Source organism: Meles meles, chromosome 5 (genome assembly GCF_922984935.1).
Source record: "Meles meles chromosome 5, mMelMel3.1 paternal haplotype, whole genome shotgun sequence".
NCBI lineage: Eukaryota > Metazoa > Chordata > Mammalia > Carnivora > Mustelidae > Meles > Meles meles.
Window position 1 is genome coordinate 24,619,651 of NC_060070.1, and position 129,291 is coordinate 24,748,941.

General features: G+C 39.5%; 1 protein-coding gene and 2 pseudogenes across 1 annotated transcript; 2 read left to right on the plus strand and 1 right to left on the minus strand.

Annotated features, from left to right (window-relative positions):
• The first annotated feature begins 21,952 nt into the window (after positions 1 to 21,952).
• LOC123942066 lies at positions 21,953 to 22,490 on the plus strand (annotated as a pseudogene).
• Positions 22,491 to 40,684: 18,194 nt separating this feature from the next.
• On the minus strand, positions 40,685 to 40,801 carry LOC123942805 (annotated as a pseudogene).
• A 6,491-nt stretch (positions 40,802 to 47,292) lies between these two features.
• SEC63 (SEC63 homolog, protein translocation regulator) lies at positions 47,293 to 120,032 on the plus strand. The gene is made up of 21 exons (XM_046005500.1): positions 47,293 to 47,542; positions 64,757 to 64,856; positions 69,104 to 69,218; positions 70,523 to 70,635; positions 78,176 to 78,237; positions 79,029 to 79,087; positions 80,464 to 80,514; positions 81,721 to 81,829; positions 83,867 to 83,961; positions 84,063 to 84,195; positions 85,704 to 85,796; positions 87,212 to 87,366; positions 89,160 to 89,307; positions 91,868 to 91,950; positions 94,733 to 94,792; positions 94,997 to 95,167; positions 99,246 to 99,404; positions 103,508 to 103,609; positions 107,612 to 107,710; positions 117,763 to 117,867; positions 118,948 to 120,032. Exons 1-21 carry the CDS (start codon positions 47,419 to 47,421, stop codon positions 119,089 to 119,091), a joined length of 2,280 nt encoding a protein of 759 aa, XP_045861456.1. The 5' UTR covers positions 47,293 to 47,418; the 3' UTR covers positions 119,092 to 120,032.
• The last annotated feature ends 9,259 nt before the right edge of the window (positions 120,033 to 129,291 follow it).

Sequence of the window (129,291 nt, forward strand, 5' to 3'; positions counted from 1 at the left end):
TAGTGTGGGTCAGGATTCCTCAGTGGGTAGGAAGAGGGTGGGGAGAGAAGAGGGAGACTAGGTTGGTCCTGCCCTCTCTGCCTAAGGAATTAGATGAATTATTTAATGAATTATAAACAGGGCCCCCTGCCTTGGATCTACTTCTACCCCGAGCCCAATAATTGTTGACCATGTTTTGTCCCCTCCAAGGGAAAGCCAGAGCCTCAATTGCCCATGGGGTGATTTGAGACTGTTGTGAGTGTGTCAGCACAGCTGACATCCAAGCTGGACTTCTTGGGAAACCTGAGGTCATTCTCTGGACAGCCGTGAATCCAATAGTGAAGTACCCTATTCCCCTGCTTCCTTCATTTTTCTGGCAGAAATAGGGGCTATACTAGAATGCTAAATTCCAAAGAATGTTAAATTGTTAGAACCCAGGGGGCCTTCATCATCCTTTATTCCAGGCTTCCTTATTTTTCAGATGTAGAAATTACAACTAGTCAAAGTGGTTTACGCAAGTAGATGGAACCATAGTGGCAAAGCCAGGGTGGGGACCCATGTCCCCTGACTCCCAGACTATAGCCAGGGCTACACCGTGCCATGTGTCCACATTTCCTTTTCCATCACTCTGTTCCCATACCTCCTTTTACTGCCTCTCAATCAATTCCTTCTCTCTTGACTGACACATCTGTTTTTCTTCCTCTTAAAATTTCAAAAGCAAAAACTACCAGTGTCAGAATGGAAAAAAAAAAAAATGAGCAAAACTGGTTTCTTGGACATTCTCCTAACACCTTTGATTTGTCCATTGTTTGCTAATAAATATTTCTGAGTGCTTAAGCATTCATTTCATTGAATTTGCTGTGAACTCTTGAGTGTTTATTAAGTCTATTTCTAATAGAAAGAGCATACTCTTTCTTTCTTTCTTCCCTTCTTCCTTCCTTCCTTCCTTCCTTCACACTCGTTTTTTTTTTTTTTTTTTAAATAACTGAAGGAGGCAATGTCACAATGCCCACAGAAGAGAGCTACCAGTATTAACAGAACAGAATAAGCCTGCGTGGCTTATTCCTCTTGTTTTATATTTTAATTAATTTTGTTTGTAATGTCACCGGGGCTTGGGCTAGACAGAAGGAGGCAAACACTCCTCTGCATCCCACAGGGCTGGGGCTGGACGGGGCGGACCATCGCTCTTTTTTTTTTTTTTTAATTTAATTTTATTTTTTTATTTTATTTTTTTTTTCTCTTAAAGATTTTATTTATTTATTTGACAGAGAGAGAGATACAAGTAGGCAGAGAGGAGGAAGCAGGCTCCCTGCGGAGCAGAGAGCCCGACGCGGGGCTCGATCCCAGGACCCTGAGATCACGACCTGAGCCGAAGGCAGCGGCTTAATCCACTGAGCCACCCAGGCGCGCCCCCCTTTTTTTTTTTTTTAAAGATTTTGTTTATTTATTTGACAGAGCGAGATCACAAGTAGGCAGAGAGGCAGGCGGGGGAGGGGGGGAAGCAGACTCCCTACTGAGCAGAGAGCCCAAGTGGGGCTCAATCCCAGGACCCTGAGATCATGACCTGAGCAGAAGGCAGAGGCTTAACGCACTGAGCCACCCAGGTGCCCCCTTCACACTCGTTTTGATTACAAGTTGCAGAAACCAACTCAAACTAGCTTACACATAAGAGATTTATTGGATTTCATAGCTGGAAAGTCCAGGAAGTGATGTTACTTCCGGTTTGACTGGACTCAGGAACTCAACTGGTTGCCCTATGCACCCTTTGTCTACTTATTTATGTTGCCTTCATTCTTTCCCACTGCAGACAGGTGCTCTCCATGCAGTTAAAAACAAACAAACAAACAAAAAAACCTTATTGGCAGTCCTCATTCACATATTTCCAAGAAGTAACACTCCTTCTCCTCCAGCTCCAAATTGAAAAGTCTCAGAAAATGGCTCAAACTGGCCCACACTGGGCACACGTTGCCCATCCCTGGGACCAAATCGCTGTACCTAAGAGAATGAAGTACTATCGTTGGACCTAAGGGTCTATGCTTGGTGGCCCCGACCGCTAATGCACACACTTACATCTTTGCTCATCTGTTCCAAAGGCAGAGTTCCACAACTTGGGAGCCTTGCCAAAATCCTATGGAATGGCAGAGGAACAAGTATCTACAAAGACAACATTGAAAAACAATTATCTGGAACGACGGGTTGGTAGATTCCGACTCTAAACCCCTTCCCACTGTGTCCCCTGAAAGCAATCTACTTCCGAGTTCTTTGGAGTAGATCTCTACCTGCCACGTGCTTCCCATTCCCGCTGTATACCTCACTTGTCATTAGCGCTGCAGTATCTGCTCACTGGTTGTCAACTCCCTTCTCTGTCTTTCCTGACCACTTAACACATTACCAGGTTAAGACTCTTGTGCTGCAATTCTGATCTTATTTGCACATTACTCAGAAGTCTTCTTGACGGGGAATCTCAGTCAAGATCTACTGATTGCTCAGGTTTGGACGTTGTGATCTGAGTAGAGCTTGAGGTGGGGCAAAATAAGAGACAGTACAGCTTTCTGGTTTCTTTTTGATTTCATACTACCTGGAGTTAGTGTCAGGTCCCAAAGGTTAAGGGCTTTGTTCCACAAAACTGCCCCCAATCTCTCAGTTCAGATGCCAATCACAAGTCTGGTGTTGTTCCCTGTACTTCAGACTGACTGACTATATAACCGGGGTTTTCCCAACCTTCTTTTCGGGTTTGATAATTTGCTACAACGACTGCACTCAGGGAAACACATATTTATCAGTTTATTATGTAATTAAGAATATAATATAGAATACAGATGAACAGTCAGATAAAGAGATACATGAGAGAGGTCCAGGGTCTTAAGTGCAGCCTGTGTGGTTGGGATACATCACCCTCCCCACATGTTGGTGTGTTTACCAACCCAGAAACTCCCTGAATCCCTTGTACTTTGGAGATTTTTATGAAGGCTTCATCACGCAGGTATGAGCAATTAACTCAATCTCTTGCCCCTTTCCAAAACTTCCCAGAGAAGAGGGGGTGGGATTGAAAATTCCAAGCTTGTAATTATGGTTTGATATTTCTGGTGACCGGCTCCCATCTGAAGCTATTCAGGAGACCACCAAGAGTTGCTTCATTAGAACAAAAGACACACCCCAGAAATTCCAAGCAATTTTGTGTCTGAACTACAGTCAAAGACCAAACATTAGAACAAAAGATGTTCCTAGTGCTCTTACTACTTAGGAAATTAGAAGAGTTCTAGGAGCTCTGTGCCAGGCACTAGGAAGCAGAGACCAATATATATAGTTACTATTATTATTTCACAAAGTCCTTTATCTTTCCCCTTTCTCACCATCCTGCTGCTTGGAATACAGCTGTAATGGCTAAAGCTCCATCTTGAAAGAAAGGACAAGGGCTGTGCAGAGCAGAGCAATAACCCTGAGTCCTTGACGCCATGGGACCCCTACCACCTCAGGACTACCCACTCAGATTTTATGTGAAGGAAGAATAAGCTTTCATCTTGCTTAGACTACTATTATTCTGAGTTTGGGGTCATTCACAGTTAAACCAACACCAACTGATTCAGTATATTTCAAGTGAACAGATGAAAAGAGGAATATTCTGTTTTGCGCTAAGGGGTAAGATAATGCATTATATTGCTCGTCCAGGATGGGGTGAGTATGTGGTAGCCTGGTGTGAAAAAGAGTGAAAAACTAGGTATATGTTTTGGGGGACTTGGTAGGAGCAATGTTACTTCCTAAAAGTAACCAAGGGCAAGGCTTTGAACTCCTTTCTTTCTCTGCTATTGGTCCTTAATCTACAGGTACAAATCCCTTGAGCATCCAACGTCCGAACTGGCAAGATAATAATAATGTTCTATATTGTGTTTGGTTCTTTATCTCATAAATAAGAAAAGCCAAACAATTAATAGAGAGATAAAGACGCATTCTCAGATAGTTTGAAAATGGAAATATACTTAATAAAGATAAAAAGGAGAGCTCCAACTTATTGACAGTCTTTGATGTTTTAAGCACTGTGCTAAGTATTTTACAAATATTATGTCAATCTAACAACAATCTGACAGTGTTAACCACTGTTTTATCTCCACTTTTTTGATAAGAAAACTGACATTTAGGAAGGGGAAGCATTTATAGAATCACACAATAAGAACGGATCCGCCTGACTTCGGAACCCATACTCCTAAGCAATACTCTGAAGCTGTGAAGAAAATATGTTTTATTAACTCAAGATCTCTTTTAACAGCTTCATTGTGCAAATGAGTTCCAGTTGGTCTATCAGTCAGGTTCCCCACAGGAAACAGAATTCACCCCCAGATAGTTCGAGGAAGAGACTGGAACAAACAGGCTACCGTGAGAGATGCAGCCAGGGTTGAGGAAATGAATAAGGGATTTTGAGTCTGACACTCGAAGGAAGCCATTATTTCCCCCAGGGCGGAAGGGGTAAGGGGAGGAAAATGGTATTGGAGCCTGGTGAGAGCTAGAGCCTGAGAGATGGGCCACCCGAGGGGAGACATAGGTGTGGAACTTCATGGCTGCCAACAGAGACACGGCTCCTAAGCAGGGAGGGCAGACAATAAGGCCTGATCACTCTCTCCTCCCACCCTCTCATCTGAGGGGATCCATCTCCTTGGGCATGGAACAGGGCAGGGAAGGATAGAGAATGAGGTGGACTGGCTCCTCATGCCCAGGGGGAGCCTTCCAATGAATCTCGAAGGCAAGCAGAGGAATGATAACCAGCACATCCCATCTCTGAGCTACAACACCTCTGTAATCCAGCCATCATTCAGACTTTGATTAAAAATGGCCTCTTTGGGCAATTCTAGGTACAAGTCCCACAGGATCAAGGGCAGCTCTCAGAGCTCAGTACCCCTCACTCACTTATGCTGCTTTGCAAGGATAGCCCTGCAGAAGGCAATCGGCTGGACACTGTGGGCAAGTTCATCTCGCAGGCCCAGTGTCTTCTCTTCCTCAGTGTGGCCTCTCCCACCAGCCTTTAGCACACTCTCAGCCTTCACTGCTGAATTCCTTCACGCAAGAGGGAGGAGAAGCTCCTGTCAGAGTGTAGAAGTAGACGACGGTCAATAAGAAGCTGTTTCAAGGATTAACATCTATTTCTTATTTGGGCCTAGTGTGGTCATTTATTTTTTGAAAAATCCATGAATATTTTATCAATAGGAACCAAAAGTTTGTTTCAAACTGTGGTAGTGGACACTTCTTCTTCTTCTTCCTCTTCTTTTTAAAGATTAGTTATTTATTTATTTGAGAGTGAGTGAGTGAGTGAGTGCTTGCTGTGGGGGTGGGGACAGGGGCAGAGGGAGAAGGAGAGAGATTTCAACGGACTCATTGTGAAGCTTAGAGCCAGATGCAGGGCTCAATCTCATGACCCTAAGATCAGGGCCTGAGCTGAAACCAAGAGCTGGACACCTAACCCACTGTGCTACCCAGGAACCCCAGTAGATAAACACTTCTTAGAAGACACATGACAAGGCCCGTTCCACTCTTAGTTGTGTTTATCTCATATTATTCACAAATTTTCTATTAAAAGGAAGCAAGAGAGGTGAGAAAACATTTGGCAGGAAATGAAGAATAAATACATTGGTAATCTACTGTCTTTTGACTGTGTAAGAAGGAAAAATTCTACAATTTTTAGTTTTCTTTCAGAGCATATTTTCTAGTCATTGGCTATGAAAAAAATTGGTATTGCAAAGAGAAGGAAAAGGTAAATTCTGATCATAAAAGCCTCCAGGAAGCACAAATGATTGATTCAGTGACACTGCCCACCTGGGGTACAATCTAGTTTTCATGAGAAAATGTCTGGAAAAAAGTCAGCTGCTTGCACTTTCCGGTCAAGGCTTTTATAAGCACTTATTACCACCTTTGGGGCCACTAGGACATAAAATCAAATCATCAGGCAAATTATAAAATGGTACTCATAGGGATTATGAAGATAATGAGTAATTCTACTTTCAGATGTCTGATGAAACCACATTATAACTCAGTTTGTTGTGGTTGTCTTATTTTTTTTTTTAAAGATTTATTTATTTATTTATTTATTTGACAGGTAGAGATCACAAGTAAGCAGAGAGGCAGTCAGAGAGAGAGGAAGGGAAGCAGGTTCCCTGCTGAGCAGAGAGCCCAATGCTGGGCTGGATCCCAGGACCCTGGGATCATGACCTGAGCCGAAGGCAGAGGCTTTAACCCACAGAGCCACCCAGGCGCCCCAAGTGGTTGTCTTATTTTAAAAGCATTTTTTAAAGTTACATTTTTGTAGATTGTGTTTCTTACTTTGTGTTCTTTCCCAAAACAGTTTTGTCACATTTTTCTGTTTATGATGGTCCCTGAAGGGCTAGTTTATTCATAAAAAAAGGAGTAATACCAATTCTGGCTGTAATAGGCAGAACACCAAAACTTAGGAGGAAAACTCTTTCTTTCTTACTGAAAAATATGTATTTCAGGTCTTTAAGCTTTCATTTGGGCTTTTGCCACGCTGCACAAAAAGTAAATGAAGATCTCCGAAGAGAAAAGTGTTGACATTGATGGGGAATTTCTTCTAGCAGAAGAGTGTTTAACGGGAAGGTGGGATTACTCACTAAGTCAGTATTTTCCAAAAGCACCCTGCAGAATTCTAATCTCAAGAGAGTACTTTTAAGATTAGTCTCTCTTTTGGAGACTTCTAATGTACATTAACACATTAAAGGCTCTGAGAATTGCAACAAGAAAGATGTCTGCTTAACATTTGTTTTACTCACCCCTTTTTCCCCTTCCACAAAACCTTATTAGTCCCCATGTAAGTTTTTGTTTTTTTTTTTTTTTAAGATTTTATTTATTTATTTTGACAGAGAGAGATCACAAGTAGACAGAGAGGCAGGCAGAGAGAGAGAGAGAGGGAAGCAGGCTCGCTGCTGAGCAGAGAGCCCGATGCGGGACTCGATCCCAGGACCCTGAGATCATGACCTGAGCCGAAGGCAGTGGCTTAACCCACTGAGCCACCCAGGCGCCCCCCATGTAAGTTTTTAAGAAAAATTTAAAATGGTACTTTGGGGAATGTGGTCTTGAGCTAACGTGTCTCTAACTACAGTATAATTCCCTGTAAAGATTTTTGTTATCAAATCATTTTGAAATTTTTAAGCCAGCCCAGGCTTAAGCTCATCCCAGGAAGAGTCTGGTTTCAAGAAAATTTCTTTGGGGACCAAGGCTAATCTTTAAGCTGGGGGACCTGCCCATATATCACATGACCGGCCAGCACCAACAAGAAGGACATCTGGGACCCCTGCTTTGTTCTTTGCCCTGTTCACAACCTGAGTTTCTGAGAAATTCCTGATCTCCCTGGCTTGAACTTTCCTTTTATCTCTTGTTTTTGGCCTCATAAAAATCCATCCGGGGAAAACCAAAACAAAGTACATTCGATACTCCTCTGATGTTGGCTTCCTTCCCTCTGCTTTGATTCACATTTACTCCTTAAATTCTATCTCCTTCCAGCACTTCAGAAATAATCCAACCAGATCCAGTTTATCCTAAGGTCCTGGTGCTGGATTTTGTCCACGCATTTATTCACTGAAGAGATATTTCTGGTTCCATAAGAGAGACAGGCAATGCGCCAGGAAGTGGGGCTCCAGCAGTGACCCAGAGGGATATGGGCCTGACCTCACAGACTTTCTGATCTAATGACGATGTCAGTGAGGTGGTCTAGTGCCCAGACCAGAAACTAGGCAGGTCCCAGGTGAGAAAACCAGGAATTACTAACTTAAAGATAATGGAGACTCGACTTTAACTGAAAATAGGCAATTGCAATTTTTTAAGATGTAAAATTGTATAACCTTTTTAATAGGTTGGTTATTGTTCCTTTGGCTGGTTTAATTTTATATGAAAAGCAAAATTCACTATAAGAGCATGATGATTTCCCTCTGGATTAACTGATCTTGTAGATAATATAACCATAACCAAGTTTGCTTGGTAGCTGCATATTCTAACTTCTGTAAAAGAAGTGGAGACCAATAAAAGCTTCTTCAGAGCTGGTGGTATAACTCAAAACATTCTTTTTTTAAAAGTTTTGAGTCATTTTATTTGTTTGTTTGTTTAAGTAATCTCTGTGCCCAACCCGGGGCTCAAACTCACAGCCCCAAGGTCAAGAGTCGCATGGTCTGCCAACCGAGACAGCCAGGAGCCCCACTCAAAATTTTTAAATGCTAAGGGGACGAACCATGAAAGACTGTGGACTCTGAGAAATCAACTGAGGGTTTTGGAGGGGAGGGGAGTGAGGGGTTGGGAGGGCCTGGTGGTGGGGACTGAGGAGGGCACGTATTGCATGGAGCACTGGGTGTGGTGCATAAACAATGAATCTTGGAACACTGAAAAAATTAAATTAAATTTAAAAAATGCTAAGTGAATGGGGGTATTCATATATGCAGAAAAAAATTATGAAGAACTTTTTTATCCCCACATTCTTTTGAACTGAAGATGGTGATTTTTTTTGTAAGATGCTCCTCAGGATGGGTTTGGAACCACTGGACTTGGATAACTGGAGGAGAGCAAGGTTCTGAGACTCAGATAAGAAAACTTTGGCTTCAGACACAGTACGTCTCTTTCTCTTCCTTGTTCTCCTTTGTGAATATGAAATTCTACCAATCCCTGCTTCTCTTTCTTCTCCCTGGTTTTGAGATGAATTAAGCTCCTTTTCCAGCTCCTTATCCAGAGCGGCTTTTTGGAAGTTTGAGCTGTTTCCTGCCTCAAGGTGGATGGGTTCAGAGGTGAGGCGGCCCTTTGGGAAGGGAGTGGTGGTCGCTTTCTCATCAGCCATTGTGGGTGACACAGACTTATGGATCAAGATGTACTCAGGAGTAACTCAGGGGAAATTCTCTACCAAATCTCATGTTCCTGGCACCAGAACCAAAAGAAAAATATTTTTAAGAAACCTTTCTCCTGGATCTTGTGCTCATCTCCAAAAATGTGGTTATTATGTCCCAACTAGCCTTATCCATAGGCAGAGTAGGTAATTCTTCATTAAAAAATGACAACCCATACCTAAGTCATGGGGATGTAATTACAGCATGATGATTATAGTTAATAATATGGCATTGTATGTTTGGAAGGTACTAAGAGTAGATCTTCAAAGTTGTCATTGCAAGAAAAATAATTTTTTAACTATTTGTGGGGACAGATGTTAGCTAGATTTATCGTGGTAAGTTTCACAATAATACAAATATTGAATCATTATGTTGTATACCTGAAAAACGAAAATGTTATGTATGTGGCAGTTATATTTCAATTAAAAACAAATACACAACAACAACAAATCCTGTCATGTGAGGGGAAAAGCTACCTTCACATCTGGGCGGACCTTGGGCTAATTATGCTAATGATCATTCCTGTTCGTCCAGCTCCTGCCTTTCTCCAATGTACTGTAGCACCTATTTGCATTTATACCAGCAGATGCGTTAGAGAAAAGAGAAAGAGCCCAGAAAATTAATTCAGCCTTGCTGATGTTTAACGAGGAGCGGGATGACTACAGGACATGTCCAGATTCTTGTTTTTTGAACCTTAGTTTTTCCTAGTCTGTCTCTTCTTGCTTTCCTCATCTTTGAAATATTTCCTTCATCTTTTCTCAGAAACATTTGCTTGCTTTCTAAAATTACAGACTCATAGAGCTAGAAGGTCAGGAGACTCCCCAGTATCTGGTTGAATAACCCCTGGAGGGAAAACGGAGACTCAGAGAGTTGAAACGGTTTGCCCACAGCAGTTGGAAAGCAGGTCTTTGTCCCATGGCCCTAAATTCGTCCTCCTGTGTAAGGCTGCCTTGCCTCTCTCAGAGAATAACAAGGAGAAAGAAGGCTTCAGTGCTTGCAGAGGAAAAAAAAAGTCTCTTTTATTTGGAAAAAACCAATAACAATATCACATATGCATTTGTGCTTTCAAAAATATTAATTTTCTGAGTTAAAGAGCTACACTCATGTAAAAGAATAAAAGAGAAATCCCAATTAAACTAGAAAATAAAAATACTTCAGATATAAATTTATCATTAGATTTCTGACTTGTTTCTCCAGTTAACTCATTAGCTGCCCCATATTTCTTAAGGACAAGGCTCTAATAATGTCCTCCTAATCACACTCTATTGAGCAGTGGGTACCCTCTGCCCTGGATGAATTAATTCAAGAGGCTTAGAACTCTCTTTCATGTCGTACTTGTTTCTTTACTTTCTTTTCACGGATTTGGCTTACTCTTTTTTCCTTCTACATTCTCAGGTGTTTGAAAGGTGCCCACTCCAGTGTCTCTTTGTTTAGGTATGCTATAAAAATTAAAGTTGACACAAAAATGAAAGATCGAATAGATTATACTCAATAGAAATATTCCTAGGAAGGGTTGCTTCCAATTCTGTCTTTAAGTATAAGTTGAGAACGTAGGACCTATGGCTCAAAGCGGTTGACAGAGACTGGCTGAAGAGTCATTGCTGTCAGTATAATGGGGTTTGTAGAGACCCATGGCACCTTCTTAGTACCCTGCAGAAGAGCCGGCATGTATACAAATGGAAAGTATCACCCAAACATTCTACGAGAGAATCCTGAGAACCACGTGGTCAACCTAAGCCCCTCCTGCATGGCCCCCATGACTTGACCTCATCTGCTTCTCCTAGGCTCCTGGCGGACCACTGTCCTCTCATTCACCATGTTCCGGCCCAGCTGTTTTTCCATTCTACTCCTTGTATTCCACCTGCTCTTCTCTGCTTGGAGGCCCTGGTGCTGCCCTCCCCTGTGCCCTTGACCTGGGATGCTCTCCTTCTCAGGACTGGGTCCTTATCCCTAGAGGAAGCCTTTCTGAAGCACTTAACCTGCAGGAGGCACAGCCTCTATCCAGTCCATTTCCAGCCCATTGTCCTATGGGCTCTTGTAATTGATTTTACAATTACCTCTTGAAATTGATTTTGTGATCTGAAATTATTGACTTAAGTTTTAACTGTTTTTTGTCTGTGCCATTCCCCTCTCCCAAGAAGGTAAGCTCCATAAGAATCTGCTTGTCTCATTCACCCTGCGTGCCCCCAGCATCTCGGAGAGCACCTGGCATGTTATAGACACTTGAGTATTTGTTGAATATCTGAATTAATGAATCCAACAAGCTGGAGGACTGTGGATTATTGTTCAGATAACAATGGGCTGTGTAATTACAATGTCAGCCAGACTCAGAATTGCCTGCCAGCATCGAAACCTCCAAGGACATCCATGTGGGAAGTAAGACACGTAGACTCCTCAGCCTAAGCCTGCTTCTAACTGGAACTTTGTCTAAACCTGGGCTGTACCCTGATGGCTCTTTGTACTGTTTCCTCAAACAGAAGAAGCCCAAGCTGTATCGGGAGGTGTGATGCACCTATTCATGATAGGTTCTGAGGACACAGAGATGAGGCAGGCTCCATCCCTTTCCCAAAAGATCTTTTAGTCTAACAGGGGGAAGACATGAGGGGCTTTGTTGTTTGTAAATGGCCTAGACCACGGGAGTTTCATTAGCACATGAAGCAGTCTTAGCAGTGCTGTACTGTGATATAAGATGTTGACAAGTTTCCTGACTCCTTCACCTTTTCAAGCCTAGGACACTTTAGATTCCGCTAATGTGTCCAGTGTTTCAAAACCAATTATGATTTTTTTTTTAAAACCTACCTATTACTGAGCTCCTAATTTATGCTATTGCTTGCCCTGGGCATTTTTTTTTTTACACTTTTTCTCCCAAGGTAGTTCCAATGTTGTTATACTCATTTTTACCTATGATGACACTGAAACTCAGGAAAATTCAGTATCTTGTTCAAGGTCACACAACTAGCGAGCAAAAGCCGTGAATCACATCCAGGTGTTTCTAATGCCACAGCCCATGTTCCCTATGCTATGCTAGAGGCTCTTGTTTCAAATATTGCAGGATGCAGTTCCTCCACTTTTCATCGACCCTGGATCTCTTCCCAATTTCCCTTCTCCACTCATGTCAAAGAACATCTTAATACTTACAAGGTCACAATCTCATAGACCCAGTCCGGCTTTTTACAAAAAGGGTGCAGTCCAGTGATGCATTGTACTGATAGAACCATTAGAGAAGGTTGTAGGAGGTTTTTTTTTTTAATTTTTAAAATTTATTTATTAGACAGAGAGAGAGATCGCAAGTAGGCAGAGAGAGAGAGAAGCAGGCTCCCCACTGAGCAGAGAGCCTGATACGGGGCTCCATCCCAGGACCCTGAGATCATGACCTGAGCCAAAGGCAGAGGCTTAACCCACTGAGCCACCCAGGTGCCCCGAAGGCTGTAGGAGTTCTAAGGCTACTTAGAAGACATGGGGTAAAAATGACACTAAATAATCCATTGGAGATGGGACTGACACAGACCCATAATGGGCTCAGCTTCTGCTTCCCCTTTTGTAACCACAGAGCCTTTCAGGGTGACATCATTTATCCCCTACGTCTATCCAGATTCTTCTCATCTCTTGCCTTAGCATAGGTATTTTTGGTCCTTGACAGTTACCCAGAAAGTATTCACTGATGAAAAGTAGCTGTATCTTCCAAGGGGAGTGACTTTCCCCAATGAATGGGCAAGTACTGAGTGCTTGTGTCCCGGTGAAGCCAAACTCTTCTCCACTTCAGGGATGCGATTCCACTCCTTCCAGCCCCCGTGGATATGATTTTCATAATTTACTTGAAAAAATTGTGATTTTACTCCTGCTCCTTAAGTCTTATATTATGATTTGCATGTCGCATCCCCCAGCGAGTTTCCCCTTTGTAAACTCTGAGCTGTTCGGACAGGTGCAGGGAGGTTGGAGTTGGTGGGAATGAAGACAGTCACTCCCTCTCCCCTCCCCACGCCAGTACCATCGGGCCACGGGCAGGGCACTGCTGAGAGCATATAAGCACAGGGAGGGAGAACTTGTAAGAGTAATGACTATTCTGCTGAGGAAATAAAACTGAATTTCCTTGGGCTCCTGGGTTAAGGAGCCTTGGGTGGCTCAGTGGGTTAAGCCTCTACATTCAGCTCAGGTCATGATCTCAGGGTCCTGGGATGGAGCCCCACATCGGGCTCTCTGCTCAGGGGGGAGCCTGCTTCCTCCTCTCTGTCTGCCTGCCTCTCTGCCTACTTGTGATCTCTGTCTGTCAAATAAATAAATAAAATCTTTTAAAAAATTGAATTTCCTTAAAACCCCTTTGGAGCAAATACTAAATTGTCTTTCAGCCTCTTGAGTCCAAACTAGTTTTGTAGGTATGTGTGACGACAGACTTCAAAACAAGGGCTTTTAGAGGAAATAGGTCTCTAACAAGCTGCTCTCTGCTCTAAACATGCTTCTAAAGAGGCATATGCCAATAGTAGAAGGGGGTAGTGGTGGGGATGAGGAACCGGGAAACAGTGGAAGAGAAAATGAGAGGAGATGAAGAGGGAGGAGAGGAGAGAGGGAGAGTCAGAAACAAAGGACACATTGGGGTTTAAGAGTTCGGCTTCCTTCTCTCTTTTGTTAGCACAAATAACGGTGACCCATGGCTTTCAAATTCACTTAAGCTCTTCTTGGGAGCTGGTGGTGGCCCGAGGCACAGGCTGACTCTCAGAGGAGAGCCTGGCAGGGATGGAGGCAGAAGTCAGACAGAGAGGTTCTAACACGTGAGCTGGTGGGTGATGTCAGCAAGAGCTGATCTGTCATATTAGGAAGAAAACCAATGAGAACCTTGTTTCAGAGCAGCGAGGGCGCGGCCAGCTCCCTGCTAGGTGCTTAGAAACAGATTGACTGGCATAATGGAGTGGTTTTGTAATCTGTCATAATACCATAAGCCACAGACCCACAGACTTTGACCCCTCACAGGTATAATAAGCTCCTTTATTCAGCCACACATGTTCTTCCTATGGGGAGGGAGGAAGGGGGCCCTTCTTCTAATTACATATCCACAGCAGATGTTTTGCTAGAGAACAAAGCATTGTATTCATTAGCAACAATCTCATAACCAGGTTCTTTTTACTGGGCCATCAACTAATTGACAGTTAAGAATCTGTATTAATAACATGCTGCAGCCAGGCATGGCTTAAGCTGACAGTTTTATTAAAAATATAGGCAAGGTGTACAAGCCGCCGTGACCATCCGTCCTCGCGGAGGAATCCCGCTTACAGAGGGTCTTAACGTGCCCGTGAAACCATGTCACCCGGGCCGAAAATTGTTCTCCTCAGGTCCAAGCCTCAGAGTCAGCAGGGTTCCTCGCTTGGGTGATTTTTTTGTTGTTCTTCCCTTTGCGACACTTCTGAACAGGGAAGTGACTTCGTCTATGTTTTCTTAAAATCTTGTTGGTATGGTTCACTTGTTCTGGACCAAGGTACCTGGGTGGTGAATTATTCTGAGTCTTCCTTCCTTCTTTTCTGTGTCCTCTTGTCGAAAATGTTACTTTGGGTATAAAAAGAACTATTTCTCAAGTCATTAGCAATCCATCCAAAGTTATGTGGTGGTGGAAACGGAGAAATCCCACACTCACCCTATCACTGCCTTTTTCCAGTCTTTGCCTTTGAGCCTTCACCCATTTTCCACGACCCAGTTTAAACACTCCCTCCTCCGTGACATCTCCAATATCCTTCACTGATGGAAACCAAACATTTTCCTCCTCTGCGTTCCCAGCACGTGCACCCAACTTGTCTCGTGCCCTTGACTCACTGATCATCACCCCCTTGGCACACAGTCTGGCCCGTGTATGACCTCATCCTTATCCTCCCTCCTTTGATCCCTTGCTTAAAGCAAATACTTACTATTTGCTGGGTCTGACTGAGTTTATTCTTTACTGCTTGCTCTCATCTCAGTCTGTCAGTCTGTAAACGCTCTTTTGATCTCTGTTTTTGTTTTGTTTTTTAAAGATTTTATTTTTTTCTTTATTTGACAGAGGGAGATCACAAGTGGGCAGAGAAGCAGGCAGAGAGAGAGAGAGGAGGAAGCAGGCTCCCCGCTGAGCAGAGAGCCTGATGCGGGGGCTCGATCCCAGGACCCTGGGATCATGACCTGAGCTGAAAGCAGAGGCTTTAACCCACTGAGCCACCCAGGCGCCCCTGATCTCTGTTGTTTTTATAACCGCCTCTAGAATCTAGTCCTTTTCTGTGGCAAGACTCACATACCTCTTCTTATCTCCCTGTTTCGGTCTTAGCCTCCTTGAGATGGAGCCTTTTTTTTTTTTTTTTTTAAGATTTTATTTATTTATTTGACAGAGAGAGAAAGATCACAAGTAAGCAGAAAGAGAGGGGGAAGCAGGCTCCCCGTCGAGCAGAGAGCCCGATGCGGGGCTCAATCCCAGGACTCTGAGATCATGACCTGAGCTGAAGGTAGAGTCTTAATTAACCCACTGAGCCATCCAGGTGCCCCGAGATGGAGCTTTCTAAGACATGCATACCATCACTCCTCTGCTCTCAGTCCTTCCACTGGTCTTCCTTTGGTCATTCATCCCCCCCAGACACTTACAGAGCGTACACCATGTGCCATGCACTGCGCTGGGACCTGGGAGTTCAGCAGTGAACAAATCCTCCGAAATCCTGCACTTGGGAAGCTCACACTCCGGTGGGAAGAATCACAATACCGAACAAGAATACCGAATGTCAGATGGTGACAAGTGCTACAGGAGAATAAGAGAGAGGGACAGACAGGAATGAGAGATGGGAAGGCGCTATTCTGGGTCAGTCAGGAAAGGCTTCTGCATGAAGGTGACTCGGAGAGGGGGCCTGGCGAAGGGAGGGAGCAAGCCAAGTGGGAACCGCAGGGGAGAGCTCTCCAGGCCTAGGGAACACAGGGAAGGAGGTCATCTGGTGGGAAGGGGCACGCCAGTGTGGTTGAACAGAATGAGGTTCAAGTAGGATGATGGGTAGATAATGTTGGACCTTGGGGGCATTTTGGGGACTTTGGGTTTTACTCTGAGAAGGAGAGCTTTGAAGGATTTTCAGCAGAGGGCTTTGATTTAACTTCAGTGTTTTGTTTTGTTTTTGTTTTTGTTTTTAAGATTTTATTTATTTGAGAGAGAGATCACCAAAGAGAGAGCATGAGCAGGGGGGAGGGGCAGAAGCAGACTCCCCGTGGAGGAGGGAGTCGGATTTGGGGCTCGATCCCAGGACCCTGAGAGATCATGACCTGAGCAGAAGCTAGACGCTTAACCAACTGAGCTGCCCACGCACCCCCTGATTTAACTTCAGTTTGTACAAGCTCCCCCGGGCTGCTCTGTTGTGTGGAGTACTGGGGAGCGCTGGGTACAGACAGAGGTAGGGACACCTGGTCAGAGGCTTATGCCACCATCCGACTGAGAGATGGCGGCTACTTGGACCAAGATGGATCCTGCAGGTGGTGGGAAGGGGCTGCACTGGATGTTTCTGAAGGTAGAGCCAAAAGGAGGATTTGCTGGTGGTATGCATGGAAGGAGAGAGAGAGAGGGACAGGGGGAGAGGAATCGAAGGGGACTACAAGTTTTAAAATGTTACTATTTATTTTGAGTTACTGGAAGCATGGCTTAGGGTGAGGACAATGGGTTTTCCACTCTAGGTCTCTTTGGCCCATCTCTACGTGGTGTCCCCTGCCTCCCTCTTTCTGTTTTTCTATTCTCACATGCTTTCAGATGCCTGGGTCTTTTTTCATGCTAATCCCTCCTCCTGGGCAGCTAAAGTGTGGACATCTGTCCACCAGGCAAACTCCTACTCCTTCTTTAAGACCTCTAAAATGACGCATCTCCTGTGAGGTCTGCTTGCACACATGCACTCGCACGCACACACTCACATAAGCCTGAGCAGGTGCATCCACGCCCAGGTGTCTTTCCCATGGCTCCTTATTATTACTTCTGTGGCACTTGGCTTGCTTATTCAGATTTCCTGCATCTGGTGCCTCCTGGAGAAAGCATGCTCCCAGAGTGGGGGACCCTACCATGTTTATCCCTCCAACCTACTGCATGCAGTAAGTGAAAAGACTAATTTCCCATTACTTTTCATATATCTTTTTTAAAAAAGATTTTATTTATTTCTTTGACAGACAGAGATCACAAGTAGGCAGAGAGGCAGGCAGAGAGAGAGGGGGAAGCAGGCTCCCTGCGGAGCAGAGAGCCCCATGCGGGACTTGATCGCAGGACCTGCGATCATGACCTGAGCCGAAGGCAGAGGCTTAACCCACTGAGCCACCCAGGCGCCCCGGATATTCTTTTTTTTTTTTAAGATATTTATTTATTTGTGAGAAAGCGAGAATGTGAGAGAGAGAGAGAGAGAGAGCATGGGGGGGGGGGTTGAGGGGAGTGGCACAGAGAGAGAGAGAGGGAGAAGCAGACTCCCTGCAAGGCAGGGAACCTGACATAGGACTCGATTCCAGAATTCTGGAATCATGACATGAGCAGATGCTTAATGGACTGAGCCACCCAGGTGTCCCAGAATTGGATATTCTTTTTTTTTTTTTTTTAAGATTTTACTTATTTATTTGACAGAGAGAGACACAGGGAGAGAGAGAACACAAACGGGGGGAGTGGGAGAAGGAGAAGCAGGCTTCCCGCTGAACAGGGAGCCCAAGGTGGGGCTCGATCCCAAGACCCTGGGATCATGACCTGAGCCAAAGGCAGACAGACGCCTAATGACTGAGCCACACAGGCGCCCCGGATATTCTTAAATAGTACAGCAAACACATGCACTTACAAGCTGGAAAAGAGAGATTCTAAAATGCCAATTTTAGTGTATCTGTGCCCCTAGGTAACACCTAGAGAGGTAATTATACCCAGTAAGTTCTGCCTCTCACTCCCTACGGCGCATTCCCATGATTGGCTTCCAGAAGAACATGTTTAAGGGCAAAAGAAAAATGAAAGTCATAAAAACCTCTGGGATCATTAATTATGGAAACCCATGCTGACTGGTTAATAATCATAATAGTTAATTGGAAAATTTTGTTTCCACTCACTTTGTAACTCAAAATCTTTTTTTCTTTTCCTACTTACTTCCTGACGGTCCTAAACTGTTTCCAAAATGGTATTGGTTAGCTGAAAGGAAGGGAGACCAAGGGCAGGGATGTATATTTGCTTGTATGGATTATATGTATAATCCATATACATATGTGTTTATGTGTATATATATGTGGTGTCCATCTGTGTTTATAGATTCACTCGGATCTGTGTTTATAGATTCACTCGGATGTTTTTTATTGTGCAATTTGCTTTTTAAAAATAATTTTTTGAGGTATACTTCACACACAATAAAACACACCCATTTAAGGGTGCAATTCAATGGTTTGGACAAATGTTTTCTCCTATATAAACACCACAATCAAGACAGAGAGCACTTCTGCCATTCCCCCCAATTTTTTCATCCCAGCGGCAATTTGACACAAAAAGTAAAAGGCTCTAAAATGTCCATTTTTAAAGGATTTCATTTTCCTTAAACCCCAATTCTTGCCTCTGTGAGCAAATTGAGGTAAATTTAGAAAAACCTCACCTAGTGGTTTCTTTCCAATAGGCGCTGGACTACACTTATCCAATTCATGGTTTTTTGCTATTGGCGTCAGGAGAATAGGGCTTTTAGTCACTGATGTCAGCCTGGCCTTCTGCCATCATCTTGAGAAATGGCCCAACCATGGTTCCAGCCTGACTTCTTCCCACTTCTGGACCCTCAGCCATGGTCTGACAGGATGCAGGGCTGCCTTTTTTTTTTTTTTTTTTAAATTTTTTTTTTTTAAAGATTTTATTTATTCATTTGACAGACAAAGATCACAAGTAGGCAGAGAGACAGGCAGAGAGACAGGCAGAGAGAGAGGAGGAGGAAGCAGGCTCCCTGACAAGCAGAGAGCCCGATGCGGGGCTCGATCCCAGGACCCTGAGATCATGACCTGAGCTGAAGGCAGAGGCTTTAACCCACTGAGCCACCCAGGTGCCCCGCAGGGCTGCCTTTTAAATGCACCATATTTAACACAAAACAGAATACAAACTCTATGCATTTGTTTATATGAATTCCCGGTCTGTAAAGCCCTTTCCAGGGACCAGCGTGAGCCCTGCCTCTCTGAGAAGACTTTCCCAACCCACCGACGCTTTTCAAGATCCTCTTCCATCCAGAGCGTCCATACTATGTGCTGTTCAGTACCCATGGTTACCGTCATCCGTTTAGTGCTTTGAGGGTGTCTATCTCCTCCATACCTGGGCTGTGGACTCCTCAAGGGCAGGAACTTTCTTCTCAATAGCAGTGTCCAATGCCCAGTGAATGATCAGTGAATGACTGAGCTCGTGAGACTTTCTTTGGCAGAATACATTACATGCGAACAGGTCTCAGAACACTTCTTGACTCACAGCAGGTAACCGGAGTTTTATCCCATGTCCAACCTAGCCAACAACCTCAAAGGGACACCATGGGAGCACTGGTTCCTGCACTTGGATGTAGAAGCCATTCTGCCTAAAGGAAACCTGATGTGTAACCATCCAAACTTACAGAGTATATCAAGCATGCATTTTTTTGGAGAGTAGGAAAAGTGTTGCAGGAAGGAGAGGGAAGGGAAAATATCCATGATTACTTTTCTTACAAATATTGTTTCACTGTATGGGAAGCAGTCATCACCGGGTTCCTTGAGTGCTTGATTCCTTTGGTCTCCTGGGGGACTTCCCTTCATCATGCATCCTCATTCTCTCCAATTCCTTCAAACTTCTCCCTCATGCCTGGAACAATTCCAGTTTTCTTTAATTAAAAAGAATAAAGAAAAACTATGTTTATTTCTCTGAGATTCGCCATCTTCCACAGCTGTGACTATACCTCCTTCCTTCCATTCTTACCCAGTTTTCAGAGTCACCTACCTTCATTGTCTTCACTTTCTCTGTCTTTTCACTCCTAAGCTTGCTCTAGCCTGACATCATCTACTGCCATTTCTCTTGCAAAATCTGCTGAATTCGTAACTGCCAGGACAAAAGATTAATTTTCAGTACTATCTTTGTTTCATTCACAGGGCTGATCATTCTTTTTCTCTTTCTTTCAAATTTTCTTCCAATTCTCCCCAAGTTTTTCAGTCTCTTTCCTGTGGGCCTCTTTGTTTTTATCTTATCTTCCAAAATATTGCCATTACTCACAATTCCCCCCCCTGGCCTGTTTATCTTTTCCTTTAGACAATCTCTTTTCCCAATTGCATGTATTTCCAAGCTTGACCTGTTTCCCGTATGATGATAACAGTGGAATGTGGTTTTCCAGCCCAGCCCAGATTTCTCATCCAAGATTTAAGCATTGTCTATCAAATCTTCAAAGTCAACATGCCCCAGTTCTACTCATGCTGTTTAAACGGCACCACTCTCCCCTCAACACCCAAGTCAGAAACCTGGGTAAGTAACATCTTGACTTAGCTCTCTGCTTTCCTCCCGCCCTTCATTCATGCAGGTCCCACTCCTGGTAGAGTAAATATCTTTTCTCTCAAATTTCCCATATAATGTACATTGGAGTTGCATTTTACTTGGTAAGGACTGGGTCCCAAAGGGAATGGGCACCGTGACAATTGGGAGAGTTAAAATCAAACTGAAAGATTTTTGTTTTAGTCTATGAAGGATTAAATGCTACAGGAATGTCCCTTCTACCATAAACTACTAGAAAACCGGGATAACATATTTGAAACAACAGTGTCCAGACATTGGGCAACAGGTCATGCGAGATTGTAATCCCTGAGAAAAGGTAAAGAACCACGGGAAGACTTACCAGTACTATAGCTCATTGTCTGGAGGCAAATTCTAGGCTGTAGGGCAAGAAGAAAAAACTAAACAGAGCCTGTTGATCTTGCTGAGTTGAAAGGCAGAGATCGGAGTTTGGGGAATCTGAGGTGTAGAATACAAAAAGTCAAGGGAGGTAAACTCCAGAGAGCTACACAGGAGTTCCTTTGAGTCTTTGGCTGAGTACTGATCTGAGCATATATAAGAGAAAACTCCCCAGGGCCTGGAAATAAACCACTCTAAAAACAGTAGGATAATAAAATGCTCAAAGTTCACGCAGGGATGAGAGTAGTTTGCATTTCTGCCAGCCAGAATAGAGGCCTCATATTAGATAAAGCACTTACTCTTTTATCCGGCTTAACTTAGTTCTAGAGTAAAGGGTCCTCTACCGTGCAGTTCTTCTGGTGATGAATTCTTTCAGCTTTTCTCGGTCTAAAAGCATTTTATTTTGTTTTGTTTTCTGAAAGATATTTTTGCTGGGTATAGAATTGTGGGCTGACAGGTTTTTGCTTTTTTAAAGTGTTGTTCCTCTATTTTACTGCCAATGAAAAGTCTGTTCTCATTTTAATTGTTCCTCTCTATATATAATGTGTATTTTTTTCTTTCCTGCTTCTAAGGTATTGAAAGCAATTTGATTATGATGTGCCTTGGAGTAGTTTTTTTCATGTTTCTTGTGCTTGGGGTTTATAAATTCCTTGGACCCTAGTTCATAGTTTTCAACAAATTTTGAAAAATTTTCAGCCATTATTTCTCCAAGTGTTTTTCTGTTCCCCTTCCCTTTCTTTGGAGGCTCAAATTGTTATATGTTAATCATCATATCAATATATAATATAAATATATATATTCATATTATGTAACTATGTCTATATTATATTATATTAATATAATAACAATATATTAATATATTAATATAATATGTATACAAAGCTGCTTTGAGCTGTCCCACAGATCACTGAGGCACTGTTTAATTCTACATTTCTTTTTTCTCTGTATTTCATTTTGGATATTTTCTTCAATCGCACTAATTTGCAAAGTTGAATTTGCTATTATCTCATCCAGCATATATTTTATCTCAGACAGTATAGGTTTAATCTCTAGATATGTGTTTTAAAAAATATTTTCTGGCAGTGCACCCAGCAGTCCCAGGGATCTGTCTCTTGCTTCAACAGTATTTGGATGGAACAGATCCAGGAATGCTCCTTCCACCAGCCTCCAAACACCCTCCAAACTTTTTTCTAGTTGCAACTTTTGGAGCCATCTTTTCAGCCACCGTCTGCCTCCAGGTCCAGCCAATACCCTATTTTGAGCTTAGCTTCTTATTACAGATCAGCCATGAGCTCCCAGATTTGTCAGAATTATTCCACTGAGGTGGAGGGTGCTGTCAGCCACCATGGTCAACGTGCATGTGCAAGCCTCCTATACTTACCTCTCTCTGGGCTTCTTTTTCAAGTGTGAAGATGTGGCTCTGGGGGGCGTGGGCCCCTTCTTCTACAAGTTGGCTGAGGAGAAGTGAGAGGACGCTGAGCATCTCTTGAAGATGCAAAACGATGGTGGTGGCGGTGCCCTCTTCCAGGATGTGCAGAAGCCATCTAAAGATGAGTTGGGTAAAACCCAGGATGTCATGGAAGTTGCCCTGGTTCTGGAGAAGAACCTGACCAGGCCCTTTTAGAGCTGTATGCTCTGGGCTCTGCCCACACAGACCCCCATCTCTGACTTCTTAGAGAACCACTTCCTGGGTGAGGAGGTAAAATTCATCAAGAAGATGGACAACCACCTGTCTAACCTTTGCTGGGCTGGGTGAGCATCTCTTTGAAAGGCTCTCCCTCAAGCACAACTAAGAGCTTCTGGAGCCCAGTGGCCTTTGAGGGGCCCCTCAGGCATCTCCCTGGTGCCAGCGCTTCTGCCTGAGCCTCTCCCTGCAGCTACTAGGCATCTTTTTAACCACCCTGGAGCTCTCCCAAGCTCTCCCAAGCCATGGTCCAAATGGAAACAATAAAGCCATTTGCAGCAGCTGGTGAAAAAAAAAATCTTCCTTGTTTCTACTTAACGTTTTGAACATATGGAAAATACCATTTTAATACTGTCTGCTAATTCCAACATCTATACTAGGTCTGGATTTGCTTTAATTAGTTGATTGTTGTCTCTGCACAATGATACATACTTTCTTGCTTCTTTGTGTATGCGGTCGTGTTTGGATGGCTGACATTGTGAACTTTACCTTGCTGGGTGATGGATATTTTTAAATTTTTATAAATATTCATCAATGTTGTTCTGAAGACACTGAAACCATTTGATCCTTTTGGACCTTGCTTTTAAGAGGTTGAGGCAATACTCTTTTGAGGATTCTACAAATGCTGTGAGCAGGAGGGACAGAAGGAAAGGGAGGAAAGGAATCTCCAGTAGGTTCCATGCCTAATGCAGAGCCCTACATTGGGCTCATGATCCTGAGATGATGACCTGAGCTGAAATCAAGAGTTGGAGGCTTAACTGACTGGGCCACTCAGGCACTCTACATCCCATAAGCTCTACATCCTAAATATTTACTGTCTCATCACTACTTCCTAATCATCTCTCCCTTTAGACTACGACAAGTCTCTCCTCCTAACTACCACCGCACCCAGACCTTTTCTCCCACAACATAGTCAGAGAGATTTTTCTAAAATGAAAAACAAACCATGCCTCTCTTCTGGCCTCTCACTATCCTTAAGATAAAGCTCACAGTCCATATTGAAGAATCAAGGCCCTTCTGGGTCCGGTCCTACCCTGCTTGCTCTCTTGAATCTTTTGGGAAATCATTCTTACCTTTCCCTCCTGGTTCCACTCCTACCCTTTCATGCTGGGGCTTCCTGCCTGGAACACTTCTCCCAGTGGTTTTTCACTCAGTTAATGCCCGATTCTTCATTAAGCTCCCAGTTTAAATATCACTTCTTCAGGGAAGGCTTTCCTGACCACCTCCGTCCCTTCCCCACAACTCCAGTGCCATTCCTGCCATGCACTCTCATATTTCTTTGCTTCAGTGATCATGGGATTTATCTCACCATATTATTAACTGTCTCTCCCCACCCCAACTACTGTGCCTATTCCCCGTGGTGTCCCAGCACCTAACCCAGTGTCTGGTTCTAAAAAGAACAAATATTTATCCTGCATAACATATTGCACGTCTGCTCTTTCCATCCCATGCCCAGAGCCCTGTTCTAGGCCATGCCCCTATAACCCTGGCTTTCTGAAAAAGCCTGGGATCAGCCTCCCTGCCCGAGGGTCTCCTTCATCTAATCCACCCTGCTCACAGCAGCAAGAACCATTGTCCTCAAGCATCATTTTGATCATATCACTCCCCTCCTTAGAAGCCTACAATAGCTCCAATTGCCTCTTGAATTAAATTAAAACTCCTAATCATGGGTCTCAAGGGTCTCTACCAATTAGCTGCCTCCCTTCCCCCACACCTAGCTGCTGTCATCTATCCACAGTCCCTCCAGCATGGCTTCCCCTGTGGCCCTGGAAATCTGCGCCATGCCCACCTCCCCCCTCAGCTAGGCCCTGTGGCACTCTCTCCTCTTTTCTTAGCTGCTCTCTTTCGTTCGGCCATATCATATCCCTTCCTGCACTGAAAAAAATACGGCTCAATAATCATTTTCTTCATGGCTCTTTCCTAAATCAACCCCCAGTGGCTTTGTCCTTTCTGGCATAACCTGTTTTCAGATGTGTAAAATATTTGTGCTTAGTGGTATGTTTTCAGTGTCTCGTGCCCTATGGCTCCTGCTAACTTATTTTGGGTCATGTCTTCCCTATTAGGGTCTGGCAGCTCCAAGGACAGGGATGATGTCTTTTCATCCCTTGCAACTCCCCTGTGATCCTCAGGCGGGTTCTGTGCCTGAAGTCCTTGTTTACCTTTGCAACAGAGACAGAGGGGAGACTGGAAAGTGGGAATTCCTAAAGGAAACTGGTTTTCCTTCCGGTTTGCCCGACCAGACTGTAGTCAATCTGACAGATGCAGCACCAGGTAAGCAGCACGTCGTTTGTGCTCAACATCCTTGTTCGGGGAGGCGGGGTGGTTGGTGGATCTTAGTGTGGTGGTGAGGAACAGGGACAAAGACAAACCTGCGGGCTTTATGTATATTATTTCATGCCTGTCTCCCCATAACCTGACAAATCACAAATGACCGTTCCTGACTTACAAATACATTAGGAGTCAGAGAGGTGAGTATAATCCGCTTGGTCACTGATTCAGGTCTTCCTGATCCAAAACACCTGCATCTGGCTTCATATGAAGGAAGACATGTTTCTGGGTAGACCTTCTAGCAAGGGGCCCCAAATCTAAACCATAGTTAGAATATACACTCTGACACTGTTGTGTCCACACGACGTATATCCAACATATGCCACAAGGTTGTCTGCCTTTATGTCTGAATAAGATGCTCACCAGGGCTGTGCCACAGGACTCTGCTCACCCTGTTTACGTGTCCAGCCCTTGCGAAATAAGGTTCTTCCGTAAGTGACGGCTTTTTCAATTTTAGTCAAAGATTTCTTTAAGAATTTGATGAAAGACAGGGACTCTCTCCCCAGAAAAAATACATAAGCATGATGGCTCCCTAAGTCTTGACTTATTCAAAGATGCAAAGGCTTCAACATGGAGACTGATGGGAAAACCTGGGGACTGCAAAGAATTTAGAGAAGGGGCTTTTGGGAAAATATATTACATGACCCTTCAGGTAATAGGCACAAAACTGGTTGTGCCTATATTAATCTGTGGTCCCTACTGGTTGGTTTTAATCACACCTATATTTCCAGATCGGCTTTTGTTGTGATTGTAGACAATATTAACCTGCTATCTTAGCTTAATTGTTCGACGCTCGCACCAGTCTGCTCTCTTTTCAAGGGGGAAGCTTCTTCCCAAACAGCAAACTCATTTTCCTGGGAAACTCTTCCCTTTGTAGTTGAGGAGAAAGGAAAAAGGAAAAAACTGGAGGTTTGGGGGAGGCTGTTTGAGGCTGAAGAGTGACATCTCTTGGTGGAGAGAAGGAAGGGACTTTTAATTAGACCGATTTTCACTGGGACATGTTGGAAAATGAGTGTTCATGGCCACAGAGTGTCCATGAACCCCTTAAAGTCGTATGAGAAATTTGGGGTGTGAAATGTGTATTTTTCTGAAACAAAACAAAACAAAACAAAACAAAACAAAACAAAACAAAACAGTGTTTCAGGGCTTTCATCAGATTCTCAAAGGGTTCTTTGCTCATGAAAGTTAAAGCACACTGGGTTGGCCCTGTATTTTCTGTGTTTGAAGTCAGAAGAACACTGCGGGGTGTCCTTTAAAAAGTCAAATTCTGGGGCCCCTACTTTTCATCTTCCGAATTAGAATCTCTAGGGGGTATGGCCTGGACTCTGAATCTTTAACAACTTCTTTAGGTGATTTGGTTAAATTTCTGAATATGATAGGAGGGTTCAATGTATAACATCACCTTTTAGAATATGGCCAACAATTACCGTGTAGGGAAGTGCTTACATTTACCCAGAGGCCTGGGTTCGAATCCCATCTCGTCTACTCACTAGATGTGTTAGCTTGGCAAATGATGAATGCCTCTGAACTTTAGTCCCCCCACCTGTAAATATGAAGCTAATTTATCTGTCTTGAAATAATATTGTTTAACACATAGTAAGAGTCCAAAAAGCATTATTTCCTGCTCATAGCGTCTTCTTAAACATCGAGTATTTTCCCCAAACTCTCTAGGTCTAATGTTTCTTTTTTTACAAGCTCTGTGAGGTTTTTTTCATGGAAGTATTGTCAATAAACAAAACGAAACCGGTTAATCGTTTTCTACAATGTATAGCCGTGTATAAAGGGGTTTTGTTATGTCATCCAATATGCCTGAGCTGTAAACTATAAACTTTTCTTTGCCTTAACAGACAAATAAGCAACATTCATATTTTGCAGACTCTATGGACTCTCTCTGTGGACTCATGGTGATTTTAGAAAATGAAAAGCGTACATGTCAGAATTTACCACAAGGACAAAGTCGTCTGTGCTTGATAGTCACATTATTGAGAATGTTTGGTTTTATTGAGAATCCATTCACTAGTACATCCCCAGAAGCAAATAGCAAAAAGGAGGAAAGTAGAAATTCCTGTTGCTGTACAACCAGTCCTAAAATCCTCCATTTGGTAAGAACATTTCCCGCCCCCAGGCTATTCCACCTCCTTCCACCTCCTTCCACCACCTCCTGCCCCCCACCCCCAGGGACACTGGATTGTTTCAAGCAAATTCCTTCTGATTTTGTAGTTCTGTCCTACTACAGCTGGATGTCTTTTATCACTGGAAAATTTTTTACACAAATAGCCATTTTTACATGCCAGTGAGCGGTTTCTGCTTACGATGTAAGCAGAAAATATAAAGGAGATATAATGTCAAAATAAAAACAACAAATTCTTTGAATTCATTTTCACAAAGAGTAACCGAATTTCTCATTGGATCAACCAAAGAATCTCAGAATTTGTCCCTGGTGCGCTTTTTTTGAGGCCAGACATTTATTTCATTCACTGGTGGAAGAAGACTTGTTTGTTTGGAACGTAGGAAATCGGACTCTGTGGAGAACTTGGTATCCAAGAGGTCTGCTTACCTTAAACTTACATTTTCTCGGTCTTAAATCTATCAAGGGCTTCTTGAAGGATCCGCTTGGGTTTTGTATTCTTTTATTGCCATCTGCTGGTGGTCTTCCATATTGGAAAATAAAAATGTCCGGGAAGATTCCAACAACTCGGTTGTTGCTTGATTTTAGCAGTTCTTGCCACGTTACAGAGAACAACATTTTTAATGTCCCACGAAGACCATGATGATACCAGAGAGTCATGCCGAAGTTCCAGAAAACATGTCTCTCAGAAACATTTCGGATGTAGTTGTTTCCTGGGAAGATGCTTGCACAGCGACTAGGAATCACTCTGTAGGGCCAGTTGCTCATTCGTTTTTTTTAAAAAAAAAATACATTTTATTTTTTAGAACAGTTTTAGGTTCACGGCAAATTGAATAGAGAGTATGGAGATCTCCCATATATCCCTGGCACCCACACATGCACAGGTCCCCCTACAAACACCTGGCACCAGAATGGCCCATTTGTTAGAGTCGATGAACCTGCACTCACACCTCATTATTACCCAGAAACCATAACTTACATCAGGGTTCACTCTTTGTGTTGTCTATCCCATGATTTTTTTTTTTAATTTTTTTTTCTTTTTTTTTTACAGATAGAGAGAGAGAGAGAGAGAGAGAGAGATTACAAGTAGGCAGAGCAGCAGCCAGAGAGGGGAGGAAGCAGGCTCCCTGCCAAGCAGAGAGCCCGATACGGGGCTCGATCCCAGAGACCCTGAGATCATGACCTGAGCTGAAGGCAGAGGCTTAACCCACTGAGCCACGCAGGCGCCCCTATCCCATGATTTTTAACAAACGTTATAGTATCATACAGAATAGTTTCACCACCCTAAAAATCCTCTGTGTTCAGCCTATTCGTCCCTCCCTAACCCCTGGCAACCACGGATCTTTTTATGGTCTCCATAGTTTCGCCTTTTCTAGAATGTCATATAGTTGGACTAATATGGAACATAGCCTTTTCAGATTGACTTCCTGCAGTTAGTAATATGCATCTAAATTTCTTCCTTATCTTTTCATGGCTTGGTAGCTCATTTCCTTTCAGCATTAAATAGTATTCGATTGTCTGGGTGTAGCACAGTTTACCTGTCCACCTGCCTGAAAGACATCTTGGAGGCTTCCAAGTTTTGACACTTATGAATAAAGCTGCTTTAGGCATTCGTGTACAGATTTTTGCGTGGACATAAGTTTTCAACTTATTTAGGTAAATATCCAGGGAGTGCAATTGCTGGCTGGTATGGTAAGACATGCTCGTTTTTAAAGGACTAAGTGGGCAGAGTTGGCCATGAACCTCTATAACAAGAATGCTTTTTTAACCTTTAGTTCCTGAGCCCACGGTGGGGTTCAGGTGTTCAGGAGTCCTGCCAAACTCACACACAAGCTATTGGGTAATTAATGTGCATTTTCTCTGGAGATGCTTCGCTATTTTCATGAGATGCTCAAAGATGGTTCTGATTCAAGAAACACAGCTCCCTGAAAACTCTGAAAGGAGTATAATTGAGCTGGAATTAGAAAATAAGAAAACTAACATTACTGGAGAACTTAACATGAGCACATGTTAAGTTCTCGGTAAGTAATAAGTAAACATCTCCCACATTAAAAAAGAAAGAAAGAAAGAAAACCCCAAACAAAAAAGCCATAATGCTGAAAACAACAGCTGGATTTATTGAGAATCCAGCAAGTTAAATAGTTTATCTTTATTACTATACCTCTAAACTTATAACAACCCTATGTTTCCAAATTATTTCCATTTTATAAAAATGACCAGGGATCAGAAATACTCCATTGCTCATGTTTGTGCAGCTAAATATGAGGCTGAAACTCAAATGCAAACCAGTTTAGACTCTGTTCGCCAATAACAAAGACAATAAAACAAAACTTCTGCTTCCAGTGGCTTCCACGAGAACACAGGAGCTGCCCCCATCTGTGGTGAAGAGTAGTGACCCCCAAGGGGGGGAGGAAATATTTGAGCTAAGTTTTGAAGGACAGTAAAGACTTGGCTAAGCAGCGGAGATGGGGCAGAGATGGAATTCCGAGAAGGAAAAGCACATGATTCTGTGGCATAGAACATGAGAAAGAGGCTGATTGAAAGTTCCAGAGCTGGTGCCATGATCCTTAGGAAGAATGAATCCTTGCCAGCTCTTGAAGCAATCGGGCAAAGACTAATCATCTCTGGTAGTAAAAAGAAGAAATTCCATAAGTGGATTTAAAATAGATAAATTGGACTTCATCAGAGCTATAAGCGTTTGTACTTCCGAGGACACCCATAAAGAAATGAAAAGACAACCCAAGGAATGGGAGAAAATACTTTTAACGCTCCTATCTAATATGGGACTTTCATCAGAGTGTATAAAGAACTTTTACGTCTCAACAATAAAAAGACAAATAACTCGATTTTTGAAAAATATTTAATTTATTTATTTGACAGAGAGATAGAGGGAGCCAGAGAGTACAAGGGGTGGGGAGGGAGAGAGGAGAGGGGGGAACAGCAGAGGGTGAGGGAGAAGCAGGTTCCCCGCTGAGCAGGGAACCCTATGCAGGACTCCATCCCAGAACCCTGGGATCATGATCTGAGCTGATCATGCTTAACTAACTCAGCCACCCAGGGGCCCCATAACCTGATTCTTAGAAGGACAAAGGTTTTGGATAGATACCTCTCTAAAGAGGACCACAAATGGCCAATAAGCCTATGACGAGATGACCAACATCATCAGTCATTAGGGACATGCAAGTCAAAACTACAATTTCATAAAACTCAAGTCCACTAGAATGGCTAAAACAAAAAAGACGATAGGGGCTCCTGGGTGGCTCAGTGGGTTAAGCCCCTGCCTTCAGCTCAGGTCATGATCTCAGGGTCCTGGGATCGAGCCCCACATCCGGCTCTCTGCTCAGCGGGGAGCCTGCTTTACCCCCGACCTGCTGCTCTGTCTACATATGATCTCTCTCTCTCTCTCTGTCAAATAAATAAATAAAATCTTTAAAAAATAATAACAAATGTTGATGAGGATGTGAAGAAATTGTGACCCTCATACCAGATCACCACCGTCCAATGCTGGTGGGATTTTTTAATGGAGCAGCCACTTTGGAAAATAGTTTGGCAGTTCCTCAAAATGTTAAACATAGTTACTGATGACCTAGCAGTTCAGCAACCAGGTACATACTGAAGGAAATGGAACGCACACCTCCTCACAGACAACCTGTCCCTGAGTGCTCATAGCCATATTATTCGTAACAACCCAAATGTCCGTCAGCCAACGACTGGATAAACAAAACGTGGAATGGCCATATTCTGGAATATTATTCAGGCATAAAAAGGAATGAAGCCCTGATGCAAGCCACAATGTGGATGAACCTTGAAAACACCGTACAAGTTGATAGAAGCCAGTCATAAAAGACTGCATTAGGCAATTGTGTTTATTTGAAGTATCCAGGGTAGGCAAATTCACAGAGACAGAAAGGAGGTTATAGTGGTTGGCACAGGCTGGGGGGAAATGGGGGGGTATAAGTGGCTGTTCTTGGATACAGGATTTCTTTTTGGGGTGATGGCGAGTTCCGAAATTAGATAGTGATGATGGTTGCACAGCTCCGTGATTATGTGAAAACTCCGAAATTGTATACTTTAGTAGGATGAATTTTATGGTATGAGAATTATATTTCAAGAAAGCTGCTGCTCCAAAAAGGGGTGCATGGGGGGTGGGGGGTGGGAATCATATTCGTGAAGCAGAGTTGTCCTATCCGTGAAACTGTATCAGAAAGGGCAAAGTGAGGGTGGCCTTAGGGAATGACAACAATAACAATATAACCCCTCACTTCATTCACTTAACAAGTAGTTGTTGAGGACCTATTGTGGTCTAGATGCTGGGGATACAGAGAAACAGATAAAATCTCTGTCTTCGTGGAGCTTCTATTCTAATGGGGAGATAGGCAGTAAGCAAATAAGTCAATGTGATCTCAGATAGTGCTAAGTGTTACTCAGGAAAAGAAAGAGGGGCGGAGCTAGAAAGGGATGAGAGAGGAAGATGCTATTGTAGATGAGAGAGCTGGGAAGGTCTTTAGAGTGACACATGCACAGATCTGAATGATGTGAATTTTGTCAGTATTTCTCCTATGCAGCACTGAGCTTAGATGTGCATGTTATTTGACCCTTAACAACCTATAGGGTAGGGGTACCTGGTGGCTCAGTTGGTTGGGCGGCTGCTTTTAGCTCAGGTCATGATCCCAGGGTCTTGGGATCGAGTCCCGCATCAGGCCCCTTGCTCAGCAGAGAGCCTGCTGCTCCCTCTGCCTGCTCTGCCTGCCATTCCCCCTGCTTGTGCTCTCTCTCTCTTTGATAAATAAATAAATAAACAAAATCTTTTAAAGAAAGCTCTATAGGTTAGATACTACTGTATTCCCATTTTACTGATGAGAAGATTGAAGGTAGAAGCAAGCTGGAGCTGGTGGTCATACCCAGGTTTGTCCTTTTATAAGCACTTTATAACTCTTCAAAGCTCTTTCATGCAAATGGAATAATGTATGCAGAAGTGCTTTGTGGATGATAAAGCACTATGCAAATGAAAGTAATTATAACTATTTTAATGTAATCTGGTTTGACCTCCATGGCATCCCTGGGAGGGAGATAAGGTGTGTAATGTTAGATCATTCTTAGACAAAAACAAACACACACAGCTGTGAAGTGCAAAGTAAAGTGACTTGCCCAAGGTCATCAAGTTAGTTAATGGTATAGTCAGAACTAGCACCTGTTTTTAAAGTTTTGTATTTTTGTTTATGGGGTAATAAATTCCCTGTATTTTTCTTGCCAAGCCTATTTATAAAACTAGACTAATTATTAGAGTGAAAAACGGTTTAGCAGTCCTAAGTAAGTCTTCAGATGATCCTTTCTTCTGTATCTTTGATTCCACTCACGCTACAGGGTCCTTCTTTCTCCCTATCTTTTTCCATTTCCTAACTTTTCCAGACACTGACACCCTCACATACAGACTCCAGGAATTAGAAAGAAGCCATCACATGCCTGTTAATTACCACAGGGAAGAGGCACTTTCTGTCTCAACTGAATGAGACCAAGTCATGAGCTCTCAAGATAGAGAATCAGAGTGCACTTAATAAGAGAAATGTGGATTTCTTAAGGTGACTACATGGGATTTGAAAATTACTCTTCAAAGTGATCATATGTGCTTGATTTTAGATGCTCTAGGCCAGAGGGAATTGACAACATCCTTGACTGTTAGGTCTGTTGAGAACAGATAGTAGCATTTATTCTTTGCTTCATCCAAGGGACCAGAGAAGGGCCCTTCCCCTGGCTATTCAGGACAAAAACCAGAGGCTTTGAGACTGTAGGATTTTAGAAACCCTGCCCCGGAGATTTTTCTGTGAATGGTGCCTTGAAGCTAAGTGTCTGGTTGGGGCCTGACGATACTCACCTTGACCAACTTCCTCCCCATCTCCCATCCTCTGTAACGTTTGGTTCTGGAACTCTTTTCTGAATCTTTGGATAAATTATTGCTTAAACCTTCTGTAGGGATCGAAGATAAGGCTGTATCAAAACTGAGGACTCAGACCCCTTCCGTGTGGGCCTAGGAACATCATGGCTGACCAGGAGGGGCCCCGCCCCAGAGGAGGGCAACAGGAGTCATTTCTATTATCTTCCACTTGGAAAAGCAGCTAGGCGCATCCTATGAGGGAAAAAAAATAGAAGGGCTGAGAGCATGTTATATGAACATGGCAAAGTCATCTATCTTTAGAAAGAAAGAAAAAATGCAACCATCGCTTCTCCCTTGAGATTGCACACACCTCCCTCCTGTGCCCCTTCTTCCAGCTCTCATTCCTGTCCCTTCTCTTCCTGACAGAATATTCCAGCTGTGGAGCACCTACATCCATCCCTGTCTCTCCTTTCCCTTCTAATTCCTACACCCTGGCTTCCCCCACCCCAACTATTCCATGAAATTTCTCTTCCTAAAGGCATCCAGCAGGGGCAGCCATCTTGCAGTACCTACTAAATCAATATTTCCCAGAATGCATTTCCACAGACCCTTGTTATGCCCCCCTCCTTTTTAAGGGGGGAAATGGCCAAATACTTTGGGAAACCTCACATCTTATCCTTCATCTTAGAGATTTACATTCCAGTTAACATATCAAGAGTTTGAGAGTGTGCTTCAATCCCCTCTCTTCTCTTTGTTCTCTCTTCCTGCCTGATTCCAGTTCAGCACAGCTTCGTCTGATACCTGCAGGTGAGGAGTGGGTCACCGCAGCTACAGCACGGGATGTATGACTGGTAATAAGGCAGTCCTACAGCTATTCATTTATTGGAGATGGAACTTTCCATCTGAAGCACTGCGGCTGCCCTCATCCTAGTTTTGGAACCCAAATCTGAGTCATTGACAACCTGAACAAATGAAACTGAGATGAATTTTTTTCTTCCTTTTGCCCTTTCTAAAAATCCTCTGTACCCCCGACATTATATTAATGATATAGTCTTAGAATTTGACTATGAAGTCCAGATTCCTTATTCTGATCTTCCAGACCCTTTACCAACTGGCTCCACCAGTATCTTCTTAATCCCATAGCCAGGTGACTTTGCCGGAACAGATCGAAGATTCAGATGCCCTAGGAGAGTGGAGCCTGATGAACTTCTTTACTTTATAACTATTTGCATTTACATGCATCAGAACTGAGGAGATCTAGATAAAACACTCGAACCCTGTCCACAACTGGGGTGAAGACATGTATAGACAAGTCTGATTGGCAGGGGGTCCCAGGTGGAAGCTGAGAGAGCACATTGGTAAGTAAGGGAAATCTTGGTGCCAGGAGTGGGGTAGGGAGCAGAAGCACAGAAGAACATCTCTGTCCTGGATTCTGACTGCCTGGATTCCAAACTCACCTCCACTGCTTCCTACCTTTGTGTCCCTGGGCACATTTCTTTATCTCTCTAAGCCTCCTGTTCCTTGTGTTGAAAATGGGTGCCGTTCTAGTACCTACTTTACAGACTTGTTTGGGAATGAAATGAACTAATGTATGTAAAGTATTCAACCACTATCCCTGTTATCATCAATAAGGCTTTATCATCAAGGAGTTTATAAGAGCAGTTCTGGAGAGAGTGGAGATTGACCTTGGAACTGCACTTTGTTTGTGTGCTCAAGGGAGAAAATGTCTTTGTCTATGAACTGAAGGTTCTGTGATTCCTTGGCACTCAAGAATCCTTTCTGTGGACTTCTCCATTGGGTCTTCTTTTCCCCACTCCCAACTTCAAAGAATACTCTACTGCCATCACCAAGCAACATAGTGATACTGGACATATTCTTTTTGCAAGGGCAATGACATGGACTTCAACAGCAGATGCAAAGGCTCTAGCATTTAAACAGTGGCAACAATGATGGTGAAGGCTGGGCAATGGCCTCTCTGGATTCCACTGTAGTCTGAGCCTGTAGGGTTGTAACCTACTTGGCCATGGCAGAGAGCAATTTGCAAGTTCAATATGGGCACATGAGAGAGCTCCCTTGGTCATTTGTGCAACTTCTGTATGAGGCTGGATTTCCCACAGCCTGCCAAGCAGGGATGGAGACCCATCAAAACTAGGTGAATGAACCTAAATCTGGGGAAGCTCTAGACCCTTAGGCTACATTTATACACTAGTAGCAATCATTTATTGAGGGCCTACTGTTGCCAGGCCCTTTCATTTGCCAAGCATACATGAAAAAGTTATTCCCATTTTACAGATGAAGTTAAGCCATTTGCCCAAGATCACATGGGTAGAAAGTAGTAGAGCCGGGTTTTGAACTGTAAGCTAATTTGGGAGCCCAAACTCTTCCCTTCTATGCTAGTCTGCTTTTCTCTATCTACACTTACAGTATTGCACACACACTCTCTGTCTCAAATCTATCTCGTTAGTTTGGTTTACTGTTCTTCCTACTTTTGTTTCCTAAAGTACTGCTTTTTTGAGGTTCAGTAGGCATATAGTGCCTTGCCTACATGGGAGTCATAGTCACCAGTCCCTTCTCTTCTAGTCATCACTATATACTTCTGCAGCTTTTATCTACTGACAGTAGATTTGGGGGGAAATCTACAGCTTTGCTACTCAAAGTGTAGTTCATGGTCCAGCCACATAAGCATGGCCGGAATTTGTTAGAAATGAGGAATCACAGGGGTGCCTGGGTGGCTTAGTCAGTTAAGTGTCTACTTTGGCTCAGGTCATGATTTCAGGGTCTTGGGATCGAGCCCCATTGTGTTCCCTGCTCAATGGGAAGTCTATTTCTTCTTCTCCCTCTACTCTTTCCCCGACTTATTCTCTCTCTTTTTCTCTCTCAAATAAATAACATTTTTTAAAAATTAAAAAAAATAAATGAAGAATCATAGATCCCACCCCAAACTTACTGAATGAGAACCATCATTTTAATAAAGTCCCCAGGGGATTCATATGCACACCAGATTTTGAGAAGCACTGGTCTACAGCTTTGAGCAGAATCCCTGAAGCCACCTAGCTTTGGGGGTAGTTCCTGATTCAGTACAGAGCTTTCTAAAGCAGATCAAGAACCCTCAAAATCATTTGATGGGGTATCACGTACTCTAACACTTAAGCAGGCTGTAGGTTTTCATGGTGATTGAAGGCAATTCCCATGGTAAAAGATTGTGAAAGATGCTTCAACATGAAGAGGAGCTTACCTTTTTAAAGGACAGTAGTCATTCTAAAATATGGCTGCCAACTGGAATCAGAATGGGAGGTGGGGAGAGCAATTCTGATGTAACTGGTATAGAGAATGGCCTGGGCATTGGAAATTTCTTAAGTTCCCCAAGTGGTTCCTAGATGCAGCAAAGTTTGAGACCACTGACCTACTGTGAATACCTTCTTCCAGTTAACATAATTCTAAGGTCTATGTTATATTCAAAGGTAACACAGGGTTTCCCATACTTGATTTTAAGACTCACCTGGAGAAATTGCTGAAATATAATAATCAGGCCTGATTCCCACCTCACTGAGTCAGAATCACCAGGGGCCTGAGAGCTGTAGTTTTAACCAGCCCTTAGGTGCTGTTCTCCCCTTCACAGAGGAGATTTGGAGGATACAGTTTCCAAAGACCAGTGGATTAGAAGCTCTAAAACCTGTAGCAGTTCTCTGCTTTTATCGTTTTCTTGTTTCTGGAAGAGCACCTGATCTTCGCCCATCAGGAGAAACTTGGGTTTAAAAGTGTAGAAAAATGGTCTTGGCATCATTCTACAGCTGTCTAAAGGGAAATGTTTTCTTATAAAATGCTCAGGCTGACTGTAGTCTAGAGCTTAGCACAGCTCTTGGCACAGGGTCTCAAATATTTGTTAAATAAATTTATGAGTGGTAAAATAACTCTAGAAAGGAATACCAGAGTAGCCAGGAGAAGGAACCAACAAGCAGACTTAACTCCCTGACTTTTGAGTCGGGAAGTTTACTTCCGTAAACTTGACATATGACAAATAGATAAATTAGGAAGTGGTTATTCACTGCACAAAAGGGTGATTTGATTTACAGATGATTCATTAGAGCAGTGTGGTTCCCAGACTAAGCAGAATCAGCATGACCTGGGAACGCACGAGAAATGCAAATTTTCAGGCCACACTGTGCAGCCTGAATCAGAGACTCTGAGTGATAGGGCCTAGCAATCCGTGTTTTTAACAAGCCTCCCAGGGGATTCTCTTGCAACTAAAGTTTAAGAACTACACCAGAGTTCTTCATAGGACACATTTCCCACCACAACGAGACAAAGGATGTCCAAGGACACACTTGCTGTCAAAGGGGACTTTAGCGGTATTCTGGGATCAAGTATCCCTACACATCTTCAGGAAGCTTCTACACCGTAGTTGAGAATATCTTTAAGAAAGCACTTTATAAACAAATTATGCATAATTTGCTTACATTTATGCATAATTTGCTTATATTTAATCTGAATAGTTTTATAGGATAAGACAGAAAAATATCACAGCTCTACTGCTCAGGATGAGCTCTTTTTTGACCTTTTTTCTGGTAATACGCTGAGCAGTAATGTAAAATATATTTCTTGCTATGAATAATGGTCAAAAGCAGTTTGAAAAGCACAGCTGTATATGGTGCAAGGTTTGGCAGTTCTCATGCGTGTGAATGGAGAGTGTCATGTAAAATAAGTAGGCAGAAGGGCTCATTATAAGGATCAAATCAGTAATCCCTGCTAAGAAAGAACATTCCTCATGTTCTAAAAAGGCTTTTTATTTCTGTAGTCCTGCCTCCGATTTCAAGCAGCAAGCTGCCTTCCCAGGTTGGTCAATTGTTTTTCCCCTAGTGTCTGGGTGTTGGTGAGAGGAGATGTAGGCATTGACAGATGATTAAGACACGTGTGCTAGGCTACTCGTTTGTGCGCACTACTGAAACTAACAACTGTTAAAAGCAATTCATTTAGCATTTACCTGATGTGGAAATGAATGAAGGTCATCCAACTGAGAACAAACGGAGGCTGTTTATTCAGAGTTTGCCATAGCAAGGGACTCTGCCACCATCACTTGGGTTTGGCAGAGACTTAAAGCCAGGGAACTGGGGGAGCTTTATAGTGCAGAGAAGGGAAGCCTTCGTGTATGCTCTGATTAGAGGTTGTGAGTTTGGAGGAGCTGGAGACAGGCCAACTCAGAGCGGGTCATCCTGTGTGATTGGCTTAGGCACCATATTTGGCTGGTTGATCCTGATTCGAAAATGGGGGCAAAAAAACCTGGGAAGCTGGCAGTTTTTGCCCTACTCCTGATGTTCTGGGCTGATTGCTGAAGAGACTGTGTTTTGATTTCCTGAACTGGTTGCTGTAAAGTTTATGTGTTAGAGTTCTGTTGTCACAGAGGTCTCCTTACCTATCAAAACAAGGCAAAGCTTAACCTGTAGGGCAAGTTTATTCATTGATTCAACACTTAGGTCTCTTGCCAACTTGTCCAGTGAATCGGAAGTGAAAATGAGGGTTGAATCTAGGCAGCCTATAAGTCCAAGTTTCCCTCCCTTTATCTGAGTAGTTAGTAGTTGCCAGGGATGACTCAGGGAAATGTGCTTTCAGTGGACTGAAAACGCCAACTGATGTGGAAATATCTTGATTCATGGTCATTCAGCTCAAGGGTGGCTACTCTGAGTCTGTGCTCATCTGAGTGAGCCATGAGAGCTGCGGACCCCAGAGTGACCATAACCATTCAACCCCTCCGTAACCCAGCAACAGAGCAGGCTCCCAATCCAGCTGCTTGCCCTGGTCTTAGGCTTCCAGGCAAAGGTTGCCAACCTTAGCAACCCAGGCAAGTCGAACTTCCAGTATCTTCTTATTTCAATTAAGGATCTCAGCCAGATGCCAACTGAAGCCCAGGAAGTAATGGCTAGAGGATCTCACCATTTAACTGCCCACTTTCTGCAGCCCTTCCAAAGGCTGAGAATCTCCCATCTCATGAGGTAGAACCTCCATCTCACCATAGAAGATACTCACTTTCTCATCTCGCCAAATGCTCACTTTCCCAGTCTCCCCGGCAACTGCAGCACTGGCTGTGACCCAGACCCACCCAGACCCACCCATTATGCACAACTGTGAGGCTTAAGCCTCCACTCTATACAAATGCAAAAATCCCACAACACACTCCTTCCTATTTCTGCTGTTGCACAGTGTGAACCAGATAAAGTGGGGAGAAACAGGAAAGGACAAAAAGGGAAAAAAGAGTCAGTGAAGCTTGCTTTATTTATTTTAAAAAATATTTTATTTATTCATTTGTCAGAGAGAGTATAAGGAGGGGCAGCAGCAGAGGGAGAGGGAGAAACAGGCCCCCACAGCTGAGCAAGGAGCCTGATGTGGGGCTCCATCCCAGGACTCTGGGATCATGACCTGAGTTGAAGGCAGACACTTAACCCACTGAGCCACACAAACATCCCAGTGAAGCTTATTTAATTATTATTACTTTTATTACATTATTACTTTTTAGATTTTATTTATTTTTTTGGCAGAGAGAGAGAGAGAGAGAGATCACAAGCAGGGCAAGTGGCAGAGGAAGAGGGAGAAGCAGGTTCCCAGCTGAGTAGCGAAGCCCTGTGTGGGGCTCAATCCCAGATCTCAGGATCTGAGCCAAAGGCAGACTTTTTTTTTTTAAGATTTTATTTATTTATTTGACAGAGAGAGAGATCATAAGCAGGCAGAGAGACAGGCAGAGAGAGCGGGGGAAGCAGGCTCCCCACCAGGCAGAGAGCCTGATGCGGGGCTCGATCCCAGGACCCGAGATCGTGACCTGAGCCAAAGGCAGAGGCTTAACCCCCTGAGCCACCCAGGCACCCCCAAAGGCAGACATTTAACCGACTAAGCCACCACGCATCCCTGAAGCTTGTTTTAAATGGAAGATTTTGATCAGCTTTTGCTCAAGTTTAAGCAGAAAAGTTTCTGAGATTGTAACAATTAACATGAATTTACATAACAGGTAAGAGATAGAACATATAGAATATAACAAAAACAATTTTAGGGGCACCTGACTGGCTCAGGTGCCTCAGACCAAGAAGCAAGTGACTCTTGGTCTCCAGGTTATGGGTTTGCACTCCACTGTGGGTGTAGAGATTACTTAAAAATAAAATCTAAACTAAAACTAAAACTAAAAATAATTTTGTCAAATAGCCGGGGAAGAAATTCAATAAACAAACAAATCAATATAGATATATTACTTGGTGAGAAATGCCCTAAAGAAAAATAAAGCAAATAAAGAGATAGAAAATGAGGGAGAATGTTCCTTTATTTTTTTTATTAAGTAGGCTCTACATGGTACCAATGTCAATTTTCTGATTCTGATACTGTATTTTAGTTACATAAGATGTTGCCATTGGAGGAAGCTGAGTGAAAGGTACATGGACTGCTCTCTACTATTTCTGCAACTTCTTGTGAATCTATAATTATTTCAAAATCGAAAGTTGAAAGGAGGGAAAAAAAGGATCCCTGACTGCTATGTAGAGAACAGATGTGAGGCCTAAGAGAGATGGGCAGCAAGACTGGAAGGAGAGGGGGAACAGGATGTGAAACAGAAGAGCCAGCCAAGCGAGGTAAGGTATGTCAAAGAAGTCTTTTTGGGGACACAACTTTTGTATTCGATCTTAAGAAGATTTGATTGATATCAAAGAGTGCAAACTATATTCCGGGTAGAGAAGAAAGAACAAAATAATAGAAATGGCGACCTAGTTCACCCTCTCGTTTCCTGTAGGACTGTCCTTAAACCATGCTAGTTCAAACCATTCCTTTTTTTCTCTTTCTTTAAGGTAGCCCAAGGGGACCGCAATGTCTCCCACTCATTCACTCCTTTAACAAAGTTCATTTTAAAAGCAAAATTGCTAATATGTAGCTTGGACTTGGACCTGGAATGGACTTAAAAGCATTTTTTTTTTTAACTCTGTTAGTCCATTCACAGACAGACTGGACTTTATGCTATTCTCCAAATGTTCTTTGAGCTGACTCCCATCTGGATTTTTTCAATTAGCAATAATCGCGCCTCGGATAAACCTCATTGGCTACGATACTGCCACTGCGCAAAGCTCCATCTGGATTTTTTAAATTCAATTTCTTTTTAAGTTTTGAGGCCTAGCTCAATGTCATCTCTTCCTTGAAGCCCTCTGATGTTTTCTGACAAGAGAAATGCCTCTTTCCTATGAACTTGGCAGATATTTTTATTAGTATACTTCTTGCAGCATTTGTCAGTTCCTTCCTTGGGTTTTTGCTACTTATTGAGATAGTATGTCCTCTTTATTAAATTGTAGGTGAATTTCCGGAGGTCATAGACAGTCTTATACTCCCAACACTTATATTCCCTGCACTGACTGGCTAACAGTCCAGCTCTCTGGGTGTTAAACGTTGAATGACTGAATTTCTTTTTTTTTATGTTAATTAATTGCATTTATTATTATACAATGTATATTAGATAAGTAAAAATAAAATAAATGATTATTTTTTTTGGTTAGTCCAGTGAATGAAATTGGTTTTATTTTTTCGTATCTTCTTTCAATCTTATCTTTCATCACAGTTAGTTTTTAGATTGTTGAGTTTCTTCTTCTTTTTTAAAGGTTTTGTTTATTTATTTATTTATTTATTTGAGTGAGAGAGAGAAAGAGAGAGAGAGGAAAGTGAGCATGAGCAGGGGGAGGGGGCAGAAGTAGACTCCTCACTGATCCCAGGACCCTGAGATCATGACCTGAGCAGAAGGCTTAACCAACTGAGCCACCTAGGCGCCTCCCTGAATTTCTTCTTTATAAGAATCTGCATATTTGGAGGTTAGAGGGTACATTCATTTTGGATTTAGAGAGAGATTTTTACGTACTGTATAGTTACTTCTGTGTATAATTGTTACCACCTTCAGGAATATCCCTTCTGGGGCGCCTGGGTGGCTCAGTGGGTTAAAGCCTCTGCCTTCGGCTCAGGTCATGATTCCCAGGGTCCTGAGATCGAGCCCCGCATCGGGCTCTCTGCTCAGCATGGAGCCTGCTTCCCCCTCTCTCTCTGCCTGCCTCTCTGCCTACTTGTGGTTTTTCTGTCAAATAAATAAATTAAAAAAAAAAAAAAGGAATATCCCTTCTACCTCACCCTCTGGACAAAGTCATGCCCTACTGTAACATGAAAGAGTGATACATCTTGATTAGAGATATTAGTATATTCCAGGAGGCCTGGCACCTGAAGTACATAGGTAATAGTGGGGAAACATAGTTTGAAATATACAGAGCCAGAAACTACCCTATGGAAAATTCTTCCACTCAGTAGGTGTTAAAATTGTAGGCAGAGGATTTGGTTCTCATTAAGCCTTATCAAAAAGGAAAATCTCCCTTTGTAGGAATATATTCAATATTCAATATATATATAATTATAAATGTACCATATAGTTTTAGAAAATCCTGATGGAAATCATGCAAATAGAATTTATCAGAATTCTTCCATTTGTAGTATACAAACCTATAGCAATTATAATTATTATAAATATTAACTATTTTTAGTAGACTTTGTTATTTTCTTTTAGATCAGATTTAGGTTCACAACATAATGGAATGGAAGATACAGAGATTTCTCATATAATTTCTGCCCCCACTCATGCATTGCCTCTCCCATATCAGTGTCCCCCATAGAGTGGTACCTTTGTCACAACAGATGACCCTACATTGACACATCATTATCGCCCAAAGTCCATAGCAAATATTAACTTTTGTACCTAATTTTATAGTCATAATTTTATATTCTTTTTCCTAATTAGGGTGTCCCCATTTTATATGCTTTAGGACCCACAATATTTGCTTTTCAACAAGATGATTTAAGTTTTTCCTGAAGTTCTAATCTCTACTGAAAATTTTTTTCCTTCTTAATCAAATACATACATTTGAAATTTGCCCAGAGTGAGCTCTTCTGTTTATCTATGGCCATTCCTCCAAGTGCTGTTTCCATCTTGGTGGGAAATCTCATCAAGAACTGTTTTACGCCTTACTGGGCAATGTCAATCATTATTATTTTTTTAAATCAAGCAAATTTGGGTAAGTTGGTAATTAATTCAAGAAAGAATGACCTGAGTTTCTTGAGGCATCATTGACAACTGGTTTTAGTAAAATAAATTCTCAGTTTTGTAATCACAAAAGTAGGGATGGAATAAGGACAATGTTGACAAGTCCAACATACTCATGAAAAAAGAACTGAAATACAGACCTACTCCCAATACTTATGAAAGGCCACTGCCCTCAATTCCTCTTTTAAAACTGTTTTCATGGGGCACCTGGGTGGCTCAGTGGGTTAAGCATCTGCCTTCGGCTCAGGTCATGGCCCTGGGGTCCTGGGATCAAGCCCCAGGTCTGGCTTCATGCTCAGTGGGGAGTCTGCTTCTCCCTCTGCCCCTCTCCATTGCTCATGCTCTCTCTCACTCATGCTTTCTCTCCCTCGAATAAATAAATAAAATCTTTTTCAAAAATTGTTTTCATGGTTCTGGAGTTGAGCATAATCAAGTCCTAACATCTTTCCAACCCATACCTCCCTTCATATTCTCTCTAAGTGTAAGACTGTGGTTTCATTGCATCCTGAGGTCCTTACAGGGGTATGGAATGAAAGAATTAAAATGGTTTGATGCCTTTTATCTAGTCAAAGTACTAAAATGTAGGTCATGATCTGAAATTTTAACTGTAATAATGTTATGGAAGCTTTTTGTAAATCATAAGTCTTGTAAGTCATGTAAGTTGTACAGATTTTACTTTGTTGATTACGAAGTTTAATGTAATGTTTAATGATTTGTCATTACTATGGGGGGAACTCTTCATCTGTTAAGGACAAATAAAAAAGAATTTGTTAATTTGTCTTAGAAGAGATTTAGCTCTTTTAAAAATTTTTATTTGGGGTGCCTGGGTGGCTCAGTGGGTTAAGCCTCTGCCTTTAGCTCAGGTCATGATCTCAGGGTCCTGGGATCGAGTCCCGCATCGGGCGGGCTCTCTGCTGAGCAGGGAGCCTGCTTCCTCCTCTCTCTCTCTCTCTCTCTCACTCTCTGCCTGCCTCTCTGCCTACTTGTGATCTCTTTCTGTCAAATAAATAAATAAAATCTTTTTAAAAATTTTTATTTGTTTTAGAGAGAGCATGTGTGCAGGGGGAGGGGCAGAGGGAGAGAATCTCAAGTAGACTCTCCACTGAGCATCGAGCCCCATTTGGGCTAAAATCATGAGCTGAAATCAAGAGTCTGACACTTAACAGACTGAGCCACTTAGGCACCTGAGATTTAGCTCTTAATGAAGGAAAATCCCAAGTCTGAAATGAAGTAATAAGGGGTTAACATTAAGGATGATTTGCGAGGCTTTGGCAGTGAAGGTTATTTTAGGGTGGAGGGAGGGAGAAAAAACTAGAAATAATTGCATGTCCCTGCCTAATTAATTTGGGTCTTTCCAGTCTCTTTGAGGCTAATTCCATTAACCGGAAAATTAAATAATATTAATTATGGCAACACAAATATATTTTGCTACGTATAAATGTAAGTCAACACTGGCAGTATGGGGATGATTTGGAATGAAGGACAGATTTGCTCTAAGGAAAAAGCAAATTTTTTTTTTAAAGATTTTATTTATTTGACAGAGAGAAATCACAACTAGGCAGAGAGGCAGGCAGAGAGAGAGGAGGAAGCAGGCTCCCTGCAGAGCAGAGAGCCTGGTGCGGGGCTGGATCCCAGGACCCTGAGATCATGACCTGAGCCGAAGGCAGCGGCTTAATCCACTGAGCCACCCAGGCGCCCTGGAAAAAGCAAATTATTAAGAAGAACCTAAAAACAGTCAGGCTTTCTATACTTGAGAGGAATGATCGACCTAACAACTGTAATGAAGATGATTAAAACATTAATTTAAAGACACATAGACAATACAAAAATGCCCTTTAAGACATGCTGTTAGATTAAGAACAAAATGTGTTTGTAGATCTAGTTCTACCATATTCACTTATTATTACTAAATATTTCATTAAAAGGATCTCTTGAAAGAAACTATTGTGTTAATTTAAAAATATCGCTGAATCAGAAATTGTGATTGATTAAAGGTATAGTTCAGATTTGCTTTGAGAATATTTGGGTGATCCAAGTTTATTTATGTGCAGTAACATTAAGTTCTAGGATAAAATGTCTTTCTATCCTTAAAAATAGAAGATACCTATGAAAAGAGAGGTGCCAAAATACAGACCTGCTCCCAATACGGAAGGACAAACTACAGCCCTCAATCCCTCTTTAAAGTTATTTTCATGATTTCAGAGTTGAGCCTAATCAAGCCCTAATATCTTTCTAACACCTCCTTTCGCATTCTTTTTTTTTTTAAACTTTTTCCTTTCTCATTCTTTAATCTGCTTAAAAAATCATGTTTTAGATTGCTCTAGAATTTAGCAAATAAATATGATTTGTTCAAAATATTTCATGGTTCATAAGCCCCTCTTATGCATGATCCCAAAGCTGCAGTCAGGAAAAAAGTCAGAAGAATATTTATCATCAATAATTTATATTGTCACAAGGTTATAAAACTGATGTATTATCTTTGCACAAATGCTGAGTAAATGTATAATCAGGGTAATAAAAAATAACCTGTTCAGCATTGTTAAAACCTCGGACGACTTAATAACAAATTCAACATAAACAAAAGAAACTTCAGGAACCTACCCACTTCAGTTGAGCCAATTTTATGGCTAATTTGTTTCTGAAACAAGGCAAATTGTTTTCTGCATATCTGCGTTTGGGTAATCAGACTGCCATGCTGACTTCATAGTTCAAGCCTCTTCCCCTCACTTCTCTTATTTTTTCACCTCTAATACAGCTTTTGAAAACTTCACATAGAAAAAAGTAAGGAGGGAAATGCAGAGAAGACGATTTTTAAAAATTTTCTTTCAAAATGGGTTGGACACTTGAAAGGGAAGAGACAATACATGTGAAAATAATCCATTATGAAAAAAAGCTTTACCGATTATGATAAATGCTAGTTTTGAGGACACAAAATAAATGACACGTGACCAGATTTCTCTTCCAACAACGGAAGGCATATTGAAAGGAAGTTAGTAAATAGAATGTAGTCTTAAAACATGTATTTAAAAGTAGTGTAATGTGTGATATTGGCTAATTACATTTTTCTAAGCATTTTTACTATAATTCCCTTTAATCTTCACAACCACTCTGTGAGTTAGGTCGGGTGGGTCTTTCCTTTTGATCCAGAGGTGGGAGATGGAGACACGGGGATAGACGTCAGGCAGGGCTGCAGTGGACCCTGCGGGTCATTCCCAGATTAGGGCACCAGTTCTCTCCCAATTCACCTGACTCTGGCCCTTGGGACCTCAGACGCAGCCAAGTCAGAGGTTCCTGCTTCCCAAGCCATCCCTTTCTATTTTTTTTTTTTTTAATTTGATAGAGATCACAAGTAGTCAGAGAGAGGGGAGGAAGCAGGCTCCCTGCTGAGCAGAGAGCCCATTGCGGGGCTCATCCCAGGACCCTGAGACCATGACCCGAGCTGAAAGCAGAGGCTTTAACCCACTGAGCCACCCAGGTGCCCCCCAAGCCATCCCTTTCAAAGCACCGATCATACCCACACCTTGCAAGGAGAGACAGCTGCTCTGAGGGAAATGTTAAGGTCCAGGACGAGGTGCTGGCTAAGGACACTGGCTTTGTGGCGTCGGAGTGATCTGAGTTGGAATCCCCAGACCTTTCTTTACTGTGCATGACTTTAGCAACATCTGAGCCTCAATTTCCTCATCTGGAGAGAGAGAGAGCATGCTTTGATTTATTCCAAGGGGTTTACTGACGATTAAATGATAATAAAGCAATAAAGGTCTTAGCCCACCGCCTGGGTCGAAGAAAACGCTGGTGATCCGGGACGGGGTAGATCACCATCTCTTTGCGACTGGGGAATCTGCATCTGCAAAATGGGCGCAGTGTAGATCGCAGTCTTTTGGTAGCAAACACTACTTTGCAAACAAACCACAAGAACCCCCCCGTGCCGCTCAATTCTGAATGACCCTTGTTTTCAAAATGTGGGGACTGGAGGAACGGATCTGGAACCTAAAGAAATGTTATTATCAACCAGGGAATTTATAAGCGAGAGGGCGGAAAGGGTGAGGTAAGGAGAAGGGAGAGACAACGCAGCCTCAGCTCTGCTCGGAAAAGCTGCGGCTCCAGGAGCATCCAGGTGAACCACGCGCACCCACTGTTCCGCGGGTCTTTGCTGGGACCCCTTAAAATGAAGCCCCGAAACGCCTGTTGGGACTCTGGGAAAGGAGAGGGAGGAGAAGAGGCGGGGAGAACTGGTGAACGCTAGGGCGAGGGGCGGGGCTCTAGGGGGAGGATCTACAGGAGCGCAAGGGGGGAGGGGCCACAGCTTGGGGGCGGGATCAAGGGCGGGACCTCGCCGAGTTCCACGGCTGCGCGCGCCACGTCTGCCTTAGCGAGAGTGTAGGGGAGAGGCAGAGGGAGGGAAAAACCGAGCGGGGCGGGAACTGTCTCTTCTCGCGAGAGCTGGCGACGGCCGCGGCGGTGGCGGCGGCGTGTCCGTGAGAGTAGCGTGGGGGCGGGGAGGAGAGGCGGCGGCAGCGTCCGAGCTACGCCACACAGGGCCGGGGTGCTGGGTGCTGGAGCGCAGAGCGGGGTCGTGGCGGCGGTGGTGAGAGGAGAGAGGCGGAGGGGGGGGTGCCATGGCGGGACAGCAGTTCCAGTACGATGACAGCGGGAACACCTTCTTCTATTTCCTCACCTCCTTCGTGGGGCTCATCGTGATCCCGGCCACATACTACCTCTGGCCCCGAGACCAGAATGCCGGTGAGTCCTGCCGGCAGCTGCCCGCGGACCAGTGCAGGCCCCGCCAGCCCCTCTGGGCCGCGCCGCCCCCACCCAGCCCAGCCCCCCAGCGTCGGGGTGATCCAGCCAGCTCGGCCGAGCCTCGCGTCCGAGGCGTCCGCCGCTGGCGGGGCCCGAGCTCGGCGGTGTTTCCCTCGATTCCTCTCGGGGCTCCTCTCCATCCCCGTTTCATTGTCTTTTTCAGGAGTTTCGCTTCGCTCCCTCTCACCCATTGTTCTGGGCGCTCCTTGCAGCCTCCTGCCTCTTTGTCTTCCCTGCCCCTGATTTTATTGGTTATTTTTTTGTATGGAGGGAGCAGGATGGGATGGGGAGGATGGGGATTGGGAGGTGAGAGAAGAGTTGGCAAAGGAGGAAGCCGAACGTGCAGGCACAACTATGAGCTCTTTAGCCACGGTCCTCTTCCCTCACACCCCCGTTTCGCTGTTGCAGCTGTCGTTACAGATGTTTTGGGCACCGTCTGAGCCGGGTGGCATGCTTCAGACTTCCAGCTGAGCTCACCAGCCGCCCTTCCCCCGTCCGTGTCCCCTGTTGCTTTTTCATTTGTTCACGAACACTGGGGGGTTGGAAGCAATGCCGTTATTCCCCTTAGCAAAAATAGGCTGCTCTCTATTTCCTTTTCTTTGGAGTTTCCTGTTTATGGCGGAAAAAGTGCAAGTATGAAGGATTAAGTCGAGTAGGTAGTTGTGAGGTAGCTGGTCCATTCGCTTTTAGTTCTAAATCTTTTCAAATTAAGCACATGGGATTAGAGCACCAAATAATATAGATTCTATTCGAGGCATTTTATGTTGCGCTGTACTAGGATATATGACAAGTGATAATCTTAAAGCTAAGGGAACTGCCAGGCCCTAATAGCTTATTTAACAGTAACTAGGAGGTTTTGAGTGTTAACATTTAGGGAAAGCTTTCTGTTTCACAGGAGGTATGCTAACTTGATTAAACATCATCTTTGAAGTTGGGTGTGGTGGAAGTCTAGGTTGTCCAGGTTATATATTCTGTTTGGGGAGATTGTTAACAGGGAGGCATTTAATCAGCTCAGAACTTGTTATGCTTTAAGACTGGCTCAAAAATTCTGTAAAATTCTTGAGTTACATAATGGAATTAAATTGAATTTAGGATAAATAACAAAGGATTCCTTTTTTTTTTTTTTTAGTACATTCGATTGTAAGTTTAAATATCCATTAGATGCAGAAATCTGCCCAAAGTTGCCAGTTTCCTTATTCAGTGGATAGTTTATGAAAATAGGATTTTGGACTCTTGTGCCTTCTTTTCCTAAGTGTATTTAAATTGTCTGGCTTCTTTGGACAGTGGTTGTAAATAGATGATTAAGTCTTAATATTGTAATGGTTTCCCTTATCTGCAAAACCTAGGCCATTCTAATAATTTTATTTTGAGTTAAAAATGCACTTTTCAGTATAGTAGTTTATTTGCACTTAACCCTTTGTGTGTGCATCTGGTTGTGTGGAAGACAAAAAGGGTATTATTGGGAGAGCAGGTAGGTTTTGTTAGAATGTGTTTCAAGAAGCCATTTCAGAAATTAGTCATTTTAACCTACACTGGGTTTTTGAAGTTTGAAAGCTCTATTTTTATGGTGGGTTTTGTATTATAAAATTTGCCTGATAACTTATCAGCAAGTTATACTTGAGCTCCTTCAGCATATAGTCCGTCTTTGGAAAAGTTGTAGGGAATTGATAGTGACTATAAGTTATGGCCTTCAGGGGTGCCTGGGTGGCTCAGTGGGTTAAAGCCTCTGCCTTCAGCTCAGGTCATGATCCCAGGATCATGATCCCAGGGTCCTAGGATCGAGCCCCACATCTGGCTCTCTGCCCGGCAGGGAGCCTGCTTCCTCCTCTCTCTCACTCTGCCTACCTCTCTGCCTACTTGTGGTCTCTGTCTGTCAAATAAATAAATAAAATATTTAAAAAAAAAAAAAGTTAAGGCCTTCAAATATCACTTTATTTAATCCTCTTAAAACACACTGAAGTAGGTACTATTATTATCTCTATCTTTATGTGAAGAAACTCGAGTTTAAAGAGCATTCTTTTAACTTTCTCCTTCGTGGGGGAGCCTGATCTGCTTAGCTTTAAGGTCTTGTGTTGTCTCCTTATTGCTAGATAGAAAGGTGTTGATTTGCCCCTACTTGACATCTGGCTTCAGGCTTGCCTTAGTAAATGTGTTCGTGTTGATGTATTTGTTTGGTCTTGCTCACAACTGCACTGTGAAAATTAAGGTGGACACTTAAATGCTATTCTAATCATCATGAAAATTGGTGGACACCACTTGGACTATTTTTGTGTATCTACCATAAATGAGTTGTTTTATTAGGATTACAGTGCCATTAAAAGGATTTTTTTTGTCATAATGACTTCTTTCTGAAGTTCAGTTTGCAATGTCTTGAATATCAGAGAGAAATCTTAAAATTAATAGGTTCACCCAAAGCTCTGAAAAAGAAAGTTTTTTTTTCAGGTGTTTGCAGCAAAATCATATAGTGACTTGTATCAACAGGAGGCTACTTAAAATCTTGATTCTTCTCACTTAGAAAATAGTTATTAATATGGCATGTTAATTTGGAATATTAATTTGTTTGATTATTGGTGCTGTTTTAGACCCTCAGGGGCTTGTAAAGGTGGAGACACTGTAATGCCTGAAATCTTAAAAATTCTGAAATATTTCCTCAGGGGTATTGAATAAAGGATGTGGACCTATAGTAGTTTTTTTTTGTTTTTTTGTTTTTTTAAAGATTTTATTTATTTATTTGACAGAGAGAGATCACAAGTAGATAGAGAGGCAGGCAGAGAGAGAGGGAAGCAGGCCCCTGCTGAGCAGAGAGCCCGATGCGGGACTCCATCCCAGGACCCCGAGATCATGACCTGAGCTGAAGGCAGGGGCTTAACCCACTGAGCCACCCAGGCGCCCCCCTATAGTAGTTTTTGATTAACACAATGAGATATTTTTAATATTTGATTTGAAGCTTATTTTATTTCATTTTCTGGTGAAACTGTAACCAAATACAAAAATGTAGGCATAGGAGTTTGAATTTCAGAGTTATTATGGCAATCTTGACTTTTCAGAGATACTTTCTGTAGGAAAGCACGAAAAGGGTTTTTTGCCAGTAAGTGTACATTTTTAAAGTTCAGTGTAAGAAATCTTTGTTTAGTTTTTTTAAATGATGATACATGTGGGTGTTTTTTTTTCTTCTTCTTCTTTTTAGATTTTATTTATTTATTTGACAAAGACACAGCAAGAGAGGGAACACAAATAGGGGGAATGAGAGAGAGATGCAGGCTTCTCACTGAGCCAGAAGCCCAATGCGGGGCTGGATGTGGGGCTCTGTCTAGAGTTCCATGGAGTGTTCAATCCCAGGGCCCTGGAATCATGACCTGAGCCCAAGGCAGATGCTTAACGACTCAGCCACCCAGGCAGGTGCCCCTCATGTGGGTCTTTTAGTTTCAAGGTTTAGTTATTTCAGTGTTGCTCTTCTAGAATTATTGGGCTCTTGAGTCCGTTAGAAAGCATAGCACCATTTCACAGATGGTAAAATCTAGGGTTTGAGAAATAGAAGTAGCTCGGTCATTGGCATATTTGATATGTTAATTGAAGTTACTCTATTATCCAGAACACTAATGGAATCATTTTGCCTAGATTTTTGTCTAATCTACCTGGCCAAGTGCCCTTAAAATTAATACCCCTTTAGTAGTTGAGGGGCCTTATTTATCTTACTCTCCTGGTTGTTTGCAAATTAGCTGAATAAGTTGACTGAATACTTTTTCAGACCATTATGGACAAAAGCTCTGGATGAAGTAATAGCAGAGGGTTTAGATTTCTTTAAAACTGTGGTTCTCAATCCTGGCTCCACATTAAAATCACTTGGGGGGCTTTTAGAAATGCTTTTACCCACCCCAAGATATTCTGATTTATTTTCTGGAGTGGGTGCCATGTATTATTATTATTTTTTTAAAGATTATTTATTTATTTATTTGACAGAGAAATCACAAGTAGGCAGAAGTAGGCAGAGAGGCAGGCAGAAAGAGGGAGAAGCAGGCTCCCTGCTGAGCGAGAGCCTGATGTGGGGCTCTATCCCAAGACCCTGGGATCATGAGCCAAAGGCAGGGGCTTAACCCACGGAGCCACCCAGGCGCCCCCATGTATTGGTTTATTAAAAGATACCTATGTGATTGTAAATTGTAGCTAGCAAAGAGAACTCCTTTGATAGTGGTTTTTTGCTGGAGTTGTCATTTTGGGAGAGTGTGAATTTTTGTATGTGCTCTTTCCTAAAAACAAAAATCACTAATGCCTTAGCCTTTTTGTTTTATATAGTTAAGAAGCACTTATTGTAGAACAGTTCTCTAAAGTTCTTGTAGTTGAAAGCCGAACATATTTGTTAAAACCACGTTAATAATGTAAGTTTACAATGGTATTGGACAAGAGAAAACTGCTTGTAATTATTAGAATTTTAAATAATCAAGAACATGCTTTTATTTGTTCCATAGGTAAAGGTCTATTGATCCTTTGACTTGGATAAATTATATCATTACTTTTTCCAAGTTTTTGTTTTTTTCACTCCTTGACCTTATTTTTTAAAAACTTCTTTGACCTTACCCCTTATTTTACTTTTTCAGAACTGCCTGGTTTTGAAACCTGTTTAAATGTGCTGCTTTACTAACAGTGTGATCTTAGGCGGGTTATTTAACTTATGTGCTTTTGGTTTACTCATCTATAAAATAGAGACAATGGGTTATTTGTTTAACAGAATTAAAATGAGGATTAAACAAATAGATATACTATACTCAGGTTTTTTCCCCGTGGTTTGAAAGAATTTATGAAACTTAAAAAAAAAAGTTACATTTCTTTACTCTTTGCTTGTTCCCCTCTCAAACATTGATTTAGCTGTCCCCCTCTCAGTGATTCAGCTCCTTGACTGGGGAATGTGAGTAGGAGTCCACTTTTAGTGCTTAGTAGTGTGGTAAGAAAACTCTGAATTTGGGAGTCAGAAGTTTTGGTTTTAAGTTCCAGCCTAGTCCCTATTTTGTTATTTCTGAATTCAGTCTCATTTTTTACAAATAATAATAATGATGTGGCCTATAAGAAGTGATTATGAGAAGCAAAGCAATAAATGTTATCTAAACATGCTTGCAGGGGCGCCTGGGTGGCTCAGTGGGTTAAAGCCTCTGCCTTCAGCTCAGGTCATGATCCCAGGGTCCTGGGATTGAGCCCCACATCAGGCTCTCTGCTGGGCAGGGAGCCTACTTCCCCCTCTCTCTCTGCCTGCCTCTCTGCCTACTTGTGATCTCTGTCAAATAAATAAATAAAATCTTTAAAAAAAAATGCTTGCAAAATCAAACACACTGTAGAAATTCCTTCATTTAGTAGATGTTTATAGAGCATGAATTTTGTACTAGATGCTGCTTCTAGGTGATGGATCAGACTTTTCAGTGCATATAACATTTTTCCTAATAAGTTGTGTGTACACAGTACAGAAAAGCACACACACAAAAACAGAACAAGCATTACTTGTAATCCCATCACTCAGAGGTAATGAAACATTTTAGTGTGTGCACCTCTCTTTTTTTCGTGCTGTGGGGATGACTTTAGACATGGTCCTTCCTCTTGGTGGATAAGGCCCTATACCCCACCTCCAGCTTGAGACAGATAATTATGATTCTCCTCATCTCAGCTCTGCGCTGTCCGTTTGAATATTTGCTAGCCCCAAGGTGGGTATGCTGAAAGCACTCAATAGCACTTTGAGCTAGATCCAGGTATTACCCAATTTTATTAATGAGAAAACTTAAGTCCTAGAGAAGGTAACCAATTTACCTAAAGCCATATAGCCTTTAATTGGAAGATTGGGTGTTGAATCCAAACTTGTCTTAATGCTAGAGTTTTTCTTCTTAACTATTACTCTTAGACTGCCTCCTATAATTAATATAACATGTTATAGTAAGTATTAAAATGGTAAGTGGAAAGTGCTATGGCACAGAGGAAGGAATGAAAAATTTTGTTTGGGGATTTGGTGTTTCATGCAGGGAAGATGATTTGTGATAGGTCATAAAAGGTAAGTGGGGAAGTATATTCCTTATGTAGGAGAAAGTATATGGAAAAGCATGGAGATGTTCAATAAATGGTAAAGATTGAATATGCACTTAAAAGTAAATCGGCCATTTTAGGAAATTTATACTTTGTTTTATAAGTTATTGGGTAAACAGTGGAACGTTCTAAGTAGTTAATGACATGGTCAGCTTTGCCATTTTAGGAAGCTTATATTTTATCTTGTAAGATATTGGGTAAATAGTGGAGTTTTTAAAGTAGGGTAATGACTTGGTTAGTTTTGCTTTTGTGGAACATTGTGTGGACAGTGATTTGTGGGAGGTGGTGGTTGCTGGGTAGGGAAGAACTAGATGGAGGAGGAGGACTCCTTTTCAGGGGCTTATTAGTCTGTTGCAATGCAGGGTAATGGGCAGATTAGAAAGAACTCTAAGACAGTTTGGACTATTTATATAGAATATAAAAGTACCTTGGAGGGAATGAGAGAGTGGAGTACAGATTTAAAATTTTCACTTACTTCTGTCTTTGCTTATTTCTTTCTCTCTTAAAAGCTGTTTGGTGATTGGCGCAATAATAACCTACTTTTATCAGTTTTGGGATTGAGTGCATGGAAAAGGATGGGGATGATCATTTTTATTTAAAATAAAATGTTGGCCATATCTATTAATTTATCTAGGTTTCTAATTACAATAGAATTGATTATCTCAAGCTCTTATTGAGTGGATTTGAACAGAAAAAAACTGGCTAGTATCAGCGTTGTGTTGACAGGAGTATACCTTATGAATGTCCATATTTTATTTAGAACATACATTCTTCATAAGACTAGATCTTGGGATACTAGAGATCTGAGAAGTTTGAGTAATTTTTAAAAAATTTTTTAAGTTTTTTTTTTTTTTTAATTTGAGAGAGAGATAGCAAGAGAGAGTACGAACGGGTTTGGGGGTTGAGGGGTGGGAGAGGGAGACGTAGGGGCTCCATCCCATGACCCTGGGATCATGACTTAAGGGGAAGGCACACACTTAACCGCCTGAGCCACCCAGGTGTCCCAGTTTGAGTCATTTTAAAATAAACTCATTCTCCTCTGTGTTCTACCCTGACAGAAAGGGGTATCAGGCATGTACTATATATGTGCTTAAGTCCTACACAGTAGAGGGGACCAGCAGGCAGCTTGGCAGTATGAATTATGGTACATTTAGGCTTTGTAGATGTGGTGACAAACACTGGATTAGTAAATGCATTGTGTAAAATTGTTTTAAAGTCTTTTTTTTTTAAGATTTTATTTATTTATTGACAGAGATCACCAGTAGAGACGGGGGTGGGGAAGAAGGCTCCCTGCTGAGCAGAGAGCCTGATGAGGGGCTCGATCCCAGGACCCTGAGATCTGACCTGAGCCACGCAGGCACCCCTTAAAGGTCATTTTGCGTACTTGCTTGACTTTGGAAGAACCTGAAAAAACAAAGATAAGCTTATTTTCTTTTTCTCAGATGTTTGTTCCCTTTATTTAGACATAGAGGAGGTCACAACAAATATATCTATATTGTACTTGGACTTCCTTTTAAAGAATGTTTCCTATCATGAGATTATCGGTAAGAAATGTTGCACCATCTCACCATCACATTGTTTCTTTGAAAAGTGTTGTTGGTTATTCATTCTCTTAAAAAGGTGTTCCTTACATTTCGAGAATTGCATTTGTGTCAGTGTGGATGGAAGGGATTTTCTCATATAGATTCCAGATTTTTTTGGCTTTAGGTTTTTTGCTTTTTTAGTTAAATCTAATAGTTATTGATTGAGCCTTCACTGTTTGCCTGTACTAGGTGGGCAGAAGATAGGAATATGAATGCAGTGTAAATCTTGTTTACAAGACTTTGTTTTGATAGAGTTTGTAATCTAGGTAGGGTGGGAGGATTAGGATTAGACAAATACATGAATTTTTATATCCAGAGCATGACAAAGGAAATATAAGAAAAGTGAAAACAAGTGTTGTTCAAATTAGTTAGATAAAGTATTTGTGTCTAGTTGGGAATGATATTGGGGATCTAGAGGTATTTTGTCTAAACAGTTAAAGGATAAGAAAGATTTAATGGGCAGAATGGTGGAGATGGGTAATGTGAAGAAATCACATGAGGTGGGCACCAGGCTGGTTTAGTTGGTGGAGCTGTGACTCTTGATCTCGGGGTCATGGGTTTGAAGCCCACGTTAGGTGTAGAGATTACTTTAAAATAAAATCTTTAATTAAAAAAAGTCATATGAAGAAAATTGCAGAGACTGGAAAGCATGGAATGTATTCAAAGTACAGATCCGCTGAAGCAGAATTCATTCAGTGAGTAAGTGAGAAAAGGTTAGAAAAGTTGATTTAAGTCAGATGGTGGAGAATCTTATATGCCTAGCTGAGGAGTGTGTGATTTGGTTGACAGTATGTCATTTTTGGACGTTTCAGAACATATTTTAACAGTTGTGCTGTATACGAATTAATGTAATAGCATCTCATAGAATGAGGAAGAACAGAGGCATGATCCTGGGGTCCCAGGATCGAGTCCCTCTTTGGGCTCCCTGCTCAGCAGGGAGTCTCCTTCTCCCTCTGATCTTCCCGCTCTTGTGGTCGGTCTCTCTCTCAAGTAAATAAATAAAATCTTTAAAAAAAAAAAAAAAAGACAGGAGGTAATGAGGGTTTGAACAGTGGTGGTGGCAATAGGAAGATAAGTGGCATACTTGAGATACTACTGATGTGGAATCTTTTTTATGTTGGTAAAGTATATATAATGTAAAGTTTATAGTTTCAGCCATTTTAGATGAACAATTCAATAACAATTACATTTACAATGTTGTGCAACCATCACTGCTATTTACAATGTTTTTCATCACCCCAAACTAACTCTACCTATTGAGCAATAACTCCCCCCTTTTTTTAAAAATTAAAAAAATTTTTTTAATGATTTTGTTTATTTGACAGAGAGGATAGTGAGAGGGAGATGAGCAGGGAGCTTGACATTGGGCTCGATCCCAGGACTCTGGGATCATGACCTGAGTGGAAGGCATATGCTTAACAACTGAGCCACCCAGGCGCCCTGTAACTCCCCATTCTTTCCTTCCTCCAGCCCCTGAGAAACTCTTATTGTTTATACATTTGCCTATTCTAGATATTTTATGTAAGTGGAATCATACAATACTTGTCCTTTTGTGTCTAGCTTATTTCATTTGGCATAATGTTTTCAGGAGTCATCCATGACTTGTAGTATGTATCAGAACTTCATTTTTATGGCTGAATAATATTCCATTGTATGACTGTGCCGTATTTTATTCACCTGTTGATGAACACTTGGATTGTTTCCCCTCTTTGTCTATTGTGAATAATGCTGTAGTGAACATTGCCATAGTATCTGTTTAAGTCCTTGTTTTCAGTTCTTTTGGGTATATTCCTAGGAGCAGAATTGGCAGGTCATATGGTGCTTAGCTTTTTGAACTGTTTGCCACGGTAGCTGCAACATTTACATTTCTATCAGCAGTATACATGGGTTCCAATTTCTGCATATCCTCTTCAACACTTATTTTTCATTTCATTTATTTTTCATTTCATTTCATTTTCATTATATTTTCATTGTAATAGATGTGATGAAGTGGTATTTCACTATGGTTTTGATTTGCATTTTCCTAGAGGCTAATGATGTTGAGTAATCATTACATTTGTCTGTTGGCCATTTGTGTATGTTCTTTGGAGGTCCATTCAAATCCTTTGTCTATTTTTAAATAGAGTTGTTAATCTATTTTGTTGACTTGTAGGTGTTCTTCATATATTTTGGATATGATCCCTTATTAGATACATGGTTTGCAAGTATTTTCTTCCACTCTGTAGATTATCTTTTCACTTTCTTTTAAATTTAATTATTATTATTATTATTTTTTTATTAACATACAATGTATTATTAGCCCCAGGGGTACAGGTCTGTGAATCGCCAGGTGTACATACTTCACAGCATTCACCATAGTACATACCCTCCCCAATGTCCATAACCCCACCACCCTCTCCCGGCCCCCAGCAACCCTCAGTTTGTTTTGTGAGATGAAGAGTCTCTTATGGTTTGTCTCCCTCCAGATCCCATCTTGTTTCATTTATTCTTTTCCCACCCCCCAAACCCCGCACGTTGCATCTCCACTTCCTTATATCAGGGAGATCATATGATAGTTGTCTTTCTCCTATTGACTTACTTCTCTAAGCATAATACCCTCTAGTTCCATCCACGTCATCGCAAATGGCAAGATTTCAGTTCTCTTGATGCTGTATAGTATTCCATTGTATGTATATACCACATATTCTGTCTTTTCATTTTCTTGATTATGTCCTTTGATGCACAGAAGTTTTTAACTTTGATGAAGTCCAAGTTATTTTATCTTTTATTGCTTTTGTTTTTGTTCTCATATCTAAGAATCTATTGGTGAATCCAAGGTCATGAAAATTTATCCCTATATTTTTTTTAAGAGAATTACAGTTTAAGTGTTGAGTTATGTAAGTTCTTTATATTTTGGATAATAACCCCTTGTTGGATATATCAGTTGCAGATGTCTTCTTCCATTCAGTAGGTTGCATTTCCTTTTTGTTGGTTTTCTTTGCTGTGTAAAAGCTTTTTATTTTGGTGTAGTCCCAATAGTTTATTTTCAGTTTTGTTTTTCTTGTCCTCTATCTCTTCTTTAATGATTATTTTTTATTCCTTTGTACCCTTTGTAACTGTAGGCAAGTTACTTAACCTCTCTGAGCCTCAATTTTTTTTTAAAGTATAATACGTACATACATATCCCCAGGGCTATTGGAATGTCTAAATGAGAAAATTCATGTATTTAACAAATATTTATTAGGCACCTACTATTTGCCAGTGTTAGGTAGTGGAATATGGGGTAAACAAGTAGATGGGATCTCTATTCTCTTGAAGCTTACATCCTAGTGTGGGGGAGATGATTGACATGCTACATATAAACAATAAAATACTAGATAGTGCTATATACTGTGTAGAGAAGTAGGATTTTCAGAGAAAGTCTTCCTGAGAATGTTCCTTCAAGCCAAGTGATGGAAGGAAGCCAGTCATTCAGAGATCTGAATTGTTCTTTTGGCCTGTTACTGGCTGGATAAACAGTTGTGTGTGTACAAGAGCCTTTAAGGCAAAAACAAGTTGGGCATGTTCCATGAACAGAGAAGACCAGAGTGGCAGGAGTTTGCCAGGTCAGGAGAATAATCTGGGATAAAGTCAGAGAGGGAGCTGGGATTCAAAGCATGTCTGTAAGCCAGGGTGAGAAGCTTGGAGTTTATTTAAGTTCAATGAGGAGCTATTGAAGGTTTTTAAGCAGAGAAGTGACAAGATCTTGACTCAATATTCTCCTGTTTCTTAATGAGATGAAAATAGTTTTTTGGTCACTTTACTTATGTATCCTTTTACAGACGATGTCTTTTCTACTTAAAATGTTTACTTAAAAAATTTTATTTGCATATTTAAAAAGTCACATACTATAAAATAGCATACAGATTGTCCCAGGTTATAATGGTTCAACTTAAAATTTTTGGACTATAAAGTGTGAAATTGATACACACTCAGTGGAAACTGTGCTTCGAATTTTGAATTTGGTCTTCTTCTGGGTGGATGATATGTGGTACAGTACTCTTATGATGAGTGGCAGCAGTGAGCCAGAGCCCCCCTTGGCTCTAAGATCGTGAGGGTAAACAACCATTCCATACCATACACACATTCTTTTTTTTTTTTTTTCTACTTTCAGTACAGCATTTGATAAATTATCTAGGTTTCTTTCTCTGGTGTAGGTGGCAGATGAATCCAAGTTTCTGAAACCTTTCAATTTAGGTAACCTGTGATTGTGTGTGCTGGCAGTGGTGGTGAGTCGTGTTTAGTCAGTCCCTCTATCTGTCCCAAATCCAAATGGTTGGTTCTGATGTCTCCTTGAGAATGACACATTTTGGCTATCTGTTCAGATTCAAGTTAAGATCGTAACAGCAGCTTTAGTTTCTCTTAGTGTACTTTGAGATTAGGATGATTTAGGGAAGCTATGGTTTTGGTGGTCTAGAGCAGTGATTACCAGTTTTTCACTAAAAAATTATCATTTTCATGCCTTTCCTCTTTTGCAGCATTCTGGGAACCAAGCCACACTATTATAGTAAAATATATTTTCCCATTTTTTAAAATTAATAAAACAAAATTGTACCAATGGTACAAATCAATGGTGAGTGAGCCAGTATCATCATGGTGAGGTAATTATATTCTCAACCAACTGCAGAAAGACTTTGGGCAGCTAGAAAACTGATGTATAATGTCCTTTAGACTTTTTGGATTATTGAATATAACCTTTTGACTCTTGGTACTATTTTCTTGGACCCCTGAGGGATTTAGGAATAGTTTTAATACCACTGAATTTTGGAAAAAGAAACGTGGTACTTTTTCTTTTAAATAAATGATGTCCTCTCTATATCATTTAGCTTTATTAATTTAAGTCATCTGTATTATAAGATATGTTCTAAAATTTCTCAGTGATTTTTAAATTTTTCAAAAAATATCAATGTATTTGTATATTTATTTGAACTGAAAAAATGGAGTCATACTTTTTTTTTTTTTTTTGGACCAAGTTTGATTTGTCTAATTGATTTAACAGTGAGGGCTGCCTTGGCCAATTTAGTTATATAGGGGATATTTTCTGTAAATTGAGTGATTCAAGGTAATCTGCAGTTTCCAAGTTTTAACAAAATATACTTAAATTAGAAGATAAAGCTATTTTGTCTAATATTGGCAAAATGTACTTTTCACTTTTAAAAATAAATTTTGGTATTTATGGGATATTTATAAGCTTATAAGTTACAGCATAGCAGATATTTTACTCTAATTTTAATAATTTATCAACTTATAATATTTATGTTGTCTTGATAGCACCAAAAAAAGTAGCATCAAATTAACATCTAAAAGCTTACAGATGTCAAATCTAAGTATGATAAACTTAACTTTGTTCTTTGGCACTATGTGTTAAAGCATTTAGAGGTGAAGCATATTGATGTTTGCAGTTTACAGGAAGATAGTTCAGATAAAAAAGAGTGGGAGGAGAAAAAGGAAACTAGAGGTAAGGCCGAGAGTTGCAAAATGTTAACATTTGGTGAATTTAGGTGAAGGGTATTGTTCATTGTAATATTCTTTCAACTGTTCTGAAGGTTTGAAGATTTTCAAAATAAAAATGTTAGGAAAAAATAGTCACGGGGAAGAAAAAATTAATTTTAAGAGGTATTTGTCAGTATTATAAGAAATGACTTATCAGGATAAAAATATGCTACATTAGGATAGAATTATGTGGGGGAAGTAGAATAAAGGGCTGGTTTGTTCATGAAATTTTGTAAATGTATGATGGTGGCTATGAAATTGCTGAGGTATTTAGATTGCATTGGTGTGTTTAAAAGTTATGGAACTATTCTATTTTAAAATGTTAACTCCGTGTCAAAAATGACATCTTTTTGCAACTCTTCAGACTTCTTATAAAAAATTTGAGATGTGAAATTGGAAATCTACAAGTAGATAATATGATATTTAAAAATTCTTTTTGATAATCAGGCAAACAGGTTTGAAAACTTCAGTTCTGACTAGCATTCTTTCAGCTCTTTGGGTTCTAGGAATATGGTGCTAAGAGTTCACTGAGATATACTACACCCTGTCAGATCATTTTGGCATGGACAGATGGCTGTGACTATTTTAGCTAAGACGTTGTATATAAAGCACAACCATAATAACCTTCTCCCAAACCTGTACTGTTCGCACAGACATAAAAACTTTATGTTCGGCTGCTGAGAGCAATCATAATATTTTGTTACATTGTTTTTTAAACCACAGAATTTTTATGACTTTGTAGTTTCCCTTTTCTACAAATGTGGATGATTTCTTTAAAAACTACAAGTTAATGGTGTTTTTAATATAATTTTTACTAGCCATGACAACTAGAAGTTTGTAATTGAACTTTTTTTTTTTTTTTTTCTTACATTCTAAATGTCTTGTAAAAAACTTACTGGAAGGACTTCACTTGTGATACTTACTTTGACTTGAGGTCACTCATTAGAGATTTGGAATGTGTGCTCTGAATATTCAGTTGTGCTGGAAATCTAAATACCTGTGTGTTACTGTGTAAACCATAGCTTGTAGTACTTACTGATTGACTTCAGTGTTATCCTAAAAAATTAAGATCTTCTATGTTTTGGCCTGGAAGACCGAGGCATAGAAGGTACATGTACATATTGTGAAAAACTATGGAGCTGAAAAACCATGTGTACTTTTTTTGGGCTAGAGACATTGGGAGAATATCATCCCTTTGAATCGATCAAGCCATCTGGTTGATGGAAAATTCAGCATTGTTTTTAATAACCTTTTCAAACATTTCCTTGGTTTTATAGTTGAAATGGGAGACTGGAGGCTTAATTTAATGAAATACAGATTAAAAAGTCACTAGTGATATTTTCAAAAGTGTCCATAATTTAACCATGAAAATAAAAAAATTAACATTACCACTTCATTCTCAGACCCTATTTAAGTTTTGTCTCAGTGAAGTTCTTTATAGCAGAAGATCCAGTTCAGAATCACACGTGACATTTAATTGACATCTTTCTTTAATCTCCTTCAGTCTGGAACAGTTCTTTAGCTTTTTGACTTTGAAGATTATAGGCCAATTATTTTGTAGAATGAGCCTGAATTTGGGTTGTCTGGTGTTTTTTCATGATTAGATTGAGGTTATATATCTTAGGCAGGAATTTTACAAAACTGATTCTGTGTATCTCTTACTACATTCTATCAGATGGTACATGATTGCATTTTGTCCCAATGCTGTTGATGTTCACTGATCATCTGATTAAGATAACGTCTGCCAGGCTCTCTGTATTAGTTTCCTATTGCTGCTGTAACAAATTTCTACAACTTTCATGACTTACTGCAACACAAATTTATTCTTACAGTTCAGGAGGCTGGAAGTCCAAAATCGCTTTCACTGTGCTAGTCATGGGGTTGGTAGAACTGGTTCTTCCTGGAGGCTCTAGAGTTGAGTTTGTTTTCTTGCCTTTTCTAGCTTCTAGAGACAGCCGGTGTTACTGGCTTATGACTCTTCCCTCCATCTTCAGAGGGCATCACTCCAACATCTTCTCCCATTGTCATTTCACCTTTGTCTTTAACCCTCCTGCCTCCTCCTGATAAGGACCCCTGTGATTATATTGTGCCCATCCAGTTAATGTAGGATACATCTCCCCATGTCATCTTAATTTAGTTGGCTTTGTAAAGTCTTTTTTGCAATGTAAGAAAATGTATTCACTGGTTCAAGGTATTAGGATGTAGACGTTTTGGGTGACAGTTGTTCAGCCTACCGTATTTTCCCACTGTAAAATTATTCCTTTCCCTTTTATAATATTTTGTGGAAAGACACTTGGACCCCTTGTTCCTATTAGTGGAGAATGGTATTTAGAAACTAGATCTGGATGTTAATATGCTCACTGCTATTGAACTTATACCCACTGCTCCTAGGCTTCCTTAATAGTGTTAGGGAATACATATGTATAGAACACATCTGTATTTCTGTATTGAAAGATATTAGTTAATACTGATATCTTTAGTTCCTATTCAGTACCCCATGATTTGTTCTTATTTTCGATTTTTTTCATATGTGTAACTCCCTTCTCTGATGGTGAAAAACTTGACTCCAGTTATCTTTTATGTGTTGATTTATTTGATCAGTCCCCCTGTGTAATATCAGTCTCCTTTGCTGTTGCCACCCCTTCCCGTTTATGGATCCCGCTTCACACCTGCTTCTGATACCTCCTGCCACATACCTCTCCTATGTTGGTGCTTTCCTCAAAGCATGGTGGTAACAGGGTAGTTGGACTTCTTGCATGGTGGCTTTGGAGCATTCTGTTATAGGCAAAGTTCTTTTACTTATCATCTCATTTAAGGACTCCAGTTTTGTAGTTTCTAGTATTGTGGGAGAATTTCCATTTAGTATTAGCCATCTGGATTCAGTGTAGGTGATCTCAGTTTTGTTGCCAACAACCAAAGCATTATAGTCAGGAGCCAGTGGACCACATGTCTTCTTCTCCCATCAGGCCTGATCAGGGTGTTGACCTTGGCCCTTGACAGTGTCATGGAGGTTCTTCATAATCTGTTTGATCTGGTGCTTGTTGGCCTTGATATCCACAGTGAACACAACAGTTATTGTTGTCTTCTGTCATCTTCATGGCTGACTCATTACTCAGGGGGAACTTGATGGCATAGTGGTCAAGCTTCTTGCTCTTCCAAGGAAAATATTTGGGCTGCCTTTGGAGTGTCTTGGGCTACCAGAAGGTGGGTGACACATAGATTTCTTTCTTTTTTCTTACTTTTTTTTTGGTGACTGTGGTTGCCTTTTAGCATTGCCTTCTTGGCCTTCCAAGCCTTTATTTTGGCTTCAGCTTTGGGAGGAGGAGGGTTTTTTCCTTTGCATTTCTGTATGCCATCTTCATGAAAAGGTACATTTTTATTTTAAAACAATTTTTTTTAAACGTAATAAAGTTATTCTAGTGATGATAGTGAGTTTAGTAAAACAATACATGATATTTTGGCTTTGGTTTAATGTCTCTTTAATTGAATTGAAGATTTTTCCTGGTTACTAAAATAATGCTGTTTCTTTAACTTCTTATGGGTTTGGGTGACTTCTCTAATTTAACATAATTATTCTCATTATTGAACATACTATTTCTCTTTAGCTTCCTTAATAAGCTGCATGTTTCAACTATTTTATACTTTTTGTGCCTTCTGTAGTAAAAGGGAAAGGAAGGGAGCATTTCTCAGAAATTGCTGATTATGTGACTAAATATTTTGGGTTCGATTCAGTTTTTGCATTTTTTAATTAGAAATTATTTAAGTCGTGCATGAAAATGGTTGCCTGGTAGTTGAACATTTTCCAGATAGATCATTTGTTCTGAGTGGCAGAAAAATTAACCAATATTGTCAGTTTTTCTTAAAGATTATTTGAGTAGGTAGTATTTTATACTCCAGTAAAATTTTAGCATGGTAATAAAGGTTAGTATGATATTAACTGGTTTTGCCTTCAGTGTGACAAATGCTTTAACTTACCACCTTATTTATTTTTTTTCGACAGAGCAAATTCGATTAAAGAATATCAGAAAAGTGTATGGAAGATGTATGTGGTATCGTTTACGGTTATTAAAACCTCAGCCAAATATTATTCCTACAGTAAAGTAAGTAATTGGTTCCAATAAAAAAAGTACGTAGTGCTTATTCTTTGCTAGGTAACATATAAAATATGGGTATGATGATGAATAAAACATATGTTTAAAGAAATTGTAGCATTAGGTGGGGGTAAGATGTGAATTTGGGAGCTTTCTAAACAGAGTGATTTAGAAGTTTAAAGGAGAGAGAGTGTACTGACTTGGGAAGGAAGGGAGAAGGGGAAGTCAAACCTTGAAGGAAGACCTGTACATCTTGTCAGGATTTGGATTTTGCCTCAGAGACTATCGGGGAATCTTTAAAAGATTATCAAAAGCAGGGTGGTGACATAATCAAGTTTGCATTTTTCGTAGTGATAATTAAAGTTTATTGAGCACATACTGTGTGCTAGATGCTGTGCTAGGGCTTTTGTGTGTTATCTCATAATTTTTTATTAACTTCAGAGTAGATGTTTTTGCTGTTTTGTCAGATGAAGAAATTAAAAGGAAGATGAGGTAACTTGACCAGGGTCCTGGAGCCAGAAGTGGTACAACAGGACCTTTTATTTTGGCAGGCCAGTTTGATTAAACAGGCCATTAGCATGTTTAATTAGAGCAGGCCTGTTTGACCTTATAAGGCTAGGGTTATGCTGGTTTAGAGCCTAGGCTTTGGGTCTTCACCGTGAGTCATCAATTTTGCAGTAATAGGTGAATCTGATAGGTGAAAGAGTTGCCATTTTTGGAGGATTGTATCTTGTGAATTACTTATATCTGTCTATCCAGTAGATAGGAGGGGAAGAACTAGCAGAGGAAATTAGTAAAAGTAGAACCATTTATTTTTTAATCTGGGCTTAAATGAAGATAATTTCAATTTATCTGTGTAACTTCAGGGGGTTTAAATGGTTTTTCTTTGTAAGGTTTTACTTTGCTTAGTTTAGTTTCTCTGCAGAGGGAGGGAAATTTTAGCTTTGGTGTTAAGAGTTCTTCATTGGTGCGAAACTAAAAGGCAAAATTAGTTTTTAGAAGAGTAGTTTTATGTTCACTGTTTATTTTTTGCTTTTGCTTCTCATTTTAAATTACAGTTTCAGGAGGTAGCAAGGCAAATACTTTTGGCCTCCCAATCTCTTCCTTTTTGGGTTTTGATCAATACTTTGTGGGTATCTGAACCCCAGTTTTCAAGGAAAAAACCCAACTCTGTGAGGTTCTGTTCAGTGATTAGTAAATTGCTTCACTTAAATGGAAGCACAGATTAAGGAATGTTTGTAAGTGAAGAAGAATTAAACAGATAACTGGGTAACAATTTAGATAAGGTTGGAAGCATCAGAACCTTTGTGCTACTTAACCTTAAAGCATTGTTTCACAATTAAGCAGTCATTGTGTAACGCTCTAATTTCTGGAAGTTGACTTTTAAAGAAAAAGCGCAAGACTTCATAAAGTTGATCACTGACGCTTTATGTAGGGAAAATGCTGATCTTTTCACAGGACCTAAATATGTTTTTTAAAAATTGGGTGTAGATCATGGTGAAATCCATTCTGTTTCTGCCTTTGCTTTAGCTTTCAGGAAATTAAAGTGTGATTTTATTGGTGGTTAGTTTTCATCAGCCTGGGGGCTTCTGTTATGAGCTTCTCTAATCCTCTCTTCCTTCCTTCCTTCCTTCTCAGAGAGCCAGGTGCAACATGAAGAGCATCTCTCATGGGTTATAGTTCATCCTAGGTGTTTTGATTTCCTCTCCCTTCTACTCTTGTTTGCTTTTAAGTCTTGTTTTAGTGATTTTCAGTTTTACTTGTATCTTTGTTTTCTGAGCTTTCTTAACCTTTGGGGCACTGGCAAAACAAAATGTGGAATTATTAACTTATAGATATTCACATGTTCTGTAGCATATCGAAAGTATGGCAAACTTTGGGTTTGAGTTGAAAATTACCATGTAAATTATTTTCTTTATTCATCAATAAGTAGTCATTGTGTGCCCATTAATTATATGTCAGGTATTATACCAGGAACTGATATATTGTGATTAACAAATAGATGTGGTTCAGCAACTTAACAGTTGTGGGAGAAACTGGCAAGTAAACAAATAATGATAACAGAGTTTAGTAAGGGCTCGGGTGGGGGTGGAGGGTACCGTGACAGAGCAGAGGAAGGGCTTTCTGTCTTGGGACAGGAGGCTTCTCTGAGTGAGGTTTGGGTCAGACTGAGAACAGCTAACAGGGATCGATTGTTTACTATCTGTGAGGTACCTTCTAGGTGCTTTTCATACCTAGTCTCTTTTAATTCTTAAACCCATCCTAAAAATTAGAAACTGATGTTGTAAAGCACAAAGCAACTTCTGAAGATCTCTAAGTTAGTAAGTAGTAAAGCTGGGATTTGACCTCAGGTAGATTTGTTCCAGAGCCTATGTTCTTAATTACCTCTCCCTAGCTAGCTAGGTAAAAGCGGGAGTGTTCTAGGTAGGGATTCTTTTCCCTTTGGGGATATAGGTAGTATGGAAAGCAGTTTGCAGTATTAGGTACTTAATAAGGATTAGAATGTTATTTTGGCCAGAGGGAAAGAAATTTGATTCTGAATGCCAGCTTGTTTAAGCAGTTAGTCAAAATTTTAGTAAGTTAGTAAAAAATTCAGTAAGATCCTGTCCATGTGCTCAAGGAGCTTGCAATGAGTTGGAGGAGAAAAATCATGGTTTTTGCTTCTTTGTGAGTAACTCTGGTTTCCCCATTGATCCTTAGACAAGGGTAAGGATTGCTTTGAGGTGAGTCTTGAAGGATGAATAGTTTGGGTAAGCAGAAATGGGGAATGGGAATTATAGGTGGAAAGATTGAAGAGCAAAAGCATGTTGGTAGGAAAAGCTTAGGGAACTTTGGGCGTGGGTTTTTTGTTTTTTGTTTTTTGTTTCTTTAATTTGGGTGATAAAGGTCAGTAGGTGGATTGGAACTTGATCCTGAAGGCTCATTCCAAATAAACTTATTTAAACTAGGTTTTGACCAAATGAGCTTAAACGTTTTCTGTCTTTGAAAAAAGGTCTCTCCAGTTTTGTTTGATTAGGCTCGTAGGATTCATTTTATGTGTTTAACAATTCCTTCTTAGCATAACAAATTGTGATATAAAGAGTATTAAAAAATTACTCAATTTCATCACTGAAATATAGCCACTATTAAGATCATTTGCCTTTAATATTTTAAATAAACTTTTATTTATTAAAAATAGCATATTATACATATATCTTTGAAAGCTGTTTTTCTTGTTTTAATTTAACAAGGTAGATAATCTTCTACAGCAGATACCATTTTTATTGGCTAGGTGGTATTTCACTTTATTAATATACCATTAATTTATTTGTTTACTACTCTATTGATGAGCATCTCTGTGTGTTTTCTGTTATTATTTCTGTGTATTCAGTGTGTTATTTCTGTTCTATATCTGTAATCAGCTTTTTATACTTTATATACTTAATTCTAGTTTATTTCCTTCTAAATTTCTTGAAATAGTTAAAAGGGTTTGTATACTTCTTTAGGATTTTGATACCTTATTGCCAGATAGTCCTTCAGAGTGTAAAGGATGTGAGTGTTCCTTTTTTTTCAGCCTCTCCAACACTAATAATATCAGTCTTTTAAATATTTTTACTAAACAGAACACATTGGAGAGAAGCAGTTAGGTTTTTTTTCAAATTCTGTATTCCTTTATATCCCTTTTTATCCTATTATTTACATCTTTTTATATCAGTATTGGCTAATTATTTGGCTGTGTCTTGGTTTATTAGTCTCCTATAAATGGTTTATTTAATTAGTTCCATATAAATGGGTATTTAATTTGTTTCTTAAGTTTTACTGTTATAAATAAGGCTATTCATTCTTCATTGCACAATTGACCTATTATTTTTTGCAGTTTATCTTACTTAAAGTCTAATTATTAGTTTAAGAACAGCTCTTTTTTTTTACATAAATGGTTTACTGAATACTTAGTATATTTTGATCTAATATGAGACCAATAAGTTAATAAATTGAGTTAAGTTCTATACATAAAATTCTGCAAATAGTAGTGAAGGAATATTACATGCAATATTCTAGATGCAGACTGCTAGATTCTAGAGAATCCAGAGTAAAAAGTCAGAGGTTGTGACAGGAGTTTACAACTCAGAGATTATGGAACTGAATCAATACCATAGCGATATAAGACACTTTAGATTGTTTTACAACCTTGTTTGGTCATAATGTCTTTATAGACTCTTAAAGGAAAACCATATAGGTATATTTATTTTTACTTTACCTATCTTTTTCCTAAACAGGAAAATAGTTCTGCTGGCAGGATGGGCATTGTTCTTATTCCTTGCATACAAAGTTTCCAAAACAGACCGAGAATATCAAGAATACAATCCTTATGAAGTATTAAATTTGGATCCTGTAAGTAGTGTTTTTATACAATGCACAATAGTTTATTGACCCTGTGAAAATACTGTAAGCCCATATCCTAAAAGGAATTGGGTTATGCCTAAAGAAATCAGACTTTGGGTATGTAATCCATTGTTACTCTAATATATATGTTTTTTAAGCTACAGATATTAATTTCCATCCTAGTAAGGCTTGGTTTGAAATTGCTAAATATAAGAATATTTGAAGATGAGAAGAGAAGTTAGGATATTTTTAAAAGACTTTTATAAGATTGGTCTAATGCAAAGTTAAAACCAGGAGGTTCATTTATGTATGTTAGTTGGAGGGTAAAAATCTCATGATCCTGTGTTAGTTGACACTAAAGCAGTGTGTTAAGTCTTTATGTCTTACAAAGAACTGGTTTCATTGTTAGTGGAAATTGAGGTCAACTTGGATATGCTCCCTAGGTAATCTCTTGATTGAACTTGATTGAGATGGATCCCAATAGAAAATTAGTCTTTTATCAGTGGAAAGTTAGAACTGAAATGAATGCTGGAGACCATCTAGCCTTTTTTTACAGTGGAGAAAATGAGGCCTGGAAAATTTGTGTCTTGTCTGGAGTCAAGCTGAATCTAGTGCTCTTTCCATTTTTTTACCCAAACCACTTTCTTTACTTCTGGTATTTGCTCAGCTGATGGCTTTATCCAGGTATTCATGTAATACCAATACAAAACACGTCTTCTAGTTTTCTGTTTTTAAAAGCCGAATTTGCATCATATCATCTGATTTTTCTTTTTGTGATGATCATGGTCATCAAGAGAGATTTTTTTAAGATTAAAAGATTTGGGGGGGCAATTTAATGCCATAAAAATCAATATGAAAAATGTATTCATAGAAATTGAGTCTAATTAGGAAACAGCTAAGGTAATATTAAAATATTGGTGAACAAATGAAACCAGATATTCTTCTGATTATTTCTTAGAAAAGAAGTTAACCTTTGATTTGAGAATTTCTTGACAGACTTAATTTACTGTGATCATTTAAATGTTACTATCCTTTTATTTTAATATGGCATTGTGTGGTTTCATTCTTAAATCATTGGTGCCTAGTATACCACACAACACCTAGTAGGTGCTCAATAAAGTAAACATTGGACAAAATAAGTATATTTTTATTTAAAAAATACATGGTATGAAACTTATGGGACAGCATATAGGAAGAAAACATTTTTTTCTTTCTGAAAATGTTGAATAGTTTATGTTTAAAGTTCAAAATGGGATGAATTATGTTTTTATAGCATTGTGCTTATTTTTGCTGAAACAAAGCTTTCTTTTTAGGGGGCAACAGTAGCAGAGATTAAGAAACAGTATCGTTTGCTGTCACTTAAATATCATCCAGATAAAGGAGGTGATGAAGTTATGTTCATGAGGATAGCAAAAGCTTATGCAGCGTAAGTATCATAGGACCCATTACACATTTTTAGGAGTGGTAAAGATAGTTTTTTATTTGAATAAAATAGTTGTCATATGCTTTTATTTATTTATTTTTTTTTTAAAAGATTTTATTTATTTATTTGACAGAGAGAAATCACAAGAGAGGCAGGCAGAGAGAGAGGAAGGGAAGCAGGCTCTCTGCTGAGCAGAGAGCCCGATGTGGGACTCGATCCCAGGATCCTGAGATCATGACCTGAGCTGAAGGCAGCGGCTTAACCCACTGAGCCACCCAGGCGCCCTGTCATATGCTTTTAAATACTGACCTTATATGTTGAGTCTGTTATTTATGGAACTGCCTGACAACCCTAAACTGCTAATTTAACTAAACTTGAATTCTAAGTATCTTAGAGTAGTGCTTTTGCCTTATGAAGTTAGTTGAATTAAGTATATGCTTAGAAAATTATATATGCTTAGAAAATTAATTAACATTATTACCTAAGTATTAGGTACAATGAGAGTACCTAAGTAGTACATGATAATGTTAATTTTCTAAGCATTCTGATTAGAAGAATATTATTATAATATTATAATATTATATTTATACCTTGTTTTCATTTCTAGGCTTTTTTTTATACTAGCTCTATTTCTCTTATTTTGGAAAAGTAGCTTGTCTTATTAAGTTATCTGAAGACTAGTTTTAATTTTGGGGATATAAGATACATTATAAAATTAGAGGTAGTTATTCCTTGAGTGCTAATGTGACAAGAGATAAATGTTAGCTGGATTCTTCAAGACTCATAGGCATGTCCCCATTCAGCTCTTATGTTAAATTAAAGAGGAAAATACAGACAAGATGTTGTCTCTTTTTAGAGGACTCAGTGATGTATAATTTTGTGCTGATTTTAAAAATAAAAGTAAATAATAAGAAGGGTGCCTGAGTGGCTCAGTTGGTTAAGCATATGCCTTTGGCTCAGATCATGATCTCATGGTCCTAGAATCAAGAGGGAGCCTGCTTCATCCCCTTCCTTTGCCTGCCACTTCCCTTGCTTCTGCATGGTCTCTGTCTCTATGTCAAATAAATAAATAAAATCTTAAAAGAAAAAAAAAAAGTAAGATAGTCAGATGTGATAGCAAGTGCAAGTGGTATATGACTTATAGAAGTTTGGGAAATGCTCATTTTGTGCTTAAAGAAAGTATATTGAAGGTGTCTCCTTTCTCTCTTTTTTGTGAGTTGTTTGTTATATATATATGATTCTGTGATAAAGCAGTGTCCTGAAGCGTGTACTACATTTTGTTTTCTGCATAGCAGATGTTCTCCAGATTGCTTTCTTTCAGTTGGTGTCTCCCCCTTTTTTCATTGTGTCTTCTCCAAGCATTTACTCTCATTGCACAAGTGTTTCAGTGCTTTAGTTGCTGTCTTCAGGTAATTTGAGAAAAACTGAAGATACCTAAGATTGTTTAATTGGTAGTTTTAGTTTTAGTGCCTTTGATTTTTTTCCCCCCGTCTGAGTTTTCAGGTATTGTAATGTTCTTAAGTTCATGATTTTGTTCTCAGGTTACTGGAAATCTGACTCTTTATCTTGTATGGTCTCTATCCTAAAAAGTACAAAAGAATAATATATGGCCTTTGGTTTCAACTTAATTATATGATCAAGCTTTAGAATGTTTTTTTAAGTAGGGTTGCCTGGGTGGCTCAGTCATTAAGCATCTGCCTTCAGCTCGGGTCATGATTCCAGGGTCCTGGGATGGAGCCCCGCATCGGGCTTCTTGCTCAGCAGAAAGTCTGCTTCTCCCTCTCCCACTCCCCCTGCTTGTGTTCCCTCTCTCTCTGTGTCTCTCTTCGTCAAATAAATAAATAAAATCTTTTAAAAAAATGTTTTTTAAGTAAAATGTATTAAATAGTTGGTGGTCCATCAGACACATGAAGGAGTAAAATGATTATGGGACCCAGAACTTTGAGATCTTGTAACTTGTGTAAGTATAAATGGATTAGATAAATATAAGTTCTGGCTGATTGAAGTTCCCATTTTATGCATAGCCCTAGCAGCCTAAGTATAACTCAGGCAGCCTTTGGAATGCATTTATAGGCTTTGAACTGCAAAGTTTTTTTAGAATTTGCTTTGGCTATTCAGGATATTTTCTCTTTCCTTATTTGCCCATTATAATAACAAGCTGGGTCATTCCTATTGCTTCATACCAGTTTCTAACTTAAAGGAAAGGAGGTCTGGTTATTTTTGAAGAGTTAGACCAACTGTTGGATTTTCTGGTTCATAGTTTCTGGTTTCTTTTAGATATAGTTGGGATTTGGTATTGGGTAAAAAACCCATGTTTAAGCTACTTTATAACAAGTGGAAAATGTAGATGTTACTTTATTATTTATTTATTTATTTATTAGATGTTACTTTAAAGCTCAGTTTTTTTAAACATATGTTTTCATGTGTTCCTATGCATGAATATGTAACTTAGCTTTATGTAGTGAACTCGGGGTCATTCACCTATAATTTAATGAAAACATTCTCTAGATCAGGATGTAAAATCTGGGGCCCCTGAAACTATATACAGAATTTATGTGTATTTGTAACTATGCAATTTTCCAGGGCCAGAGGGTTAGAGATTTTTGTCAGATTTCTAATTGGATCTATGACACAACCTCCCACTTGCAAAGTTAAGGGATATAATCATGTTTGGGAAACTTTATACTCATTGAATTTTTAAAAATTTTGTTAACATCATTGGTCTTGTTTAAGCTTATTATATATGAATTATACAAAATGACATGACTTTTTAAAAAGATTTTTTATTTATTCATTTGAGGCAGAGGGAGCAAGAGAGCCAGCACAGAGAGGCAGAGGGAGAGGGAGAGGCAGACTCCCCGCTGAGCAGGGAGCTGTACAGGGGGCTTGATCCCAGGATCTAGAGATCATGACCAGAGCGAAGGCAAACGCTTAACCATCTGAGCTGCCCAGGCGCCCCTAGAATTACATGACTTCTAAGTACTTGAGGTCTTCAGTAGTAAGTACTTTAGGTCTTCAGTATAATACCATGGTATTATACTGAATGGTATTATACTGAAGCACTAATGAGTAGCCAGAAATGTTGCTTTCTTTAAAAAGTTTATGATACAGTTCCTTTAATTTGATTGAGTATGGAGCATGGTACCTGTCACACCAGTTGTACAAAGTTAGCTTAATGAGTGAATTATTGGAATGGTAATTAGCTGTGTGTGCAGTTTGAAAAAAACCAAGTGCTTTTATGATGTGAGCTATACTTTATTTTGCAAAATCTGAGGGCCTTGTATAAAGAACAGAGCAGTTTATTATGCTGCCATCATCAGAAAGGTAGAGCAGACAGATAATTGTTTTTGGGAAAAGAATCTGATTAGAAGAAAAATAATAGCAAAAGCCCTCGGTAAGTGGACAGTTGTACAGGGAAACCGAGGCAAAATTTTTTGAGAAATATCCCTCCCTTAGCAAAAAAGAACCACCATAAGCACCCCTCCTTACAAACTTGCAACCTCTCCACAGTGCTTTTGTTGGCTTCTGTATTTTTCTGTGGACTTAGGTCAGATGGTATAAGTGGTGTTAAAGTTAAAAGGGGACTGAAGATGTCAATGTACTTGTTTCCATAAATGACCAAATTGTAAGTTTAAAATATTTTCAATCCCTGATGAACATAGATGCAGAAATCCTCAACGAAATATTACCAAGTCACATTGAACAATACATGAAAAGGATCATTCACCACAATCAAGTAGGATTTATTCTGGGGATGCAAGGATGTCTCAGTATTTGCAAAATCAGTCAGGGTGATACACCATTAGTAGAAGGAGGAATAAAAATCAGACGATCATCTCAGTAGGTTCAGAAAAAGCATTTTGTAAAATTAAACATCTGTTTTATGATAAAACTCTCCCTCAACTCTTAGAGGGAACATACCTCAACATAATAAAGGCCATATATGAAAAACCCACAGCTAACATCATATTCAGTGGTGAAAAACTGAGCTAAGACAAGGATGTCCACTCTGACCACTTCTATTCAACATAGTACTGGAAGTGCTAGCCAAAGCAGTCAGACAAGAAAAAATAAGTAAGTAAAAGACATCTATGCTGGTAAGGAAAGAGTTAGACTGTGACCTTTTGCAGATGGCATGATACTATACACAGAAAACCTTAAAGACCACCAAAAAACTTCTAAAAGTAATAAATAGATTTGTAGGATACAATATTAATACCTAGAAATTGGTTGCATTTTTATGCACTAATAATGAAACAGCAGAAAGAGAATTTAAGAAAAAACAGTTTCATTTGTAATTGCATTAAAAAGAATAAAATACCTAGAAATAAACTTAAGGAGGTGAAAGACCTCTGTACTCTGTATAAAACACTTATGAAAGAAATTAGAGATGATACAAATAAATGGAAAGATATTCAATGATCATGGATTGAAGAATTAATATTCTTAAAATCTGTATTACCCAAAGCAATCTGCAAATCCCATAAAACCCCTATCAAAATACCAGTAGCATTTTTCACAGAACTAGAATAATTCTAAAATTTATATGGAACCACAAGAGACCTCAAATAGTCAAAGCAATCGTGAAGAAAAAGCTGGAAGTATAACAGTTCCAGGTTTTAAGATATAGTACAAAGTTATAGTAACTAAACTGTATAGTATTGGCACAAAAATAGAACACAGATCAGTGGAACAGAAAAGAGAGCCCAGAATTAAACCTGCATTTATATGGTCAATTAATCCATTACAAAGGAGGCAAAAATATATAATGGGGAAAGTCAGTCTCTTCAAAAATGATGCTGGGAAAACTGGACAGTCACATGCAAAAGAATGGAACTTCACCACTTTCTTACATCATACACAAAAATAAACTCAAAATAGATTATAAAGACCTACTTATGAGACCTGAAACCATAAAACACCTAGGAGAACATAGGCAGTAATTTCTTTGAGATCCACCATAGCGGCATTTTTCTAGATAAAAATCACAAGGCATGGGTGCCTGGTGGGCTCAGTAAGTCAATAGAGCATGCAGCTCTTGATCTCAGGGTTGTGTGCTAAAGCCCCACACTGGGCGTGGAGCCTACTTAAAAAGATTTTTAAAAAGATTGTAAGGCAAGGGAAACAAAAGCAAAAATGAACTATTGGGACTACACCAAAATAAAAAGCTTCTGCACAGTGGAGGAAAACAGTAAAACAAAAAGGCAACCTGCTGAATAGGAGAAGATGTTTGCAAAGATATATTCAGTAAGGGGTTAATGTACAAAATATATAAAGAACTTACATAATGCAACACCAGAAAACCAACAATACAATTAAAAAAAGGGCAGAAGACCTTAATAGACATTTTTCCAAAGAAGACATATAGATGGTCAATAAACATGAAAATATGCTTAACAACACTAATCAGGGAAAAGCAAATCAAAATCACAATGAGTTATCACCTTTCACGTGTCAAAATAGGCTATAATCAAAAAGAAAAGTAAGTGTTGGCAAGGATGTGGCAGTTTCCATGCACTGTTGGTGGGAATGTAAATTGGTATAGCCACCATGGAAAACAGTGTGGAGGTTCCTCAAAACATTAAAAATAGAAATACCATATAGCCAATAATTCCACTACTGAGTTTTTACCTAAAGAAAGCAAAGACATTGATTCAAAAAGATACATGCACCCCTATGTTTATTTCAGTATTATTTATAATAGCCAAGATATGGAAACAACCCAAGTGTCCATTGAGTGGATAAGGAAGATGTGGCACACACACACACACCCGACCACACACACACACACACACCCCCGACTATTATTCATCCATAAAAAAGGATGTGATCGTGCCATTTGTAACAACATGGATGGACCTAGAGGGTATTATGCTAAATGAAATAAGGCAGAGAAAGACATACCGTATGATTTCACTTATATGTGGAACTTAGAAAACAAAACAAATAACTGAAGAACAGAAACAGACCCATTAATACAGAGAACAAACTGAAGTTGCCAGAAGGGGCAGGGATGGGGGGATAGGCAAACTGGGTAAAGGGGAATCGGAGATACAGATTTACAGAAAAAATAAGTCATGGGAATAAAGTGTTATTTTAAAAATAAGTCATAGGGAACATAGTCAATGGTATTATATGGCATTGTGTAGCAAAAGGTGGTAGCCACACTTGTGAACATAGCATGACTCTTAAATTTGTCAATCTCTATTTTGTATGTCTGAAACTAATACAATATTGTGTGTTAACTCTACTTCAATTAAAAAAAATTGGGGGGGCATCTGGGTGGCTCAGTGGGTTAAAGCCTCTGCCTTTAGCTCAGGTCATGGTCCCAGGGTCCTGGGCTCGAGCCCCGCGTCAGGCTATCTGCTCAGCGGGGAGCCTGCCTCCCTTCCTCTCTCTCTGCCTGCCTCTCTGCCTATTTGTGATCTCTGTCTGTCAAATAAATAAATAAAATTTTTTTTAAAAAAAACTAGGGGGCACCTGGCTGGCTGAGGCGGTAGAGTGTGCAAGCCCCAGGTGCGGTATAGAGCTTACTTAAAAAAATAAAAAATAGAAATTATGGTTTAAAGAATAAAAATTGAAGTCATTGAAAATTTTTGCTATTTTTTTAAAGGTACTTCTGTATTTTCTCTCTTGTTGAAATGAAAACTACATTCTATCCTATGTGTGTATGTTCTGGAAAGGTTAAAATTTGATTTGGGTGTAAACATAATCTTTTGCAACTTGGTCTTCAAAAAATGCCTTTCTTATGATGTTACTGGTCATTTTGTGTGTGTCTGCCTTGTCTGCTTAACAACATTGTAAAGTTTTGAAGGAATTGAAATTTTCTTTTAGTGTGTTTTTAACATCTATTTTGGGACCTGGAATAAAACCACTTTCATTCTGTGCCTTGGCCATGGCCCAGATCAAGGTTATATTTCTTTTTACGTGTTCGAAAAATCACTGTCATTTTTATATTGCTGGGTTAGGAAACTCTTGCTTTAGCAGGTATTTTCCAAGTCCTTCTGGCATTTGTTTTAGGAGAAAATTGTGGCCTCAGCATAATGCAAATCACCTTTTCTATAGCAATGGAATTTTATAGGTATTCATTTTTTCCTTTGAGAGTGTGGTACCAGTTTTGGAGGGATTATTATCAATTTCTATTAAGTTTATAAATAGGTACATATTATTAAAGTATAAATAATGGTCACTGAAGACATTTTGGAAAACATATAAGGATATAAGAAAAAAAAGTCACCTATAATCCTCCCTGCCTTCTCAGAAAAATGTAATAACCTTTAAAGTTTTATCTTCCAGCTTGAACTGGCAAAACTTGAGAACCCATGGGCCAACTAGGAATTTCTGCGAAGGCTCAGTAGTTCTCATTTGCTTTAATGTAGAACTCCTTGCTTTCCTCTTTTTTTCCTGATTTCAGAGAGGCTTTTCTTGATTTTCTAAAATTAATATCTATAAGAAATGAGTTGGTTAGTTAATAGAGTTTGTATATATGAGTACTTTCCAGATATGGCTTTCTAATTTTGCAATTTTATTCTTTTAATGATAGTTTAACTGATGAAGAGTCGCGGAAAAATTGGGAAGAATTTGGAAATCCAGATGGCCCTCAAGGTGTGGTAAATAATAATTAAAAATTACTGGTGAGGGCGCCTGGGTGGCTCAGTGGTTTAAGCCGCTGCCTTCAGCTCAGGTCATGATCTCAGGGTCCTGGGATCGAGTCCCACGTCGGGCTCTCTGCGCTGAAGGGAGCCTGCTTCCCTCTCACTCTCTCTGCCTGCCTCTCTGCCTACTTGTGATCTCTCTCTGTCAAAATTAATAAATAAAATCTTTTAAAAAAAAAAAAATTACTGGTGATATGGTGTATGTGTGTGTGTGTGTGTATATAAGATGAAAATATTAATAGATTGAAAGAAATATTTTGATTTTTTAGTTTGTAAGTAGGAAAATTATAACTCAAGGAGTTAAATAGATATGTAAATGAGTTCTCTTTAGCTAATTTTTACTTTATTTTTCTTTCTAGCAACCAGTTTGAAAGATAAAACTTAGATTGGATTGATGAGACGAGTAAACACTGTAATTATTCAGAATTTCCAGCTAGCAGTTGATAAAAGTTGGATGAAAACAATGTTTTTCTTTATTGACTTTAAACATTTTCTTGTATATTCATAGTGTTTGCATACCCAGGAATTTAGATTTACTAGGAGGAATTCATGTACTTCAGTTGATTCTCTCTCCCCCTCCCCGAAAAATCCATTAACTTTTATGTAATGGGAACACACATTATATAATCTTTCTCAAAGCTTTTTTTGGGGTGGGGGGAGTTGGGAGGCAGAATTTCAGGATATAACTAAATAATAAAACTGAAAGTGGAGATTCTTCTGAAATAACTCTTTCTATTTTAGCCACAAGCTTTGGAATTGCCTTGCCAGCTTGGATTGTCGACCAGAAAAACTCAATTTTGGTGAGTGCATGTAAATAAGACACATTATAATGTGTTAGATATATCTTAGTAATATAGAGAGAGCTATAACAAAATACTGATGTGCTGTTTTTAATGTAACTGTACTGTGAAAACTTTTTACGTGATAGAAAAAAGAATTGGTTCTCATTTGGTTGCTGTTTGGGCAGTGTGTTCTAGTTTTAAAACCTTAAAGTTGTGATTTCTTTTGGAGCAGTTTCAGGTGAGGTCTTATCCTTGCTTTGGAGAACTATGGTTTTATATGGTATCCTAAGTAGTACTCAAAATTTAAATTATCCATCATTTCACATTTATCCAAGCTAAATTATAATGTTAACATATACTAAATTAATGCTGTATATATTCCATATGGTACTTAGGGAGGCAGTAGGATATCAGAGTTTCTTTTTTTTTAAAGATTTTATTTACGTGGGAGAGAGAGGAGGGGCACATGGGGAGGGAGAAAGAATCTAAAGCAGTCTCAACCAGCTGAGCCACCCAAGCACCCCAGGCTATCAGACTTTAATCAGTGATAATGCTGCAACTCTAAAACATCTTAAACTATCGTTCAAGAATAGATGTTTCCCTATTTCACATTTCTTAAAAACGATTAGGGGCTGTCTTTGAAGCAATAAAAAACAAAATTCATATAGTCTGTAATTTGTTTAGAAAAATGGCTGTTTAATGTTATTTCATGGCTGACAAACATTCATCATCTTCAGGGATGAATGGTTTCGTATATAAGAGAGTCTGTCATTCTTAGAATAACTGTGGGCATACTGGAGAAGAGAAAGATAGTTAGCTAACTGATTTGGGATCAAGTAGTAGTAGAAAAATCTAACACTAATAGATAGGAATTACTTGTCAACAAAACATTATGAAGTTGCTCCTTGATTGGGAACCAGGCTTCTATTATTTATTTCTTTTTTTTTTTTTTTTTTTTTTTTTCTATTATTTATTTCTAAGACACTAACTACTTGCTAAGATGTGCATCTGTAAGTATCTAACTGGATGGAAAATATCATTTATAAAGCTGGTGTGATGGTGTTAACTACTCAGCAGGTTAAAAGATAATTTATTATAGTGGATAAAAGCATACATTTTTAGAGTCAAAATGCCTGGATTCCGCTCTTGGCTCCACCACTTAGTGGCTATGTAACCTGTGACAAGTCATGTAACCTGTGTGTGCTGCAAGTTCTCTCTTTGCAAAAGGGAGATAATAATGGTACCTTTCTCACTGAGTTTGAAAATAAGGATTAAATGAAATAATATGTGAGGAGTGCTTTTGAGCGCCTGCCCCATGTAGGCCTAAAAAATAAGTGTTCTTAAATGTTATAATTGACGTGTGAAAACCATAATTATTTTCTTTTCAATTCTAGGTTTTACTTGTATATGGATTAGCATTCATGGTTATCCTTCCAGTTGTTGTAGTAAGTTCTAACTCTTTATTAACAGTTTTTGGAAAGGGAATTGATGGCATGCTTTAGAGTCTCCCTATAAGATTGCAATTTGTATTAGAATATAATCCATGGATCCTTGAATTTTAAGAATCTTATATTCAGCTAAACTTTAAAGGTCTTCTAAAGGTGATACCATTTGAGTATGTTAAAGTATATCTCCTCCTGATACAAAAGTTACACACAACTGAAATAATACAGGTATATTTAGAGTTTAGAATGTCTTCCTTTATCAACTCCATCAACTTCAACTTCATTTCTTTGCTAGGATAATCACCAATAAGTTTGGTATTCTCCCTTTGAGATTTAAAAAAAATTTTATTTATTTTTGATGGGGGAGGGGCAGGGGAGAGGGAGAGAAAGAATCTCAAGCAGACTCCCTGCTGAGCATGGAGCCTAGTGCAGGGCTGGTTCCCGGGACCCTTAGGTCATGACCTGAACAGAAATTAAGAGTTGGATGCTTAACCAGCTGAGGCACCCAGACACTCCTTTCAGATAGTTTTCTATAGATTGTATATACATACACACTTAAAAAAAATACGTCATCTTACTGTATGTATTGTTTTGTGACTTTTTTGCTTCCTATATTAGGGCTGTAACATACAGAGCAACCTCATTTTTAAAAACTATTTCATAATACTGAATATGGAGATAACAAAGTTTATGATTTTGTGACTGGTGGTTTTCTTTCTGGGCTTATAGTTCCTCTGAGTCCCCATAGTGAGCTTGATAGTTAACTTGTCTTGCCTTCTTCATAGGTTTGTTGTGTGAGGATCCAGCTATATGGAATCATGTGAATGAAATAGCATATCAACTATAAAATTGCTCCTGCACTATAACTTATCAAATATTTATTAAATACAAACTGTGTCAGGAACCAGCTTTTTGCTTTTATGCAGTGGGTTGTTTTGTTTCTGTTTTGTCTTCAGCTTCTAACTGAACCATAAATGTTTTAATCCTACATATGTAGTGAGGTAGGTTGATGTTTAGGTGTTGGGCAGTATAAATACTAGCTGAATAATTTGGAATATGTAACAAAGCATTTGTTCTTAAGTTCAGGTATTGTTACTTGTTTTATGAACAGTTAGAAAATTTGACCAGAAACATACTCTGCATCAAACCTAATATTTATTGTGATTTTGATGCTTTATTTATTGTTTAATTTTATTTGCATTTTAGGGCTCTTGGTGGTATCGCTCAATACGCTATAGTGGAGATCAGATCCTAATACGCACAACACAGATTTATACATATTTTGTTTATAAAACCCGAAATATGGATATGAAACGTAAGTAAATTTAAGTAGCTACGATATTATTTTCTGAATCATTTATATGATACATATTCAACTGGAGACATTTCATTTCAGTTTTATATTCTGTTCATATAACTAAAGCTGGAGGAGAATGCTAACACCCTTTGTCCACATGTACTGTATTTCTGTTATTACCACTTACTCAGCTATATATATATATTTTTTTCCCCCCCTGGAAATTTTATGGTAAAGCTTCAGGTGGTTAATTTTGTAATAATACTAGCTAATATATCTTGAGTATTTTGTTGTATACCAGGCATTGCTACGGAATATATATGTGTTAACTCATTTAATCTTTATTTTGCTCCCATAAGTAAGTTACTATTTTTAAGCACATTTTGTAGATGGGGAAACTGAGCTTAAAGATACATACAGTAAGTTGTAGAATTAGGATTGAACTCAAGCAGTCCCTAAATCAGTTCCAGGCCCTAAATCAGTGCATTATACTGTGTTAGTTTCAATAAAATAAGTAGAGGTCTCGGATATGTTGAAAGAAAATTGCCAGCGTGTTTCATTCCGAGTCTTATTTCAGAATTTCTTTATGGGAAAAAAAAAATTCCATCTAAAATACTTTCTTTGATTCCATAAAGCTAACATTATAAATTTCATCCTTGGAGCATATAGTGTTGCCTTTCAGAATCACTGCTCCGCAGAACTTATAGACATATAGACAAGCCCTCCTTCCCCTCCTTAGGGAAAAAAAAAAAGGAAGATACAAATTTAAAAAAATTTTTGTTCCAAAGCCTAAATGGAGTTTTCTGTAGTTTGGATTTGCCAGTTGTATTAATTTTTTTTGGTAGAAAAAGACTTCTCAGAAAAGAGACTTCTCAGAATCCTATGACTATGTGAACAGATCTTTTATTTTTGGAATGAGCAAATCTTTTACTTCTGCGGAATAAGTGGCTGTTACTTTCCATTCTGCATACATATATCACTTTTCCTTATGTTGAATTGAAGTATTAATATAGAAACCCCCTTATGAAAGTGTCTCATGTTTATAATGTGTTTTAATGTGTTTTTTGCATCAGTGATCTTGATTTCTATTTCTGATGGTGACACTTTTCCTTATACAGTTCTGCCTGAAAAGCATTGTTTAGCTGCTGGTGGGCTTGGTTATGTATCCTTGATTACTTTGGTGTTGGCACCATTTGTTGTATAGCTGTGTTTTAGGAGTAGTTGTTTCATGAAACATTTGAGGGTATGACGGCATACACATACACTGTGCTTACTGTGTGTCAGGCATGTCTTTAGAAAGTGAGGCCCACAGAGAGGTGAAGAACATTGTCCTAGGTCATTTAGTTAGGGAGTGAAACTCTAGGGTCTATGCTGTTAACCTCTGTACTGTCCTGCTTTTTGTGAATACATCTTGTGTATTTTCTGCTGGAAGGTTAGATTGATGACTGTAGTGCCAGTCTTTAAAGAGCTTGTATGGGCTAACGAGTAATGCTAATAGTATATGTGGCTGCGAATCATGTGTACATCAAAGAACACTTCCCACAAACCCTCCAGAATTCCATAATAAAAATCTCTAAATTACAGAGTATTTCAGTTTACTTAAGAGTCTGAGAAGTCATGAAGTAAAGACACCTAAAACTCTTTTTCATTGTTTCTCAGCCTTGCTTAACTATGGAGTCCCTTCTTTTTTACATAATAGTTATCAAGATTTCATGGGATACTTAATAATTACTCTGTAGAAAGTTTCAGTGGAATGCATGCTTAAGTCTAGAAACAAATGCTATTTGAACTGATTTTCATGCATCCAGTGCTTTGGGGCCTTTAATTTGATGTGTATTTCTATTTACTTGTGATAGGTAATATTGTACGTGTTTTAAAAAGTGAAATGTTTTTTATGGGAAAAATGAATACTTGTTAGTGGAATTCAGATGATTTTTAGCTTTGCGTGCAAGTGGAAAATTGCCTCAGTGTAGGATTAATGAAATATCATAGGAGAGGAAATTATTAGGTGAGCAAATGTATTTATTTACCTTCATATTACTTTTGTTTTCTTAGGTCTTATCATGGTTTTGGCTGGAGCCTCTGAATTTGATCCTCAGTATAATAAAGATGCCACAAGCAGACCAACAGATAATATTTTAATACCTCAGGTTAGGCCTATCGCCCAGATTCCTTGATATAAGCATTTAGGTATTAAAGTTAATGCTTTTTTAGGTATATATTTTTTTAATAATTATTTTATTTACTCTAGCTAATCAGAGAAATTGGCAGCATTAATTTAAAGAAGAATGAACCTCCACTTACCTGCCCATATAGCCTGAAAGCCAGAGTTCTTTTACTATCTCATCTTGCTAGAATGAAAATTCCTGAGACCCTTGAAGAAGGTATGATTCTAATATCTGCATACTTTTTTGTTTTTTTTTTAAGATTTTATTTATTTTAGATAAAAACACGTGAGCTGGGGAAGGGAGAAGGAGGGGGAAAGACTCTCAAGCCAACTTGAAGCTGAGGATGGAGCCTAGGGTGGGGCTCCATCTCACGACCCTGAGATCATGACCTGAGTCGGGTGCTTAACTGACTGAGCCACCCAGATGCCCCTCTGCAGGGTTTTAATGGTACAAAAGCAGTGCATTTAATTAGACCTCGTGGTGTAGTGTTTTGGTTCTGTTCTTTTTTCCTCAAATAAGCTCAAGGACCTTTTAAAAAGAAATCTTTATGCTGCATAATTCACAAATATTTTGAAGGTCTAAAGTAAGATATTTTGATAAATGTTAAAATTTAGTATTTCAAGGTGAGAGAATACTCTGAGAAATGTTTATTCAGTTGCAGATTATATAGTAATTTCTAGTGACTTTTTAAAAAGGACTTTACAAGCTTTTCAAGCTGTTTGGGGGAAGAAAAATGGATTTCACAACAAATACCTCAGTGAACCACCACTACCACCATCACCTCCAGCAGTGATTGCTGATAAAAGGTTTAATCTTTATTGAAAGCTTCCTAAATTGCTTGAAGCCTCCTCTCTATGTAAAAGAAAAGCAGTGGATAGGACAGTGCTATTTCCAGGGATGTCATGAATTTGTCATTTCTTTACTTGGCAATACTTCATTTGAAGTTTCAAAAGAAAATTATTATTCCTAGGGAATAAATGTTCTTTCTGAGTAAAGCTCCTCTTCATCTGTCCCTTTTTGAAGCCAATAATATAATCAAATGCTTTGAAAACAAGGCTTTTTGATGCTCAGTAATTGGTGACAAGATAGGATACTTGTGATGGAATGAAGGATCACTATTTAGGCATTGTTGGAATTGCAGATTAATCAGTAAGTCTGATTTTTCTAATATTCTGTGCAGATGTGAATCCATCTCCATTCCTTACCAATTATCTAAGAAACAGGGAACAAATACTTTTTTAGGTTGAGTACTAACCCCAATGGATGATCTTAATAGTTAACTGTTACATGCTGTACAAATGAGTCTCTCTCTTTCCCCTTCCTCTTCTCTTTCTGCATTGAGTTAACTTTTATTCTCAGTCTTAGTCTTTGAACTTATTCATAGTTACAGAAACTAGGTACACAAGAAGATTCTTAAGGTTCTTAAATATAGTAAGATTAGAATTAAGTTTAAAACTTGTTCTTCTAGAAAAGGGAAGTAACTTACAAAGCACACCACCATAATACTAAAAATTTGCCTTCGAAACATCTAATCTGAGCTAGGGTTCTCTGATTTTTGACAATGCTGCTTAGGGGAAACTTGTGTTCAACCTGTAAAATTCTGAGGTCATGTGAAATATTTGTGGGACAGCTTAAATTTAGTATTAGTCTAGGACTATAGATGATAAAGATGTTTTAACTATAAAAGTGGAATGATTCGTTTCAGGTTTTCTATTGCTTTGCAGATCAGCAATTTATGTTGAAAAAATGCCCTGCCCTGCTTCAAGAAATGGTTAATGTTATCTGCCAGCTAATAATAATGGCTCGGAGCCGTGAAGGTGAGGTGGGAATGTAATTAATTATGTTGTCCTTTTTCTTGCAAGCTTCTGCAGAGTATACTTCATAGTTTTCAGGATTTATGAGCACCAACAGTAATTCTGCCTGTAGAGAAGTTGAATTGGCTTTCCCACTTCTGGTTCATGGTTTTTCTTACTTCTTTCCTATATTTTCCATTATGCAAAGTCTTTTATCACACTCATGTTTTTGAATTTATTTATTGTCTTATTGTTTGTTGTCACTTATTGTTTGTAAAGATTTAAGATACCTTTTCCTTCCTTTGAATATTTTTAGAGTTTGGTTTTTCCGTATTTTAACAATGAGTTTGAAATAATTTAAGTGATGATGACTCATTTGATGTGTAGTATTTTTCGCATGAAGGGAAAAAAGACTGAGGGGAAAGAAAAAAGAATGAGGAAGTTTGTGGTCAGTAATGGAAAGGGAGACCCTTAAGAAAGGAGATAATGGTTGTGGTTTGTTATGGCTGATGTCAGTTCTCGGCATGGTTATCAGTATGTTATTGATACTGATAATTTACTGTTTTGGGAGGTGATGCAGAGAATTTTTCTGTTAAACCAATGCTTGTTGGATAATTATTGTTGCATTTGAACATGTTTATATATTTTTGGTATCTTACAACTTTTTTTTTAAATTAAATTTTAGGAAGTTAACATACAGTGCAACATTGGTTTCTGGAGTAGAATTCAGTGATCATCACTTACATACAACACCCAGTGCTTTATTACAACAAGTGCCTCTTTACTACCCATCACCATTTAGCCCATCCCTCACCCACTTTGTTCCATCAACCCTCAGTTTATTCTCTATCATTAAGAGTGTCTCAGGGCTTCTCTCTCCTTTTTTTCCTCCCCCCCATTTCCTATATGTTCATCTTTTCTTTCTTAAGATTCCACATATGAAGGAGATCATGTGGTATTTAATCTTTATCTGACCTTTTTCACTTAGCATAATACACTCTGGCTCTGTCCACATCGTTGCAAATGGCAAGATTTCATGCTTTTTGATAACTGAGTAATATTCCATTTTGTATATATTCACACCACATTTTTACCCATTCATTGGTTGATAGACATTTGGGCTCTCTCTATAGTTTGGCTATTGTTGATAATATCACTATAAATATTAGGGTGCATTATCCCTTCGAATCTGTATTTTTGTATCCTTTGGGTAAACACCTAGTAGTGCAATTGCTGGGTCATAGAGTAGTTATAGTTTTGACTTTCTGAGGAACCTCCATACTGGATCTTACAACTTCTAAAGGAAAATCAACACTATGGTCTTAAAATTTGGGGTGTTAATGATATTCATATGAGTCATGTTTTTGTGATGAGTTGTATACTCTGGAACATATAAAAAGTCCAGCCTTGTTTTTTCTTTTGCTCCTATTCTTTCTAAGAAAGGGAGTTTCGTGCTCCAACTTTGGCATCCTTAGAAAACTGCATGAAGCTTTCCCAGATGGCTGTGCAAGGCCTTCAGCAGTTTAAGTCTCCCCTTCTACAGCTCCCTCACATTGAAGAGGACAATCTTAGGAGAGTTTCTAATCATAAAAAGGTAATTCTTTGCCACTTTAAAATATGCTTTAAACAGTTTGTCATGTTACTTTAAGGCAACATGAATGAAAAGTGTTCTAGAAGGGCTTACTGTGAATTTCTTAGATTTAGAATGTCTTAAACACTCTATAGCTATCCCTAAAGTGGTCTGTTAGCATTTTCTTAATTAGGTGTTTTATACTATTTACCTGCTATAAGTGATTTTACTACTTTGGGGGGGGCGGTCAGTGCATTTTAGCAATTAAGACTTTATTCTTTATATTATGGTATCAGAAATAAAAGTACAAAGTAAAAATGCACTGTGTGCTTTCCAGTCATTTCATGCCTGGCTTTAAGGTTGGGCAATGGTTTATTGGTTGAATAGGAACAAAAAAAATTAAGTTCTGAAAACATAAGTAGATCAAATAAAGATGCTTCTAGTTTAGGTAATATAATCTATCGTAAAGATCTGATAATCTTAAGATATGGCAAAAATATGTATAAATGAAAAAACTTGAGGAAATATAAGAAAAAGCAAATTATAATTCTGATAGGAGATGTTGACCATTACTTTGTATATATCAGACGAACTGGGTGGAAGATAGACATTGGATTTGGTAGCATATTAAGGTAGAACTAATATGTATTAGAGATTCACATATGAGTTCTCTGTCCTTTCAGGTAATTGTATTGCCCTTATAAATTTGTTCACATTTTTAATTGAAAACTGTGTAATCAAAAAGTGGGCATTCCCCTTCCTTATGATCTAAGCCCTGTCTGTGAAAGTAAAATATTAATAACTAGTACCAAATGCCTGGAAATTAACTCTCTTCTAAGTATCTCTTAAGCCTAAATGGGTATTACTGCAGTAACAGACAGCTGTATTTAGAAAATAACAAAAATGAGAATATTGTATAGTAAAACTTTAAGGGTGTAGTTGTACTTGGAAATAAGTTCATACTCTTACAGGTTTTTATCACTAAAATTGAAAATATGGATCAGCAAACTAAACATAGCAAATGACAGTTGTTCTTGGTTGGGTCAAGATTCTATGAATATTACTGTTTTTTTCCCCCTAATTTTATTTTTTCCTTAACTTTGTAATTAAAGAAAAATCCTAAATTTGAATTTCTTTGGGTAAAAGGCCATGAAATGCTATAAAGTTGTATTTTTTGCTTTGAAATGTGTATGCAGATCTTCCTCAGCTTACAGTGGGGTTACATCCTCATAAAGCCATTGATCGTAAGTTGAAAATATCCTAAGTCGAAAATGCATTTAATACACCTAGCCTACCAAACATCATAGCTTAGCTTAGCCTACCTTAAACATGCGCAGAACACTTACATTAACCTACAATTGGGCAAAATCATCTAACACAAAGCCTGTTTTATAATAAAGTGTTGAATATCTGTCTCTTGTAATTTATTGAATACTGAAAGTGAAAAACAGAATGATCGTATGGGTACAGAATGGTTGTATGGATTATTTACCCTTGTGATCGCGTGGCTGACTGGAAGCTGCAGTTTGTTGCTGCTCCCCAGCATAATGATAGTGTGGTATCAAATATCATTAGAACTGGAAAAGATCAAAATTCAGAGTACAGTTTCTACTGAATGCATTGCTTTCTCAGCATTGTAAAGTTGAAAGATTGTAAGTAGAACCATTTCAAGTTTGGGACCCAGTATAATCTTAGCATTTTTCTAAAAGTTTCTGGATTTTGTTTTAGTGAAACATGCTGATTTTCTTTTTGTGAAAAATTTTATGACTTTGGAATTTATTTTCTTTCTCTCTCTCTCTCTCTCTTTTGAAATTCAGTACAAAATTAAGACTATTCAGGATTTGGTGAGTTTGAAAGAATCAGATCGTCACAATCTACTGCACTTCCTCGAAGATGAAAAATATGAAGAGGTTATGGCTGTCCTTGGTAGTTTCCCATATGTGACTATGGATATAAAATCACAGGGTAAGTGGGAGGTTTCCCTGTTGACCATTTTTTCCCTTTTGATAGATTGGCTTTTGTTTATGTGGGTTAAAGTTGTCAAAACATTTTATATCATAATGTGTAATTAGACTTGCCAGAACTGTAGTTTACCTGTCAGATTGGCTGTCATGGGATATGATACATGCTTAATAGTTTTGAGAACACTGATAGAATCCCATAGAACCTTTTATCTTCCTCAGAATGGGATTAAGCTTGACTCTGTTTTATAGTTCAAGTTTTAGGAATATCTTAACTTTTCAAAGAATGAAAGATTTTCAGGTGCACTGAAAAATACTTGAATTGTATATTGTTAGTGTAAAAGAAATAGCTGCTTAGTTCTAAAATTAATTTTAAAAAGTCCAGTTTACTTTAGTAATAAGCCTTGGAAATTGCCATGTTCTGTGCCACAATTTCATGTGTTTTTCTCAACATGTCTCTATGTCTGCTGGGGTGAAAAATTGATTTTTCTACCTACACAGTTGTCCTAGTGCCCATTTTAATAGCTGAATAATAGTATCTTACGGTGGCGACAGAATTAGAGATTGTTGCTCCATGCCTTCATTGTAACATTATCCTGCGTTTTGACATTTATTAAGTTCCTGTTGTGAGAACATTCTTGTGGGACCAAGAATACAAGGATGTATTAGGAATGGTATCTGTCTTTAAATAGTGTATAGTGTAGTTGAGGAAATAGGACATAGACATAGGATTAAAAACAGAGAAACATAAGGCAAGTGTTAAGTGAATGACACAGACTTTGTGCCGTCTGTTCATTCAGCAACTATTGAGTGCCACTCATTTTTCTGGGTTTTGGGGAAATACTAGTAAGACAAAGCTTCTGCCTTATTGAGTTTGCATTCTAATGGAATTGGAAAGAGAAAAATGGCTTTCAAAGTCTGGGGTGTTTGAGAGGTAAGGTAAACTGCAATCTGGTTTCGTTTTGGCTGGAGTGTAGGATACATGTAATGAAAACTGGAACTGTGGGGAGTTTGGATTTCCTTGTGATCTCACTGGGAAACTTCATGATGCATTTCATTCCGTAGCATCTTGCACAGACAATTTATTACATTTTCACAGTGCTATCCAAATGCGAATATGAGTAATATAGTTAATGGAGGGAGAGTAAAGAATTTTAGAAGCAGGAAAGGGGCATCTTCAAGATCCAGTGTTAGAGATGCTGGATCTCTTTCCCACATTGCTTAGAGGCTGTATAGAATCTCCTGTAGGCTTTTTTTCCACTTGAAAGCCCAAGTGGCAGGTAGATATTGTTAGAGCTGTTAATTCGCATGCAGTGCTCACGCAACTGTGAGTTGTTGTGCAGTGTTGACAAATGTGTAGCCCAGATTGGATATGAGATAATGAAGACTTCCAGATTGAAGAAAGGATATTTTATCCTTCTTTTTAAATAATTATTATTATTATTTTTTCTTTTTTAGAGCGTGAGGCAGGGGCCGGGGGGTTGGGGGTAGATGGCAGAGAGGGAGTTGGGGAGGGGCAGAGGGAGAGGGAGAGAGAATCTTAAGCAGGCTCTATACTCAGCTTGGAACTGACTCAGGGCTTGATCTCCATACCCTGAGATTGTGGCCTGAGCCGAGATCAAGAGACGGATGCTTTATAGACTGAGCCACCCAGGTGCCCCAGGATATTGTATTGTTCTTGATGCCCAGCTGTTGCACCTCACAGCCAGTAATGGAGGAGAAAGCAGTTAGTTTCTTGGAGGCTGTTCTTTTTCAACTGGTGGTGTGTTAATATAGGCCAGAACAGAGTATGCTAATCTAAATCTGTGTAAAATAAACATAACCAACTTAGGAAAATCTGTGGGGAGAAATACAAAGTGAAGAAAACTCTTACAAGTAAACTTTGGAGGAAAAATGAATATGAATAAGATAGGATAATTTATTTTATTTATTAATCTTAACATTAATGTTTATTTTAATGTTTATTAATCTTAATGTTGAGTTTATTTCAATAGCTTTTAGCAATATGCGTAGCAAATGTGGTTTCAAAAAAATTAAATTGCAAAAGCTTTTTAAGCTTTTGTTTTTACTGTAAACAAAACTCTTAAGTTCTTGCCTTAAGAAATAAATTTAATGTGACTTGGAATACTAGTTCTAATTATTTTATTTTTGACAGGCAGACTGGCATTGATCATATAGGTAAAATCTTGTGCCTACAAGGTTTGCACAATTTAATAGAGTGACAGATTTTTATATCACTAAGAAAGAAAGCTGTGGTACAGTCATCCTCACATTATACTTTGTTTTAAAAGACCAGGGTTTGAAGCTTGGCAGTGCCAATATAGCCATGATGTGACCTCAGGCATTTTACTTTAGTTTTGAACCTCCCTTTCTTTAAAGTGGAAATAATCTTCAGAGAGCTATTTTAAAAATTAAATGAGTGCATTGTTGAAAGCATCTAGTGGAGTGTTTTATATAGAGTAGACAGTCAAAATATTTGTTACTAAGTTTAAAATATATTTGAAATACTGAAATACCAAATTGAATTTTATTGTTTACTGTGATTTTTTACTCTCGTCTTGTAGTATTGGATGATGAAGATAGCAACAACATCACAGTAGGATCCCTAGTTACAGTGTTGGTTAAATTGACAAGGCAAACAATGGCAGTAAGTAATCTCTTTTTATTTTTATGCTTTAACAGTTATGTGTTAAAAAAAAGTTACATGTTGAGAGGTGAAGGGGAAAGGAGGTGCAGACTTACGATTATTGAATAAGTAAGTCAATGGGATTCAGAGTATAGCACAAGGGTATTATAATAGTGTTGTATGGTTACATAGTGTAACATACGGAGTTCTTGAATCACTATGTTGTACTCCTGAAACTAATGTTTAACACTGTGTGTCAACTATACTTCAATGAAAAAAAGGGAAAAAAATTTATGTTAAAGTTCTAATATGTGCTTTCTCATTTTAAGTCACATATTCTCAAAGTCAAAACTATTACAGTAGTAAAATCTAATTTTGCAAGTCCTATTAGTTGTTTTGATACTTTAAATTAATATTCATAGTTTTTCACATTAGTTTTTACAAACAAAAAACCCTTGAAAATAGATTAATTCTTCATGCAATGATTTGTTAATTCCCTATAAAACATTGTAATAATAAGGTAATGTGAGTATAGTATTTAAAGTACTGTATAAAGATCATTGATTATTGTTGGAAATTTCATTACCTATTCCTTCTTGGTCAACTCTGAATTTACTCTTAATTTTTTAAATTATAGTGAAAAAAATTTTTTCTAATTATCTAAAAAAGTCATGCTGGCTAGGGAAAAAACTTCAGGTAATGCAGAAAAGTATAGGAAGAGATTAAAATCATCTAAGGGCGCCTGGGTGGCTCAGTGGGTTAAGCCGCTGCCGTCGGCTCAGGTCATGATCTCAGAGTCCTGGGATCGAGTCCCGCATCAGGCTCTCTGCTCAGCGGGGAGCCTGCTTCCCTCTCTCTCTCTCTGCCTGCCTCTCTGTCTACTTGTGATCTCTCTCTGTCAAATAAATAAATAAAATCTTTAAAAAAAAAAAATCATCTAAAGTCCTGCCACTCTGAGATGATTAATTTTGAAGCTCATCACCTGAGATACTCTAATGCATGAGTACCTGTGCAGTTAAATGATGCTTTCACTATCATGGGTTCCTTCTCTCACCCACCTCCCTCAGGAAACCCCTTGTCAGTCCGAGAGGACCAGAATTGAGTCTTGTGTGTGTCTTTTCATCTCTTGCTCTGAGCTCATATTTACTGCCTGGGCCTTTACACTTTATGTATATATATACCCTGGTACTTTTCTGATTTCCTTTCATTAAATTCAATCACATTGTATATGTTTCCTGTACATCTGGTTTTTCTTAGTTTCTGTTACATATTTATATTACCTTCCAAGTCAACTCTTAACCTCCCAAGTTAGAACTATAGTTGTAACTCATTTTTAATTGACTGTACTATTTTTAACTCTGCATATTCAACTAGTGGGAGATTTTAGCCTGTTCTACTCTGGAGCCTGTGAATATCTGCAGGAAACATACTCTGCCTTTAAACCCCATCTCTAAGACCTCTGGTCGGAAAAGCATACTTCGTAGTAGGATATATCAAATCAAAGATGTTGATTTTATGGTAACAAGTGGTAAGGAAGCATTTGTGTTATGGACGCCGGATGAGAAGTGGGAGAAGAGGAAACCTCAAAGCCAGTGGCTAGAATTGGGCATAGAATCCAAATTTATATTACCTATATGCTTTGGAATTCCAAGTCTGAAAAATGAGTAAAAATTGGTCTTGGGCTGTTGACACTTCTGGGGTAATTGGTAGGGAAAAAAAACAAAATTGCCCTGGAGAAGGGAAAGAATCAAGTATTTATCTTCAAGTTCTTGTATGAACCGAACCTCAGAGTAATTAAGTATTAGAACCCAGCTAATAAATGATGAAATGAAGCAGAGATGGTAGAATTAGACTAGGGATTGGCACACTTTATCTTTAGAGGTCCAGTTAATAAATTTTTAGGTTTTATGGGCCACTTGGTTTCTGTAGCAACTACCAAATTCACAATGGGCATGGTCAAGTTCCAGTAAAACTTTTATTTGAAAACCAGGCATTGGGCCATAGTTTGTGGACCCCTGAATTAGGCTAACAGTTTAAAGCCTAAGTTACCATTATTTTTATTTGTTGGCTTTAGTAATTCCAGGAAGTTTATTAAACACAACCAACATATTTATGATCTTCTAGTATAGATTCTCACTGAAATCTATACTAGATTTCTGTTTCTGTTTCTGTTACTGGAATTTAAATCCTAAATTTATGCCTTTTATTCTGATCCTAAGTGGATTATATGGTGAGTATGTTTTTAGATTATATGGGTTTTCTCAGTGTTTCACCCCTTATATACTTTATTTATATATGTAATTAATTTTAAGAAAATTTTAAAAATTTTGTTTTTCTTAAGTAAACTCTACCCCCAATAAGGGGCTTGAACTCAAAACTCTGAGATCAAGAGTCTCACACTCTACCAACTGAGCCAGCCATGCGCACTTCCATAGTTAATTTAAACAATGAAATATTCTTGAATTTATAGTGAGTTTATGTATCTTAAGTCATTGGATTTGTAAATTCAAGTAGAATGTACTTTACAAAATGTATTCAAGACTGATGTGAGATATTTCTGAAGGTAACTTTTGAAGTGTCATTTAGTAATTGCTGAATTTGCACACATCATTTAGTAATTGCTAAAAATCTGATCTTCTCCCTCCCCCCACCAGTTGTCACAAGTTAAAAAACTTATTGGTCATCTATTTTGGAAGGCAGCTATGCTCACCACTATACCACCAACGCTGGTCATCTATTTTGAAAGATTACTTTATCTGAAAGATAAATACTGGTTGATAGACTTCATATTTTTCTTCCCTAGGAAGTATTTGAAAAGGAGCAGTCTATTTGTGTTGCAGAGGAACAGCCAGCAGAAGATGGGGTAAAACTTGATTTTTCTTACCTCTTTTTCCTGGTGAAGGAAGTGTTTTGTTAGGTTCTCTGATTGGTTTATATTGTTGTGGGAGAGTAATTCAGTTTGTGAAAGCATTTCATTTAGCCATTTTTATCTAAAAATTACTCTGACTCCCAAATGAAACTATTGCTATAACTTCTGAGTATGTATGTGTGTTGTGATTTATGGCAGGGTGACACTAATAAGAACAGGACAAAAGGAGGATGGCAGCAGAAGAGCAAAGGACCCAAGAAAACTGCTAAATCAAAAAAAAAGAAACCGTTAAAAAAAAAACCTACACCTGTGTCCTTACCACAGTCAAAGCAACAGAAACAAAAACAGGCAAATGGAGTTGTTGGGAGTGTAAGTTTATTACTGTTATCATCATTATCTTTGGGTTATACACGAAAATGTTCAAATCCTATGTGTTTAGCTCCTCAAATTTTACATATGTATGTACCTGTGATCCCAGATTAAGACAGAAAACCTTAGCACCCTAGAAAGCTCACCTGTGTCCCTTCTCAGTCAGTGACCCCTCCGTCTATCTCCATACCTTCCAGTTCTGGCTGTTATTACCATAGATCACTTTTGCTTATTCTTAAAGTTCATTTAAGTGGAAATATGTTTGTCTTGCTTTCATTCAGCATTATGTCCGTGACACTCGTGTATTGTGTGTAGCAGCTGTACATTCTTTGTGTGTATGTGATACTCCATCTTCTGAATACACTAGTTTTTCTATCTGTTCTGCAGCTGGTGGACATTTGGGTTGTTTCTAGGTTTTGCCTATTATTGAATAAAAATGCTGTGCTTATTCATGTACATGTCGTTTGTGGACATTTCATTGTCTTGGGTATGTACCTAGCGGTGGAATAGCCGGGTCATAGTGTAAGTGTGGTAGCACACTGAAAGAGCCTGCTTTCCAAAGTTGTGCTATTCTGTATTCCTACTAGCAAAACATGAGTTTAGTTGTTCTGTATCCTCACTAATGCTTGGTTTTATCATTCTTTTTTATTATAACCACTACAGTGGGATCTGTAGTGGTATCTCTGTGTGTGTTTTTTATTTACCTGATAACTAATGACATTGAACATCTTTTCATATACTTAACCAGCCATTTCAGTGTCCTCTTTATCTATTGGGTTGTCTTATGGATTTGCAGGATTCCTTTATATACTCTGGATATGAGTCCCTTTTTACTCTCTTAATGGAAACTTTTGATGGTACTTAATTTTAAGAAAGTCTTTCATTGATTTTATGGTTAGTGCTTTTGAGTCCTGTTGACATTTCTGCCTATCAAAGATTTTAATATTTTATTTATTTATTTGAGAGAGCGAGCGACTGAGCACAAGCAGAGGGAGTGGGAGAGGGAGAAGCAAGCAAGCTCTGTGCTGAGCAGGGAGCCCAATAGGGAGTTCCATCCTGCGACCCTCAGGTCATGACCTGAACCCAAGGCAGATGCTTCATCGACTGAGCCACCGAGGTGCCCCACAGTATTGAGTCTTTTTATTCATAATCATGTTTTATCTTTATTAACTTGGATCTTCCTTAATTTTTTCTCAGCAGTGTTTTGTAATTCCCAGTGACAGAGGTATGACACATCTTTCATAAGATTTACCCTTTTGTATTGGATACTTTCTGGTGCTGTTGCAAAAAACATTAAAGGAACCCATTCTTCACTGTTTATTGCTGGTACATAAAGTTACAGTTGTCTTCTAAATATTGACCTTGTATCAGGGAATCTTGAACTGACAATATGGGTGTACTGTGTTTTATTGTGCGTCAGTTTCTTGCACTTGGCAGATACTGCATTTTTTACATACTGAAGGTTCATGGCAACCCTGTGTTGAGCAAATCTGTCAGCATCATTTTTCCAGCAACATTTGCTCACTTTGTGTTTCTGTCACATTTTGGTAATTCCCTCAGTAATGTCAGACTTTGTATTATTGTATTTGCTATGGTGATCTGTGATCAGAGATCATAGCTCGCTGAAACTCATATGATGGTTAGCATTTTTTAGCAGTAAAGTATTTTTTAATTACTTTTTTTAGACAGAATACTTTGCATGCTTAACATACTATAGTATAGTGTGAATATAACTTTTATATGTAGTAGGAAACAAAAAAAGTCATTTTGACTTTATTGCAATAATCTCTTTACTGCAGTGGTCTGGAACCGAACCTGGCATATATCCAGGGTATGCCTGTGATTCTGACCATTAGTAGGTACTTTTAGATTTTCTGTGTACACAGTCATGCCATCTGGGAATAAAGATAGTTTTACTTTTTTCTTTAATCTTTTTGCTTTTTCTTCCTTTCTTACTGTATTGGCTGAAATTTTCAGTGTAATGTTGGTTAGGCGTGAGGACGGTGGTCACCCTTGTCTTCTTGTTTATCTCCGGGAGAAAGGGAGCAAACTACTAAGGGTGATGTTAGCTACAGGGTTTTTGTAGATATTCTTTATCAGGTTTTCTGAGAATTTTTATCTTGAGCAATACTGAATTTTATTAAATGCCATCTCTTCATTTGTTGAGGTGATGGTACAATTTTTCTCCTTTCTGTAATATAGTGAATTATATTGAAGCATTTAGAAATTTTAAACTGTCCTTGCATTCCTGGAACAAATACAACGTATTATCCTTTTTCATATTTATCTAGATTTCATTATATTTGTTTAGGATTCCTACATCTATTTTATTTTATTTTTTTCCTACATCTATTTTTATGAGAGAATATTGTTTTCCTTTCTTGTAAATACCCTTGCCAGGTTTTGTATCAGGTTTATGCTGACCTCGTTAAACAAGTTAGGAAGTATTCTTTCTTTCTCTTTTTCCTGGAAGAGTCTGTATAAGATTGGGTTTGTTTCATATTTGGAAGAACTATCTAGAGAAGCCATCTGGGCTTGGAGTTTTTAAAAAGGGTTTTTAGTTTTAGAGTACACTTCTTTTTCTTCTTCTTCTTCTTCTTTTTTTTTAAAGATTTTATTCATCTACTTGACACAGAGAGACACAGGGAGAGAGGGAACACAAGCTACTGTATTACAGTAGCAGAGGGAGAAGCAGTTTTCCCGCCAAGCAGTGAACCCAGTATGGGGCTTGATCCTAGGACCCTGGGATCATGACCTGAGCTGAAGGCAGACGCTTAACGACCGAGCCACCCAGGCACCCCTGGAGTCCATTTCTTTAACAAATTCTGCTTTTTTCCTTATATCAATTTTAGTAAATTACACTTCCCAAGGAATTTGTCCATTTCTTCTAAGTTACCAAGTTTATTGACAGAGTTATTGATAATGTCCTCTCTTTGTAATTTCTTTTGGATCTGTAGTAATGTCTCTTTTATTCCCATTATTGTATTCTCTTTTTCCTTTGATCAGTCTTGCCTAATAAGTCTTCTCTCAGTTTTATTAATCTTTTCAAAGATTTGGTTTTGGTTTTGTTTAGATTTCCCTTTGCGTATCTGCCTTCTCTTAAATTGATTTCAGGTCTGTTTTATTTATTTTGAGTTTTTTTGTATTTAATTTGCTATTCTTCTTTCTTGAAATGGATTAGTAAATATTTTGTCTGGGATATTGGCTTTCCTTACTGCATTATACTGTATCAGCTATAGAAGATAATATTAAATTCTCAAAGCAGTACTTTTCTATGAGCTTTCCATTTCCTCATCTCAAATAAAATATATTGTATAAGTGGGGTGCCTGGGTGGCTCAGTTGGTTGAGTATCTGACTCTTGTTTCTGCTCAGATCGTGATCTCAGGGACACGAGAAGGAGCCCTGTATTCTCAGACTCCGCGCTCAACAGGGAGTCTGCTTGAGATTCTCTTTACCTTTGCCCCTCCCCCTCGCTCATGCCACATGCACGTGCTCACTCTCTCAAATGAATAAATAAATCGTTAATTTAAAAAAATATATATGGGGGCGCCTGGGTGGCTCAGTGGGTTAAAGCCTCTGCCTTCGGCTCAGGTCATGATCCCAGGGTCCTGGGATCGAGCCCCGCATCGGGCTCTCTGCTCAGCAGGGAACCTGCTTCCCCTCCTTTCTCTCTCTGCCTGCCTCTCTGCCTACTTGTGATCTCTGTCAAATAAATAAATAAAATCTTAAAAAAAAAAAAAATATATATATATATATATATGTATTATATATTTGATGTTTTGAAAGATGAGCCATGTTGCCATTGTGTTAGTGGTACACTTTATGCTTTAAAGATAAAATATTTTTTGTTTTACAAACATGAAAAATAACTAACAATAGACAAATAAGCCAGATGTTAAAGTCTTTAGTCTGATTACCACATATTTATAAATACGTGTGTTTCTAATTCTTTAAAATTCTGTATGAATAGTGAAATTATAATCTTGAGCTAATTGAATTATAATGACATTAAGTTAGCTTCAGGGACTCAGAATTCACTGAGATATTCAGAACTTTGTGGTTGCTTTTTTCTTTCAGGAAGCTGCAGTAAAGGAAGACGAAGAAGAAGTTTCTGACAAAGGCAGTGATTCTGAAGAAGAAGAAACCAATAGAGAATCCCAAAGTGAAAAAGATGATGGTAGTGACAGAGACTCTGATAGAGAGCAAGATGAAAAGCAGAACAAAGATGATGAAGCAGTAAGACTTATGGGTTTAAATAATTAGAATTATATGCCTCTGACAGTTACGTTTTTTGTCGTTTTTCATTTGTGTACTTGCTTGTATGTTTGTCTTAAACAATACCAGTATATTTTATAATCTTCTCTTATTTTGCAAGAATATGTTTGTGGGATGGTGGCCAGAATTATAAAGAAGAATAGTTTCTAACAAGGATTGGCTCTCTTAAATTGCCGTTAGTATAGGATGCAGATCTGAGGTGAAGTCAGTTTTGTGTCTTAGAGTAATTTTCACCATTGGAGCTGAGTCTGCAAATCAGTTAGGAAAGGTGGGTTATGGTCTAAGCAGTTACTTAGAAGAGTCTTTCAAAAGTTCCAGGTAGTGTTTAAAAATAAAGAAACATTACTGTGGACTCTAATGTCAAGAGGTTGGTTAAGGAGAAGACTAACATTTACAGAATGCCACCTTGTTTCAAGAGGTATATAAGACATTAAGGAAAGGAGGAGTCTCTAAGGGACTTATTAAGATTGTGAGGGTAGAGAGAATAGAAAAAAAAAAATCTCATGGTGTGGCATTAAGTTGCACCTGAGTTTTGGATGGGCTGTAGAAAAGAGGGTTTGGTGGACAAATAATGGGTCCTTAGAGACCTACTGCAAATTATCTGTAAACTGATCAACCTTTCCTTTGTGTTGTTCTGTTTTTTTCTGACTGGGCTAAAAGTTACCCTGTGAATTAGGAGAAAAAAGGGGATTCCCTGATGAGCCTGTGAGACACAGGTAGAGGCGAAAAAGAGGATAAAAAAGTAAAGGGCAAAGGATAAAAGTATAAGGAATTCCAGGCATGCCTTGGAGATATTACAGGCTTAGTTCCAGACCACCACAATGACACCAGCATCGCAGTAAAGAAAATCATATGAATTTCTTGATTTCCTAGTGGATATAAAAGTTACGTTTATACTATTTTGTAGTGTAGTCTAACATACATGCCTTAATTAAAACATTCTTTATTGTTAAAAAATGCTAACCATCATATGAGCTTTCAGCGAGTTGTAAACTTTTTGTTGGTGGAAACTCTTGCCTAAGTGTTGATGGCTGCTAACTCTTCAGTGGCGCTTGAAAGGTTGGTGTGACTGGGGCAGTTTTTTAAATAAGATGACAATAAAGTTTGCTGCATTGACTGTTCCCTTCACAAATGATTTCTCTGTAGCATGAGATGCTGGTGGATAGCATTTTACCCACAGTAGAACTTCCCGAATTGGAGTCAGACCTCTCAAATCCTGATGCTGCTTTATCAGCTAAGTTTCTGTCATATTCTGAATCTTTTGTTAGCATTGCAGCAGTCTTGACAGCGTCTGCACCGGGAATCGATTCCATCTCAGGAAGCCACTGTCTTTGCTCAGCCATCAGAAGCAGCTCCTCATGAGAGTAACCTTTTCTCGTGAGATGGCAGCAGTTCAGGCCCATCTGCAGGCAGCACCTCTAATTCCAGACCTCTTGCTCTTTCTACCACATCTGCAGTTTCTTCTCCCACTGGAGTCTTGAACCCCTCCAAGTCTTCTGTGAGGCTTGGAATCAGCTTCTTCCAAACTCCTCTGAATACTGATATTTGACCTCTTCCCATGAATCATAAATGTTCTTGATGGCATGTAAAAGGCTGAATGAGAAGATTTTCATTATACTTTGCTCAGATCCACCAAAGAGTCACTCACTGTGTGTGGCAGCTATCACCTTAAAAAAAGTATTTCTAAACTAGTAAGACCTGAAAGTGGTAGTTATTCTTTGGTCCATTTGCTGCAGAATGGATGCTGTGTTAGCAGGCATGCACACAGCATTAATCTCACTGTGTATCTCTGTCAGAGCTCCTGAATGACCAGGTGCATTGACAATGAGCAGTAATACTTTGAAATTTTTAGTAGTTCGTCTCAACAGTGGCTTAAAATATTCAGTAAACCATGTTGTAGACAAATGTGCTGTCCTTCAGGCTTGGTTGTTCCATTTAGAGAGCCCTTGCAGAGGAGATTCTGTGTATTTCTTAAGGGCCCTAGGATTTTCAGAAAGGTCGGTGAGTAATGGCCTTCACTGAACATCACCAGCTGCATTAGCTCCTAACAGGAGAGTCAGCCTGTCCTTTGAAGCCAGGCATTGACTTCTCTCTAGCTCTGCAAGTCCTAGATGGGATCTTCTTCCCATATAAGGCTGTTCTTCCGTTTTGAAAGTCTGTCCTGTAGTGTAGCAATCTTGGATTCTCCCAGCAGGATCCTGTGCAGAGCTTTCTGTGGCTTCTACACCCGCACTTGCTGCCTCACCTTGCCCTTTCCTGTTACGGAGACGCCTTCTTTCCTTAAACCTCATGAACCAACCTTTGCTAGCTGCAAATTTTTCTTCTGCAGCTTCCTCACCTCTCTTAGTCTTGATAGAGTTGAAGGGACAGGTCCTTGCTTTGGATTAAGTTTGGCTTAAAGAAATATTGTGGCTAGTTTGATCTTCTGTCCAGACCCCTAAAACTTTCTCCATACGTGCACTAAGGTTGTTTTGCTTTCTTATCGCTCGTGTCTTCCCTGGAGTGGCACTTTTAATTCCCTTCAAGAATTTTCCCTATGCATTCACAACTTGGCTAACTGTTTGGCACAAGAGGCCTAGCTTTCAGCCTATCTTGGCTTTCAACTTGCCTTCTTTACTTCACGAAGCTTAATCATTTCTAGCTTTTGATTTAAAGTGAGAGACTCTCAGCTCTTCCTTTCACTTGAACACTTAGAGGCTATTGTAGGGTTATTAATAGGCCTAGTTTCAATATTGTTGTATCTCAGGGAGGCCCAAGGAGAAGGGGGAGAGATGGGGAACAACCCATTGTTGTTGCAGTCAGAACACACACATTTATTGACTAAGTTTGCCATCTTACGTAAACATGGTTCGTGTTGTCCCAGACAGTTACTGTAGTACATCAAAGATCAGTGATCACAGATTACCATAGCAAATATAATAAAAAGGTTTAAAATATTGCAAGAATTACCAAAATGTAACACAGAGACTCAAAGTGAGCAAATGAGTGCTGTTGGAGAAATGGCAGCAATAGACTTGTTCAACACAGGGTTGCCACAAACCTTCATCTTGTGAAAACCACAGTATCTGCGAAGCATGCAGATGTGCAAAGTACAGTTAAGCGAGGTATGCCGTAATGTGGTGGGGAGTTTGCCATTGGGAGTGGTGGGGGAAAACAAGGATGACTTTATAGCAGTTGCTGGCCCTTGGCTGTTTTTGTACTTTGGGAATTAAATTGATTGCCAAGAAAATTAAAGCCTATTAAGGGAATTATTTCTCCAGGCGTGCTTTGAGAAAGAAGAGTTGACATACTCCTTTCTGAGTATAGTATTAGGATTAGGAGAGGTGACAGACTAGTTTCTTTAGATACCAAAAATACATTCATTCAGTTGTCAAATAATTATACAAACAGTTATTCATTATCTGTCACACGGCAAGCACTGTGTTTGATGAGAGAGGAATGCAAGCCAAATGTAAAACAGTTTCTGCCCTTGAATGATAGTAGGCTAGTGGGGAAGGCAGACATGTAAGTAAACATTAGGGTACAAAAGAGATTATGCACAGTTTATGCAAGGTACAGTGATAGCACAAAGGAGGGAATGATCCAACTCAGTTGAGGGAAATTTCTGGTATTCAGGAGCTCCTGGTTTAGGTTTTAGCAGCTCCTGAAGAAATAATAGTAGGAATTTCCCAGGTTAGAGAAAGAGAAAACAAAAATCCAAATATGGTTTAGGAGGAGTGAAACAGCTTGGTGAGAAGTGGCAAGAATAGAAAGTGCAAAATAAATGATAATAATGATAATAATAATGAAGAATAGAAAGTGCAAAGAAACAGGCAGTGACAGGAGACTGAAGAGATTGGCCCAGGTCAGATCATGACAGTGTAGTTCATACTAAAGGGCTTAGATTTGATTTATGAAATGATCTGTTGTAACAGTTTTGAGCAGGGCAATGATCACGTCTGTGGGGCTGAACTCGGTGGTAGTTAGCATTGTCAGGAATAATAGCTGGAAGAAGGATGGAAACTCTTCCGTGAGAACAACTGAAAACATACTTGATTTCAAGTGTTTGATTTTTACTTTACTAGGAGTGGCAAGAATTACAACAAAGTATACAGCGAAAGGAGAGAGCTCTCCTGGAGACCAAATCAAAGATAACACATCCTGTTTATAGTCTTTACTTTCCTGAGGTGAGTTATTCCTGTTTTCCTTACTCCATTTACTTTCTCTTTAGGTATTTTTCAGTTGCTTGTTATCCCTCTATGGTGTATACTGGCTCAGAGGGGCTAAAGATGATCCATTCTTGACAGGCCACATTTTGAAGGATACCTTTCAGTGCGAATTAGATTGAGTGAACGTGTCGTTGAATGGGGGGATTGTTAACTCTGTAAGTACTTCTGCGGTTTCCTGGGCTTCTGTCTTTTCTGTGCCTGGATGACTGGAGGTTGTGCTGGTGATTTCTCTTTAGCAGTTCAGGCAGTCTTTCAGACAAGTGCGTATTTTGTCCTCATTGTAGGACTACATGGGTTTTGTGAATCCCTCGTGTCTGTCAAGTTTTGGGTAGGAAGAAAAAAGTTCTTAAATATTTTTCTCATGGGTTTTCTCTGATGGTCCTATACTGGCCACCTGGAGCCATTACAGTTGCTCTGGCCCTCGTAATTGCCCCAGTCCATGGGAATAGCCAGTGGCTGTGGGACCAGCTAAGTTTGGTAAGAGTTGAGAGTGGCTGAGCCCCAAGCTTAGGACAGATGATCAGTGCTCTTTGTTCTCTTGTCCTTATTTGGTTTGTGCTTTTGGCCTGCTCAGCTGTGGATGTTGAGTTTTTTGTCTTTCCAGTGAACTTGGGAATTGGACGAGGTTTTGCTTTTGCCACGGTTCTGTCTATGGCCAGAGGTCAAGAACTGGTTGTCTCTTAGTTCAGGGAAGCTGACCCACAGACTGCTTCACAGCTTTGCCATAGCACCTCCTGCTCAGCACTCGTGTTTGGCAGGTGATTTCATGTATAAATCTGCTTTCTGCTTTAGAATGTCAATCCAGAGTTGCTGGGGGCTGCTGAAGGCAAAATTCCCAAGTAATTTGGCTTTCCTAATAATAAAGGAATGGCTCTGCACAGACTGTTGTTTTGACTTGGAAAGAAGTCAGCCCAGGATTCCACGTTAACGCGCTTGCTGATCTTCTGGCGTGTCCTGAGCTCTAGCCCATCTGTTAAAGGCATTTTGCCCATTGCAGTAGTAACCTGCCAACCCCAAGACTTCCGAAGTCAAGCAAGTGAATTCCACTCATTGATTGGCTTTAAAAGTGCCATGGGATGTTATAAGCTGCATAATTTGTGCCCTTACAACAGACAGTTCATTTTAGAGTGTGCTTAGCTAATAAGCAAAACGTTCATTCACTGCCTTAGAACATTAGACTTGAAAATGCCTTTTTCTGATTTAAGCTACAACTGCACTGTAAACATCTCAAAGTACCATTTATCAGATAAAATTTATTTAGGATTTTCCTAACACTACCTGTCTACCTTCCATGTACCTACCAGACTACCCTAACAGCCTCACTACTCACTTAAATTGCTTTAAGTTTTATGATTATAATTGACTTACATGTTACTGAAACTCATTCAATGGTGAGGAATCTCACCCAGCAGAAAAACCCAGCATAACTCATGCTACAGCGTATTTTCCACTTTTACTATGTGCATCAAAGAGTCTGTGCTTAAATACAATGCCATGGATTGATATTCACTAGCTTCTTAATAAATATTCTTGAATGAATCTCATTTTAATCAAGTAACCTGGGAGATCAGAGGGAAAGACATTCTCTTAGTGAAGAGGTAAAGAAGAATTGCACATTCTTGAGTGCTTCTTATATTACATATAAGTTCTGGTAATGAGATTTCAGACAATGAAATGCCAGAACTAAAATGATTGAGGTGTCTACCTTATTTCATTAATAATCATGATTATCATTTTTTAAGAAGATTTTTTTATTTAATTGACAGAGCGGGCTTGTACACACAAGCCGCGGGAGGGGCAGAGAAGTAGGCTCCCGGCTGAGCAGGGAGCCCAAGACAGGATGATGCGGTGCTCGATCCCAGGATCCTGGGATCATGACCTGAGCCAAAGGCAGATGCTTAAGGACTGAGCTGCCCAGGCGCCCCCATGATTATTATTTATCATGATCAGTGTTCTAGACATTGTAACATTGCTTGTATTATCTCAGTTCATCCTCACAACACGTCCCGAGTTAGGCACTCTTCATTTAAACAGAAAAGAAAAGTGACATTTAGAGAAGTGAAATACTCCAGGTCTGTGTGGCTTTGAAACAGGCATTGGCTAAACTACAGCCTGCAGACAAGTCAGCCTCCCTGCCTGTTTTCTGAATGACATTTTATTGGAGCACCGTCACACTCATTGTGTTCGTGTTACTGTGGTGGAGTTGAGTAGTGGTGACTCAGACTCTGGCCTGCTTTGAGTCCATTATGTTTTTACCCACTTTGTGTGTGCAACACATGGAGACAAACACACATATATACACGTGTATCTATTGTGGTAGTCCCCCTCAGGTTAAGCAGAAGTTAGATTAAACATGTACTTCTGACTTACTTATTCTGCTTATTAATGTTGTTGTAGTGCTTTGAAGTTTACAAGAGTTTTTAGTTGACCTTAGTGTAGCATTCTTAGAAAGATAATCAAATTTTAATGTCTTGTGGATAAAATAAAATAGAAAGTGTGAGTGATTTTGGCTTAAAAAGACATTTTCTGGGGGCGCCTGGGTGGCTCAGTGGGTTAAAGCCTCTGCCTTCGGCTCGGGTCATGATCTCAGGGTCCTGGGATCGAGCCCCGCATCAGGCTCTCTGCTCCGCGGGGAGCCTGCTTCCTCCTCTCTCTCTCTCTGCCTGCCTCTCTGCCTAGTTGTGATTTCTCTCTGTCAAATAAATATTAAAAAAAAAAAAAATTTTCTGTATGATACTGTTTTCAGTAAAAAGTTATTTTTTTTAACTTTCTTTTGGATAGTTGAAAATTTAGAACTGTCTAGTGTTGTTTTGGTTGAGTTCTTTAAGTCATTTTAGAAAACTGTCTTCCGGGGCGCCTGGGTGGCTCAGTGGGTTAAAGCCTCTGCCTTCGGCTCAGGTCACGATCCCAGGGTCCTGGGATCGAGCCCCGCATCAGGCTCTCTACTCAGCGGGGACCCCGCTTCCTCCTCTCTCTCTGCCTGCCTCTCTGCCTACTTGTGATCTCTGTCTGTCAAATAAATAAAATCTTTTAAAAAAATTTTTAAAAAAAGCTGTCTTCCCTGACCAATTCTTTTTTTTTTTTTTTTTAAAGCTTTTTATTTATTTGACACAGAGAAATCACAAGTAGGCAGAGAGAGGAGGAAGCAGGCTCCCCGCTGAGCAGAGAGCCTGATGCAGGGCTCGATCCCAGGACCCTGAGATCATGACCTGAGCCGAAGGCAGAGGCTTAACCTACTGAGCCACCCAGGCACCCTTCCCTGACCAATTCTTAAGCAGCAGATACGAAGAGATGACTGAACAGTTACAGATGTGTCCCGCATAGCAGTACTCACTAAGCACATTGAAGCTTGGTGCTTCCAGACTATGTGGACTTCTGTGGCAGTTTCTTTACTGACCTCTTTTTCTATCTCTAATCTTTTATGAGGTTCTACTAAAAATGCTGCACTTATTAAAATCATGTGCAGTGAAAAGTATAGATAGACTTTTAAATCTGAGATGCTCTATTATGAGTGATATATTTTAATGATTTCTGATTTGGTTGCCCAAGTCCCTTCCACTCCTACTTTCTGGCTTTTGCTTCTTACTAGGCAGGATTACCAAGATTATTTGCTAGATGATATTGTAGTGTGGTTTATAATGTTTTATTTTTTAGGCTGTCTTTTGTCATTTAAGGCTAATACAGGGGATTTTAATACAGAGGGCCATCATTAGGGTTTTCTAAGGGGCCATTTGAAACCCCCAAATTACATGGAGAATTCTTTTGGACAGCAGATCTACAAATGGTGAAGAATGATTTATTCATTCAGTAAATATTAAATATCTACTTTGTACCAGGCACTGTATCTATGCTGGAAATAATGTGGTGATAAAACCAGAACAATACGTCTAAGAAGAGACAAGGCAGAACAGTTATTTCTCTAGTTCTTTCTGATAACATAAACTTTTTTTTTCTTTGCAGGAAAAACAAGAATGGTGGTGGCTTTATATTGCAGATAGGAAGGAACAGACGTTAATATCTATGCCATATCATGTGTGTACACTAAAAGATACAGAAGAGGTAATTATCCAACAACACTATTTCAGTTTTTACAAATATATGGTATCTCACCATCGTGCTTCTTCATAAAGTCTTTCTTAGAAGTCAGCTTATCATATTTGGCTTATTGTATTTTATTTGTTTAGGCACATTTTATAACTGTTCTCTAGTGTCTTTCGGGAGAGGCCGATTAGAAATTTATACAGTGTTGTTAAAGATAGGCAACTTATTTTTGGGAGTTTTCACTGTTAGTGTCTGAGAACATACGCCTTTTGTTCTCCTGTCCAGGACTTAATTGTATTTTACAAAAATTTATGATTTTTATCCTCATTGGATTAGTGCTAAGATAAATATCTTCAGTCTTAAAAACAAATTTAAGAACTGGTAATTAGATTTTTAGAATGGAATTTTTGATTATGTGGGGTTATTCATTGTTAATGTCATCACTACTGTATCATTGTGATGAGCACATTTTATCTGTTTATCTTGTTTTTCTTGATTATTTCATGCTTCTTCTCTAGAAAGAGCAAGGGTTTTTTGAATTTCAAGATAGTTCTGTGATACTGATTTTTAATCTAAAAGTATTTTTCCTCTTTTATAACCAAGTAGTAAATGTATGAAGTAGTTTGTTGTTGTTTATTTGATACATAGAGTTAGTGTTAACTTAAAGGGTATTTCTTGGATAGAGCAGTTATATTACTATTTTTTAAATTTAAGTTTTACCTATTTTTGAGCAGATAATAAATTCACCTAGTTAATATTTCATAAGATACACAAAAGTGCACCCATTGAAACATCCCTCTCAGTCACCCATTTTCCTTCCTGGAGGCCAATGATGTTAAACAAAATTTTTGTCTATTCTTCATGTAATACTGTATAGAAATTACAAGGAAATACACATACGTATTTTCTCCAATATTGTATACAAAATAGCATACACCTTACTTTTTTCTCTCATCTTTTATTTTAAAAAGTTTCAAACCTATAGAAATGTTGCAAGCATACTATTATGAACTCCCATATCCTTCATCTATACTGATCAGTTAACATTTTGCCTTATATTTAAGATAGTTTAATATCTTCCTCTGCATGTGTGCCTGTAGACATCATGACATTGTAACCCTAAATACTTAAACATGTATCTCCTAAGAACAAAGTCCATCTCCTACATAAGCCCAATAAAATTACTCTATTCAGGAAATTTAACATTGATATGGTATTTATCTAATGTGCAGTCCATATTCAGATTTTCTTAATTATTTCACTAATGTGAAATAATAGTTTTTGTTTTGTTTTCAAAATTCAGGATCCATTCAAGGATCATGCATTGCATTTGGTTGTCAGTCTTCTTTATTCTAGAACTCTTGGTGTTTTGTTTTTAAATTTTTCATGCCATCAAAATTTTTGAAGAGTCCAGGCAAAATATTTTGTAGAATACCCACCAGTTTAATTTCTCTCATTGGTTACTCATGCTTATATTCATCTTAAATATTTTTGGCAAAAATACTACATAAGTGATACAACCTTCTTATAGGGGACATTATATCATTTTGCCCCACACTGGTGAGACAGTGGTTAGACATTTAATTAGGGCTTTTCTCTACTATAAAAGGTATTTTTTTCCTCTAATCATTCAGGTAATACTTGGGCACTATGTTAATATTCTCTACTAGTCTTTTATCTGCTCATTTTAATATACATTGATGGTTCTTGCCTTAATCACTTTTTACTATGCTACTTATACTCAGTGTAAGTGTAAATTTTGTATCTCAGGAGTGAAACTGAACATCTTCCAGTGTATTTGAATTGTACTTACTTTTATGTCTGTTTTTGACCATTGTTCATTTTTGTTGAGTTATTGGTCTTTTAATTGGTTTGGGGAATTGTTTTAAGTGTTGCATCCCTTTGTGATACTTGTTGCAAATACTTCTCCCCAGTTTGTTTTACTACTGCAGTTTTTACCAAGGGAAAGTACAAACATTATTTATTTGGGTTTTTTTGGTAGTGTGATTTAGTAATTTTATCTTTTACAATTTCTGGGTTTTATGGTATATTTAGAAAGTTAAATTGTGAGATTAATGTTAAAAAACAATATTCCCATGAATTTTTTTTAGTTCATTTTTCCTAGTTGTTTTTTTTTAATATATAACCTTGCCTACAAAATCTGGATTTTGGAGATTGGAGACAGATCACCAGAACATCCAAATGCCATCTTAATAACTTATTCTTCCTTTGTGTGAGTGGAAACGAAATTTTTTCCTCAAGTTTTTATTTTAAACACCTGGTGCTCATCACAAGTGCACTTCTTAAACCCCGTCACCTTTTCACCCATTCCCTGCCCACCTCCTCCGATAACCACTGGTTCTCTGTAGTGGAGAGTCTGTTTCCTGGTTTGTCTTTCTCTCTTTTTTTCTCCCTTTGCTCATTTATTTTGCTCCTTAAATTTCACATATGAGTGAAGTCTTATGGTGTTGTCTCTCTCTCTGACTGACTCATTTCACTTAGCATTATATGCTCTAGCTCTATCCATGTCATTGCAAATGGCAAGATTTCATTCTTTTGTTGTGGCTGAGTAATAGTGCATTGTATGTATGTGTATACCCCATCTTTATCCAGTCATCAGTTGATGGATATTTGGTCTGCTTCCATAATTTGGCGATTGTAAATGCTGCTGTAAATACAGGGGTGCATGTATCTCCTTGAGTTAGTGGTTTTTGTTTTTTTTCCTTTTAAGATTTATTTATTTTACAGAGCAAGAGAGAGTAAGGGGAGGGGCATAGGGAGAGGGAGAGAGAATCCCAGGCAGACTCTCTGCTGAGCACAGAGCCCAACATGGGGCTTGTTCCATGACCCTGAGACCATGACCTGAGCCGAAACCAAGTCAGATGCTCAACTGACTAGCCACCCAGGTGCCCCTGAATTAGTGTTTTTGTACTTTTTGGGTAAATACCAAGTAATATGATTGCTAGATTGTAGGGTGCTTCTGTTTTTAACTTTTTGAAGAACCTCAGTGGTGTTTTTCCCAGTGGCTGCACCCGTTTGTAGCCCACCAACAGTGCAAGAGGGTTCTGTTTTCTTCATATCCTTAGCAATACCAGTTGTTTCTTACGTTTTTGATTTTAGCCATTCTCACAGGTGTGAGGTGATATCTCATTGTAGTTTTGACCAGTGTGTCCCTGATAAGTCATGTTGAGCATCTGTTCATATGTCTGTTGACCATCTGTATGGCTTTTTTGAAGCAATGTTCATGACTGCACCACGGTCGATACATCCAGCTACATCCGTTCAGCCATCTCTCACCAAAATGACTAGGAGGAGGAATGCCCAACAGAAGAAAAATTCAGAGGCTGGGCCTTCTGCAACAGAGCTAATGGCTATCGACATAGACAGTATGTCAGAAGGGGAATTCAGGCTAACAATTATCCAGGCAATAGCTAGATTGGAGAGAGCCATGGATGACAAAATGGAATTGATTAGGGCAGAACTGAAAGCCACCAGGGATGATGTTCACAATGTTAGGGCAGAACTGAAAGCCACCAGGGATGATGATCACAATGTTCTCAATGAGTTCGAATCTAATCTAAATTCTCTAAAAGCTAACTGAGACAGAAGATAGAATTAGTGATCTAGAGGACAAACAGAGAGAAAGGATCAGGAAGAAGCCTGGAACAAACAGTTTAGAAGACACGAAAACAGAATTAGGGAAATAAATGATGCCATGAAACGTTCCAATGTCAGAATTATTGGAATCCCTGAAGGGGAGGAGAAAGAAAGAAGTCTAGAAGATATAGTGGAACAAATTCTCCATGAAAATTTTCCCAATCTCGTGAATGGAACCAGCGTTCATGTATTAGAGGCAGAACGGTCTCCCCCCAAGATTATAGATTCTAAAAAAACATCAAGGCACCTAATAGTAAAATTGAGAAATCATAATTGTAGATACAATCTCTTGAAAGCTGCTAGGACGAAGAGGCTCCTTACATACAGAGGAAAGCCCATCAGAATAACATCAGACCTGTCCACAGAAACGTGGCAAGCCAGAAAGGGCTGGCAAGATATATTCAGGGCACTAAATGAGAAGAACATGCAGCCAAGAATACTTTACCCAGCAAGACTGACATTCAAAATGGATGGAGAGATAAAGAGTTTCCAAGACCGGCAAGGCTTAAAAGAGTATGCGACCACCAAGCCAACACTGCAGGAAATATTAAGGGGAGGGTTCTATAAAAGGAAAAATCCCCAGAATATCACTGAACAGAAATATGGAGACAATCTACAGAAAGAAAGACTTCAGGGGTAACACGATGTCAATAAAAACGTATCTATCAATAATCACTCTCAATGTGAATGGCCTAAATGCGCCCATAAAACGACACAGGGTTGCAGATTGGATAAAACAACAGGACCCATCCACATGTTGTCTACAAGAGACCCATTTCGAACCTAAGGATACACCCAGACTGAAAGTGAAGGGATGGAGAAGCATCTTTCATGCCAATGGGCCTCAAAAGAAGGCCAGAGCAGCGATTCTCATATCAGATAAATTAGATTTTAAACTAAAGACTGTAGTCAGAGATACAGAAGGACACTACATAATTCTTAAAGGGACTATCCACCAAGATGATCTAACAATTGTAAATATCTATGCCCCCAATATGGGAGCAGCCAATTACATAAGAAAACTATTAATCAAGATAAAGAGTCCTATTGATATGAATACATTAATAGTAGGAGATCTTAACACACCTCTCTCAGTAATAGACAGATCATCCAAGTAGAAAATCAATAAAGAAACAAGAGCATTGAATGACACATTGGACCAGATGGACCTCATAGATATAGACAGAGCATTCCACCCTAAAACAACAGAATACTCATTCTTCTCAAGTGCACATGGAACCTTCTCTTTTGTCCATTTTAATTGGAATACTTGTTTTTTGCATATTGAGTTTTGTAAGTTCTTTATATATTTGGATACTGGTCCCCCCTCCCTTTTTTTTAAGATTTACTTATTTGAGAGAAGAGGGGGAGAGAGCAGGAGGAGGAGCAGAGGGAGAAGGGAGAGAAGCAGACTGCTGAGTGAGGAGCCTGATACAGAGCTCAGTCCCATGACCCTGAGATCATGACCTGAGCCAAAATCAAGAGTTAGACACTTAATCAGTTGAACCATCCAGGTGCCCCACTGGTTACTAACCCTTTATCAGATAAATCATTTGCATATATTTTCTCCCATTCCGTAGGTTTTTGTTGATTGTTGACTATACAGAAGCTTTTTTATTGTGATGATGTCCCAATAGTTTATTTTTGCTTTTGTTTTCCTTGCCTCAGGAGACCTATCTAGAAAATAGTTTCTATGGCCAATGTCAAAGAAGATATTGCCTGTCCTCTCTTCTAGGACTCTTGTGGTTTCAAGTGTTACATTTAGGTCTTTAATCCATCTGAATTTATTTTTATATGTAGGGTAAGAAAGTGGTCCAGGTTCTTTGGGCGCGTTGCCCTCCAAAACCATTTGTTGAAGAGACTGTCTTTTTCCCACCAGACACTCTTTCCTGCTTTGTTGAAGATGAATTGACCATATAGTTGTGGGTTTAATGTAGAGATTTTCTGTTCTGTTCCATTGATCTATGTGTCTGTTTCTGTGCCAGTACCATACTGTTTTGATCACTTCAGCTTTGTAATATAACTTGAACTCTGGAATTGTGATGTCTCCAGCTTTGCTTTGGGTACTCAGGGTCTTTGTGGGTCCATATAAATTTTAGGATTATTTGTTCTGGTTCTGGAAAAATGCTGTTGGTATTTTGGTAGGGATAGCATTGAATGTGTAGATTGCTTTGGGTAGTATAAACATTGTAACAATATTTGTTCTTCCAATCCAGGAGCCTAGAATGTCTTTCCATTTCTTTATGTCTTCAGTTTCTTTCATCAGTGCTTTATAATTTTCAGAGTATAGGAATAAACGTCTTTGGTTAGATTTATTCCTGGGTATTTTACTGCTTTTGATACAGTTGTAAGTGGGATTGATTCCTTCATTTCTCTTTCTGCTGCTTCATTTTTCTGTGCATTGATATTGTAGCCTGCGACTTTATCAGTTCTGGCAGTTTTTTGATGGAGTCTTTTGGGTTTTCTATGTATAGTATGATGTCATCGGCACAAACTGAAAGATTTCTTTCTGTCTTACCAATTTGGATGCCTTTTATTTTTTTCTGTTGTCTGATTGCTATAGCTAGGACTTCCGGTACTATGTTGAATAAAAGTGATGAGAGTAGACATCCTTGTCTTCTTCACGTTAGGGGCAAGGCTCTCAGTCTTAGTCCATTGAGGATGGTGCTAGCATTGGGGTTTTGCATATATGGCTGGCCTTTATTATGTTGAGGTATGTTCCCTCTATACCTACTTTATTGAGGTTTTTTTTTGGGTTTTGTGTAGTTTTGTTTTTAAGTAGGCTCCCCACCCAGCCCAGAGCCCAGTGCGGGACTTGAACTCATGACCCTGAGCTGAGAACAGGAGTCAGACATTTAACTGACTGAGCCACTCTGGTGCCCCTTGTTGAGGGTTTTTATCATGAATGGATGTTTTACTTTGTCAGATGTGATTTCTGTGTCTATTGGAAAGATCGTATGGCTTTTATCCTTTCTCTTATTAATGTGATGTATCACATTGGCTTGAGAATATTGAACCAACCTTGCAACCTAAGAAAAAAATCCCACTTCATCATGGTGAATGATTTTTTAATGTATTATTAGATTCATTTTGCTAGTATTTTATTGAGGATTTTTGCTTCTTTTCATTAGAAGTATTGGCCTGTAGTTCTCTTTTTTGTGTTCTTTCTTTCTTTTTTTTTTTTTTAAAGATTTTATTTATTTATTTGACAGACAGAGATCACAAGTAGGCAGAGGGGCAGGCAGAGAGAGAGGAGGAAACAGGCTCCCTGCAGAGCAGAGAGCCCGATGTGGGGCTTGATCCAGGACACTGAGATCAATGACCTGAGCCGAAGGCAGAGGCTTTAACCCGCTGAGCCACCCAGGTGCCCCTTGTGTGTTATTTTCATTTGGTTTTGATATGAGGGTAATGCTGTCCTCCTGGAATGAATTTGGAAGTTTCCCGTCCTTTCTATTTTTTGGAATTGTTTGAGAATAGGTAGTAACTCTTCTTTATGTTTAGTAGAAATCTGGTCCTGGACTTGTTTTTTGATTACTGATTCAGTTTCTTTGCTGGCTGTCATTCTGTTCAAGTTTTCTTATTTCTTCCTGTTTTAGTTTTGGTGGGCTATATGGCTCTAGGAACTCATCCATTTTTTCTAGGTTGTCCAATTTGTTGGCACATAGTTTTTCATAATAATCTCTCATAATTGTATTTCTGTGGTGGTGGTTGTTAATTTCTCCTCCTCCATTTGCAATTTTATGTATTTGGGTCTTTTTCTTGATAACTGGGTAACGGTTTATCAGTTTCATGGTGTGTTTTTTGTTTTGTTTTTTTTTTTTAAGGACCAACTCTTGGTTTCATTGATCTGTTTATTGTTTTCTTTAGTCTTCTGGGTCATTAATTTGTTCCTCTGCTGCTTCCACCCTGCCATTCATTCCATCAAGTGTGTCTAATTTTTTCATTGAGCTCCTTATCTCTGCTATGTTATTCCTTATCTCTGTGTTAATGGTCTCACTGATGTCTTGCACTCTTCACTCAAGCCGAGTGAGTATCCTTATGATCATTGCTTTAGGTTCTCTACCAGGCATGTTCCTTACATCTGTTTTGCGTAGATCTTCTGCTATGGCCTCGTCCTTTTCTTTCTTTTAGGAGAGATTCCTCTGTCTTCTCATTTTGTCTGTGTCTGTGTGTAGGAAGGTCAGCTATGTCTCCTGTTCTTGAGAGTAATGGCTTTACTTAGAGGAAGTCCTGTAGTGCTCTACAGTGTAGTGTCCCTTGTTCCCTAGGGCCTGGTGCTTCAGAGAGTGTCTCCAGTGCGTGCTGTGTGGGCTTTGCTTTTGTGTTCTGGCTGCTTTATTTTTCAGGCCACTTGTCTGCAGAGGGTCCCTTTGCCTCTCGGTGGGCAATGTTTGGTCCCTGGCCTGAATGTGGCAAGTTTTAACTAGGTGTGTTCTGGTCTGCTTGTGAAAGTCCTGTTGCCACCACCATGGGAACTGAGGCCCTGTCTTGGGGCCCACTGTGCTGGGATTGAGGCCAGTGTGACTGGGAGGGGTGGTTCCACTGGAGTACAGGTGGTGGTGGTGGGGGGCTTGGTGTAAGCAAGTTAGGTAGTGAGTATCGGCCCATCGCTTCTTCCTGCAGGTGGCCCTGTCTTATGCTGAGGGGTGAGGGTGGGGGTAATGGCCCCAGAGGGGTCTCTCTCTGGTGCCCTCTGAGATGAGCGAATACTCTCCCCACTGTGTGCCCCATGCGCTTCTCAGGTCGCTGTTACCATGCTATATGTCCATGGACCATTTGCCCTGCCTTTTCTCCGAGAGCAGCCCCAGTGCCCACTGAACTCTCCCAGAGCCAAGCATGCTGACCTTTAAAACTCCAGGCTTGGGGCGCCTGGATGGTTCAGTCGGTTAAGTGTCTGCCTTAGGCTCAGGTCATGATCCCAGAGTCCTGGGATTGAGCCCCATGTCCTGCTTTCTGCTCAGCAGGAGCCTGCTTCCCCTCTCCCTGTTGCTCCCCCCTGCTTGTACTCTCTCTCTCTACCAAATAAATAAATAAAAATCTTTATAAAAGGAATAAATAAAGCTCCAGGCTTTAAGCCCTGCTGGTTGCAAGAATTCACGAAATTTGGGCTCTCTTGCTCTCTAAGCCCATTGCTGTGGGAATTCCTTTTCCTCGTGCACTCCCCTGTGTGCTAGGTTGTCTCATGCCCTTCTCTCCAACTGCAGCTCCCTCCCTACCACAGTGGCCACCATCCATTTCTCTTCCAAACTGTGTCTCCACACTTCCTACCTTCTTCGACATGGCTTCTTCTCTCTCTCTCTCTCTCTCTCTCTCTCTCTCACAGCCCTTAGCTGTTTGATTGCCACGGTATTTAGAATGATTAGATGGTATCTAGTTATGTTCATGCGATGTTTTGAGCCTAGGATTCTCCTACTTCCCTGCCATCTTCTTTCCCTGGAATTGAAATTTTGAAGAGTTTGTAACTCTTTGTGTATGAAGCTTATGATTTAAAAGGAAATAAGTACCTTATTGACATTTTAAGGCACTCGGCATGTTTTTAAAAAATTTCTTTTATTTGAGTATAGTTGACATACAATGTTACATTAATTTCAAGTCTATAACAGTGATTCAGCTTCTCTGTTTGTTATACTATGTTCACAATGAATATAGCTGTAGCTACTATCTGTCACCATACAGTGCTATTACAATATTACTGACTCGTTTTCTATGCTGTACCTTTTGGTTACATGACTTATTAATTCCATAACTGGAAGCCTGTATTTCCCATTCCCCTTCACCCATTTTGCTCATCCCCTCATCCCCTCCAGCATTCCCTCTGTCAACCATCAGTTTCTTCTCTGTATTTGTAGATCAGATTCTGTTTTTTGTTTGTTTATTCATTTGTTTTGTTTTTAGAGTCCACATCTGAGTGAGATCATGTGGTTATTTCCAGCACTGGGCATTTGTGAAGGAAAAACTCATTTCTGTGTGTTTCTCATTTATTCACACTACTGTCACACAACACTTTTGACACCACGTGTGTGGGTTTTTCCCCGCACCCAGCAGTTGTTTCTCACACCAGCTGAGTGTCCTGCATCGTAGCTCAATGCCATGCCGGCACTATATATCTGGAGTTAGCATCAGATCCCACAGGGTGAGGGCTCAGGTCCTCAAGACTCCACCCCCCAACCTCTCACCACGTGCTTCAGCTGCCAGTTGCAAGTCTCAAGTTGCCTATACTTCTGACCAGCTGGCTATGAATCGGGGTTCCCGTGATCCCCTCCTTGAGTCTGATAATTTGCTAGAATGGCTCATAGAACTCAGAGAAACACATCTACTAGTTTATTATTAAAGATTATAGTAAAAGACCTAGATGATGTTCTTTCTTCCATTTCTCAAAATACGGATTTTAAGTGCTGTTTTTTTTCTTCTAGGTAGAACTGAAGTTTCCTGCACCAGGCAAGCCTGGAAATTATCAGTATACAGTGTTTCTGAGATCAGACTCCTATATGGGTTTGGATCAGATTAAACCCTTGAAGGTAAGAATAGTGACTCTTCAATAAATATGGTTGCCTGTTTGAATGCATGCTTAATATACTAGGAAAGCATTTCTGGATCTGAAATGTAGAATAATAGAGGGAAAAAGATGTCCTCTCATACTTTGTATATGATACACTCAGGGGTCTACTCTTTAAATAATAAACTGAACTTGTTGAGTTAAAGGAGCATAATGCTTTAGAACCTTGAGTATAAATTATTAGACTGATGGAGAATATTAAATATAGATTACTTAATTGATGCTCCTAATGTCCTCTGATATGCTATGACTTTACAGGGCCTCATCAACTGGGTTCTGGGTTTTTGTTTTTGGTTTTTTTGTATGTTTGTTTTTTAGAAAAGTACACATATTTTCCCACAGATTCTGTTGGAGTGTTTATTAGTTTTTGAGATTAGTTTGTTTTTAATCATCTTATACACTTTGTTTAAGTATTATCTAAAGCACGTTCCTGTCAGTGTTTACCAGTTTCACTTGAAACCGTAAAAGGCCTTCTGTTGTGTAAACACTGTGTTGGAGTATTGTTGCCTGGCGCACTGGAGTCCCAAAGTAAAGGGAGCCGGGAGAGGCAGGCCTGTGTTTTCCCGCAAGGGTGCCGGATTTCTTTCCATTGCTTATAGAATTTTACTTTATGAGTATGGAGGCTGCAAAATACTTTTTTGAAAGTCACACTTGAGTTTTTCTTGTCTCGGCAGACTTATGAAGACATCAGACGTACTAAGACATAACTCAGTGTTCTTGCTCAAGAATCACAATTAATCTTTCATTGTACAGAGTAAATAGTGCAGCTTCTATAGAGTTAGAATGTCAAACCGTATTAGAAATTTGACTATATTCGTATGTTAGTAGATTACCTTTTTATTTCTGGGACGAATATCTATTTTAAATAAATATGTTAAATTTGGAGTTAACAACCATTTATAGTCTATTTCTTTATAATTGCTGTGGTCAAAGAAAACCTTTTCTATCTATCAGATAAATATCTGATAATATCTTTATATTTATCTGAATAATCAGATATTTCCCCAAATTTCTGATGTCTGCATTTAATTCTTCTTTGTAGTTGGAAGTTCATGAGGCTAAACCTGTACCAGAAAATCACCCGCAGTGGGATACAGCAATAGAGGGGGATGAAGACCAGGAGGACAGCGAGGGCTTTGAAGATAGCTTTGAGGAGGAGGAAGAAGAGGAGGAAGATGATGACTAAGCCGTGCTCTGAGTGGACCACAGTATTTGCAGCTCTTTGCTGTTTTGGAAGTGTATAATAAACCAGAAACAGTGTGGAACTGATGTTGAGGGAGGTTTTAGTTCTTTACTAGAAATGGGTGCATAATATAACTAGGCCGTGGGGAAGCCTTGGTACAGTCTGAAAAACGCTTCAGGCTTGTTAAAGCCTTTCAGGAATGGGATGGTGCATTTATTTCATCGGCAAATGATAATAAACCCTTTGTTATAACTGTCCAGAGTGTGGGCTGTGTATTATCTGATCAATTTATGGTCCCAGTAAAAGTAAAGGTACATGAAAACCAGTCTATAAGTGAGCAGTTTTTCTTTGTTTAGCTTTAGTTTTCAGCAAACATTAAAGTGTGATAAACACCACACAAATATTTTAAGTAACATCTGCTCGTTTTAATCTTTTGATAAGCTCTGTCATTCATTTATTGACATTTTGCAGTGATACAAGACTGTTTATAACAGCTCCATTCATAGCTTTAAACTTTTTATTTTTACCTGTCTTGGTCATAAGTTGGCATTCTGTCACATTCCACATAATATAGAGGGCTACATTGGGGATTTTCCTTTTCTTAATTGCCCAGAGTTATCAGACAGATTATAAACATGGCTTTTAATGGCTTAAAACATTTTTAAGCCTCTATTTTAGCAGATCAGTGCAGGATCTAATTCTTTTTATAAGCTATAGGTCTAAAAACGATTGTGGGACCATATGTTCTCTGATGTTGGTGACTCATGTTATTAAACCTTTTTTAAAAGGTTCACTATAAAAGCTGAAATACATTCTTAGCTTTTAATCTACCTGACTCAGAAGCCTTTTAAGGAAAAAAAAAAAAAAACGTAACATGCAAAGGAGGCATCTTTTTGTATTCATTTTGGACTCCTGTCAATAAAATAGAAGTTTGACTCATTTTACGTTTGTAATGGTGTGTGTCTTTTTACTTCCAGGGAAAGGATATAATAGGATAATTCGCTCTTTTATTTTCAACTAAAAATTTAATAATGTACATTACTGCAGAAGTGATCGCTATTTCTGTATGGTATAGAGAAACCCACGTGTGGGAGGAATTTCCCCCTTACCCACTGCAGCCCAGAAGGATAGTGCTTATAAAGAGTAGAAGTGTATACATGATGAATATTTTTATCACGAGATACTGAAAAGGCATATGTCTGTAATATTACAGGACTGATTGTAATAATCCTCCCCTATCAAGAGCTCCGTAGGCCAAAGTGCTGTTGGAATACTAATTTGTGACCTTATTGATTTAAAAGGTTGCCACATTCCATGCAGAATTATCACAGTATTTTGTTACTGCAGTAGTTGGAAATAAAATTTGAAAACTACCAAAAACATGAATGGTTTCAGGCTACAATTTCTACAGTATTCTCAAAGCCAGTTTCTTCACTGGAAATTCCATCACTTGTTTTTTTGTTTTGTTTTTAAAGGTGTTAGCGAGACCCTTCCTTTTTAGGCAGTAGTGCCACTGAGCGTTTGTTTCATTTTACAAGTAGAGGGTGGGTTCGCTCGTTGAGGCAGGTGTTTCTGGGGGCTGCAGTGCCAGGCGAGACGGGCTGGTCACTGAAGCGCGAGAGACAGGAGTGAGGCCAGCCTGTAGCAACAAGCAAAAGGGGTTGCTGGGAATTGTGAGCAAACAGTGTGTAATGTGCACATGTTCTGGTTTTCCTGAAAGATAATACTCAAGAAAAATATTTCCATTCTAGTGGCTATTTTGTCTGAGGTTTTATTCTTCCAAACAGCTGGCTTTCTGTATTCAAGATTCCAGAGGGTGATTTCACAACCTAGTCACTCAGCACAGTGCTTAGGAAAAACCAGCATCACCTTGACCTTAGAAGATCCCACCCGTCTGTTTTCCTTTCCCTTTGGGTGGTATATACGTACTTCCCAACCACGTAAGTACATTACCCTCTAATTAGTACTTTGGGTTAAAAAAACTCTTTCCACACTGCAATAGTGAAAGAACTGAGCCTTCAGTTTATGGCTCCCATCTCTCCAGCAAATCTCTGAACTCCATATCCCTTCTTCTTTTGATCAAGATTTGATAACCAGCTCTGGTTTGCATTTAATCTAATGGAAATTCAGTGTAGTTTTAGTTTTGTTTTCATCAAGAAACCGACATTTTCGTCAACAGAATAAATGAACACGTAGTGAAAACATTCAGTGTGTACACAAAGTGAAACTGGTTATTAATGAAATCAAGGTACTTAAATTGTATAATATTCTAATCTCTTTAAATTGGAGAAGAACCTATTAAAAGATAACTGCCATGAGGAGGCCACAGTGGAAGTTCTAGCAGTTGTTGGTTATGTGTGTATCTCAGTATCAAAAGTCAGATGTTCGTGTCCTATCTAAAAATTGTTAGGTTTTCATGAATATTTTTAAAAACTAAACACTTTGAGCAAGGTTCTCTGTAGAAGACAATACTCTTCTAGTTCTCCCAGCTTGCACTGAGGGGTGGAGAAGTGCCCACGGCCCTCCAACTGCCTGGCAGGAAGCTCAGACCTCGGTGCAAGCAGCAGGGATAGGGGGTTGCTAGAGGACTGATGGGGACGGGGGTGCGGAAGGATGTTGAGGAATGTAATGAAGCTCTCTGAGTGCATCATTGACCATGACGTTTATCTAGTTATTTGCTTCAACAAATCAAAACCAGATGCTGGAGTGTTCTTTAGCAACAATTATTTCAAAATGTGATTCAGCACTCTACATGTTTTTTGAGCAGTTGTTCAACGTTCGTCATATATTCACTGAGTTTCTATGTGCCTGGGTCTGTGATTGGATACTGAGGCTATAAACATAAGAGAATCCATGTTCTTAAGGATTCACTGGTATTAGGCCAGGCAGAAGTGTGGCAAACCATTCTAATCCATCTGCATTAGCTAAAGGCCATTGTTTGGAATGCTTTTTGTTTGTTTGTTTTTTAAGTCTTTTCCACTGTAGGTGAGGAATTTTTTTTTTTTTTTTAGAAGCTAGCTATTGGCTCTTTATTTTTTTAATAAGCAGTCCTCATCCTTTATGTTTATTTCTTTAAAGCATGTTTCTCTCCAGCTATTTCTACTCAACTCCATGAAATCCCCTCTTTAGATTGCCTTAAAATTGAACTGCTACCAGTAAACCGTAAACATTTCACTAGCTGTGTTGTGACTGGTCCAAATAGGTCTTAAGTTAACATCAAACATCTTCACACATTTAAACTAGATACTGGGGCTATTTTGCAAAACCTCAAAAAGCTGTGATCTTGTACATTTTCTGAAACCTGAGCTAAAAATCCAAATACAGCGGTCATTGGCATGCTTTAGGACTGTGGTTTCAGGTGGGAGTGTGGTCTATCCCTGGGGTATGCAGATAATCAGTCCGTGGGGAAAATGGGAAAGTGGTTATTTGTATTTACTCTCATCCTCTTAAATTTCTATTTTTGTGTGTTTTATAATGTACATAATATATTGTACAATTGTACACTTCTATAATTTATAAATAAATACATTTATTGGTGCATTATAATTTTTTTCTGATTTCAGTGCATGATTGAAACATTTGGATACATTGCTTTTAGGTATAAGTAGGGTGGCACTTAAGCTAAAATGAAGGTTTGCACCCTTGGCACTCACTACGTGAATTCACAATGTGATGTTACTCTGCTGGGAGCCGGCATTCACTCTGTCTAGCCCCACTGTAGTCCCGGGGAGCGAAGTGACACAAGATGGAACTGAGTAGGTTTCATGATGGGGTTAAGAAATGAGTTCTAAGAGTTCTAAGCAGATGTCCATGGAGTGGAAGTGGGGCAGGTAGAGGCTGAAGTGCTAGGGACTGCTTGCTGGGATGTCCAGCAGAGGCGACAGCTGTTAGAGGTCCCTGTAATCTGGCTGCCACAAATTCAAGGTGAGTATGGGAAGGACTGTCCACTCTCTTCTGCACCAGGTGTTTCAGCATTAACCTGTCAGGCTGCATGCGCAAAGGGAGCTGTGTTCCTTTATCTTTCTGAACACCTGAGGTTTACACTTTAAAATCTGGAAAATGGTAGCAGTAGATAACAGAAATGTGAGCAGTTTCCCTAAAGAGCAGCTTCAGACTACTTCCCTGTAGTTTCCAACCTGGTTCCGGTAGAGGGCGCTAGGGCTACAATTTTCATTAGCAAAGACTGGTTTAGCTTGTGGGACTAAACCAAAATTAAAGACACGCTTTGTAATTTATTCCTATTTCCACCTTCTAGGATTACCTTCTTCCCCCTTTACTCTTTTAGTCCTACCTAACCTTTGTCTTTCTTATATGTATCCTTTTTTTTTTTTAAAGATTTTATTTATTTATTTGACAGAGAGAGATCACAAGTAGGCAGGCAGCAGAGAGAGAGGGGGAAGCAGGCTCCCCGCTGAGCAGAGAGCCCAATGCGGGGCTGGATCCCAGGACCCTGAGATCATGACCTGAGCCGAAGGCAGCGGCTTAATCCACTGAGCCACCCAGGCGCCCCTATATGTATCCTTTCATAGATTATATTTACTTTTCAGTTTTCTAGCTGGAAATTCTAGGTCCCTTTGCAACAAAATCCAGGAGACAATCTGTATTTATTCATTGTGCTGGAATTGTATTAGATCATTTGCGAGAGAGGTGGAAAATTAGGTCGGACTAAAAAATCCTGTTCTATGAAATTTAAATTTGGGGGGCGTGGTTGGTATGAAGAACTATGAAGGGTCCGAGATGCCATATGCAGCCCAATGAGTTAACGGGCCACAGTTAGGCTCCTCTCTCAGACAGGAGAGGCCCGGGTCAGGGGCACCGCAGGCTGTGTGAGCTTCACACTCCCCATCTGCTCCTCTTGTCTCCCCACTTCCACGGGGCTACACGGAGCCGCCAACCCAGGCAGATGCTGCACATAAATATGCTTGAGTCACAGCTGAGGAATTTCTAGCTCAGGAAGCCTAGTCCTTTAAAGGGTATACAAGCAAAGCTGTCCAAGAGGGAGATATTCTGTCCTCCAAGCTAGTTTCCTACATAAACATAAAAAGTCTGGAACAGGGGTGCCTGGGTGGCTCAGTGGGTTAAAACCTCTGCCTTAGACTCAGGTTATGATCCCGGAGTTCTGGGATCGAGCCCTGCATCAGTCACTCTGCTCAGCAAGGAGCCTGCTTCCTCCTCTCTCTCTGCCTGCCTCTCTGCCTACTTGTGATCTCTGTCAAATAAATAAATAAAATATTTTTTTAAAAAAAGTCTGGAACAAAAGCTCAGTGGCTCTGCTCACAAGGTATGCAGAAGCATGAGACCCCTGTGGAAAACTCTCAAAAGGTGGAATTCAAAATACATAGTACCTCTACTTACAGGGAGTCTTTGGACCTTTGGTTAAAATCGAGGAACCTCTGAGATATTCTGGACAGTCATGCTGGCACCTATGATCATCCTTTGAAGGAAGGTTAATTTTTGGTTTTGACTAAAAAGTTGCCCAGAGATGATGCAGATGAACAGCGAGGGTAATCAAATTTGGTGATAGCCATTTTGATCAAGAATTAGGCATGTGACTAAAATTCAATGAGAGACTTTAAAAATCTTGATCCCTAAACTGCATTTGAGGCACCCAGTATTACCAGGATAACTAGAGCCTCCCCTCATGTATATGCATTAGTCTGCATCGATATCTTTGGAAAATCAGTCTACTTACTTTATAATCACATCCAAAGTTTCTCCAGCTTTTTCAAAAAATTCCAGTGTAATTAACATACAGTGTTATGTTAGTTTCTCTCCAGCTTTTAAATTTCTTGATTCTCTGCCACATTCTTAGGATTTCAGTCACTGGCTGTGCCCTATGTCACTTTCCAAATTTCTCCAAAAGCCTACAGTTCCTCTTCTTGATGTGACAATATACACAGAAAGAGCGGGGAGCACCAGGAGGGGCGCCCTAGCTGAAGGGAGGCATGGAGCCCCTTCCAAGGGTCTTGGAGTTCCAGCTCGCCCCACAAGCCTCTCCTGGTTTGGAACTCTGCAGCTGCACTTCTTCCCACCATCCCAAAAAACTCTTGCCCCACTACCCCAACACTTGATCTGGGCCTATTATCATGGAAGTTAAAAGGATTAATGCAATTTTCACCAAAGTGCTTTTGAGAATTGGAGATCAAACTATAGTGTTATGATTCACAGCATTATTTCTTTATACACCGAAAGCCCCCGCATCTTTCAAATCTGCTGACTTAATGACAGGGTATCTCCGTAAATGTCAGGAGTGACACGTCAGGCGCAGCACATTTCATATGAAAACAGAGTTTTGCGTAAAATTTTGAATGTGTGTTAAAAAGAAAAATTTTCAGAGCAAGGAAGAAAATCTTTAAGAAGCCTTCCTCCATCTCACTAGGATTTGTCAAGTTAACTTTGCATTGGGTACCAGGGTCCTGCCTCCCACGCCCTCCACGGAAGCCAGAGCTGGAATGTGGGGCTGGGAGCGAAATCCCTGGGGTGCTGTGTTGGAGCCCCCCCCCGCCCCCACCCCCGTCGTGGGGTGGCATGGGCGTGGGAAGTTAGGGATGGTCTGCGCGGAGGTGCTGGGACCTGGTGAGATGCCCTCTCTGCAGGGGGAGGAAAAGGCACTCTCGGTTTGACCTAGGGCAGAGCTGGCAGCGGGAGCCCCATCCTGGAGCTCCTCGCAGGCGCCAGCTACGGGGGGCGAGGGGGGGGCGGGTGTTCTAGGGCTGGAGGGAGGAGCTATTGCTTCCTGGCCCAGGTGCTTGGAACCCGGAGAGAACAGGAACAGCGGAAAAAGATCCCTGCCCTACATTCTACAAGGGGTAAACGAAGGAACAAGAAACATGATTGATAAGCGGTGTCAACAGTACATTCGAGCGTGGTAGGTGGAATGGAAAAAAGGAGTAGAGAAAGGTAAAGGAGGTAGCGAGAGGTCAGGTTTCAGTCTTCAGGGTCGAGATGGAGTCTCCTGTTAAAGCTGACACCGGGGTGGAGGCTGGAAGGGATGAAGAAGTTAGTGGCGCAGGTGCTTGGGGGCGAGTGTTCCCGGACACGGGCTGTCAGGAGCTGTCTGGCCTGTTGGCAGATCACCAGCGGCCGCATCAGAGTGAATCAGGGGAGAGAGAACGAAGCCGCAGCAGGCTGGGCCTTGCAGGTCCGTGTAAGGACATCCGCTTCTACTCTGAGGGAGTGGGAGCCATTCATTGCAGGTTTTTGAGCAGGCGAGTGATGAGATCTCTTCCTGTCTTAAAAGGATCCCTCCTGCTGTTGTGTTTAAAACAAAGACAGAGCGCCTAGGTGCCTAGGTGTCTCCGTTGGTTAGGCCACTGTCTTCAGCTCAGGTCATGATCCTGGAGTCCTGGGATGGAGTCCTGCATGGGGCTCCCTGCTCAGCGGGGAACCTGCTTCTCCCTCTGACCTTCCCCCTTCTGGTGCTTTCTCTCTCTCTCAAATAAATAAAATCTTAAAAAAGAGAGAGAGAGACAGAACCAAAAGCTAGACCAAAGAGAGAGGGGCTGAAGCAGGAAGATCCCGTAAGAAGGTTATTGCAGACATCTTCTGGGAGTTTTTACCCACGTTAAAGGCAGCAGGTGCTGTGCGTTTGTCCATATGGAGGCTCTGAGAGGACGGCAGCTGGGGTGGTGGGGTGCGGTGTTTGGAGTTGGGCCGCGCAGATTTGAGGGTAAAGCTGGCAGGATTTCCTAACGAATTGGATGTGGTTAAGAGAGAAAAGGAAGAGTAAGGATGCTGCTAAGAATGTTCCTGAGCAAGTGGAAGGATGGAATTTGCCACCAGCTGAGAAGGTAAAGACAAGATGTGGAACTGATCTGGGGGGGGTGGGGATAGAAGTCGATTTGAGATTCTTCAAATGGAAAAGTTAGGGAGGCAGCTGGATGGACGAGTCTGGAGTTTGCCAACAAAATCTAATTAGGAATAAAAATTTGGGGTTAAATGGCATTGCCTTGCTGAATGAGAACCCCAAAGAAATAAGGACAGAGGTCTGGGCCCCGAGGGGGGTTGACATTATCCAACTGGGGGTCAGGGGAGGCAAGGGTGGAGGAGTCAGAGAAAGAGCACACGGTGTGGTCGCAGGAAAACCGAGCGCGTGGTAACCTGGAAGACGCTGTGTCAGGAGAAGGGGTACCTCTGGTGTCACCTGCTGCAAGCGAGGTGACAAGTGAAGGCAAGTGAGATGAACATCGGCCTTACCCAGGAAGAAGTGTTGCTGATCTCCCTAAGAGCAGTTGCAGGGAAACAGTTGGAAACAAAATCCCGTTCCAAATGGGCTTGAAAGAAAATGGGAATTAGGGCAGTGTGGTACTGGGACAAAAGCAAAGATGTCAGTAACACAGAATGGAAATCCAGAAACAGGCCCACACATGTGGACAGACTCACGCACAGGGTGTATGTGACAAGTCGGCGTTGTAGTACAGTGAAGGAAAAGAAGGCATTTTCAAAATATGGTCCTAGGAACAATGGGATACCCATTGGGAGGGGAGTAGGAAAAAACGCACGGACCCCGTCTCATCCTTTATGCAACAATTAATTCCAGGTGTCATGGAAGTCTAAATTTGAAAGGCAAAACAATAAAAGCTTTTAGAATATAGGAGATATTTATGACCTTAGGGTAGGCTACAAAGATCATATCTAAAAAGGAAAAAAAAATTGAGAAATTGAATTACATCCAAATGAAGGACTTTTGTTCTTCAAAGACACAATAAAGAGATGAAAAATGGAAGCCCTGGCATGGGAGAAGATATTTGCCACACACACAATTGACAAAGCACTTGAATCCATACTAAACAAAAGACTCCTAAAAACCAGTAAGAGAGAGAGGGACAAAAAAGACAACTCAATGGGAAAATTGGCACTAGGCTTAAAAAGACACTTGGTGTCACAGATTGGGTCCTTCAGAAGCAGACACCGAGAAAGGGTTTGCGGTGTCAAATGTTTATTAAGAACCAAGATGTTTATTGTGAACAAAAGAGGGAGGAAACAGGATGGGGCAGAGAAAGGAGCTCAACTCTGACGCAGGCCTAGCAAAGCCTGGGCCAACCCAGGAGGGTTGTTCAGGAGTGAATATTGCTCATTAGTATGTCCCGTGCTGGGCTGAAAAGGCTATGTTTTTATAGTCCTGCCTTGCTCAGTGAGCTTGAGCTCCTCAGGAAGGGCACGACCTTGCCAAGGTCTGTATCAAGGTCAACCCTGAAGGAACCATTGGCTGGAGGCTGTCTGGCGACCACACTCCCTGCCCCAGGTAACATGACCTCCCTCCAAGGAGGATCTGAGTGCCATGTCTGCTTCACAAAACACTATATCCGAAGGGCAAAACAAATACATGAAAAGCTGTTCAAGTTCTTTATCCATCAGGGAAATGCAAATTAAAGCCACAATGAGCTATCACTACCTGTTCACCAGAAGGCGGAAGTTGAAGGTTGGCGATACCAAAGGACGGACACGTAGCACCTTAAAATCTTACCTGCTCCCAATAAAAATATAAATTCTAGATCGCTATGTGAGTCAGTGTGCTGTTGTTACTCAAGTCGAAGTTACGCACGGGCAGGGGCATAGTAATTGTAGTTTCGGGTATTGACTGGACAGAAACACATGCGTGTACGTACCAGTAGGCGTGTATTAAGAATGCTCATAGAAACTCTATTCGTACCAGTAGAAACAACCCAAATGCGGACTGATAATAGACTGGATAAATATATTTTTCTGTGTTTATACAAAGGTTGTGATAGGTTTCCCAGTGAACCCCTGCCTCCCGGTGCTCACATCCTGCGCTGATCCCCTCCCACACTGGACCAGCTTGGTCTTGTGTGATCATTCGCATACAGCAACAGTGACCGTGTGTCACTTCTGAGATTCGGTCATAAAAAAAATTGCAGCTTCCATCGTGAGATCCTTCCCTTATTTTCTCAGACTGTTTGCTCTGGGGAATCTGTCACGGACACTCCTACGGAGAGGCCCACGTGGCGAGAACCTAATCTCTTGTCAACAGCCATGTGAGTGAATATGGAAGTGAGTTAAGGCTTCAGAGATTACAGTCTCGGGCAACAGCTTGACTGCCACCACTCTGAGAGACTATAAGCCAGAGCACCCAGCTAAAACACAAATGATTCCTGACTCTCAGAACATAGGTGATATAATAAATACGAAAAGCGATGAAATGCAGTTACATATGTCAACATGGGGGAATGTTACCAACACAAT

Excerpts from the sequence above, each read along its gene's own strand:
- SEC63 (XM_046005500.1), top strand. The coding sequence starts at position 47,419 with ATGGCGGGACAGCAGTTCCAGTACGATGACAGCGGGAACACCTTCTTC. Across the intron at positions 87,367-89,159 it reads GAGTTTCTAATCATAAAAAG|TACAAAATTAAGACTATTCA; the intron begins GTAATTCTTTGC and ends TTTGAAATTCAG. Across the intron at positions 99,405-103,507 it reads AGAACAAAGATGATGAAGCA|GAGTGGCAAGAATTACAACA; the intron begins GTAAGACTTATG and ends TTACTTTACTAG.